The 138836-nt window shown below is 44.0% G+C and overlaps 1 protein-coding gene across 3 annotated transcripts; it reads left to right on the top strand.

Moving 5' to 3' along the window:
- Positions 1-17478: 17478 nt before the first annotated feature.
- Positions 17479-125955, top strand: LOC125459146 (proline-rich protein 5-like). 3 transcript variants are annotated; one of them, XM_059651881.1, is made up of 9 exons: positions 17479-18303; positions 50706-50976; positions 67608-67688; positions 77695-77743; positions 91981-92038; positions 94688-94779; positions 98887-99027; positions 104372-104510; positions 124687-125955. In XM_059651881.1, exons 2-9 carry the CDS (start codon positions 50858-50860, stop codon positions 125052-125054), a joined length of 1047 nt encoding a protein of 348 aa, XP_059507864.1. In that variant the 5' UTR covers positions 17479-18303; positions 50706-50857; the 3' UTR covers positions 125055-125955. The 3 variants fall into 3 exon arrangements, with proteins under 3 accessions (XP_059507864.1, XP_059507865.1, XP_048401075.1); XM_048545118.2 differs by lacking the exon at positions 17479-18303 and adding an exon at positions 23865-23918; XM_059651882.1 differs by lacking the exon at positions 67608-67688.
- The last annotated feature ends 12881 nt before the right edge of the window (positions 125956-138836 follow it).

Genomic DNA, 138836 nt, shown 5'->3' with positions numbered 1-138836 from the left:
TATCCCCAGCAGCGATAGAATACAGGGATCATAATTCCTGGTTGCAGAGAAAGAAGACAAATTCACTAAAGTGAGGTGCAGGAGAGGGATTAAAATTAAACCTGTTGTGCCATCTTTGTCAGAAGACTTTACCTTCAGGAAATTACAACACAAATCCATCAGCCAGGCATTGCATGGAATGTGAAATGCCAATGTTAATGAGTGAGAAATTGACAAGAAATGATCTATGGAGATCCTGGGAGTGCAAAAGAGGTATCTGACCTGAATCTCCCCATTGTCACTCATCAGGTTAAAATTGGACCTAAAATTCAGGGTGTCGGTTCACTGATTATCACTATGGAGGGTTGATTGAGGGATTTTACAGCCAATGAGTTTCCCAAGTTACCTCAAGGTAACTTGACCTGTCAAAAGATGCTGGAACTGATACTGTAGAGAGCAGGTGACCTGTCTCCCTTTTACAAAATGAAGAAAAGTAGAATTTGCATTTACTTCAGGATGGTTCAAAATGCTTTAGAATCAAAGATGTACTTTTTACCATTAGATGCCCAGACGACACACTGCGAAATCCCACAAACCACAAATGATGCCATGTGGTAGCAACCATCCAATAACTGTCTGTGCAAAGAGACTTCTGAAATTTTAATGGGATTTATTTGTGATCATTTTATATTCATTGCCTCCAGCTTTGGCCTCCCCCACAAATAGAAACAAATTTCTAACTTAAGTTAATTTTTCTAGTTTATACCAAAAAGGACTTTAATGTTAACTATTATCTCATTTCTACATTTTTCTACTTACTGTATGAAGGTAATTTTTTTTAACTTTGTTTCTTTTACTGCTTTGTGCCTTCAGTTTTTTGTACTTAGGTATCTCGGTACCTAAGATGGTCCCATGCGTGGTGACACTGTACACTTTTCACTCCACTCCTGTATTTCTGTACTTGAGTACACATGACAATAAAATCTACACTAAAATTTCTGTATGTCAACCTTATGCAATTCAAAATGCTCCCTTCAGGTCAACTCTCACCTGTTGCTCTATTTAAAGTGCATGGGTCCGTAGAAGCATGGCAATCAGGAATGTAGCATGCAGGGAACGAACAGGTTGCAAAGCAGCAGCAATCTTAGGAGGGTCTAGGCCCGAACCGTCAGCTTTTGTGCTCCTGACATGCTGCTTGGCCTGCTGTGTTCATCCAGCTCCACACCTTGTTATCTCGGATTCTCCAGCATCTGCAGTTCTTGTTTTTTTGTTGAGATAGAAATTGCAGCTTTTTAGATCTTTTAGCTCAGTTTTGATATAAGTCTCATAAACCTTTAAAGCACTTTCTTCTGTAGTTGCATGTTACTTATTGTAACTTAGAAACTCGCACTGTGCACTGTATTTTAAGAAAGGTTGGGAATAGTTAAGTAATTGGAAGAGGCTGAGAAGTTAATATTAATTCCAGAGAGGGCGTGGATTAAATGATTTCTATACCAATGAAGCTAAAACTCTCATTATAAAAAGACCGTACGGACTTGTAAAGGAAAGAAAATATGTACAGTATGTAACAGGAGATGAAGCAAGAGAAGAGATCCATAATAAAAATAAACCTGTGTTAATTGAAGCAGGATTCTGTTCCTCCTCAGTTACAGTGGCTAAATTTACCAAATGTTGATCTGTGGTTTCATGCAGCCTGATCAAACTTGAAGAGTTCATTGTTTCGACTGCCGCCTCTCTCTCCTGAGTATTCCTGCACCATATAGAATAAGTTTTATACGAATGCATGTATAGGAACATTGCTGAGTGACCTTCTACACAGGAAGCACCAAGTGTCGCCACACACTTGTGTCTGACCCAGACAGGTTTGTACTTGAGTGAGCTATCAATGAGAGTCTAAAATAGAAAGGGGAACAAAACACTCTTCAGTGTCCTCAGCCAAGAAAAGCTAGTGTGAGTAAGAAGTGTTGTACTGGTGGTCTCTACTTAGTCCGTTTTTTGTTAAAATTACTAATGGCTCATTTCAGTTCAGCCCCAACTTCCCACTGATTGCTGTGGAGTTGATATAGTGAATCATGTCTTGGCCTCCCTTCTCCATCAGAATTTGAGTTCTCGTTCACCTTTTGTTGCCCTTAGATTCCCACTTGCCCCTAAATAATCTGCTAATATGAAAAAAAAGGTACCGCATGTCTTGGGAGCAGGATACAGACACAGGATTTCATTCAGTGTCTTTTCATAGCAACGTATTGTACAAGGTGCTGGTGCGGCCACATCTGGAGAGCTGTGAGCTGTCTTGGTTCTCTTATTTAAGAAAAGATATCACTACATTGGAGGCAGTTGACAGAGGGTTCACTAGGATGCTCCCTGGTATGGAGGGATTGTGTTACAAGTGACTGAGATTTTCCTGTGAGGGATTGTTTTATTGTCTTTATGTTAAATAGGCTGGGACTGTATTCAGAGATAATGGGAACTGCAGATGCTGGAGAATTCCAAGATAATAAAATGTGAGGCTGGATGAACACAGCAGGCCAAGCAGCATCTCTGCAAGCTTTTGTGCTCCTGAGATGCTGCTTGGCCTGCTGTGTTCATCCAGCCTCACATTTTATTATCTTGGGACTGTATTCACTGGGGTTTAGAAGAATGAGAGGTGATCTCAGTGAAACATTTCAGATTCTTAAGGGGCTTGACAGGTTAAATGCTGAGAGGATGTTCACCCTCATGGGAGAATATGGGACCAGGTGGCATAGTCTCTGAATACAAGGGCGCCAATGTAGGACTGAGATGAGGAGGAATATCTTCTCTCAGAGGGCTGACAATCTTTGAAACTCTTTGCCACAGAGGGCTGTGGGGACAGAGACCTTGCGTCTATGTAAGGCTCAGACAGATTGATTCTTGAAAAGTCAGGGAATCGAGTGTTATGGGGAAAAAGTGGGAACTGGGATGTGAAGAGAGTTGGATCAGCCACGATCCTATTGTGTTGTGGATTAAGTTCAAGGGACAGCTCCTGTTCCCATTGTCTATTGTGATCAGGAATAAAATACTTGTTGGATCAATCACTGTTAATCTATACCATAGCATTTGATGACTTACAACGCTCAGAGCTGAAGCACCCAAGGGTAGGCTGAGCGATTGTAACTATCTTATATAGTCAATCAAGATATTCAGTTTTGTTCAGCACATGGCTTAGTCTAGGTCTGTAGGTACATGTCTGCACCCACAATGGTGATTCTGTCTCCAAATTCTCCTCTCTTCTTCCATCTGGGAGAACATCTCACAAAATCATAAAGACAGGCACGCAAAAGAATACATTTAGAAAGACAGGGTTTGATTGGAGGTGGCCAGCACGGCTTCATGCGTGGGAGACACGCCTCTCAAATTTGTTAGTGTTCTTTGATGAAGTGGCCAGGAATGCTGATGAGGACAGGGAAGTACATATAGTCCATATGGATTTCAGTCAGGCCTTTGATAAGTTTCACATGGAAGGCTACTCTGGAAGGTTAGATTGAATGGAATCCAGGGGGAGCTGGCAGATTGGATACACAATTGGCACGAAACAGAGAATAGTGGAAGGATGCTTGTCACACTGGAGGCCCTTTGCCATTTGTTATGTGTACAAATGATTTAGAGGAAAATGTACAAGGCATGATTAGTAAGTTTGCGGATGACACGAAAATATACGGTATCGTGGATGGTGGGCAAGGTTATCATAAATTGCAGCAGGATTTCAATCAGCTGGGGAGGTGGGCCAGGAAGTGGCAAATGGGGTTTAATATAGATAAGTGTGAGGTGTTGCATTTTGGAAAGTCAAATCAAGGCAGGAGTTTCATGATGAATGGTAGGGCTTTAAGGAGTGTAGTGGAAAGAGGGACCTTGAAGCTCAGGTGCACGGCTCTCTGAAAGTGGAGTCACAGGTAGACAGGCAGTGAAGAAGGCTTTTAGCACACTGGCCTTCATTAGTCAGGGTACTAGGCACAGAAGTTGGTAAGTTACGTTACACTTCTGTAGGATGTTGGTGAGGCTGCACATGGAGTATTGTGTTCAGTTTTGGTCACCTTGCTACAGTAAGGTTGTTATTAAACTGGAAAATGTGCAGAAGAAAATTACAAGAATGCTGCAGAACTGAGTAATAGGGAGATGTTAGGCAAGCTAGGACATTTTTCGTTAGAGTGTAGGAGACAGAGAGGTTATCTTATACAAGTATATAAAACCATGAGACGCATGGATGGGGTGAATGCAATCAGTCTTTTTCCCAGGTTTGGAAATCAAGGACTAGACAGCATCAGTTTAAGGTAAGAGGGGAAAGAATATATGGGAGCCCGAGGGGTGACTTATTTACACAGAAGGTGGTACACATATGGAAGTGGTTAAGGTGGGTACATTAATAACATTTAAAAGGCATTTGGATTAACACATAGTTAGGAAAATGTCAGAAACCACATGACACCAGGTTATGGTCCAACAGGTTTATTTGAAAATGAGTTTGGGGAGCCTCACTCCTTCTTCAGGTGTTGGTGAGACAGGTGGCATAGCAGACACAGAATTTATAAGAAAAAGGTCAAAGGGTCACACCACTAATGAGGATGTATTATACAAACCTGAGGTGCAGTTAAATCTTTAATCAGGTAGAAGGTTTTAATTGATTTATATGTAAATCCCTGATTCCTTTGAAGTCACTGTCCTGAGAGAACTAAAGGTTTTATTAGTGTAAAGAACAGGTGATACTTTAGATCAGGCAATGCCTGTTAGGTGTGAGGCCTTGTTTAGAATCTGTTTGTGTTTTGGTTTGGAGACAGGCTAGCTTTACATCTAAAGTAGGAATTGACTGACTGTATATAAATTGAAGAAAATAGAATGTATCTGCAAATACAAACTCACCCTGTTGATTTGTGTGTATGTGTATGTGCATGGCAGCGTGTGTGTGTGTGTGTGTGTGTGTGTGTGTGTGTGTGTGTGAGAGAGAGAGTGTGGTGGGGACACCTGTGGTGTGACATGAAATCAAGATCCTGGTTGAGGCTGTTCTCATGTCGTCAACCAGGATCAGGATCTTGGGTTCATGTCGCACTGCAGGTGACCCCATCCACACTCTACACTCTCACACACACTCTACACTTTACACTCTCACACACACGCGCCTGGTTGACAACATGAGAACAGCCTCAACCAGGATCTTGATTTCATGTCACACCACAGGTGTCCCCACCACACTCTCTCTCTCACACACACACACACACACACACACACACGCTGCCATGCCACTCTACACTTTACACTCTCACACACACGCGCACACACACACGCACGCACACAAACACACACACACAAAGCACACTTGAATCTACAGGATGAATTTGTATTTTCAGCTACATTCTAATTTGCTCAAAAAGCACACAATTTATAGACAGTCAGTCAATGTAACATTTTATAAATTCTTACTTTACTTTAGAAATAAAACCAGTCTGAATCCAACAAAAACACAGATTCCAAACAAAGCCTCACACCAAACGTGCGTTGCCTGACCTAAAACGTCACTTTCTCTTTACACTAATAAAACCTTTAGTTCTCTTATGATAGTGACTTCAAAGGAATTGGGGATTTACATATATATTATAATCAATTAAAACCTTCTACCTGGTGAACAATTCCACAGCATCTTAGGTTTGTTTAATATAGCCTCATCAATGGGGGTGACTCTTTTTTCTTTTACTTACAAATTCTGTGTGTGACGTCACCTCTCTCACTAACACCTGAAGAAGAATGGAGGCTTCAAAAGCTTGTGTTTTCAAATAAACCTGTTGGGCTATAAACTGGTGTCGTGTGATTTCCAACCTTGTCCACCCCAGTCCAACACCAGCACCTCCGCATCATGGATAGGAAAGGTTTAGAAGGTTACAGGCCAAGTACAGGGAAATGAATTTAGCGTGGATGGACATCTTTGTTGGCATGAACCAGTTTGGGCTGAAGGGCCCATCTCCGTGCTGTAGGACTGTGATTCCTATTGTATGAGCCCTATATTTCTATCTTACCCCATTCATGGGAGCTGCTGTGCCCATGGTGAGTCTGTCACCTCTTTAAAGAGAGCTCAAGATTTCCACATAGCTCTGCAAAAGCAGCCAAACCCCTTTATGAAAGTTCTTAAACCTGTTTCTGTTCTTTATTGTGTGAAAGTTAAGTCTCCACCCACATCAACCCTCCCCCCACCCCTGTGGCTCTCGCCAAGTAAGCCAACCTACTCCATCGAAATTCATGATAACTATGGGAGCCATAGAGACGCACAGCACAGAAACAGACCCTTCGATCCAACCCATCCATGCCAAGCAGATATCCTAGATAAATCTAGTCCCTATTTGCCAGCATTTGGCTCATATCCCTCTAAACCCTTCCTATCCACGTATCCATCCAGACCCCTTTTAAATGTTGAACAGGTACTAGTCTCCACCACTTCCTCTGGCAGCTCATTCCAAACACACGACACCCTCTGCGTGAAAAAGTTGCTCCTTCAGTCCCTTTTAAACCTTTCCCCTCTCACCTTAAACCTATGCCCCTCTAGTTTTGGACTCCCCCGCCCCAAGGAAAAAACCTTAGCTATTTGCCCTGGCCTTGCCCCTCCATGATTTTATAAACCTCTTCAAGGTCACCCCTCAGCCTCAGACACTCCAGGGAAAATATCCCCAGCTTGTTCAGCCTCTCCCTGTAGCAACAAACTTCAAACCCCAGCGACATCCTTGTAAATCATTTCTGAACCCTTCCAAGTTTCACAATATCCTTCCGATAGGAGGGAGACCAGAATTGCATGCAGTATTCCAAAAGTCTCTGTTAATTCTCTCCATAAGTTACGCTGTGTCACTGCTATGGGTAATCTCAGTTATAAACCTACATCCAACCCATCCATGGGGCACAAACTTTTTGCTTAAACATGAGGTCCCACTGCCAGGCATTCACAGGATCGGTATTGTTAACATGCAAAAGAAATGACAACTCACTTTCACCTTTACTACACTGCACTGTACAATGAAATCATTCATTAAAATGAAATAAAAGATACCGAACAGCAGGATTTTGCTAAATTGTCACTTTCAATCCATGGCCACCCAACAATTCAATTTCAGGTTTTCACATCATGAAACTTGTGGGTCATGCGCCTTCCGAGATGTGACAATTTCAATGTCTAGCCTGATCAGAAACAGCAACATCGCCCTCTTTCTATTCACAATCACTCATGCCCTTTCTCACACATTCACAGCAACATTTCAATTCCTTCCCCTGTGATCTGAAACTGCCACTTTTAGCAGAATGGGTGTTCTGCAATTCAGAATTAGATTTTTTCCCCTTTGCACATTTCAAGCTGGTGCTTGTGCTGATTATCCTTCTCACACTTCCGTTCACGTTTGTTGTTGGATAATATGCTGTAAGGCTATACATCATAGTTCAGGTCAACACATTCATTAAACATTTTAATTACATAGCAACATCAAAATGCAACAAACAATTAGTAACTTAATATTCAACCGTCACAATATTATGAGTTAGGACCTCTTTAGAGATTCAAAAGCCGAATGAGATTTTCGACCTCTTCATCTCCAACTGCCGTCGAGACATTAACCGCCTCAACCTCTCCACCCCTCTCACCCACTCTAACCTCTCCCCCGCAGAACGGGCTGCCCTCCGCTCCCTCCGCTCCAACTCCAACCTCACCAACAAACCCGCAGACAAGGGTGGCGCAGTGGTAGTATGGCGCACTGACCTCTACATCGCCGAGGCCAGACGCCAACTCTCCGACACCACCTCGTACTGCCCCCTCGATCATGACCCCACACCTGAGCACCAAACCATCATCTCCAACACCATTCATGACCTCATCACCTCAGGGGACCTCCCACCCACAGCCTCCAACCTCATTGTTCCCCAACCCCGCACGGCCCGTTTCTATCTCCTTCCCAAAATCCACAAACCTGCCTGCCCTGGTCAAGCATCAGCCTGCTCCTGCCCCACCGAACTCATCTCCACCTATCTGGACTCCATTTTCTCCCCTTTGGTCCAGGAACTCCCTACCTATGTCCGTGACACCACCCACGCCCTCCACCTCCTCCAGGGCTTCCAATTCCCTGGCCCCCAACACCTCATTTTCACCATGGACGTCCAGTCCCTATACACCTGCATTCCGCATGCAGATGGCCTCAAGGCACTCCGCTTCTTCCTGTCCTGCAGGCCCGACCAGTCCCCCTCCACCGACACCCTCATCCGCCTAGCCAAACTCGTCCTCACCCTCAACAAATTCTCTTTCGACTCCTCCCACTTCCTACAGACTAAGGGGGTGGCCATGGGCACCCGCATGGGCTCCAGCTATGCCTGCCTCTTTGTAGGTTACGTGGAACAGTCCCTCTTCCGCACCTACACAGGCCCCAAACACCATCTCTTCCTCCGGTACATTGATGACTGTATCGGCGCCGCCTCTTGCTCCCCAGAGGAGCTCAAACAGTTCATCCACTTCACCAACACCTTCCACCCCAACCTTCAGTTCACCTGGGCCATCTCCAGCACATCCCTCACCTTCCTGGATCTCTCAGTCTCCATCTCAGGCAACCAGCTTGTAACTGATGTCCATTTCAAGCCCACCGACTGCCACAGCTACCTAGAATACACCTCCTCCCACCCACCCTCCTGCAAAAATTCCATCCCCTATTCCCAATTCCTCCGCCTCCGCCGCATCTGCTCCCACGATAAGACATTCCACTCCCGCACATCCCAGATGTCCAAGTTCTTCAAGGACCGCAACTTGCCCCCCACAGTGATCGAGAACGCCCTTGACCGCGTCTCCTGCATTTCCCGCAACACATCCCTCACACCCCGGCCCTGCCACAACCGCCCAAAGAGGATCCCCCTCGTTCTCACACACCACCCCACCAACCTCCGGATACAACGCATCATCCTCCAACACTTCCGCCATCTACAATCCGACCCCACCACCCAAGACATTTTTCCATCCCCACCCCTGTCTGCTTTCCGGAGAGACCACTCTCTCCGTGACTCCCTTGTTCGCTCCACACTGCCCTCCAACCCCACCACACCCGGCACCTTCCCCTGCAACCACAGGAAATGCTACACTTGCCCCCACACCTCCTCCCTCACCCCCATCCCAGGCCCCAAGATGATTTTTCACATTAAGCAGAGGTTCACCTGCACATCTGCCAATGTGGTATACTGCATCCACTGTACCCGGTGTGGCTTCCTCTACACTGGGGAAACCAAGCGGAGGCTTGGGGACCGCTTTGCAGAACACCTCCGCTCGGTTTGCAATAAACAACTGCACCTCCCAGTCGCAAACCATTTCCACTCCCCCTCCCATTCTTTAGATGACTTGTCCATCATGGGCCTCCTGCAATGCCACAATGATGCCACCCGAAGGTTGCAGGAACAGCAACTCATATTCCGCTTGGGAACCCTGCAGCCTAATGGCATCAATGTGGACTTCACCAGCTTCAAAATCTCCCCCTCCCCCACCGCATCCCTAAACTAGCCCAGTTCGTCCCCTCCCCCCACTGCACCACACAACCAGCCCAGCTCATCCCCTCCACCCACTGCATCCCAAAACCAGTCCAACCTGTCTCTGCCTCCCTAACCTGTTCTTCCTCTCACCCATCCCTTCCTCCCACCCCAAGCCGCACCCCCATCTCCTACCTACTAACCTCATCCCACCTCCTTGACCTGTCCGTCTTCCCTGGACTGACCTATCCCCTCCCTACCTCCCCACCTATACTCTCTCCACCTATCTTCTTTTCTCACCATCTTCAGTCCGCCTCCCCCTCTCTCCCGATTTATTCCAGAACCCTCACCCCATCCCCCTCTCTGATGAAGGGTCTAGGCCCGAAACGTCAGCTTTTGTGCTCCTGAGATGCTGCTTGGCCTGCTGTGTTCATCCAGCCTCACATTTTATTATCTTGGATTCTCCAGCATCTGCAGTTCCCATTATCTCTGAGATTTTAAATCACACTGCTTGGGGACTAACAGTTTATTTAGCCTAGAAAGATAGCAGTCACAGATGACTAGGAGTGGAAATGGACTAAGATGTCAGCCAAAGAGCTCTGATAAGTATAAGCTCAGAGGGCAGGATCGTACATAGGAGAGCATTGAAAAAGCTGAGCCTAGAATTGGAAAAAGTGTGGGTGAGGGTTTCAGCAGAGGTAGATTAATCCAGAGAGGAGGCAGGCAATGTTACAGCAGTGGAAATAAATCACTTGAATAATGTTGAGATATCTGGGATTAGAAACTCGACAGCGTCAAATTGTTATGCTCCTCGTAGAGACTGATAACTTTAAAAAAGGAAATTCAAACTTGCAGTGAATGGCTGAATAGATCGATCACACAGCAAGATTTTGAATGCAAAAGGGAAACCATGTTTAACCAATCCTTTGAGTTCTTTGAGGATGTGGCTTGTGGAATAAGGGGAACCAATGAATATTCTGTACTTAGATTTCTAGAAGGCATTTGATAAAGCACCACATGAAAGGTAATTGCAAAAAAAATTAAAAGTTTATTGGTGTAAGGGCTACTATATTGGTATTGGTGGAAGACTGGGGGGCAGAGAAGAGCCATAAATGTGTCACTTTCAGGCTGGTAAGATGTGGCAAGTTGTGTGCCGCATGGGTCAGTGATGGAACTTCGACTATTTACAGTTTATATAAATGTCCCAGTTAAGTAATGGGAGGTACAGTTGCCAAATTTGCTGATGACACAATGATCTGTAGAAAATAAAGTTGTGAAGAGGAAATAAGGAGGCCACAAAAATATATGGATAGGTTAAACATGTTGGCAAAGATGCGGCAAATTGAGTATAATCCCGGCAAATGAGAACTTATCCATCGAAGAAGGAAGAATAATAGAAAAGCACACTATCTACATAGTGAACAATTGTGAAGCTCCAAGGTGCACAGGGATCTGAACGTATAATTTTTTGTAGCCAGTTCAGAGTGGGCTAAGTGGGTGTGTTACCCTATGAAGAAAGAATGGGCATACTGGGCTTATATTCGCTGGAGTCCATAACAGTAAGAGGCAACTATATTGAAATATATAAGATCCTGAGGGTTCTTGACAGGGTAGATTTGGAGATGACTTTTACTCTTATTGGTGAATCTAAAATCAGGGAAAATTGCTTAAAATAGGCACCATCCAAATAAATCGGAAATAATGTGAAATTCTTTTATACAAACAGACACGTCTCTTTGAAACTCTCTTCCTGAAAACCTGGTAGATGTGGGGTGTTTCAACATTTTTAAGGCAGAGTTCAATAGATTCTTTTTAAGTAATGGGGCTGAAAGGTTATTAAGACTAGACAGGAATGTGGATTTGAGGTTACAATCAGATTTTGCTCATAGCAAACAAACTAAAATCAACATTGACTAAATACTATTTGGTGCAAACTTGCTTGCTAGACTGCAGAATTGATTCCCCATTTAACAATAAAGGCAACTTAAAATCCATCTCCACTGTTATAACTTACGCCATCCCTTAAGTAGACAGTTCACTCTCAATAAACTAGAACAAAGAACGAAATAACTTCTCCACACTCACCAAACCTTAATGAAGAGGGGCATTTCAGATGCCCCATCCTCTCATCAAACTGGGTGAAATGTCCAGCTTCATTTAATCCATTACAAACTTGGTCTTCTTCAATCAGGGCACAAGGTCCCACCCGCATCCTGTGTGGTGAATATTGGAGACTTGCTGCTCTGTCTCTCTGCTCTCTCTCTCTTTTTCTCTCTCTCAGATTCTTGCAGAACGCCCATGGTTGTAAAATTGTGTGTGAATTTTTTTTCAGAAAACCTACACCCAATCCCACAATAGCTTCCTTTGGACTTTTCCCGCGCTCGAAGAGCATCTCTATGACAATGTCAATCGCACGGGCCTTCAATCCAGGCAGAAATGCTAATTAACTGTACTCATGACTCTCAATTTCATTCTAACTTGGAATTAAATAACTAGTTTAAAGTATAACCATTTACAAAACCTGACATTACTAAGAGTTCAGAGACTAACAGTCTATGCACCATCAGCGCAGATGCTTTGGTCATGGTTTATGGGTGTGAATACCTTGAACACTTTTTCGAAAAGACCAACAAAGACCCTCCTTCAGCTATCCAAACCTGTTGCTGGGCAAATTTCAGGATAAGACACATGGCCCTTTCATTCCTCCACTTTACCCTAATCTATATGGGTCAGTCTCACAGAACCATACAGTCATAAGAACCTTACAGCACAGAAGGAAGCTATTCAGCCCATCACAGCTGTGTCAGTCAAAGAAGAGAAGAAAAGTAAGCTAACCATTTTCATTTTATCTCACCATCTAGCACCTGTAGCCTAAAAGGTTACAGCAGTTCAGGGTATAGATCATTTGAAATGAGCTAAGAGTTTCTACCTCAAACACCAAATGAGCAGTGTGCGCCAGGTACATGCCAACATCTGGGCAATTTCTTCATGTCATCTCTAACTCTTCCACCAATCACCTCTTAGCTCTGGCCCCTGGGAATTGGAGCCCCTGCTATGGGCAACAGGCCTTCCCTATCCTCCGTACTCAAGATCCTCATAACTTGGTGCCGCTCTCTTAACTCCCCAGTCAGCACCCGTCTATTCTAAAGAAAATAACCATGGCCCATCCAATAGCTGCAATTTTCCAGCCATAGAAACATTCTTGTAAATCTCCTCTGTACTGTCTCTGCAGCAATCACATCCATCATGTAGTGTAGTAACCAGAACTGCACAAACTTTCAGCAGTGGCCTAACAAGCGTGTTATATAGTTCCAGCATTACTTTTGAAGCCTCATCCAAGAAAGGAAAGTACTCCATATTCCTTACCACCTTCTTCAACTGCCCTGTCACCTTCCGGGACCTGTGTGCAAACATTTTAAGTCTCTTACTCCCTCCATCCCTCTCTATACTCCCAACGGCTGTTGTGCACTCCCTTGCTTAGTTTGCCTTCCCCAAATGCATGACCTTACACCTCTCTGAACTGAATTTCATTCACCATATTGTCACAAATGATTGATATCATTCTGGAGACAACAGCTACCTCTTAGCTCTCAAACTACATAGCTAACTTTTGAGATGACAAAGTGTGAAGCTGGATGAACACAGCAGGCCAAGCAGCATCTCAGGAGCACAGAAGCTGATGTTTGGGGCCTAGACCCCCCTCTCTGCTGAAGGGTCTAGGCACGAAACGTCAGCTTTTGTGCTCCTGAGATGCTGCTAGGCCTGCTGTGTTCATCCAGCTCCACACTTTGTTTTCTCGGACTCTCTTGCATCTGGGCTTCTCATTATCCCCAATACAGCTAACTTTTGACATGTGCAAATTTGCCAATCACACCACCATATTTAAGTCCAAATCATTAATATATTTAACAAACAGAAAGGGCCTCAATACAGACTTCTATAGAATGTGCCAAAATCCACGTTCCATTCACAAAACATCCATTGACCATTAACCTCTGTTATACATCACTGAGCTAACTTTGGGCCCACTTCAACATATTCATTGTATCCCGTGCGATTTTATATTTCTGAAAGTCTTCCCTGTGGGGCCTTTTCAAAATGCCTTACAAAAATCCACATAAACAACGTCCACTGCACTATCCTCATCAATCCTCCTTGCTACCTCCTCAAGAAATTTGATGTAGTTGATAAGATACAATCTTCCTTTTACAAAACCATGCTGACTATCCATGATTAATCCCTGCTTTTCTAAGTGATTGTTTATCTTGCCTCTTAGAATTGATTCTGAAATAACTCACAGGCCAATATCCTGTCACCAAGTCACCCTTTATTTAACATGTGACACTGATCCAGCTCCCGCAGAGGCAGATCTTAGTGTGACAAGCTATCAGACAGTCCTGTAGTTATCTGTCAGCCAGGGCTCCCTGATTGGATCAAATTAGCGGCCCCAATCGGGGAACTCATATTCAGAGGGTCTACCTGGCTGACCTCATTACAATCACTTCAGATTGCAACAATTTGTGAACCACCAGAGTCAAATTGAATAGTTTATTAGTTTTTGGATGAACCCTTGCATCCTTTTTAAACAGTGAGATAATGTTCAATCCTTTGGCTCCTTGCCTGTATCTTTTGAGGTCTGGAAAACAATCGCCTGCTGGACGTCCTCAGGCACTCTGCAAGGATCCCAACACAATATTACAAACTTCACGTTTGTGACAAAATGACTTGTTGAGGCTGCAAATAGTTGTGTGGCCAGGCAGGGATGAGTATCAATCCAAATGCTTGGGATTTGTCTCAGAAGCCAAAGACGATAACCTTCGTCTTTAACTGAAAGAAACTCGGGCTCATCCAAGACTGGACGTTGGATAGACACATCAGGAGTGGTGAAGTTAAGAGATCTGATGGTGAGGCAGAGTTAGATGTTTCCAAAAGGTGTCTGTTTTTGATGTTTCAAACATGCAACTTGTAAATGAGGGAATTGGAGGTGTCAAGCATGGATCCTTAGGGAACTCTGAAGGTAATAGTGCCATGGGAGGAAGTGAAGATGCTGTCATTGTAATGTCTGTGGTTGGATAGGTAAGAGTGGAATGAAAGGAGGACATAGGATTGGACAAAGGAAGAGATGTAGAACCATAGCCAATCAGATTACATGCTTTGGAAGCCCAGTGCTAGAAAGTACCACATGGCCAGGGATGATATTACTTGTGATTTTGATAAATGTCGCTGCAGTGCTATTGATAGGAATGGAAACATGATTACTAATTCAAACAGGAAGGTGCAGGGAAGATGGGTTTGGATTTAAGAAGTAACAGCACTCTCAAAGAGCAGAGGGATGTGGGAGCTACAGTGATAATTTGCGAGGATAGGCGAGGTCAAGGGTATTTTTTTGGCAGTTTAATATTGGCAGTTTTGAAAAGGAATGGGACAGCGGGAGAATAACTGAGTAGAGAGTTAGTTATAAAGCCACTAATATGTAGTACAGGAAGGAAAATGTGGTGATCAACAATTCAATGAGAAGTGGGTCAAGGAAGCAGAGGGACCTCGGTGTCAACAGTAATTTCTAATTTTCATCTTCACCATCCTATAAGAGTCTTAAACTAGAGGTCACAGGTTTAAGGTGAGAGGGGCAAGATTTAAAAAGCACCTGAGGGCAACTTTTACACACAGAGGCTGGTGTGTATGGAATCAGCTACCAGAGGAAGTGGTCGAGGGGGGTACAATTTCAACATTTAAAAGACGTTTGGATATGTACATAAATAGGAAAGGTTTAGAGCGATATGGGCCAAATTCAGGCAAATCAGGCTACTTTAGTTTGGGAAACTTGGTCGGCGTGAACGAGTTGGACCAAAGGGCCAGTTTCCTTGCTGTGTCACTATATGGCTAAGAGTCCCTTTCAGTTAGTTTATTATTGTCTGTATTGCCAACACAATCTCCTATTCTTTCTCCTGTTGGTTTATGTCACTCTATTGCCCTCAACCTCGTCTTTATATGCAGCTTCAATCTATTCAAGTGTGTTCCACATTTTTACTGCCTTGGAAATAAATGCCCCTTAAATTTTTAGTTTCCTTTCTTCCCTAGCTTCTATTCATGTGTCTTGCCTCGATTCACCCATGAGTATAAACGTCTTCTTCACCTTCACTCTAAGAAACTCCTTCATAATGATAAAGATTTTTATTATGTTTCAGGGCATGCCAGCTAAATATGGTCACAACCTACAAGATCAGTTCAAATTTCAGGTAATGATTATAAGTAGCTAAATCTTTGCTCTTGCAGCATTGTGAAATCTTGATGAGATTATTGCCTTCTAATCAATCTCAGGTATCTATTGTTCTTCACATAAAAGACAATGTTTTCCTTGTAGTTGTAAACTCCACTTAACGATTAACTACTCTCAGTGCCACGGACCTGGATTCAATTCCACTCTCAGTGTGGAATTTCTACATTCTCCCCGTGCCTGTGTGGGTTTCTTACGAGTCCTCTGGTTTCCTTCCACAGTCCTAAAGATGTACAGGTTCGGTGCATTGGCCATGCGAAATTGCCCACTGTATCCAGGGACGTGCAGGCTAGATGGATTAGCCATATGTAATGTAGGGTTATGGGGGTAGAGTTGGCGTTGCGGAGGGTGGGTCTGGGTGGGATGCTGTTTGGAAGGCCGGTGTGGTCTCGATGGGCTGAATGTCCCGCTTCCACACTGTAGGGATTCTATGATTCTAATCTATGATGACATTCCAGAACTATGCTGAATTACTCGAGCACTGTCTTTCACAGAACACATGACAGCAGGTTGATAGAAGTTTGCAAAATCATGAAGGATCTTGGACAGAGTAAGCAGGGAGAACCTGCTGCCCCTCATAAAAGAATCTAAGGACCAAGCAGTCACAGATTTGAATCAATTTGCAAAAAAGAAAACTTTTTCACACTGAATAATTAGATGCTGGAGTGCACTGCCTGGGAGTGTCTTGGTGGCAAGTTCCCTTGAAGCATCTGAGGCAGCATTAGATAATTATTTAAATGGAAGCAATACTCAGGATTATGGGGGGAAAGCGGGAGAGTGACACTAAGTCATAAAACTCAGAAAGCTAGTACAGACGTGAGGAGCCAAATAACCTCCTCTTACACTGGAACATTTCAGTGATATTCTGAAGACAGTCTCTGCTTCAGATTAGTTATAGAAGGTCCCGGTCAACACTATTGGGGACAATTAGAGAGTATTTCTTAACGTCCTGGTCAATGTTTCAATTTCCACCAAAACCACGAGCAACACATCAAATGGTCACTCAAGAGATAATGGGAACTGCAGATGCTGGAGAATCCGAAATAACAAAGTGTGGGGCTGGATGAACACAGCAGGCCAAGCAGCATCTGAGGAGCACAAAAGCTGACATTTCGGGCCTAGACCAATGGTCACTCATTCTTTTCTGCTTTCTGCAAAATAAACTGCCGTGTTTGCCTACATTGCACTTCAGAGTGATCCACTGCATGTGACGGCATTCTGACCTTTATAAGGTTAGCAACAATCCACTTTATAAATACCTGTCCCCAGATCTTGTGTTTATATATTCTCCTTTAATTGCCTCTTTGAATCCTCAGACTACCTGCTCAACCTGCTGATGAATTTGGCAACAACTGCCTCTTTTCACCCCCAGATTCTCTTGTTGAACTGAGGAGTTTAAATACAGCGTTTGTACAGCCCGTTTTGCTTTTATTTCAGAGCAATATGCCTGGTAGCATTTTCATCCCAAACGTAGGTGAACAGTCCAGTTGCTGGACAGCCAAAATAGGTTAGAGCAACACCCTGCTAGTCTTTCTGGATGATTGGAAATCGAATCGCCCTGTTTGAACATGGGTCATTTCCTTGGTATCCTGGCCAATATTTATTTCTGGGCTGTGACTGCTGGCAATAAATGAGCTGCTCAATATCCTGTTTGGGAACTTCTTGTCCATTGGAAAAGTGACCAGACTTCAAGTGATATTTCACTGAGTGAAACTGTGTTTGAACGACAGGGTGGGTCAGCGTTCAGCATTGCTGCTTTGATAGTGTGAGGGACCCACGTTCAGTTCTCAGCGTGGAGTCTGCACGTTCTCTCCGCGTCTGGACGGATTTTCTTCCCTCACTCTCAAGATGCATAGGTTAGGGGGATTGGTTTTGGGAAATGCAGGGTTATAGGGATGGGGTGGTTGTAAGTGGACGGGCGGTGTAGTCTGGTTGGGCCGAACGGCCTGCTTCCACACGGTGGGGACAGCACACCCGACCACTGTGACATCCCGATGTGGCGAAAGGCGTTATCTAAATGTAAGTCTGCACTTTGCGCGTTAAACATACCCAGATAGCCACTGGAAGATTGAATTCTGCCAATTCCGGCGTCTCTCAAGATGAATTTTACTTCGGTCCCCATCCAAAGACAAGGAAAGATAAACTTCAAAAAGAAACTGCACGCTACCCTGTTCTGCCTTGAGTCCTCCGGGTTACTACTTTTTGTTTCGCTCGAACTCACAAATTTTTAAAACCATTGAAAAAAAAATTCTCAATGACCAAAGCGTTGGATTCGGTCCAACAAGCTGCCTGGCTGCCCCAAACGACAAGGAAAAAATTACAGCCCGTCAGGAAAAGCCGCAACTGAACGACGGCCGTCTCACGATATAAATGTACACCTCCCACCAGGGCGACCCAGCCTAAACTGTGTATAAAGGGAGGCCAGAGACAGCGGAGAGGCGTCAGTCCCACTGCTAGCTATAATGCCTAGCTCCCACCTCCCATAACAGCAGCTCGCCTCTTGGATCCTCCCCTCTCCGAGAACCGAACAGACCTGCCGCCTCAACGCTGAACAATCTGCCAACGTTTCAGGGGTAAGTGATTCTCAGTGACTGGTCAGACTCTGCTGAAAGGCAGAACTCAGGGTTCCTAACCCTAACCCTAACCACTGAATCGCTAGTTTTAAGGGGACTTTTGTTTTTACATTTTACTTCGCCCCCCCCCCACCTCCGATTTAGTTTTACTGCTCTGACTTTCTGCAGAGTTTCCCAGGACACCCCCCCCCCCCGCCATCCCATCCCCGCCTTGTATACGGCGAGTTAGCCTTTCTGTTATTGATACACGGGAACTGGTACTGTGAATGCCGATACTGGAGCAAAGGGCCGTGAGGCACAGGTCCAGCATTGCTTCCCACTTCCTCACTTTAGACATTAATTGAGAGTCCCATGTGTAAACTGTTTGCTCGGTCTCTCCCTCCCTCTCTCATACACGCTCACCGCATTTCAAATCTTATTTCCCACCCCCACCCCCCCCCCTCATTTATTGGTGATTACACACAATGTCACCCTCCCAAGTGAGGTGTCTGTCGTCTCCCTAAAACGTACACTGTCACATATACACACTATGTCACACCTAAATGCACACATTATAGACATCTTTGATTTTGTCCAGAGTTAAACACACAGAGACAGACCCTTCAGTCCATCTCGTCCACACCAACCAGGTATCCCAAACTGAACTAGTATCATTTGCCTGTGTCTGGCCCATATCCTTCTAAACCTTTCCTATTCATGTACCTGTCCAAATGTCTTTTCAATTTTGTAACTGTATCCTCCTCTACCACATCACCTGGCAGCTGGTCCCATATTTGCACCACTCACCTTGTGGAAAAGTTGTCCCTCAGTTCCCTTTTAAATCTGCCCCCTCTCACCTTAGACGGATGCTCCCTTACTCTTTGGGAGGAAGACCTTGGTAATTACCTTATCTATGTCCCTCACGAAAACCTCTAAAAGCTCAGTCTCTGACACACCAGGGAGAAAAAGTCCCTGCCTACCCAGCCTCTCCTTTACAACTCAAACCTACAGACTCTCTCACACATGAAGTGAATTTGTGACATAGTCTTTCCACTGTGATTTTACGCAAGGCAACTGAGGTTCTAAATGAGTCATGAAGTTTTGGGTTATATTTTAACTGAGGAGGCTGTGGCACCTCACATTTTTGCCGCATTTGTAGCTGCAGGGCATGGTATAAGATACATCTACATGTAGACCACTCAGCGCCCTGAGCCTGTTCTGTCATTCAATAAGATTCCCAGTCACCCCTCACCCCCTTCATTATCACAAATTTGCCTACCTCTGCCTTCAAAATATTCAAGGAATCTATTTACAGCCACTTAGGAGGAAGAGAGTTCTAAAAATTTAGGATCTCCGTTAGCAATAAACTCTCATTCTCTCTGTATTAAATGGGCAGCCCCCTATCTTTTTTAACAGCTCGAGATTCCCCAAAGAGGAGGAAATGTTTATTCAACATGCATCCTGTCAAGATGTCTCGGGATCTTAATTTTTCGAATCAAATCACCCCTTACTGTTGTAAACTCAAGTGAATACAAGCTTGTTGTGTCCAAAAGACGTAAGAACTAGGAGCAGGAGTAGGCCATCTGGCCCCTCAAGCCTGCCCAGCCATTTAATAACTTCATGCCTGATCTGTTTGAGACTCAGCTCCACTTACCTGCCCACTCCCCATAACCCTTAATTCCTTTACTGTTCAAAAATTTATCTAGCCTTGCCTTAAACACATTCAGCGAGGTAGCTTCAACTGCTTCACTGGATAGGGAATTCCACAGATTCACAACCCTTTGGGTGAAGAAGTTCCTCCTGACCTCAGTCCTACATCTGCTTCCCTTTATTTTGAGGCGATGCCCTCTAGCCCTAGTTTCACCTGCGAACAGAAACAACCTTCCTGCCTCCACCTTATCTATTCCCTTCATAATCTTATATGTTTCTAAAAGATCTCCCCTCATTTTTCTGAATTCCAGTGAGTATAATCCCAGCCTACTCAGTATCCCCTCATAATCCAACCCTCTCAACTCTGGAATCAACCGAGTGAATCTCCTTTGCACCCCCTCCAGTGCTAGTATATCCCTTCTCAAGTAAGGACACTAAAACTGCGCACAGTACTCCAGGTGTGGCCTCACCGGGACCCTGTACAGCTGCAGCATAGCCTCCCTGTTTTTAAACCCCATCCCTCGAGCAATGGCAGACAAAATTCCATTTGCCTTTTTAATCGCCTGCTGCACCTGCAAACCTACCTTCAGCGATTCATGCACAAGAACACCCAAGTCCCTCTGCACAGCAGCATGCTGCAATTTTTTACCATTTAAAACATAGTCCATTTTGCTGTTATTCCTACCAAAATGGATGACCTCACACTTATCAACGTTGTAGTCCATCTGCCAGACCTTTGCCCACTCACTTAGACTATCTGTATCCCTCTGCAGACTTTCAGTGTCTTCTGCACACTTTGCTCTACCACTCACCTTAGTGTCATCTGCAAATTTTGACACACCACACTTTGTACCCAACTCTAAATCATCTGTGTAAATTGTAAACAATTGAGGCCCCAGCACTGATCCCTGAGGCACACCACTAGCCACTGACCGCCAACCTGAAAAGCACCCATTTACCCTGACTGTTTGCTTTCTATTGGTCAACCAATCCTCTATCCATGCCAATACATTACCTGTAATACCATGCAAGTTTATCTTATGTAGCAGCCTTTGGTGTGGCACCTTGTCAAATGCCTTCTGGAAATCCAGATACACCACATCCACAGGTTCCCCATTGTCCACCTCGCAAGTAGTGTCCTCAAAGAATTCCACTGAATTAGTTAACCATGACATACCCTTCATGAACACATGCTGGGTGTTTCCAATGGGACAATTTATATCCAGATGTCTTGCAATTTCTACCTACCCTCACCAGTTATTAGTCTAGTAAATCTTCTCTGAACTTCTTCCAATGCAGTCACATCTTTCCTTGAATAAGGGAACTAATATTGTACACCCCCATCTCGCTGATGTACTCTCTGTGCCCAATTATTGCTGAAGAATAACTGCCTTACCTTTATAGTCAATTCCCTTCATAATAAATAACAACAATCTGTCTGTTTTCCTAATTCCCATTTACTAACCTTTTGTGATTCATGTATTAGGATACCCAACATGGAGCTTTCACCATTCAGATAATACACTTCATTGTCATTTCTCTGCCAAAGTGGACAATTTCACACTTTCCTATGTCATACTCCATTTGTCAGCTGTTTCCTCACTCCCTTAACTTATCCATGTCTGTTTATAGGTTCCTTGTTTCCTCAACATTTACTTTCCTACCTATCATTTGTGACACCAGCAAATTTACCTACCATACCTTCAGTCCCTTTGTGCAGATCAGTTACATAGATTTAAGAAATGTTGATTCAGGTAGCACACCATTCTTACATCTTGCCAACAGGAAAATGAATGATTTATGTTTACTGTTTCCTACTAGCTAGCTAATTTTCCATCTGTTTTTTCAGAGTATGACATGTCAATATATTACCCCCACCACCATGAGCTTTCATTGCCTGCCATAAACCTTTATGTAGCATCTTAATGAAATGCCTTTTGGAAATCTAGGAGCAGTACATCAATCAGTTCTTCTTTGTCCATAGCATGTCACTTCCTCACAGAAATCCCAGGAATTGGTTAAGCATGATTTCCATTTCAATAAATCCTGTTCACTCTGCCTAATTACCTTGTTTTTGTAAGTGCCATTCTAGAATGTTTTTAATAATAGCTTCCAGGGTCTTGTTTATGACAGCTGCTAAGCTAACCCGCTTATAGTTTCCGCTTCTCTCTCTCTCTCTCTCTCTCTCTCTCTCTCTCTCTCTTTGCATTTTGAATAAAGGAGTTGCATTCACTATTTTGCAGTCCATTAGAATCTTCGATGCACGTAGGGAAGTGAGAATCAATACATCAACTGTCCCTTTGAAGGCTTGAGGATGAAGCCCAGATTTGTCAATTTTCTCACTGTGAGGATGACAAAGAATCTGCAGAGGGATACAGCCAGGTTAAATTAATGGGCAAAAACTTGGCAGATGGCATATAACATGGGAAAATGGGAGGTGATGTACTTTAGCAGAGGGAATAGAGGAGCTGAATATTATTTAAATTGAAAAAAAAAACTACAGAAAGCTACAGAACAGATAGACTTGAGAGTCTTCATGCATGAATCTCAAAATGCTAGCATCCATGTTTACTGGGTAATGGGGAAGGTAAACAGAATGCTGGCCTTTATTTCAAATGGAATGGAGTGTACAGGTAGCGAGGTGTTGCTGAAACTGTAGAAGACACTACTCAGGACACAGCTGGAATACTTTGAACAGTTTTGGGTCCTTATCTAAGGAAAGATATATTGACATTGGGGACAGTCCAAAGAAGATTCACAAAGCTGACATAGTAGGAACAGCAGACGCTGGAGAATCTGAGCTAACAAGGTGTAGAGCTGGATGAACACAGCAGATCAAGCAGCATCAGAGGAGCAGAAAAGCTGATGTTTTGGGCCTAGACGCTTCTTCTGAAAATGTTCTGTATATTTTACCATGACTAATCCATCTAGCCTACATATCCCTTGGTCAGAAGTCAGATGACACCAAGTTATGGTCCAAGTGACTTTAACCTGACAAAGGGGCAAAGCTTCTAAAGCTCATAATTTCAAATAAACCTGTGGGACTATAACCTGGTGTCATCTGACTTCTGACCTTGTCCACCTCAGTCCAACAGTGGCACCTCCACATCATGGCTACACATCTCTAGACACTACTGGCCAATTTAGCAAGACCATTGCCCCTAACCTGTGCACTTTTCACAGTGGCTGGAAACCGGAGCACCCAAAGGAAACACACACAGACATCGGGAGTACTTGTACACAGATACTTGTCTGAGGGTGGAATTGAACCCGTGTCCCTGACACTGTGAGGCAGCAGTGCTAAACACTGTGCTGCCGTGCTCCCATTGCCCCCTCTCTGGTGTGCCTGTAGTTCCACCTCCCACTCATAAACTGTGGACTGAAACTACTCCAGTTGCAAACACTGTAGATGTGTTTACCTTGTATCACACTGGCTTCCAGAAACTCTCACATTCTGCAGTCACAACACATTACCTGCCCTGCTCTTTCTTTTTATTGTGTCTTGATTTAAGTAATTAATTGTGCGGTTAAATATTTAATAAATCAAATTTATCATTAAGAATAAGATAAATAATGAAATGACCAGGTACTTATCTCATGTAGAGAATAACAGAGGAATTATGAGTACATCAGAAAAGCAAAGAGGAATTAGGACAAAATACTGGCACCCAAAATAGAGGTGAATCTCCAAGTCTTTGATAAGCACATTGCTAGTGAGATGGCAGTAAAGTAAGAGTATGGCTGATTAGGTACCAAAAAAGGGATTGACATACTGAGGTAGAGGCCATAGCTAAGGTATTAATGCTGTGCATCTGTCTTTATTTAGGAAGGACATGCTTCTCAGTCCATGGTGACAGAGAAGGAAATGAAAAAATACAAAAAACTGTTCATTAGAAGAGTTCAAAATACGTAAGAAGGAAACATTGAATAGACTTTTGGAACTTAAAGTTGACAAGGCATCCAAACCAGATGAAGATGCACCTAAGGTAATTGAAGGAAGGCTGGAAATGCAAGGAACTTTCCGTAATCTTACAATCTTCATCAGGCTTGGGAAGTTGATCACAAAAGATAGTAAAGTTAAGCTCAACAATTACAAACTAGTCAGCGGTGGGCAAGTTTCCAGAAACAGTTATTCAGGATAGAATAGTACTCGCATCGGGGGGACAAAGTAGGAAGTGCCAGCATGGATTCAAAAGGGGGAACTAACTATTATTTTTGGAAGAGGTAACAGAAAGGGTCAATCAGAATAACACTGTGTTGTACACAGACTTTCAGAAAACTTCAGTAGCAGTGAGGAAAGTTACAAGTCATGGAATAAAACGGACAGTGTCAAAGGTGATACAAAATTGCCGAGTGATAGAAAACAGAGAGCAATGGTCAATGCATTTATTTTGGGCTGGAGGAATGTTTGTGGCAGAGTTCCCCAGGGGTCAGTATTGGGGCACTTGCTTTTCTTGATATACATTAATGATCTGGAGCTTGGTATATGGGGGACAATTTCGAAGTTTGCAGATGACACTTAAGTTAGAAGAATTGTAAGCTGTTCGAAGGACAGTGTGAAATTCCAAAAGCATATTGACAAATTGGTAAAATTTTAGGCTGATGATGTGCAATGCAGAAAATTGTGATGATGTGTTTTGGTCAGTAGAACACAGAAAATATAAAATAAGGGGTGCAGGAACAGAGGTACCTGGGTATATATGTGCACAGGGCATTTAAGGTGACAGAACAGATGGAAAGAGCAATTAATGAAGCATTGAGTGTCCTCAGCTTTATTAATTGGGGCATAAAATGTAAGAAGAAACTGGTGATGTTGCATTTGTATGAGACACATGTTAAACTGTATTGAACACAGTCGTGGACACAGCATTATAGGAAGGATGTGAATGTATTGGACAGCATGCAAGAGAGGTTTTTGAGAATGGCCTCAAGGTGAGAAACTTCAACTAGGAGAATAGATTGTAGAGGCTGGGATTGTTCTCCCCACAGAGAAAAAGACAAAGAGGAAGTCTGAAAGTTTTCAAAATCATGGATGGAGGAGATGTGCAAAAAACTGTTTCTACTCTGATAAGAATCAAGAACAAAGGGCTTGGGTTTGAACTGGTTTGCAACCAAACCAGTATAATGGGAGGAAGAACATTTTCACACAGCAAATGCTTGGGGTATGGAATTCACTGCCTGGAACTGTGGTGGAGGCTGGTTCAATGGGGGCATTCAAGAGAGTATTGGAAGGTTAATTAAAACGGAAATGATATGCAGGGTGATGGAGAAAGCCAGGAGAACAGTAGTAAGTCATGAGGCTGATTTGATTAGCCAGTGCAGACATGATGGGCTATTGGCCTCCTTCTGTGCTGTAATGCTTCTATGATTCAGCCAAAGTATCTTAAATATGTAATTGCAGGTTGTCTTTTAAAAAAAATGTTTTTCTCAATATCAGCACTTCACACACACACAGCCCCTCGCAGTTCCTATTTAGCAGACAAGTAACTCTCAACTTCTCTGTGGTATCACTTGCTATTTTTTTTCTTTGTTTCACGCCTAAGGAGGTATTTACCCTCCGTCCTATTCTGTGAACTCCTCACCCGGCAGCTACCTTACAGCTCTCCTGTGATGCTACAGCTCCCTGCTGCTTTTAAAATGCCTGTCCCTGTGCCCTTCTCTCACCTTCTCACCAAGGACAGGAATTGATACATTTGGGCCATGTATACAGATAGATTGGCTGGTGGCACCAACATGAGCAGAGATTATAATCAAACAAATTCTATCAAATTGCCCCATTTTAGAAACAGGAGTCAGTTTTGTGTTTGTGCTTTGCTTAAATTGTCTCAATCTTTAACAGTCACAAAATTGTCTCCATATTTTCAGAAGTTATCAGGTGCCTTTTTTTGTTAAAAAATATAGGGGTTGCATTGAAGATGCTTTCATTTATTTTAGGTATTGTAGTCTCAAAGGAAAGTATAATTTATTAATATAACAGCAGCGACAATTCACATTTGAACAACACTTCGCATATTAAAACAAAAAGTCTTCACAAAACGCAATAAACGTCCAAACATGATGCTGAGAGGAGATTGAGTCAGCTGCCTGAAACTGGTGTGGGAACGGTGGGTCTGAGGGAAGGGGGCGAGAGGATTTGCAGACCCAAGTGGTCATTTCACACAGATGGAGACTGTAGCAGGCTGTGCTTTAAATGCTGGAGCACAGAGAGGAGGCACCAGAAAGCCTGGGGGCTCGGTGTGGGGGAGCGCAGGGAGGATGGAATTGGGGAAACCGAGTCTGGTAATTGCAGACACGTAGCAAGCACTTCAGCTGGGAGAATGGAATAACGGCAGAAGTGGGTAAAATGACTCCGGAAAGTGATGGAATTAGCACCAAACGAGTATGGTTTATGACAGAGTCTGAATGCGATAGCTTCGGCTTTCTCGACATTGCGATGGAGGAAGTTGTAGCTTGTGACGAGACCAGCTCCCAGCAGCAGAGAGGTATAAACAGATATCATCAGCATTTCAGCAAGCTCAGGTCTGTGAAGGTTTATAAATAATAAAGAGGAGGAGGCCAACAAAACGAATAGTTTGGAATTAGGAAGACAAAGTGTTATTGGCAGTGCGTTGGCTGCTTGCGATTCGACTGGAGTGGAGCTAACTAGGGGTAGACCCCAGAAAGGAGGCTGTACTGTACTATAAGGAGGGCACTATACCAAAGACAGCAGGGTAATTGATGGCCACATCCAGAGAGGATGCACCTTGTGACTCTAACCAGTCCCAACCCAGTCCTGGGACAGAACCAAAGAAGGGATGGCAAGCAATGACACATTTGAACCTGAAAGAATACAATAATGTTGGTGATGGGGCTGGCTGTTATTTTTTGTTCATGGAAGGAGGGCATCTCTGGTTGGGCAGGCATGTATTACCCATCCCTAGTTGCCCTGAAAGTTGGTGGTGAGTTACCCTCTTGAACCACTGTTCGTATAGAGACATGTACTATGGTGACAGGCAGGGAGTTCCAAGATGTTGACCCAGAGACAGTGAATGACCGCCAATATATTTCCAAGTTGGGATGGTGAGTGGCTAGTGGGGCCGGAAGCAGTGTTCCCATGTACTTGCTGCCCTTGTCCTTCGAGATGGTAGAGATTGTGGATTTGGAAGGAGCCTTGGTGCAGAGTTGCAGTGCATCTTATGGAGCGTACACACTGTAGACACAGTGCCGCGATGAAGAAAGTGAATGTTTAAGATGGGTGGATGTGGTGTTACTGGGGTGGCTGATTTTGTCCTGGACAGTGTTGAGCTTCTGGAGTGTTGTTGCGGAGTACAGCAGAAAAAATGGGCATTTTACAGGAAGCCGGTGGTGACAACATTTTCAAAAGATTGAGAGACCGTGCCTGAGCGAAGGTGATCACCATAATTGTGGACTTGGGGGACCCAGGAGTGGATTTTCAGTGATCACCCCGCACCCCCCCCCCCCCCCCCCCCCCGCCTTGGCCAGAGTGAAATGTAAAGGCAATCAAGGAGCCAGTGAGGGGGTCTAAGAGATGAGCAAGCCGATACCAAAGAGGGGATATAGAGAGATGATAAATAATCGAACCCAAGGAGTGGCATAATGAGATTTAGCATCTTGTTTACTGCAACTTTTTGGCATTTTGGGCGAGTGTTTCAGCAGCTCTGTTTTTCAGCCTGTCGTTTGTTGTTATAGCATCTTAGAGCATGAATACTTTGAAGTTTAGCTTCTATTGGATATGCTTGTCTGTTTGTGGTTTTTGCTGAAACAAGGAGCTGCTCTAAGAAAGATTAAGATAGAGATGTGTGTCTCCAAAAGATCTGATCTCCCTGCACTACCTCCTCATGTCCCCTGGCTAATACACAATTGTTTGTGAGCGTATATATCACAATTGAGTACTTTTCACTCGAAAAGCTGTCATTAAAGTAAGATTACTTATTTGACCCAAGCTTTCAGCCAAGTTCTGGAATGGGGATAGAATTGCCAATGCTTTTAGCTTTACTGCGCAATTTCTACAAGCAACAGAAGAAAGTATGTGTCGAATTGTATAAAACTGTGGGTGCACAGTTGATTATGTGTAGCAATTGCTTTCATTGTAAGAATTCATTCCTTTGATTTCCACATGGAGAAGCAGCCAGCAGCACAGACACACTGCATATTCTGTACAAGTCATAATTCCCTTCAGGAAAGATGCAGCTACGTTCATGCCACAACAGTTCCATCAATGTGCAGATTATTTGTAACAACAAGCATAAGGTTATGCTTTGTAGTGCATACCTGATCTGATGATGATCTGAGAACATTTCATCATCCAGCAAGCTGTGGTGCTGAGGCTTTGGAACATTGACCCTCTCGAAGGAAAGATGGAACGAGGCACAAGCATCCTCCAGGGTCACAATAAAACGTCATATTGGAAAGTTGTCAGTATCTATCTACAAGAATCATGGGAGCACCTTCATTATACCAATTCAGGAATAGAACTCATCACCACTTTCTCTCTGGTAACTAGGTGTTGAGCAACAAGTGCTAGCCTTGCTGGTGATGCCCACTTCCAAGACAGTAGCCTATTGTATGTCGTGCAGTGGCATATATTTTTTAAGTAGCAATATGCTTATTCAGGGATCAGTGGGATATTATACAAGGAGCAGTTGATTATACTATACAGTGGAAGAATATTGTGCCAGCATTGAGTGCACAGCGCTGTATCGTATAGAGTTAAATGTGGTGTGATACACGAGGAACAGTGGAACATTAGTTGCGGCATGTGAAACATTATTCAGCAAGCAGCGAGGTGTATGGTAAAGTTGTGAGACCTTTTTTATATACAATGAATTCTTCCACCATGAGGAGTAGTCCACAGTAAGATTTTGAAATAACCAGTAGACTGGTGCCCAGTGAGTAATATCAGCTTAACTGAGTAATGGAATGTTAGATGACTGAGATTTCGGATGACCAATTAATACCATACAGAGCAGTGAAATATTATACTGCACAAAGCCAGGAAAACTATGTAATGGTGTGTCTAGTTTGGCTATCAATTTAATGACCCTCTGATGGGTCGTATGGGGAAATAAGGTACCTCCCTGAACACATTTCATTGTGTAGGTTGATAGACAATCACATTTTAGATCATCCCTTATCTTCTGGTTGCAGAACAGTGGCTGTATTGTCCATACCCTGTGTAGATTCAGTTGAGTGCTATCTGTGTACAAAGTTGACACTAGGGATCTCTGCTGCTGGTCATTGGTCAGTCATTGGTTTGTTTACACTGCATGCCTCCCATTGATTCTGCCCAGTTGGTTGATAGCTGCTGTGCACATATTGATAGCTCTTTCACCGAATGACTGTTGTGATCTTGAGAACGTTCTTAGTGGATTTTCTTTTTCTTAGAAAAAAAGCTTTTGAAAGTGGAAAGGTGCTGACAATTTTTTTTTCAATTTCTGCGAATGAGGTGGTGTTGAGATGAATGGTAGGTAGGCCAATGTGGAATAGCACTGGAAGCCACTCAGAGTTCTGGAGTATTTCTAATGGGTTTGTTTAGTTACATAGCGTGTGCCTTTGGGGTTGAGGAACCATGAGAAGAGTATTCTGTACCAGAGTAAACTGGAGACATTTCTGACTCTGGGACCCCCCAAAAACTATCCAGTGAGTTTCTGGATTACGTTCAAACTGCTTTTGACTTTTTGACGTTGATGAGATGTGGTTGATAAAGGAAAGTCCATTGTAAAATTATTATATAGCCAGTGATGGGAAATGATACTGCAGAATGTTATCAAAGTGGGATGTTATAGGAAGGACTGTACAGTTGTTGTCCCCGTTACACAACATAGGAGTATGTTCTACTGTCAAAACTGCATCATGACCAATCATATTCTAACTCTATCTACCCCTCTTGGTTCTGAGATCCTTTATTTTCACACTTAATAATTGCAAATCCCCCGAAATGCCCCTTCGCTGACTCTAAGGTGATTTAGTTTCTCACTGCAAACAAGGAGTATCTACAAAGGCCCAAGTGAAGAGGTTGGCTGATGGGAGCCCCGGGCCTGTACTGAACCCATTTTTTTAACAAATATCACTCTGACTGTGTAATTCAAAACCTGTTGTTTCCAGCAGGAATTGTCAGTGAAATGCTGTGTTTTCCAATCCTTGATCCAGAAGGATGTTTGCTGCTGGATCATGTTCACGCTGTGTGTCTCTGTGTGAGTGTGTGTGTCTCTGTGTGAGTGTGTGTGTGTGTGTGTGTGTGTGTGTGTCTGTGTGATGACCTATGACAAACAGTAGCACAGTGTTCATTCCACAGTGTTGTCCCTTGTAAGTTCAATATGTTTGGTTAAAAGATTGTTTCTGGTCTGAACTCTTCTGTTTCCTTCAGTTATTCCAGAAAGAGGAAAAACAATCCAATCTGGATTAACTCCCCAGTGTGTCAGGATTGGGAACCATGATTTTAGTCGCTGACCATCCTACATTGATATGCAATTTGTTTTTTGGTACTGTCCCTTCCATTGGAGGTGGAAGATACTGGATATGGATTTAGTGAGAGTCACTGCAAGATGTCATTTATCATAGTAACCGGTCAACTTTGTAATACCTTCACTAAAAGTCTGGTCCAGGATTCAGAGGAATGGGGTCTGTTTGTTTTTATTTGTTCATGGCGTCATTGCCTAGTCAAGTATTTTATTGCTGATCTCTGGTTGTCCCCTTGAAGGAACTGGTGAGCTGGCTTCTTGATGTTGAACATACTCGCCTAATAAAATTTCAAACCTCAGATGAAAAGATTTTCAAAGTCAAGATTTCCACTGCTCTCCGCATGAAGAAGCATAACAGCTGATCTTTAATTTAAGGTTGTCATGCCTTGTCTACAGTCTCTACTAGAGTCTTACCTGTCCTTTTTAATTGGACCTCATTTCCCATTGAAATTGTGTATTTAGATGCCAGGTAGCAACACATTCCCCTTCAGTGCCCTTTCAAAACTGATCTGAACCAGCTATATAAGTAAAACAGCAACAAGAGCAGGTCAGAGACCAGGAATACTGCAGTGAGTAACTCACTCCTGACTCTTCAAAGCCTGTCCACCATCTACACAAGTTAGGAGTGTAATGGAATACCCTCCATTTGCCCGGACAGGAGCAATTCCAACAACACTCAAGGATAAAACAGCCTGCTTGATTGGCACTGCATCCACAAACATCCATTCCCTCCACACCGATGTTCAGTAGCAGCAGTCTGTACTATCTACAAGATGCACTGCAGAAATTCACTAAAGATCCCTAGACAGCACCTTCCAAAGCCATGATCATTTCTATCTAGAAGGACAAGGAATGCACATAGATGGGAATACAACAGCCTGCAAGTTCCCCTCAAAGTCACTCACCGTCCTGACTTGGAAATATGCCTCGTTCCTTCGTTGCTGCTGGGTCAAAATCCTGGAATTCCTCCCTTAGGGGCATTGTGGGTCAACCCGCAGCACATAGAGAGCAATGGTTCAAGAAGGCAGCTCACCCCCACTTTGTCAAGAGCAACTCTGGTCAAAACACTAAATACTGTTGTTGTAGCTGAAGCCTTTAGGAGGGAAAGAGAGAAAATGCTAAGGATGAAATTGTGTTGGAGCTGACTTCATGTGTCCAAATATCTTAGACTGGCAGGGTATCCTGTGGAAACCAGGCCTTTTGGGTTCAGCAAGGCCTGGAAATTTTGCCTTCCCGTGAAGCTTTGAGACTGTTCTGAAACATTTTTTGTCTGTAAAAATAAAACTGTGGTTGAGGCAAATATTTATTTATTTCCTCTTACAGCCTGATCTTTGAAATACGTAGAAATTTGCATCTGGTTGCTGTTGGCCTTCTTAACTTTTCTGTTTGTATCAGTTTGGGTAATTGCCATTGCTTTGTTCTTTTGGCCAACAGTGGCTGACCTCTCACATCATAGTGTTGGTGAAGCAATTGAGGTGGAGATTTGCAGCTAGTGTCAAAAAGTAGGTGCAGGCCCACTGAGTTGGGGTGGAAAAAACTGGGAGGTTGACCATTATCTTCTTAGCACTTAGTCACCCATTAATATAATAATCTGTTCAGAAGGTGCAGGTGTCAAAACTTATATCTTGTCAGTCAGTCACTGATTTGATTGATTTATTATTGTTGCATGTACCAAGATACAGTAAAAAGTATTGTTTTGCCTGTTAACCAGACAAATCTTTCCTTACATGAGTACATTGGGGTAATAGAACAGAATGCAGAATATAGTGTTACAGCTGCAGAGAAGGTGCAGAGAGAGATCAACTGTCATATATGAGAGGTCCATTCATAAGTCTGATAACAACAGGGAAGTAGCTGTTCTTAAATCTGCTGGCATGTGTTTTCAAACTTATGTGTCTTCTGCCCAATGGAAGAGGGTATAACCGGGATGCGAGGGGCATTTGGCTGCTTTTTTAAGACAGCCAGAAGTATAGACCGTCAATGGAGGGAAGGCTGGTTTGCCTGATTGTCACAGGCTACATTTACAACTCTCTAAAAAACGTCTTGGGCAGGGCAGTTGCCATACCGAGCTGCGACACAACTGGTTAAGATGCCTTTCTGTGGCGCATCTATGAAAATTGAGTGTCCTTGTGAATGTGCCAAATTTCCTTAGCTTTCTCAGGAAGCAGAGGCTTTGGTTCGTGTGCCTTTCTAACCATAGCAGCGATTGTGGGTGGATCAGGACAGACCCATACCTCATACTGGTGACCTTGATTGATATAAGCCTAGACGCTGAGGGCCATATTGTAACCTATCTTAATGATGGAGAAAGTTACGAAATCTGGTGGAAGGCTGGTTTTATAAACTGCCCAATCTTATGAATCTCTGAGCGTCAAATGCGCCAAAGTAAAAGAACCAAGTTTCCCGAAGTGGGGCTCAGGACCCTCAAGTGGGGTCATGAGTTGAAATTGCAGCGCCGTGAGCCCTAAGACAGCAAATGGCTGAGTATTCAGCCTTTCTGCCAGCTTTCGCTCTGGTGTGCACACTTTTCACATTTCTCTCTGAGCTGTTGACAATTCAAAGTGGAACTCAGAGTAGTTTGTGAAGTCTTGGTGTAGCAAAAGGACTGCCCCAGTTTTCACCAGCAAGAGCAGGAACTGCAGATGCTGGAGTCAGAGACGACACAGCGTGGAGCTGGAGGAACGCGGCAGGCCAGGCAGCATCAGGGGAGCAGGAAAGCTGACGTTACAGGTCGGGACCCTTCTTCAGAAATTCCTGAAGAAGGATCCTGACCCGAAATGTCAACTTTTCTGCTCCTCTGATGCTGCCTGGCCTGCTGCATTCCTCCAGCTCTACACTGTGTTATCTCCAAATTTCACCAGTTCTCTGAAAGGAGAGTGGGATATATTGGTGATTAAAAATTTCCTCCTCAGTGTTTCCATGCTGTTCAACTGCAGGTACCATAACAGCTGAGTTATTCCTGTTCTGGCAGCCGTGGATTTTCAATCCCAGCTGTTGAAACGTGACTGGTAGCATAATTCGAAGCTGACCTTCTCCTCCCTCTCTAACCAGGAGCTCTGGGACTCAGTGTAACATCTCTCCTCTCAGCCAGCCTGAGAACAGCTTTCTCAACCCACACCGTAAGCCAAAGCGAGGGCTGTTCTGGTCCATATTGACTCAGCCGCCCACCAGCTAAACACAGTGAGCTAGTAGGGGCAGTCCCAGTCTATATTGTTCTTCAAATATAATGCACTTTTCATTCACCCTGTTTCTTTAAAAAGGGCATCATGAGATGGTAGTGAGTGAAACTCCTACACAATCATAATTATCAGATCATATTCTCGTACAATGCAATGTGGTGCTTGCAGTTACCAGCTCTGGACCAGTCTGGAATAAATATGCCATTGTACGTGGGCCTGAGAAGGCAGGACATATAGCGTGCTGGGTTCAGTATGACTCACTTTCTATTTACAGCCTCGATAGTGCCAACAGTTGCAACTTGTTTGGTTTTCACACCAATAGGAGCTCAGGGCAAATGAGTGACGAGTGGCTTCCTAATTTTATTGCTGTCCATTTGCTGATATTGGAGTCTTTGCAGTGGTTCCCAGGATGCACTGGGTACTCGCTACAAATTACAGAATTCCTGCCAAGGTGGCCTGCCCTGTCCACATTCGATCCTGTCCAATTCCTTTCTCATGTCACCTGTAAGACTGCCTATTTCTTCCTGTACGGCACTGCTCATCCTCATCCCTGTCTCAGCTCATCTGGTGCTGAAATACACATCTAACCTTTGATTACCTCCAGCCTGGTCTATTCCAGGTTACTCCCACACACTCATAGTCTCCCACACGCTCTCTTCCACAGATCAAGCAAACCCATGTCTTAATTTGCAGCAAGTCCCATTCACCTCCCACCTCGGTGCTCGATGACTTGCATTAGCTCCCTGTCAAGTAACATTGTGACTTTAGAAATGCTTTTCCTTGTTTCCAAATCTCTCCATCACCTCTCTTATCTCTGTCATTGGCTCTACAGCTATCCGAGATTTCTCGAACTCTGGCCTCTGCTGTGCTTCACCATTGGTGACTGGGCCTTCCGTTGCCTAGTATCTCCTATCTACACCCCTTGTGATGTAACTTAGAATGCTTACACTGCAGAAGGAGGCCTTTTGGCCCATCAAATCTACACTGACCCTCCAAACAGCATCCCATCCTATCCCCATAACCCCACATTTCCCGTGGCTAATCCACCTAGCCTGCACGTCCCTGCAAGCTATGGGCAATTTAGCCTTGCCAATCCACCTAACCTACACGCCTTTGGACTGTGGGAGGAAACTGGATCTCCTGGAGGAAACCCAGCCGATACAGGGAGAATTGTGCAAACTTCACACAGACAGTCACTTGAGGCTGGAATTGAATCCAAATCCCCAGCACTATGAGACAGCAGGCAATAACTACTGAGCCACTGTACCTCCTGACTTGGGATATTTCATTGCTATATAAATATAGTGTATTCCATCTGCCACTTCTTTGTCCGCCCTCCAAGCCTGTCCAGATCCTTCTGCAGCCTGCCCATTTCCTCAACACCACCCATCCCTCCACCTATCTTTGTGTCATCTGCAAACTCAGCAACAAGGCTCTCAGTTCCTTCATCCAGATCATTAATGTATGGAATGTTGTGGTCACAACACTGACCCCTGCAGAACTCCACTAGCCACTGGCTGCCATCCTGAAAAAGACCCCTTTATCCCCACTCTCTGCCTTCTGTCTGTTTGTCAATGCCCTACCCGTGCCAGTACCTTCCCCTAATACCAGCAGCTTATTTAACAGCCTCCTGAGTGATGCCTTGTCAAAAGGCTTCTGGAAATCCGGAAAGGCCACACCCACTGGCTCATGAAGCCGTGCTGACTCAGCCTTATTTTACCATGCACTTTCACAATCTCATGCTTAATAATGGACTCTTAAAATCAGGTCAGGTGGCCTATAATGTCCTGCATGCTTCCTCCTTCCTTCTTAAGTGGGGGTTTTACACTTAGCAATTTTCCAGCCCTCTGGACCCTCCCTGACTCCGGTGATTCCTGAAAGATCATCACCAAAGTGTCCACAATCTCCTCAGCTATCTCCTGCAGACCTCTTTCAGCTTCCCCAACACCTGCTCCTTAGTGATGGCCACTACACTTACCTCTTTCACCACCGCACCCCCCCCCCCCACCACCGACTCTCTCTCTTGCAGTTCTGTTATGCTATTGATGTCGCCCAATGTGAAAACACATGCTTTTGATATTACTAACTAAGCTTAACCTAATTTTTCATCTTCTCCCATGTTGCTTTTATTTTAGTTATCCTCTGGTTTTTAAAGGCTTCCCATTAATCTCCACCACACTGTGTGCTTCAGAATCACATACTCCACGCTGAAAATGATTGGGGGGGCAGGAATCATGACCCTCTCCATTCATTTGCGCATCCCCCCCTCCCCCACACAAAAGTTGATCACTCTCCGGAATATGCTGCAATGTACTCAGTCAGTGATAATTTTAACAGAAGATTTACAGAGGTGTTAGGAGTGAGCAGGCAAATGGGGCTGATTTGATTACTATGCTCAAAGAGATAGCATGGGCGGTTGGGCAGAATGGCCCTCCACACTGCAAGGTCTGGTTCTGAGAGTGGCCTCTGACTTGCATTTGCATACAGGTTGGTGAATAATAAGAGAGCTTTCAAAGCTTTCGGTGCAAAGTAGAAGGTTCACTGAGTTGGCGCACAGCACTGGGCAGTCAGCCAAGGAGAAGGGTCTTTTTCCTTCTCCAAAAAATAAACAAGTCTTACTGCCGTCAAAAGAGAGCTGATGTAAAAATCACAAGACTGTCAGCAATAGGCTGCCATTGTTTGTTTTTTAATTGCTCTTTCATAAACGTGATGAGCATGTGATTGCTGAAGCCATTAAAAAGCAAAGGAAATGCAAATGCTGGAAAGCCAAAATAGTGCAGGAAGCTTCCGGAAGGAAGCTGGTCATCCGGTACCTGGGTTAAGGAAAAGGCCAGTGTGAGACAGCTCTGATAAAGGATCAACACTGGAAATATTGGTTTGTTTGTTTAAATTGATTAGCTGTGACCAGAGGCCCTGAAAGGTCCCATATCTGTCTGCCCTTTTTTCTGTACAGATTTTGTATTTGTATGTGTCTGTCATATACCTGAACATTGTGTTATGCACTGATATGGACTTACTCCTAGATTTTCATACAAGTGGCTGAAGGCAGGTGACACACTGCGAAAGGACATTCCTTTCTGGGTGCCCATACCAAACAGCATTCTTCTCAGTGGGGTTACGCTGTCCTGAGGGTAACTATCTAAAACACTCTCATTTTCTAGTTTGGGGCCTTGTTAACATATTGACATCAAACAGCTCATGCAAGGCCTTAAAATCTTCATCCCACCACCAACCTAGGCAGATAACTTGATGATTTCAATAAATATTTGGATGATTTAAATGGCAGAGTGGACTGATGGGCCGAATGGCCTTACTTCCACTCCTATGTCTTATGGTCTTATAACTGGATGGAATAGGGAGACGGAAGCTTGGAGAGGTGCTACTGGGAGGTCACATTTTGGGGCTGCTGGCTTGTATGGGGCATTAATGCTCCCCCTGACCCTACTGAAAGCATTGGCAAATCAGTAAATGTTTTCTGAGCCAGAGACTTTAATGAACTGTTGTTTAGATCACTCAACTCCACTTGATAGGATGTTTCTCCCTTCAGAGAGAGACTAGATTACAGTTTCAATACTAGGGGCCTCCCAGATGAGATTTGTTTTCAGTTTGATGGTTGGGAGTTTGTGAAAAGCAGTAGATTCAAAGTTATTGGATATATTTTAAGGCAGCGGTAGATTGACAGTAGATTAGCTATCTTAGGGAGTCAAAGGATATAGGGGGTATCTTGGAATGTGGAGTTTAGGTCACAGTCAGATTAGCTGTGGGAAAGCAGTCTCGTGGAGCTAAAGGGAACTGTTTCTTATCATCTATGTTTGTAACCATGGTATCATTTCCACTGGAGCCTGTTTTTTTTCTAATTTATTCATGTCTAAGCCATGATTGGTCAGTGGGCATTTAAGAGTCTGGAGTTACTTGTAAAGTGGCATTTTATTTTCCTAAAGGGCATTAATTGATTCATTAGACTCTTAATTCCAGATATTTATTGAAATCAAATTCCACCATCTGCCATCGCAGGATGTGAGCCCAGGTCCCCAGAACATTACCACAGTCTCTGGGCTAACAGTCCAGAGATAATACCACTCGCCTATCACCTTCCCTAATTGTGTCTGTGCAATAGTAGCCACACACAACCCTGTGATACTGTTCATCCTCACATCGGTATCATCTGGAAAGGCAACCAAAACATACAACTGGAGGAGCCCTAAAACACCAAAGATTCTGGCAATCCGAGGTAGAAACAGTAACCAGGCTTGGGGTGGAGGAGCAGTTAACATTTCAGGTCAATGCTCTTTCTTCAGTGTGTGGGCATTTTCAATTTCACTCTAATGTAAACCGCTGTTTACAGCCCTCGCTATAGTGCCGCAAACAGTCCCTCATTAACTGATTGAATCCGATTACAACACTGTTTACGAACACAGGCGATATAGCTGATTCACTTCTGGAGCTGGGCTTGTGGTGCTGATAACATCAGCATCCGTTCTGTGAATGCCGTTTCATATCTTTCTCTGTATTTCCCTTTTTCAGATGTTGATGAGCCTGTTGCTAATTACCAGAATATTATGTTTCTATTCGTTATTTACAGCTTCTTCTCGTAATCTCAAAGTACTGCAGGAGGTGGAGGGGTTGGTAGTGACTAAGATGAGTGTTCTGTTCAGGGAGGGGGTAGACTTGGGTGTACAGGATAGAAGCACTAGATTCATTTCCCTGATGGCTTCAGCACTAAAAGCCAATGCGATAGTGTAAAGTTGAAGGTAGCTGGTGTAACTCCTGCTTGGTGCTAAATTTTCCTGAGTGAGAAGCATATTGGGCTGCGGAAGAGCAGAAAATCAGCAGGGACCTCTCCTATTTACTCCCTCCTCTCAACCCTCCATGCACTCCCCTCCTTCAGAGGGAGAAAAATAGTCCTATGCGGAAACAAGAAATGACTGTGTTATTGAATAGCGTTCCAAATTGGCGACCTTGTGTAGACTAGCCATGTGGGTGAGGTGCTGACTGCACACCATGAGGATTTAGGAGTAATTGGGTTTGAGCATTAGAGTTGCTCCATACAACTTATAATGAATCAATAGCGTGTGACACTCAGTAAATTTAAACATGGTCTGGTTTGTAGGTCGCGTGATTGTGTGTGCATTTAGAATTGGTAGGGAACAGTGAATGAGAGAAGAGGGCGTCTTGCAGTTTGTGGTGCTGTCCTTCACTTGTAGCTTTAAATAAAATTAGCAAAAGCTTCCAAGCTCACAAATGAGAGGATAACAATGGGTCCGATGTAGCTTGCCCCACTACCCCCCCCAAATTCTGACTCACTATCACCCCCTTCCAAGTTAGGAGCTAAATCAGATAATGAAAACAAGGCGGTAGGGCTTAGATCTTTACTATAAACTGATCCAAGCAACTGAAGTTTAGGAGAAGTGAGACTGAGTTTTGTTTGCTGGGTAAGTGGGTTGGTGAAAAGCGAAGAGTAAGCTGTGATCTGTATAAAGTGGCAGGACAGACCTGAGGGATAGACAGGTCCATTCCTGTTCCAATGTTCCCAACTAGGTCAGTTGTGGCCGACTAATCAATAGTTCAAATGCAGAAAAACTGTAATATTTCCACTAGGATTACTGATGTACTGTCATGTGCAAACCAGCCCCCTTTCGGGTGCCAGTAGGCTCCACTGTAGAGAACCGTCAGATATAAAACCATGCACAGCTTACCAGTTGCTATCAGTGATGACCTCATGCATCTTTTTCCGGACACAATCACATTTTGAAGACCAATTATGTAGAATCTGCTTTTCTTTTGATGCATTGCATTGTTCTCTCAAATTTTATCACACTCACATCGCAGACTGTGCTTAAAAACAGTCATTTTTAAAATTTCAGCAATAAACTTATGAACAAAAATATATTTGTATACATACATAGCCATTAAAGCAGCTTGGTTCTGTACAGTAGCCTATGAAGGAACAAACACTGGAATTTGACTCAATCCAACAAACAAGCCAAAGGTAACAAAGTGTGGAGCTGGATGAGCACAGCAGGCCAAGCAGCATCTCAGGAGCACAAAAGCTGACGTTTCGGGCCTAGACCCTTCATCAGAGACATTTCTTACATATAAATATAGTCTTTTACAAGTATTTGAGGCAATGGGACAGTCCAGTAACTAAACAGACCCCCATTTAACTTCAGCAGAAAGACCTGAGACAGTGGTCTTTCCCCACTGTTTTTGGCAGCAGCTGTCCCAAGCTATAGTGCATCCCTCAGCACGTAACCCTGGGCTTTGGAATGTGCAAGTCTGCAACGCTCAGTTGGGAGTCAGTTTCTTGCTCTGGAAGACCAACAGGTTTTGGGCAGGTCAAAGATCATCTTTCACTGAATTGATAGTTCTCCAGGTGCAGTTGATGGTTGTCTCGGTGTGCATCCTAGGGAACAGACCCATAGAGCACAGAGTAGTGCATCATGGAACTGCTCGTGATGAACCTTGATTTTTAAAAACCACTTCATTTCTCTCCAGACTTCCTTCACAAAGACACTATAGTCAAATAGTTAACATGGGAATGAAAATGGCTGAGTGGCCATTCTCCCCCATGCTGTAAGCCCTCTAGGGGTCTTATCCTTCCACTATATTAAGAGTGCCATTAACTGTACTCTTCCCTCTGAGGAGCTTTGTCTACCATCATATAATGGATAGCAATGGGTATACTCCCACTCTGTTTTCTCTTTTTATGTTTCGGTTACACCAGGAGCATTCTGGAAGGCAATAATAACATGCAGTGCCTTTCTCACGTCACAGTGGTTCCTTGAATCCCTTATGTACCGATTAATATAGAATATGGAGGTCAGCGATTTCCCACTCATTCAGTCTGTCCACACAGTTGCCTGATCGCTGTGTCCTCTTTGTCCATCCTTTTATAACCACCAAATGATTCACTTCTAATCATCCACCCTACTCGCCTCTTGAAGCTTTTAATTTCTTCCAACAGCCCCAGTAACTTCCCCCACCCACCTCCCCGATCAACTCCTCCACCCCCCCATCCCCCAATTCCTCTTTGTTCTATTACTCTGGTTAACGTCAGCATTCAGGCCACGTTTAAACATAACAAGAAAATGATCTCCGATACACCCCTCCCCAACTTCTCAAAGACTGTGAACATGTTATTGGCTCGGAAATCGATGCTCAAAATTCCAAAGCCTCCATATTCAGATCCCTCCAACACGGAATCCCCCACCCACCCACCACGTTTAATGAAAAAGTTTTTCTCAAAAGTCTGGCATCATTGGAAAGCACTGCATTAATGATCCACACACACACACACTGTATTCGCAACTCCCTTGCACCACTGCCTCTCTCAACTCCCGCCCTATGACTAAATTATCAGACAGCTTATGCGTGACGTGAACAGAAACTTCCTCAGGTTAATTGCCTCTGTTTTCTGCATTAAAAGCTTCATTCCCACTGCCAACGCCACCCCTCAGCTTTGTGCTGCTCGGCTGGACTGTTCACTGTCTCCTCCCAACCACGTTTTGTGAGTCACCACTGAGAGCAACCATTTCCCCTTCCACACTGTCCCCAGATTTCGCTCCTGTCTTGGGCCCATCTACTGCTAAAGTCCTCTATAACCTATATATATGATTGTACGCAGCACTGGACTCTCTACAAAAGTAAGGTTGTTGAAAACTGTGTGCACTAACTTGCACTAACTATCATTCTCCCATCTCTGCATTGATCTAACCTATGCTGGGTCCTCATTCATTTTTTAAAAAGCCTGCTGTCATTTTCAAATCTTTCCATTCCCAATCTCCATCTCCTCTTGCCCCAGATACCTGCCATGCTATAATTTGCACCACTTATTCATCTTGATTGTCACTGTTGGGTCTTTTCTCAGTCCCTTTTTGCTGCACAGGTCCTAAACTCAATAATGCTCCTTTTAAAGCCTGCCTCTCTGATCAGGTTTTGGTCACTAGTTACATTGAAGGACAAGAAACTGGAGCTGAAGATGTGATTAGCATAGAATGATACTGTAAGGGGGACCAGGCTTGAATCAGATGAGAGAGGGCTTCAGAGACCATTGGGTGCCATTGGGGCTGGGGTACAACGTCATCATGATCATCTTGGATTGCATTGTTTTAGTTTTATGACTTTCCTTTCTCCGTATGAGTTTCCATTAATGTTAGTTTATATTTTTGTTACAGTTCCCCATTGGGGGGCTGTTTAAAAAGAAATGAGTGCTTTACTCGGCATCTAGCCCTATGCTAAACCTATCCTGGGAATGTGTGATGGGACAGTGTAGAGTGACCTTTACTCTGTACTCAAAACTGTGCTGTTCCTGGTCCTGGCAGAGTTTAATGGGGACAGTGTCATGGGAGTTCTATGTTTGGTTTAAAAGAGCAGAGAAGACTCTTTCCCCATCCTGTACTGGTCCTGGGAATGTTTGACAGGGACAGTATAGAGTAAACCTAACTCTATCTAACCTTGTTAATAAAGTGTGGAGCTGGATGAACACAGCCGGCCAAGCAGCATCTCAGGAGCACAAAAGCTGACGTTTCGGGCCTAGACCCTTCACCTGAAACATCAGCTTTTGTGCTCCTGAGATGCTGCTGGGCCTGCTGTGTTCATCCAGTTTCACACTTTATTATCTTGGATTCTCCAGCATCTGCAGTTCCCATTATCTCTATCTAACCTTGTACTGTCCCTGTCCTGGGAGTATTGGTGGTGTTGTGGACCAGACACAAACCCCTCAAGATATATTAAGAAGGTAAACTCAATCCTAGCTTTTCCTTATTTTAAAGACAAGTGCTAGGCACTGCATTCCAATTGGTCAAACTATCAGATTTAAAACAAAATACACTTTATTCAGCCGCTGTAGTTAAAATGCAACAAAATAAAGAAGAAATTGAAATAATTTAACTCTACTGGAAAACCTAATCGAATAATAAATTATTAACTACTAAGCAGTAACTGTTCTAATGTCGTAACACCCCAATAACACAGCCTTGGCAAAGGCAAATTTAGTAAAATAAATTGTCTCCCTTGCAATTCCTGGCAGCAGGAGGAGAACCCCAGCTTTTCGATGTAACAGAGATGAAAAATAACTTGCACATCCAGTTTGTAAGAACCCCAGCAGCAACTGCTACAGAAAAGGTAAAAGCAAAAATCCTGGTTCTGTGGAAACTTGACCGCATCTGCTGCTTCTAATGTTCTAACTGTTGTATTTTTTAAAATCCCCAAGGCCTCAAGCTGTTTACTTTATTGGAATCAGACAGACAGCTCGTCACCTCTTTCTTAAAACTTCTTATTAAGAAAAGTCAGGACAAAATACACCTCTTAAAGCCATAATAGCGTGCCATGGTGTAGAGTAATCACAATTCTGTTTTGAAATCATACAGTGGCACGGTGGCTCACTGGTTAGCACTGCAGCCTCACAGTGCCAGGGTCCCAGGTTCAATTCCACCCTCGGGCAACTGTCCGTGTGGAGTTTGCACATCCTCCCCGTGCCTGCTTGGGTTTCCTCCGGGTGCTCCTGTTTCCTCCCACAGTCCAAAGATGTGCAGGCTAGGTGGATTGGCCATGCTAAATTACACCGTAGTGTTCAGGGGTGTGTGTGGGTTATAGGGGGATGGGTCTGGGTGGGATGCTGCAAGGGGCTGTGTGGACTTGTTGGGCCGAAGGGCATGTTTCCACACTGTAGGGAATCTAATATAATAAAACCCCATGCTGTCCCTGTCCTGGGAGGGTTTGATGTAGATGTAACAGAGTCAGCTTAACTTTGTATTTAACCCCATGCTGCCTCTATCCTGGGAATGTTTGAGGGGGACTGTGTCAAACAGTTGAGGGAACTTTATTTTCAAAAAGAGTAGACTCAGAGGCCAATTCATAGGACGTTTGGGCCACTGGGTTTACAGCATTTATTGCTCATCTCAAATTTCCCAGAGGGCAGTTAAAAATCATCTACATTGCTGTGGTCTGGAGTCACGAGTAGGTTAGCAGATTTCTTTTCATAAAGGTATTAGCAAATCAGATGGGGTTTCCCCCCCACAATGGTTTCATAGCCAGCGTTGGACTTTTATTTCCAGATTTGTTTATAAAATCAGATTCCACTATCTGCCTTGGCAGGATTTGAACCAGCACACTTCCTGTGTCTTTGGATGAATAGGTGTGGCAATAATACACAAAGCCATCTATTACCACCATCTCCACCCCCCCCCCCCCCAAGTTAAGAGGTATTTGCTGCCTCTGCTAATTAGATCAGCCCTTAGACTCAGAATTGAAACGAGGATCAGTGGCCGCAGTCTACCGTAACCGTAACCCACCAGTGGTTATTGCAGTTTTATTGCTTTAAGAGCTGTGTCGCTTGAAGAGCGAAATGTGCTAATGAGCTAAGGAAGAGTAAGGAAACCACATGACCATCTGCTCTCTGCAGTCCAGCAACAAGCAAGGCCAGCAGGAGGTTGCATAGAGAGATTACAACTTGCAGTTACGGACAACTGAGCTATTAATAAACCTTTTTGATCCTTAACGTGGATTCAGCCCACTCAAACTCAATCAGTGTTGCTTAATAATAATTGTAAGGAAATGTGGCACTTGGTACTGTAACATACAGCAGCCAGGGATGGTAATGAACAATTCTGTGACATTTCACACAATATTGAATGGTTACAGGATGCTCAGCTCATCATGTTGGTGCTGGCTTATCCAAACGAGCATCTCACTCAGTGCTATTCCCCTGCCTTCTCCCTGTAACCCTATACATTTATCTTCTTTCTTTTCAAATAGATCATAGAATCCCTACAGTGTGGAAACAGGCTCTTCAGCCCAGTAAGTCCACACCAAACCTCAGAGCATCCCACCCAGACCCATCACTATATACCCAAACTAATCAATGCAACCCAGAACACCATAGGTAATTTAGCATGGCCAATCCACCAGACCCTATACATCTTTGGACTGTGGGAGGGAACCAGAGGAAACCCCCGCAGACACTGGGAGAATGTGCAAACTCCACACAGGCAGTCTCCCATGGGTGGAATCGAACCTGGGTCCCAGGCACTGTGAGGCAGCAGTGCTAACCACTGAGCCACCGTGCCACACCGAATCCCCGAAATAGCCATCAATTCCCTTTTTCATGACTCAACCAAACTTGTGTCCACCACATTTCCGGGTGGTGCATTCCAAGTCCTAACCACTTGCTGTGAGGAAAAGATTGCCATCGTGTTACTCTTTCTTTTTTTTTGCTGCTTTTAGTCATTCCTTTCATTTTTATTTTTATTCATTCACAGGATGAGGGCATCGTGGGCTAGGCCAGCATTTATTGCCCCTCCCAAATTGCCCAGAGGGCAGTTAAGAATTGACCACTTTGCTGGTGATCTGCAGCCAGGTAGCAGATTTCGTTCTCCTGAAGACTTTTCACGAGTGGGAACGTTTTTGCCCAGTTTTTGTGTGTGCCTTATTTTTGAGGGGTGTTGCGCAATTAGCTGGGGAGCAGCTCTTGCCCAGATATGGCGGGTTCAGGCTGAAGGGCCTGAATCTGAGGACCAGGAAGTCACTGCGGTTTTATCCTGCTTACACCTTCATCAGAGCCATTTTTAATGGCCTAGCAAAGCACATCAGAGTACAGTTAATAGTCAACTACGTTAATGAAAGTAGGGCTGGAGTGCACAATGAAAATAAATTGCTTTTCATACAGAATTAAAGTAGGTAATTTTTAAATTTCCCCAGATTGTATAGTAGAGTTTGAACTCATTTCTCCAAATGATCAGGCCATGCCTCAGGGTTTCCAGTCCAGTAACATATCCACCGATCTGCTATTCCCAGCACCATTGAGAGTAGGTGTTAGTTGATATCAGAATGTGACTAATTTCTGAGGTTCTGCGCATTTCTCAAACAACACTGAGGAACTGTCGGCACTGAAGTGTTTACAGGAAATCGGTTCCCGTATTGTGAAACCATTGAAAGTTGTTTCGTCATCTGACTGCTAAACGTGTTCAATAAAATCTCTCCAGTGGAGAAAAGGGTGAAAATTTGCATATTTTTGTAGTTTCATATCCCCTATGCATGTAGATGATCATGGAACAACACAAATGCATGCATCAATTCACACACATGCACACGCAAACACACACATCAGCACAAATGCATGCATCAATTCACACACATGCACACGCAAACACACACATCAGCACAAATGCATGCATCAATTCACACACATGCACACACAAACACACACATCAGCACAAATACACACATGCAGACAGGAGAGGACCTGATCAGCACCCCTTGACATTGAGGACATTCTGTAACATTAATGCCTCCTGATTTCCCAAAGTCTGTCTATCAAGACACATGTCAGGAGTGTGATGGAATACTGTCAACTTGCGTGGATGAGGGCAGCTCCGATAACACTAAAGCTCTATCACCTAGGACAAAGCAGCATACTCACTCCATTCAGCAGCAGCAGCAGTGCGCACCAGCTGCAGCGTGCATCGTCTGAGGTATGTACCGTCTGTAAGATGCATTGCACCACGCACCATGTCTCCTTGCACTGCACTTTTCAATTCCAAGACCACTTCCAAACAGAAGGACAAGGGCAGCAGATACATGGGAACACCACCACCTCCAAACCAATCACCATCCTGACTTGGAAATATATCCTTCACTGTTGCTGGGTCAAAATTTTGGAACTCCTTCCCTAATTGCACATTGGCATGTTTCTAGACTACAAACCAGTTCACCCACTACCTTCATAGAAGCAATTAGCAATAGGCAAAGAATGCTGGCCTAACATGGGTATGCAATAGCGCGGAGATTCGGCAAAAGGAAGCTTTTCATACTTTGATGTCTTACATTTTGGTTGTTTTCATGAAATGACTTCATGTCATATTTTCAGTTCATTTTTTCCCCCGCATCTTTCAAGAATGAAAGGTGAGCTAATTCCATTGTCTCACTCACTGTCGCTATCACACTTTCATTGTCTCTCTCTCTCACTATATTCCATTCACACTGTCATGAGATTACTCATCCTCTGTTTCTCTCACTTGTTGTTGCTGTGAATGTTTCTCACAGATGGCCTCTCTCGTGCTCACAATCATGACCTCTCTCGCTCAGCACAAGTCCCACTCATGCTGATACGTGTGCCAAACTCTCAAACTGTGTCAAGTGGCAAAGTGATCATTTATTGACCTAGAAATTCCATCATTCGTCCGGTTTGGGGAGACTTGAGTTCAAATTACAGTGGTACTGCCAGGAGATTGAATTCAGTTAGTTAGTTAACTACTTTTGAAGTAAAATGCTATAATTAGTTACGGTTGCCTGTGAAAATGCAAAATTGTTGGAATCCATTCATTCGGCAATACGTTTGCTTTGCTCAGAAATTGACAAATACCTGGGGGAAGGACAGCCTTGCTCACAGGGGCAAGTTTGGACTTACTGCCACTGCAGTCTCACTCACGGGTTAACACACTGACGCCCTGAGTATTGGTGCAGGAAGACTGGGGGGAGGGGGTTTGGTTTAACCTGAAAAAGTGGCTGGGTTTGTAAGCTGGGTAACAGGTTATCAAGGGCTGCCGTGTCTAGTGCCCTGGGAAACTGCTGGTTTCTTTTGTTACCCTCTAGATGAACTGTGGCATGCCAGCACCTCCTGTGGGTCTGACAGTTTACATATGTAACATTCTCATTACTATCTCCGCAGTGCCTGGCGTTGGCAGCCCAGCCCCCAGCCCCCAGGCAAATCAAAGCAAACAGGCAGTGGGATTTGAACTGACAAGGTGTAGAGCTGGATGAACACAGCAGGCCAAGCAGCTTCAGAGGAGCAGAAAGGCTGATGTTTCAGGTCTGGACCCTGCTTGGCCTGCTGTGCAGCATCTGCAGTTCCTGCCATCTCTGAAGCAGTGGGATTTGACAGGGGCGTTTATTTTTAACGAGATTATTTAAATGCTGCAATCGCCCTGCTTTCTCAACGAGGCAAAAGGCTATTTTCTGACAGGTCCATGCAGTGGGTGCCACCCATAACACTGCCTGGTCCCCTAGCGCAGAGTTACAGCACACAGGCGGCATTAGTCCCAAACACAGGGACTAACAGAATGAGACTAAACCTCCTGGGTGTGACTGAGCACCAAGCCACTAACTTTTCCCTGGGTCTCTGATATCTGCAGGGCTGTGTGGGAGTGAAAGCCAGAAGTTGAGTGATGCGCCTTGTTAAAGATGGAGCCCAGGAGGCACTGGCAATGGGCAGAAGGTCCTGCCCACCTATCTGTACAATGTGGCTTTTTACCCCTGCCATGAACTAAGAAAGCAATCCCTCGCCCCCTTTTTTCCCCAAGCAGAAGTACCTCCCGCATATGGGCCGCACTCCATGCGAATGATCTTTTGAGATTGAGCATGTCACAGTCTCCCCTTGCAGCCCCACTCTCTCACAAGGCACTTAGGGCAAGTTCACGCTTGCAGAAAAGATTCTTTTTGTGTGTTATCAGACAATAAGCAGGTATCGTATGCTGCAAGGCAATATTATTTACACAGAGGGTAACGGAGGTGGTAGACACAGACACGTTAGCGTCTTTTAAGATATATTTGGACAGGTACATGGATGGGCAGGGAGCAAATGGACACAGACCGTTAGAAAATAGATGACAGGTTAGACAGAGGATCTTGATCGGCGAGGGCTTGGAGGACCGAAGGGCCTGTTCCTGTGCTGTAGGTTTCCTTGTTTCTTTGTTTGTTTACACCAACAGGTGTCTGCGAAAAGCAGGGCCGAACAAGAGAGAGAATTAGCACTTAGTATTAAGTGGGGAGTGCATTGCAACCTTGTACCAAGTCTTATTCAACTCACTGATGGTATGAACCATTCTGAGAACAACGGGTTATCCTTAAAGAGCAGAACTCTTTCTGTGATGAGACCTGAGACGCTTTATGTGCAAAGATATTAAATATATGCAAATATGGTACATGTTGAATTCAAGCTTTTGACTCTGAAGCTCAGTGCCATTCTGTCAGGTATTAAGCAAGTGATCTTCTGATTGTATTGGTGGAAAAATAAAAGTTTGCCAAACAGACAAAACCCTATTTTTAAAAAATGCTGCCTTTTGTATCTGATTTGCTTTCAATGAGGCTGAATTCCTGGTCAGAGTGGGAGCAGGAAATCTCTTTAGTCTAGTCTCACTGAGTAGAAAATCATTCTGGATTTAATGACACACAGGATTTGTAAAGGATTTTTCTTCCTCCGTGCAAGTTCAGGATTGGTTATATCAGCAGGATCAATTCCTGATAAGAACAGGAGGTCGATATTAAGAACGTTATTGAATTTGTGTGTGTCTGTGTATGTGTCATGTGTCTGTGCCTGTTTTCCCAGCAGATTAGCCTTTCTGTTTGTGTCCCTGAATTTGATTAGTTTACAAATGCTGGAATCCATCCATCTCCCTCTTTCTGCCTTTCACTTCCATGTTTTGCTTTCTGGATGAACTCAGTTCAGTGACATCTGAGAGGCCAAAAGAGAATCTCTTTGTGTTCTGTTGATGCCACTTCTGATGTAAATGAGTTGCCTTTGTAGAAGGGTTACACAGTATCGTATTAGCAAAACAACCTCACTGGCACCAGAATTTTAAAAAACCCCTTCCAAAGTGCTGCTTTTCTGAAAAGTACAAGGGTGTTTTTTTGGACTTTGTTACAGATTAACCCCAAAAGGAAGATCTGTGTTAATATTGTGCTGACAATGTTGGGCAATTGCTAGCTGCATGCTGCAGCAGGTTCAGATAGGGAAAAAAAACTAAACATTGTGCAGGAGGCTTGGTGTAAGTAAGGTAACAAGACGCAACACCTTGTACAGAAGAGTGCACAGCGCATGTTGAAACGCACTGGCTGCTTTTGTCTTAATAATTATTAACTTAATGCTTTCTAACTTTCTCTCGTCTGGGGGAAAATACATGCATTTATAGAGCATCTTCTATTGTCTCAGGACATTCCAACACGATTTAAAGGGAATTTTTCTGAAGAAGGGTCCCGACCCAAAATGTCAACTTTCCTGCTCCGCTGTTGCCTGGCCTGCTGTGTTCCTCCAGCTCCACACTGTGCATTTAAAGGGCATGGTGGCTGGTGGTCGGCCTAGGCACAATAGTGACAATAGGAGACTCTTGTAATCCACAGCAGTGCTGAGAGACTATTGGAAATCTTGCTCCAAAAACCAGTTTGCATTCACTGAACTCACACACGTGTAGCTTCCGCTGGGTTCAGTTGATTGCAGCCTTGTTGAGATTACATTGCAGCACGGTTTGAGCATTGACTCTGGAAGCTACTAATCGCTGTGGTTTGGGGTAATTCTTGCATTCTTTGCTGGAAAACCCCCAGGGAAATTGTGACAGAAGCTCAGTGAGACAGTATTGTCAGGATTTGTTGGTGAAGTGTTTTTCTCCATCTGCTTGGAGGTGAAAGCATCATTCTGTTATTTTGTAAGCAATATACCCATGCAGTAAGAAAGAAAGGTTTGCATTAGCTGTAAAACACCCTGAGATGTCCTGTGGCTATGTAAAGCACTGTCTAAATGCACATCTTTGTGTTTATATTCTGGAGCTGTGAAAGATGGGGCAGATATAAATGTCACATCTTTCACAGGTACAGAACGCTTTTATGACCATTTAAATACTTTATCAAATGTAGCGTTTGTTGTAATGTAGGAATAAGGCAGTTAATTTGTACCCAGCAACTTCCCACAGTTTGCCAAAAATGTAGCGATGGGGTTGTCATTTCTGTTGGAGGAATATCTATAGACCAGGACTCCCCTGGGTGGCCTTCAAAATAGTGCCATTGGATTGTTTACCTTTGCCTGAGGTGAGTGATGGGCCCTGTGTGGTTGAGGCCTGTTAACAATGGCATCTCCAGCTATGTAGCACCCCTTCACTACTGAACGTCAGTTTTAGCCTTGAGAATTTGTCAAAATCTCTGCCTTGAGACTTGAACTGACTCATTCAGAAAGCTGCAGATGGCTGAGATAGGGTGTAGTTCATCTCCTGCCAAGTGCCCACTTCCATAATTGAGCATTACTTGCTTCCTGATGAAGGCCAGACAGGTTCCTTTTGAAACATTTGGTATTCCTTTCATTTTGTGGTTGCATTGTGGCATTTAATTAACAATAATCTTTTTCTCTCTTATCTCCTTTACTTTCTTGCAGGTCCCATTGTTAATTTGCCTCTGTTGAAGGAGGATCAGTTCATGCCAACTCCTTTCAAAAAAAACAAAGCAAAGACCTGGAGGCAACTGTCCACCCCAACAGGGGGCGACTGAGATCCGGGCCCCGTCTCCCATGGTTGTGTCTACAGGAGGATGGGCTCTTTCCGTAGACCCAGACCTCGCTTCCTGAGCTCACCGGTACTCAGTGACCTACCCCGCTTCCACGCTGCCAGGCAGGCAGCGCTGCTGGGCTCCAACCGAGCATGGAACAGGTAAGAGTGCCTTTTGTCAGTAGTGGCAAGGGTCCACGACCAGTTCCTAAACAAATGCATTGCTCCTGGAGAATTCAGTAGATCAACACATGAGTTGGCACAGCACTGTTTAAAAGCAGAAAGGAAGTATTTAAATAAAGAGGAGGTGCTGCTGTTGGACTGGGGTGGACAAAAATCACACGATGCCAGGTCATGGTCCAATGGGTTGTTTGAAATCTCAAGCTTTCAGAATGCTGCCCCTTCATTTGGCCCAGTGAGAGAGGGCACACAGCCTCCAGGTTTATAGGCAGAGAGACCAAAGCATCATACAACTGGTGTGAGTGTTGTGAACAAACCTAAAATGGCCTATGGAGAACTCTGTTAGAAAGGAGACGCACATTTCGATTAAGATGCAAATTCCAGGATCTGTTTTAATTCACTGCTCCGAGATAATTTAAAGGTTTTATCTACTTTCTAAGCTTCAATCAGGCAGAGATACAAAAGGTGATATCTCTGGTCACACGCTGAATTATAGGTTGAGGCCTCGTTTAGAATCTGTATTTGGAGTTTTACCTGGAATCAGGTTGGTTTTATTCCGAAAGCAGGAATTTATGCAATGCCTCACTGACTGACTGTGACTACAAATTTGTGCTTTTTTTCCAACAAAATAAAATGCATCAGCAAATGGACAAATATCTTGGATGAAATGATTCCCCCCCATTGATTTTATGTGTGTTTGAATCTATTGAGGGAATCATTTCGTCCAAGATATTTGTCCATTTGCTGATGCATTCTATATTTTAAAATAAAACACAGACAAATTTGCAGTCCCAGTCAGTGTGGCATTTCATAAATTCCTGCTTTTAGAATAAAACCAGCCCGATTCCTGGTAAAACTCCGGATACAGATTCTGAACGAGACCTCACACCTATAATTCTGTGTCTGACCTGAGATGTTCACTGCACTCACACCAGTTGTATGATCCTTTTGATCTCTCTGCCCTTAACCTCTCTGCCTATGAACTCTGCGTCTGTGTGTTCTCCTCTCACTCCACCTGATGAAGGGGCTACACTCTGAAAGTTTGTGAACCCGTTGGACTATAACCTGGTGTCATGTGATTATTTATTATTTACATGGTGATATCTTGGGAAACGTGGATGTGCTAAGGGTTTTCTTGTACATCAGTGTAATCAAATAGGCAAGGAGGGTGTAGAAAGTGATTAGGAAGGCAAAGGTTATATTGACTTTTATTGCAAGAAGATTTGAGTTTAGAAATCTGCAGTTATACTTGGCGAAATTGCACGTGGAGGATTGCATGAAGTTTTGATCTCCCTGTCTAAGAGAAGGAATACCTACTGTTGAAGGAGCACAGTGCTGACTACCTACACAATGAATGTTTCCTTTTGATTTGGATGTCTGGAACCAGGAGTTACAGTTGAAGGACATAGGATGAGGAAACCCTTCCGCACTCAGAGGGTGGAATGAGATGGCTGTGGAGGCCGAGTCATTGAGCACGTCTTAAGAAACAGCTTGATAAATTAACAGGTCTCAAAGGCTTCTGGCAGTTTGGAGAGAAACCAGGAACGTGGTGATGAGATCGCATAGAAACCAGGAGCGTGTTAAATGACAGAGGAGGCCCAAAGGGCCAAATGAATTGCTCCTGTTCCAAGTTTCTATGTCTGTTCCCTTCACAGACTAAAGTTTTGACTTTCAACCTAAGCAGATGGCCTTTATAGTCATGGATAAATCATCATTATCTCATCTCGTTTGGTGCTGTAGACACGTGCTCACAAGTCCCAGTAATTTCATTCTAACTTGGTATTCATCCACAGAGATTGAACCGGGATGTTTGGCATAGCTACACAGCATAGATTTTGTAGAAGGAGACAGCACTGTTCAACCCAGACTGGGAATGTTTGATGCTCGTGAACGCACAGAATTGCGATGTTCCAATCCCCTAGTGATGTTACGCTTCGTGATTAGAATATTCAACTTTTCTTTTTCTTCCCCTCAAAATAAAGAAGGAAATCTAACCCTGTAGGTTGTAGTGTTGGGCAAAGCCCGTGAGGATTGGCCACTATTTCAGTGGCTCTTCCTGTTACAGTATAGCCACCTCATCCTGTCACATGATAGAACCACTCCGTCCCTCTTACGCCAGTCGCTCTGGCTAATGTTTATGTCACCACGTGTAACTGGAAACATTGGTAAAGGCTGTTTACATGTCTGTCCAAAATAAAAGCAGTGTTGGGTTTCTGAGAAATCAAGCGACATGATGTTTGTGACACTGGGCAAAGTTCCTGGCTGAGTGGGTCTAGTGCTCAGTGTCAAAGTCAATGTAATTCAGTTTGTTTTCAGTTTACTGAGGAGTTCCCTCTTCTACAGAACCCAGTTACTGCTGAGGACTGACAATTACAATAGAAACCCAGAACTCTGAAACATAGATAAAGAGTTGAAACCTAACCAGGTTCCCAATCCTTATTATTGCTGGAAACCTGTGGATGGAGTGTGGATAAGAAGAGCCAGGATTTTTCTTTAAGAAATAACTTACATGCAGAGTGCACCCTTTCTGGGAAATGTCTGAAGACCATTCACAGTGAACAGCCAGCAATGACACGGTCCAACACCAGTGGCTGTTTTGTGCACAGCAAGATCCCACAAGTTCCACTCTTAAAAAGATAATTCACACAGGATGGAACTGGAACCAGTCTTTACGCATTCATTTAGAGATGCACGTTTCAAATATATGCTTCCTAAACCGATAGCCACAGTTTTACTGTCCTTATTTTACTGGGGCTCAAGTGAATTCCTGCCTTGTGTTTAATTCAAGCAACATTTAATAAAAATCTGGGCCTTCCCTTTTAAAGAAAGATAAGGGTTAATGTGAATAATCAAAAACAAGTTAAATCTGAAAATGTTGTTTTGTGAGATGGCACGTAATAATTTCTTCAATGATGCTGTTCAATTCAATACATGTACCCAACCATTTAGCCGTAGAGATTTCATTCCTGTCTTTCAAGTCCAAAAGGTTAATCTTTAACCTTTGATCTTACTTTTCATGGTGTATGCTTTATCTCACAATGAATGGTTATCGACATAACATTTAATGAGTATGCTATCTGCAGTGCATCACTTGTACACTTCAAACATTTGACAAATTAAAATCACACAGCCGCTACTTCCTCAATAGCCCATGGTTCAGTAGCTTTTTAATAAATTATTTGAAAATGTTTATCTTCCCAAGCTGTGCATTTCATATTTTACCCCTTTTTGTTCGGTATTTGCTGTATATCCCTAACTGCACTTAGGAGGATGAGATGTTGGGGATGTATTAGAATTGTGTAAGAGATGATCTGCATTCTAATATTCACCAGGAATGTTAACATGTGAAGCATCAGTAAAACTGACCGAACTCCTGCGCTGGGGGGTCATCTGAAGGTGGAACTGGAGGAATTTCTGTACAGATCACCTTTTGTGACAACTGCGTCTCCTTATCTTGTATATCAAAATAATATCCAAATTCACCCTAACTACCTAATTCCATACTGCGTCTCAATTCTTTATCCAAAAGTTCATTGAGCAGCTTTGAAGTTGCCAATCATGAAAATGCCTGCTTCTGATTCTGTTCTGAGATGGCCCCGAAGCTTGTATTTCATTCTCTGAACCAATGTGAATTTGTCTGCTGCAGTGGATTTAATCTGGTGCATTAATGCTTACGTTATCCTTTTGTAAGCTAAAATAAAATAGCCATGGATATCATGGTATTGAAGATTCCAACAGACGTTTATTACAGATTTTACATTATTCAAGCACATGTCTGGGCTCGTGTTAGGCTGTTTGATTAGAGAGCAGCATACCCGCCATTTCATGTCATGCGTCAAGTGATCCCCTAGGAAGATGACATGAGACTTTTGTCCTTCAGGTCACATTATAACTTAATCAAAGCTCTTAAATGCATACCAGCACTTTTCCAAAGATGAAACTTATCCCAAATAGGTATGTATGATTGCACATTATCAGTTCAACAATTATTGCAAGTAATTAAAACAAAGTTTATTAGACTAGAATAATAGGGTGGTTGTGGTAGGGGATTTTAACTTTCCAAACATAGACTGGAACAGCCATAGTGCTAAGGGCTTGGATGGAAAGGAATTTGTCAAATATATACAAGAAAATTTTCTGATTCAGTATGTGAATGTTCCTACTAGAGATGGCACAAAACTTAACTACTCTTGGGAAATAAGGCAAGGTAAGTGACTTAGGGGTCAGTGGGGGAGCACTTTAGGGCCAGCAAACATATTTCTATTGGTTTTAAAATAGTGATGGAAAAGGATAGACCGGATCTCAAAGTCAAAGTTCTGACTTGGAGAGAGGCCAATTTTGACTATGTTACGCAAGAACTTTCAAAAGGTGATTGGGACAGATGTTTGCGGGTAAAGGGATGGCTAGAAAATGGGAAGCCTTCAAAAATGGGATAACGAGAGTTCAGAGACAGAATGTCCCTGTTAGGGTGAACGGCAAGGCTGGTAGGTGTAAGGAATACTGGATGAGAAGTGAAATTGAGGGTTTAATCCAGAAACAGAAGGAAGTATGTGTCAGGCATAGTCAGCAGAGTTTCAGTAAATCCCTAGAAGAGTATGAAAGCAGTAGGAATATACTTAAGAGGGAAATCAGGAGGCTAGAAAGGGGACTTGAGATAACTTTGGCAGGTAGAATTAAGGAGAATCCAAAGGAATTCTACACAAATACAGTTAGGACAAAAGGGAGAGAATAGAGCCCCTTTAAGAATCAGCAAGACCATCTGTGTGTGGAACCACAGGAGATGGCAGAGATACTAAACAAGTATTTTGCATCACTGTTTACTGTGGAGAAGGATATGGAAGAAACAGAATGTGGACAAGCAAATAGCAACTTCTTGAAAAATGCTTACATTACAGAGGAGGAGGTGCTGGACATCATAAAGCACATAAAGGTGGATAAATCCCCAGGACCTGATCAGGTGTACCCTAGAACTCTGTGGGAAGCTAGAGTAGTGATAGCTGGGCCCCTTGCTGAGATACTTGTATCATCGATAGCCACGAGTGAGGTGCTGGAAGGCTGGAGGTTGGGTAATGTGGTGCCACTATTTAAGAAAGGTGGTAAGGAAAAGCCAGGGACCTATAGCACAGTGAGCCTGACATCAGTGGTGGGCAAGCTGTTGGAGAGAATCCTGAGGGACAGGATTTACATCTATTTGGAAAGGTAAGAACTGATTAGGGATGGTCAGCATGGCTTTGTACATGGGAAATCATGTCTCACTAACTTGATTGAGTGTTTTGAAGAAGTAACGAGAAGGATTGATGAGGGCAGAGGGGTGGATGTGATCTATGTGGTCTTCAGTAAGGTGCTCGACGAGGTTCCACATGGTGGACTGGTTAACAAGGTTCGATCACTTGGAATACAGGGAGAAATAGCATTTGGATAAAGAGCTAGCTGAAGGGTAGAAGACAGAGAGTGGTAGTGGAGGGTTGCTTTTCAGACTGGAGGCCTGTGACCAGCGGTGTGCCACAAGGATTGGTGCTGGGTCCACTGCTTTTTGTCATTTATATAAATGATTTGGATATGAACGTAGGAGGTATAGTTAGTAAGTTTGCAGTGACATCAAAATTGGAGGTGTGGTGGACAGTAGAGAAGGTTACCTCAGAGTAATCAAAGTACCTCAGATTTTTTTCTGAAGAAGGGTCTAGGCCCGAAACGTCAGCTTTCCTGCTCCTCTGATGCTGCTTGGCCTGCTGTGTTCATCCAGCTCTACCCTCTGTTACCTCAGAGTACAACAGGATCTCAATCCAATGGGCCATGGAGTGGCTGATAGTTTAATTTAGATAAATGTGAGGTGCTGCATTTTGGAAAAGCAAACCGGGGCAGGATTTATACTGTCAATGGTAAGGTCCTGGGACATGTTGCTGAATAAAGAGACCTTGGAGTGCAGGATCATAGTTCCTTGACAGTGGAATCCTAGGTCAATAGGATAGTGAGGAAGGTATTTGGTATGTTTACCTTTATTGGTCAGTGCATTGCGTACAGGGGTTGGGAGGTCATGTTGCAGCAGGACAGAGCATCGGTTAGGCCATCTTTGGAATACTGTGTGCAGTTCTGGCCTCCTGCTATTGGAAGGATGTTGTTGAAATTTGAAAGGGTTCAGAAAAGGTTGACAAGGATGCTTTTCTGATGAAGGGTCTAGACCCGAAATGTCAGCTTTTGTGCTCCTGAGATGCTGCTTGGCCTGCTGTGTTCATCCAGCTTCACACTTGGTTATCTTGGATTCTCCATCATCTGCAGTTCCCATTATCTCTCGTGTAAAGGGCATCTGGCTGGATACATGAATAGGAAGGGTTTAGAGGGATATGGACCAAATGCCGGTAATTGGGGTTAGATTTATTTAGGATTTGTGGTCAGCATGGACAAGTTGGACCAGAGAGTCTGTTTCAGTGCTGTACATCTCTATGACGCTGTCTATAAATCTATGACTAATATTTCAAACTTCAATGTAATGCTTTCAAGGGTGGCAATTATATATCCATCTGAAGAGATGTGCATTGTTCTCTGTTGGTCTTCTTTGACAGCTTATTTGTTTTGCTGCTGGTTGCTGTCATTCCCATCGCCACATAATGATCATCATCAGAGATTTCCTCCTCACTCTCTCTCTCTGTGCAATACACAGTTGCGCACAGTGGTCTGTGCTGCATCTGTTCCTTCGCAGCCCTGACTTCCTTGTTGCATATTTCGCTAATCTTTGCTGTCATCCATTTGTGTGGGCTTTTATTACTGAGCACATTCTCTGCTCAGCACACAGGTATGGTAGCTCTATATCCTTCTCCTCATTGATTTCTTTCATTCTCCTCTGTCTTTGAAAAAGTCTGCCATGTGTTTTGGAATGATTGGACAATTGGTTGCTGGACAAGATCCTTTGCACTTCCAAGCGTATGGGTTTGGGAATTTTTTTTAAAGAAATCGTTTGTAGGGTGCAGATGTCATTGGCTGGCCAGCATTTCCTGCCCATCCCTAGTTGCACCTTGAGAAGGTGGTGGTGAGCTGCCTTCTTGAACCGCTGCAGTCCTCCTGCTGTGGGTGGGCCCACAATGCCCTTAGGGAGGGAATTCCAGGATTTTGACCCAGTGACAATGAAGGAACAACGATATATTTCCAAGTCAGGAAGGTAAGTGGCTTGGAAGAGGAAAGTGCAGGTGGCAGTGTTCCCATGTATCTGCTGCCCTTGTCCTTCTAGATGGAAGTAGTCATGGGTTTGGAAGGTGCTGCCTGAGGATTTTCAGTGAATTTCTGCCATACACACTGCTGCTACTGAGTATCAGTGATGGAGGGAGTGGATGCTGATGGATGTGGTGCCAATCAAGCAGGTTATTTTGTCCTGGTTGGTGTCAAGCTCCTTGAGTGTTGCTGGAGCTGCCCCATCCAGGAAAGTGGGGAATATTCCATCACATTCCTGACTTGTGCCTTGTGGATGATGGACAGGCTTTGGGGAGTCAGGAAGTGAGTTACTTGCCACAGTATTCCTAGCTTCTGACCTGCTCTTGTAGCCACTGTGTTTATGTGGTGAGTCCTATGATAACCTTCAGCATGTTGATAGTGGGGGATTTAGTGATGGTAACACCATTGAATGTCAAGAGACAATGGTTAGATTGTCTGTCTCTTATTGGTGGTGGTCATAGTTTGGTATTTGTGTGGCATGAATGTTACTTGCCATGTGTCAGACCAAGCCTGGGTATTGTTCAGATCTTCATTGCATTTGAACGTGGACTGCTTCAGTATCTGAGGAGTTGTGAATGGTGCTGAACATTGTCTAACCATCAGTGAACATTCCCACTTCTGACCTTGTGATGGAAGGAAGGCCATTGATGAAGCAGCTGAAGATGGTTGAGCCTAGGCCACTATGCTAAGGAACTCCTGCAGAGATGAAGACTGGCATCTGTGATGCTGGGCACTACTGATGGAGGCCGAGATGGATCATCCAATCAACACTTTGGGCTGAAGATTGCTGTGAATGCTTCGGCCATATCTTTTGCACTGATGTGCTGGGCTCTTCCATCATTGAGGACGGGGATATTTGTGGAGCCTCCTCCTCCAGTGAGTTGTTTAATTGCCCACCACCATTCACTACTGGATGTGGCAGGACTGCAGAGCTTAGATCCAATCCTTTGGTTACGGGATTGCTTAGCTGTGTCTGTCACTTGCTACTTACACTGTAATTGCTTCCCATTTGGTGTTGCAGAATAATGCAACAAGGCAATATGAAATCCTTGCTTTTGTTGCACATTGCTTGGTGACCAATCATTTGGTAGTACAGACTTCCTCTGGCAGCTCATTCCATACAGTCACCATCTACTGTATGAAAAGGTACCCCTCAGGTCTTTTTATAAATCTTTCTCTTCTCACCTTAAGCCCATACCCCTCTAGTCAGCAAAAGAATATTGTCTATTCACCCAATCCACACCCCTCATGTTTTTATAAACCTCAGTAAGGTCACCCCTCAGCCTGTGATGCTCCAGGGAGAAATTAATCCCAACCTTTACAGCCGCTCCCTATAATTCAAACCCCTCAGTCCCAGCAACATCTTTGTAAATCTTTGCTGTACCCTTTCAGGCTTAACAACATCTTTTGTGTAGCAGGGTGACCAGAACTGTATGTAATATTCCAAAAGTGGCCCCACCAATATCATGATAATGGGAACTGCAGATGTTGGAGAATCCAAGATAATAAAATGTGAGGCTGGACGAACACAGCAGGCCCAGCAGCATCTCAAGAGCACAGTCAGTGCTCCTGAGATGCTGCTGGGCCTGCTGTGTTCATCCAGCCTCACATTTTATTGTCACCAATATCATGTACAGCCACAGCATAATGTCCCAACTCCTACACTCAATGTTCTAATATTGCCGGTCCAAGGACCTCTTGGCCATCATCCTGAATATTTAACCACCATTTCAAATTTTCGGTAGCATTTCCTGCAATCCCCACGAATGTGGCATTTCTTTGTTCACTGGACCCTCAAGGAATATATATCACCCAGCCACACCCAACTGAGCAATTGGCCTTTTGGAGATGATAGTTCTGTTGTGTCGGCCATGATGACTCGCTTTACCACAATCCAGCCCTGCTGGGCAAAAATGCAAGACATTTGAAGTACAAGGTACCCTGTTAATTTCTATCTGTAGTTGAGAATCCAAGGTTTTAGCATTAATGCGGCTCAGTCTTGAGAAATGAACATTAACAATTTGATTGTCATGTGTCATCTAACCGCCATAATTTTGTAACCTTGCTGGGGCTTTTCCATTCTTTGTGACCCACTCTTAATTACAAATTAAATGCTGGCTTCTCCCTTGATGAAAGCCTGGCTACTTTTTATATAAATTATTCAAATATGCATAAAAGAATTAAAATGATTAGAATGCATCCTAGAGTAAGACAATTTCACAGCACAGGACCCGGTTTAGGGATTTTGTCCTTAAATTAACTGATAGGGACTATATCTTCCAAGCGTCTGAAGTGATGTTTTTTGCATGGTGCAGTCAGAAACTTGCAGTCTGATCAGCTAAAAATTTAGCCACCGTTTAAGTGATCGTCACATGATTCCATTCACCAAGTCCGGAACGGGGAAGATTTTCACTGTGTTCGTGGCTACAATGTTGGTGTTTTTACAGATGTCTCTGTTGTTGTTAACCATTTTTCTGCCCATGATCAGTCAGAAACTGTGCTGGTGTTCAATCCATTTTCCATGACTTCTTTGACTATAACCATTTTGACCTTACTGTGTATTATTAACTTAGGAAAGTGAAGTTTGGTCACAGTGTCCACAGAATGCACAAAGAAATGTTTCTGCATTTGCCCTAAATCTTTGTGCACGGGGTAACTCCCTTGTTAAAGTTGTGTGTCCATTAGATTTACAATACAGTGTGGTAGTGACTTCCAATATTTTTACAGATTACCTATTTCCCTCTTATTCTTTTTTAATGAACCTTCTGTCCTCTTCATCGAGTATATCTGCATCTTTTAACAGGATTTTTCATCTTTGATAAGTTAGGTGAATCAATTGCAGAGAGATTTTTGTACTTTTCTCTTTGGTGCAACTGAGAATTGAGATGAGGGTCAGTTTGAACCATGAACAGCGACGTGTTTTAAAGAAATGGGAGCAAAGAAAATTGGTGACACTGGCCTGGAAGATTCTTATGGGAGTTCATTGCTAACCTAAGGAACACTACGGACAGTTTGATCCCAATGTGTAGCCATGCCCAGGACTACCAACTAGTTGGATTTTGAGTTGGTCAGTCAGGAGAGAACTTATGCAAAGCAACCAGCCTCAAAGAATATTGATTTTTGATTAAAATAAGATGTGAAAATGGTTTCTGACAGGTTTTGGCAAGTGCACAGTGAATTTGGAAGCTTTGGGACCCGCTGCTAAATTTTTCCTCTCTCTAGTTTTCTGTCCAGTTGAAGAATTGTCGACTGTTCAGAGGAGAGAATCCCAGTCAGTAGAAAATAAGTAAATAATTGGGGAAAGCCTACTGAAATTGTTCACATTCACCAGTGACTTAGAAATTAGATATAGTTACATGCCTGTGCATAACTCATTAACCAAGGATTGCATGAAGGCTTGTTGTCCATTGTTTAAAACTGTTTAGTTGAACTGGCAAATTACAACTCTTTTAGCTTTTCAATTTATCTCCACTGTGTTTGTCAGTCTGCCTGTGTGTGTGTGTATGCACGTGCAAGAGTGCATAAGGGTTATGATCAAAAAATTGGGTTTAAATGATATTCATTAGATATCCTTGTTTAGATTTCCTGCCAAATTGACAGTCTTACTGATAAATTGTTCATTTTTGTTTAAGTCATTAAGTTTGTATCCAGCATTTATTATTCATAGAACAAAAACAGAAGTTGCTGGAAAAGCTCAGTAGGTCCTGCAGCATCTGTGAGTAAAAATCAGAGTTAACATTTCGGGTCTGGCAAACCTTCCTCAGACCTCTGTGTTCTAATGTCTAATACTTTAAGGAGAACCATCAGGTTTTGTTTAAAGGGTATAATAATGTCTTGTCTAGATAAACTGTGGATCCACTGACTTAGCAAAAGTAATTGCCTTGCCACTCTTCATATCATGTTTTGATTCTCCATTTCTTTCATTGAAGCTTTACCCAACAAAATTATTATCTCACTATAGTCACTCAATTGCTATTTTTAACATGGCCTGCTGCAGCTACATATCTCGCTTTAGTGATCGCAAATTAGTCCCCACCAAACTAAATAAAGTTGCTCTTTTATGTTTCTTTGCCTTACATACATCTTCACTACCTAGTGAACCAAGATAATTTTCTTACAGGCTTGTTCCACATATTATTCAGTGTCCAGTACAGCACAATCAAATAGCCAACAAAGAACATGTTCATCCCGTGACAATCCGACCCCACCACCAGACAGTTTTCCCTCCCCACTCTTATCTGCTTTCCAGAGGGACCACTCTCTCCATGACTCCCTTGTCATCTCCACACTCCCCTCCAACCCCACCACACCCAGCACCTTCACCTACACCTCACCCCCCCCCGCCAACCCCCATTCCAGGCCCCAAGAAGACCTTCCACATTGAGCAGAGGTTCACCTACACATCTGCTAATGTGGTATACTGTATCCACTGTTCCAGATTTGGCATCCTCTACCTCGGGGAAGCCAAGCAGAGGCTTGGCACTGCTTTGTGGAACACTGACGCTCGATTCGCAACAAATAACTGCACCTCCCGGTCACAAACCATTTCAATTCCCCCTCCAATTCCTTAGATGCCATGTCCATCCTGGGCCTCCTGCAGTGCCACAATGATGCCACCCAAAGGTTGCAGGAACAGCAACTCATATTCCACTTGGGAACCCTGCAGCCCAATGGTATCAATGTGGACTTCACAAGCTTCAAAATCTCCTCTCCCCCTACCGCATCCCAAAACCAGCCCAACTTGTCCCCGCCTCCCTAACCCGTTCTTCCTCTCACCTATCCCCTCCTCCCACCTCAAGCCCCACCCCCATCTCCTACCTACTAACCTCATCCCACCCCCTTGACCTGTCCATCCTCCCTGGACTGACCTATCCCCTCCCTAACTCCTCACCTACACTCACCTTTACTGTCTCCAACCACTCGTCTTTGACCTGTCTGTCTCCTCTCCATCTATCTTCTCCTCTATCCATCTTCGACCTGCCTCCCCCTCTCTCCCTATTTATGTCAGAACCCACTTCCTGTTCCCCATTTCTGAAGAAGGGTCTAGGCCCGAAACATCAGCTTTCCTGCTCCTCTGATGCTGCGTGGCCTGCTGTGTTCATCCAGCTCTACACCTTGTCAACCCAGGACAAATACATTTTTATAACCAGTATAATTTGTTTGGATTCAGCCTTATCTACATCCCATTCTTTGAATTCTCTATGTACAGTGAGTTGTTTTGAGGAACTTGCAACTCTGCTTAGGCAATTCCTTGCCAAAATGATACTTCAATTTATTCCTAAAGTAGCTATTAACTATCTCTTGGCAACTCCTGGGAATTAGCCAATAAGGCCATAGAATCCCTACAGTGTAGACACAGGCCATTTGGCCCAATGAGTCTACACTGACTCTCTGAAGAATATCCCATCGAGACCCTTCCCCACACCCCCTACCCTACCCCCATTACCCTGCTCTTCCCATGGCTAATGCACCTAACCTACACACCCCTGAATACTATAGATAATGTAGCATGGCCAATCCACTCAACTTGCACATCTTTGGACTGATGTTATTATTATTGCTGTTCTAGTTTTGTCTTGCACTGTGGTAGCCTGATTGCTCAAAGTGTGTTCAGCCTTGCGGAATGTTGAACTTGTTCCATGCAAAGTGAAGGAAATGACTGAGTTTGTTTTCATCAAAAATGTTTCCAAGGCAATGGGCCCAAAACATCCTTCTCCCAGAACTGAACTACCATCTGAACCTGCCCCAATGAAACACTTTGGCACAATCCTCAAACCTAAACATAAATACTGACCCTGGGACACCCTAATTAACTGTGTGGTCAACTGTTTATATCAACTGTGAAAATCATGATCTGTTTCTCTGGGGAATAGCCATCTGTTCTTTTCAAAATCTACTAAAGTCCAGCCAATCCTCATACAAATAAGCATTTAACAGATAATCTTCCATTGGTTAACAAGATGTAGAGCTGGATGAACACAGCAGGCCAAGCAGCATCAAAGGAGCAGGAAAGTTGGACGTTTCGGGGCCTAGATCTCGAAACGTCAGCTTTCCTGCTCCTCTGATGCTGCTTGGCTTGCTGTGTTCATCCAGCTCTACACCTTGTTATCTCAGATTCTCCAGCATCTGCAGTTCCTACCATCTTCCATTGGTTGTTTGGTTGTGATTCAGAGAATATCAGAAGTTAGTCATTTTGCACTTGTGCTCTGCCATTTTCCATCATGATTACTAAAGTTATAGTTTGTGTCCATCAATTTTTTTGTCTTTCAACGTGCACCTTTAGGCAACCTTTATAATTTGCCAATATATTCTATATTATTCTAAGCCATTTTTTAAAAATCCATTCGTGGGATGTGGACATCGCTGGCCAGGCCAGCATTTATTGCCCATCCCTAATTGCCCAGAGAGCAGTTAAGTGTAAACCACATTGCTGTGGGTCTGGAGTCATGTGTAGGCCAGACCAGGTACGGACAGCAGTTTCCTTTCCAGTTGATGAAGGCTAGATCTGATGCCAATCTTTGCACACTTTTTTATATTTATTTGCAGAGTTGCATATTACAAGCAGATATCTTCCAACCCAACCAGCTCAGCCTAGGTTGTGCACATATAGTAGGCCTCAAGTGAAAGCCCAGTCAATGCTCATGCACAAGCAATTGCATGCAACTCGTCCATAATTCGTGCAAATCTCACGAGTGAAAGAAGAATGTTGGGCAAGACGCCAGGCTGTTCGTCAAATCTGACAATGGAATGTCTAATGTCAAAACCCAATGTCAGGCAAATGCTGTCTAATGCAGTGCTTCCTCCATGAAACATCAGCAGAGATTGTGGTCACATTCTCAAGATGTGGCTTGAACCCACAGCCTTCTGACTCAATGGGTGAGAGTTTTACTACCTACGACAAGCTCTCCCCGTTGTGAAGAGCCCACTGACACTCCCATTCACATTAGGTGGACTTTTTTTTAAGCCATGAAGTTCATTATCCCAACTAAGATGCCCAAATGTGTTATAAAATGGGTTTAATACAAAGTAAATGTATCTGCACACAAGAAGCCCTCCCACAGATCAGGCACAGTGCAGCTCTGGTGTAGGTACAGCTCCTTCTGTACCTTCAGGGACAGGTTTTTTTAAAAAAAATAGATTTTAGTAATGAACACTGTTTACTTTTAGCTTGTACTCCTCTATTATTTTGTATTCACCAGCTCTACATTGCCTACATTTCAACATAACTCATTCCCTTGGCCCCCTTCAGGTCTATGTTAATCACATTGAGCAATTAGTCAGTATGCAAGGCCAGATCAATGACTACACCTTTTAATTCCCCCTTCCTCCATAATACTGTTGTTGATAATCAGGCGATCCTTCTGTGACAACTTAAAGCCCACATCCTACCACTTTACATTATGATGGGTTAGCACAGTCAGTCTGTCGTATGGCAGAGTTTTAAAATTACTTCAGATGGAGAATTACCCTCCTTGTTCTCTACACCAGACGTTTTCTTTGGCATATCACTTTGTTCCATCTGAGAAAATTTTTTGAAAAATGATTTCATTCAGAAGGGGTGGCATCTTCTTCAGTTCATGAGTCAATGTTTAGGTATTACCTCAAGGCAAACCTAAGACCTAGAAAAGACCCAGTGCCAACAGTACTGATGACCAGCACTGAGGCTGTGAGTAGAGAAGTAGGCATTGGACAGTCAAGGGCTGAATGGCCTTCTCTGCTGTAATTTATGAGGAAATCCAGGCATAATATTCTGTGTCTACACCCCAGCGCTACTGGCACACAGAAGTATGAAAGGTGTGGCTGTAACACCTGTGTCCTCGATAGAAGGGACAACCTACCCAGTTGATTTACACATGACTCCAGCCCTGCAAGGATGTGGTTGACTCCTAACTGCCCTGTAGTGTAGTGTTTCAATTGGCTTGTTCGGAAGAAGTGTACAGGGAGGCAATGACCTACTGGTATTATCACTGGACTGTTAATCTAGAGAACATTCTGCAGACCCAGGTTTGAATCCCACAGTGGCAGATCGTGGAATTTGAATTCAATAAACTATCTGGAATTTAAGAATCTAATGATGACCATGAGCCTATTGTCAATTGTTGGAAAAACCCATCTGGTTCACTAATGTCCTTTTAGGGGAGGAAACTGCCATCCTTACCTGGTCTGGTTTACATGTGACTCCCGACCCACAGCAATGTGGTTGATTCTGAGCTGCCCTCAGAACAATGAGATGAGCAATAAACGTTGCCTAGCCAGCGATACCCTCATGCAGTGAATGAATTAAAAAAATAAGAGTAACAAGCGGTGGTAAATCAGTATGAGTCTTGTCAGTGTTGCCCACCTGAAGGGAGTAATGTTTATAAATGGTATTGGTTTGGTCATTAGTAGGAAATGTACTGGGGCAAAGTCTGCTTGGGAAAGCTAATGTGCCTGTACTAACTCTCTGCCCCTTTCTTATTGCCCGTCCCCCTTCTCCCCCCTTTACACCCTGCCTGCCTGCTCAACGTACATAGAGACTTATATCCACCATGTCTAGATAACAGGCTCTAAATGCCCAGGCCGGTGCCAGGAAGCACAGGAGTATTGGTGAACCAAGCAGTGGAAGGTTTTGCCTCTCAAACCGTGCAGGTTTGGTTGGGGGCACAGATGTGAGAAGTAAATAGTAGGAACACTACACCAATAGCCTTTTTAATGAAGGTAAAGTTGCCATGCTCATAGAGGACCACAGGGCTGTTCTGTCATCAGAGAGAGCCAACCAGCAGTGGTTTCACCCGAGGGTCACTGAGCCTCTGGCAAAGGGAGTGTTGGGAAGGAGAGTCCTTCGTGGTAAGAATATTTATCACAGATCAGTTGTGCTGGGAGAAGCAGATGTTTATAAAGGCTTATGATGGGCCACACTTCCATTGGTTAAAACACCACTGCTAATATGACATGACCTGACTGCTCTGCTATATGTTAGTCCATGTAACATATGCCATAAAGACTGGTTTGTTGTGGGGACAGATGTCTTGAAATTTAGTAACAACACTAACTGTGCTCACTTAGGTCTCAGACTTGCATATACTTTGGGGCTTGTGCTTATTTTTGTTACTATTTTGTTATATTGCAGAGCAGACCACACTGTACTGAACTGCACTGCTTAATTGAATGCCTGTTTAACTGAGAGAAAAATTGGAAGCATTTTATTCACAGTCTCCTATGTTGTGATGTTGTCTGACTACCTTAATATTATCACTCAGATCTCAGCAAAGCATGACACCTTTAATTATTGCCAAAAGTTGTCAGCGGCAACTTCAATTGGCCTGTAATACAGGCTGTTGCAAAGGCTGAGGAAAGCTGCTGTAACTTTGTCAGTTCATTGATTTTTGGTATCTTTTACACAAAACTTTTCTTTTTGTCCTCCCCCTCAGCGTCCACAAGGCAGTGATCCGGGTCTTCCAGGGAGGAAGTTTACAAGACAATGAACTGTTCTCTCTGAATGAAAACATACGGTAAATATCCCAGATAAGGTTGAAGCTAGCAAACTGCGTAATCCTTACAATGAATGTAAAACTGCACCAAAGTCACACCCCTCCAGAGGAAGACTGAACTGTACTTAATCTGGACTATGTGCAACACCAGTCTCCCAAAGATGCAATGAATTCTTAACTGTCCTGTGAAGTGGCCTTAGTACACCATTCGGATTTGTCAGAAGTGTTAAAAATGAGGATGAAACCACATAGAGCTGCAGTAGGATAAGACAATGACCCAGCCCCACTTTCTCAGAGCTACTCTGCAAGCTGCTCCCATTGCAGCGCATCATAAGAAATGCAAATGGAAACCTGGCATTTATTGCAAAAGGACTGGGTTACAAAAGTAAAGACACGTTGTTACAATTGTATAAGGCTTTCATGGAGTATTGTGCCCGAGTTTGGTCTCCTTACATGAGGAACGATGTGGAAGCACTGGAGGCAGTTCATTGAGACATTGAATTCAGGAATGAAAGGGCTACCATACAAGGAGCAACTGAATAGCTTGGGCTTGTATGCATTGGAGTACAGAAGAATGGGTGGGGGGTTGGTGTGGAATGAAGGCTGAAGGGGGTTGATAAGGTGGACATTGAACAGATGTTCCCCTTGTGGGACGCTCTCAAAGAAGAGGTGTAGATATAAAGTGAGAGGACGTAGATTCAAAACCGAGTTGAGGAGAAACTACCCCTCTCAGAGGATTGTGCATCTGTGGAACTCACTGCACCAGAGTGCCGTGGAGGTAGAACATTCAACAGGTTTAAGATAAAAATAGACGTGTTCCTGATGAAAAGCTATAGAAGGGCTATAGGGAGCAGGCAGGAGAGTGGAGTTGAGACCAGGATAAGATCAGCCTGTGTTAAATGGTGGAGTGGTCTCGAAGGACTGAAATGCCTCCTCCCGCTCCTAATTCCTATGTTTCTATGCCTCTTGTAACTGCCCTTGGACTTTAGAATCTTGTAAAGGGCAAAATCAGACTGACACAGGTTGAGTTTAAGCAGAAACTTATTCATTAAAATAAACTTTCAAATGCTGTGAAACAAAACTTCCCAGCTGTTACAGATGGCACAATACCTTGGTCAGTTTATCTGATTTCAATCTTTTCACGATCTAACCTCGATGCACACCAACAGACACAAAGTTACCGTGATGCATTGGAAAACACTCCTGCCCTGAACCTGACATGATTCAAATTCATGCCTCCTGAATCTGGTTCAAACAGTAGGCCTCTGTTTGGCTGATATAATCCTCCAGGTTGTAGGCCTGAGTCAGAGTGACCCTTCTCCCCAGTCCCCTCCCCACTCTCCACCACCTACTGATTCACTTTGAATGTGAGACAACCACGTTAAACATTTTCCTGGTGGTTGGAATGTTTGGGAGTTCAACCTCTGAGAATTTCACACACAGTGCAGCCAAGAATGACCAATGCTGAATGTTTCCATGGAGAAACTGGTCCAGACAACACAATCAGCTTAAATTGATTCCACTGTTTCAATCTGACATGGTAACAGAACAGATGGACAAATGTTTGAAGTATCCATTTCCCTCCTCAACATGGTAACATTGGTCAAGTTCCAGTCCTCTTACTCTGAGTGACCAATCTCTTAACTGGATTAGGCAGTGGCAGGTCACATCATTTCCTTGCTTCATTGGCCAGTGATAGCAAATCAGAACATGTTGAATCCCAGTGCCTGAATGGAACTCTCAGTGCTGAGAGTTGGCTTTTATCTGCAGCATTGTATCGAAGGATTTTTCATAGATCGTAAGGTCTAGTTTGAAGGGGACTTAAATCCTATAATTAAGACAGGCAAAGCAACCCTAGATTGTCCACCTTCTTGTGTAAGCAGCATTTCAGAAATATTGGTGGAGCTCTTCTTTGCAATACCTGGTTTTGTTATTCACTGGAATCGTTTGAGAGAACTGGTTGGCTTGCTAAAGATCAGAGGATTGTTAAGCCTAATCATGCCTGTGTATTAAGCACAGCCTCAGCTCCCATGTGATACAGATACCAGAAACCAGAGTATTGTGTAACCCATTAGCAATGCTGCTTTCAAGGGAAGTGGACCTAGCATGGTTAGAGTTGTTGGAAGTATTGAAAACTGTACTGAGGAATTGAGGTAGATTTGGTTTTCAAGAATAGAACTTAAGACATTTTTGTATCACTGAAGACCTACACTTGTGCCGATAGGGTCTCACAGTCTGTAGTAAAATGCTGTGAAGGAATGAAACTTAGTTCAGGATTGGGATATTAGCAAAATACTGCAGATGCTGGAAAACAGAGAGTACTGGAGAAACTCCAATCCTGCAACACCTTGAGGACCTGGAAACAAACAAAAGGTTTTGTGTCTGATGACCCTTCTTTGGAAGGTTAGAAACTGATGCTTTTTATGCTGATGGCAGAGGTGGGGTGGAGGGGGGAGAGCAAGTGGGACATGTAGAGATGGTATGGTTCCTGAACCTATGGCCTAGTCTGGCCAAGCACCATTCTCCATTGTTGTGTAAACATCCCAGCTGCATGTTTGAGAGGCAGAAAGGTTGGCCATGAGCCAGGAGAAAGAGTTCTTGACCACTGTCTGCCTCAGACCACGGTCCCCAGCACACCTCTAGGTGAAGCCTACTCACTGAGAGGATCTGGCCGAGGCATGGGTAGAAAAATTATAGCTGGGTCTACCTGCAGCCGCAACGTCTACAATGAAATGCCTGGAAATTAAACGCCTCAGTTACGTGGATGAATGGGGCTAGTCTTCTTTTCGAGCAAAAATAGTTGGTGATTTAATAGGCGTTTAAAATTATTCAGGATATTTGGTGAGTAAGTTTTGGCCAAAAAATTGAACTCAGTTGGACACGGTCTGGAATGGCTTACAGAAAGGGGAATTGTGCTTGGCATATCTACTGAGGTTTTAGAAGGCTGTAACTAGTAGGGTTGATATGAGTGAGCTAGTGGATGTGATTCACTTAAATTTTCAGAAGGCTTTCAATAAAGGTCTGCCATAAAAGATTAGACTTAAAGTTAAAATGTGTGGGATTGGGCGTAGTATACTGACATGGATGGAGAACTGACTGGCTGATAGGAAATGAAGAGGAGGAGTAAAGGAGTATTTTAGTGATTGGCAGGCTAGTGGGGTGCCGCAGGGGTCGGTGCTGGGACCCCAGCTATTCACAATATGTATTAATGATTAAGATGAGGGAACAAAATGTCATCATAGAATAACAAGAGTGTGGAAGCAGGCCATTCGGCCCATTGAGTCCACACTGACCCTCCAAAGAGCACTCCACTCAGACCCACACTTTCCCTGTAATCCTGCATTTCCCGTGGCTAATCCACCTAGCCTGCACATGATTGGACTATGGCGGGGGGGAAGAAAACCAGAAGAAACCCATGCAGTCATGGAAAGAATGTGCAAACTCCACATAGACAATGGCCCAAGGGTGGAATCGAACCTGGGTCCCTGGCACTGTGAGGCAGCAGTGCTAACCACTGAGCCACTTTACCATCCATATCTTTGTGTTTGCAGGTAACACTAAGCTATGTGGGAAGGTGAGCTGTGAGGAGGACGCAGAGATGCCTCAGTTCTGAAAAAGTGTCACTGGATTCGAAAAGTCAACTCTGCTTTCACTCTCTACAGATGCTGCCAGACCTACTGGGTTTCTCCAGCAATTTCTGATCTCAAGCATCCACACTTCTTTTGATTTACTTGCATCAGTGAGATTTGAAAAATTGAGGCGTTGGTCAGATGCATGACAAACATGGTATAATATGGATAAATGTGAGCTGATCCACTTTGGTAGCAAAAGCAAGAAGGTAGGTAATTATCGGATTGGTGATAGATTGGGAAAGTGGGAGGTGCAACAAGATGTGGGTACCCCTGTACACCAGGAACTGAAAGTAAGCGTTCAGGTGCAGCTGGCAGTAAAGAAGGCAAATGAGATGTTGGCCTTCATAGTGAGAGGATTTGAGCACAGGAGCATGGATGCCTTGCTTGCAATTGCCCAGGGCCTTGGTGAGACCACACCTGGAATATTGGATGCAGTTTTTGTCTCTTTATCTGAGGAAGGATGTTCTGGCTGTGGAGAGAGTGCAACAAAGATTTACCAAATTAATTGCTGGGGTGGCAAGACTGACATGTGAGAAAGATCAGTTTGGACTACATTGTCTGGAGACAAGAAGAATGAGGGAAGTTTCTACCTATGAAACTTTAACAAAACTAGACAAGGTGATCATAGGAAGGATGTTCCCAATAACCAGGGAGTCCAGAACCAGGGATCACAGTTTAAGGATACAGGGTAAGGACCGAGATGAGGAGAAATTTCTTCACCCAAGTGAGCCTGTGGAATTTTCAACAAAGAGTTAGATTTTAGGGCTAAGGGTATGGGGAGAAAGCGGTAACACGGGACTGAGTTGGATGATCAGCCATGATCATATAGAATGATGGAGCAGGCTTGAAGGGCTGAATAGTCTACTCCTGTTCCTGTTTTCAAATGTCTAAGTTCCTAAAGTAATTGGCAAGAAAAGGGAGAAGTGAAATTAATAATGAAACAAAATGTAATGATCTCAAATGTACATTTGAAAAGCTATTGGAAATAGATTCACTCATAACTTTCAGAATGGAATTTGAAATTGAATCTTGACATGAATAAGGAAAACTCCTGTGGTTATGAAGAAAGAGTAAAGTGAGTTGGTCAATTTGGATGGTTCCTTTGGAGAACTGGCATGAGCAGAATGGTCAGAGGGGGAAGATAGATCTTGTATCTTATTTTACCAAGCTCTGGACCCTTACCCAAACCTTCAGCTGAGAAGCCAGATTCTAAAGGTTGCTAGTATTCCTGTATTTTCTGGGAATCTCCCAGAATGAAATGTGGCTGTCTTGGACTTGCGCGCCCAGAAGAAAAACACCTTGTGTTCATGGTTCACAGAACTTAAAACTCACGTACCTCAGCTGCTAGTTGTTGTCTATGCTTCCCATTCCCAGATCCACAGCCCAATCCTCAATACCTCCGGACCCTTCCCTCCTTCAAACCCATCCTCATATCCAGCACTATACAGGGAATCTGTCAGTCCATCTTGGTCCTTGAAACGGTTTCAATAAAATCTCGACCGTTTAGCCAAAAGGCCACACACTCAACCTTTGTCATTACAGGTCCTCCATTCCCCAAGTGTAGGATGGAATGCATCAGAGGATCAATGATCTATAACGTGACAAGAACTCCTTCTCCTCCTGCTCCTGCATTTTGCTTTTTCACTAACCCTTCTATCCCCAATAGACGATAATTCCCACTGGAGCATTCCAGAGATTAGTTTGAGGAAAGCTTCTACAAACTGTGCTCGTATTGCTCACTAGTGTAAAACCACTTTGTCCAAATTAGAAAATTACACTTTATGACAGAATTAGTTTGCATTTGTCTTGGGAATAGCAAAGTGCTGAGACAGTCGTGATCACTCCTCTGAGAAGTGGTGCAAGAAACAGTTAGGAAACCGAGGCTGCCATTATCTTGATGGACAATAGACGTGACTCATGGAAGTAAAGGCCGAGCTGAGTTTTTCTCTCACCTCCATTGTCTGTTCCAGATGCAACGCAATTGGTCAAACTACAAGACATTAAGCAAAAACCACAATTCATATAAACACAATAATTAAAATATGAACAAAAGAAAGAACTTAGAAATAACTCTTTTGGAAAGCAACCAAATAATAGATGTAGTACGTTTTACTAACCCACCTGTTCCAAAACAGTAGCATCCTGTAAACGTACCCCTTGGTGAAAAGAAAAATTTAGAAAAAAATAGATTTGTCTCACAGGTAAGCCAGCAGCAGAGAGAAACCCCAGATTCTAGCTGCAACTGAGTGAGGGATAACATAGCTTCTACATTAAACTCCAACAGCAACTGCTTAAAACAAAACCTAAACCCTTTTTCAAAAAATAAACGAGAAATCCTGGTCTGTGAGAGCCGGCCGTACCCAGTCAGGCTGCCTCCATTGTTTTAGGAATGAACCCAAGGCCTCACAAGCTGTTTACTGCAGTGCTTTTGACAGATTACTCAGCGCCTCTGCCTTACAACCTCTCCTTAAGAACAACCAGGACAAAATATACTATTAAAACCACAACCCATCCTTCCATATGTCTGGTTAACAATAATCAATTGACTTTCAATTATTAATTGAGTGCGTATGCACAGCTTTTGATAGAAGGGAGTTGCATGCTTCGACCACACTTTGTGTGAAGAATACATAAGAAATAGGAATAGGAATATACTATATATCTTCTGAAGCTTGCCTTACAATTCAACAAGGCCTGCTTTGTGCCAGCTCCTCATAGCCATCAACTCAACGATGTTTGAAAAAAAATCTATCCACACCTCCTCTCCGCATATTTTCAGTGATCTAACCTCCAAAACTAGTGGTACAGAATTCCAGACAGTGGAATAGGAGATGAAATTTCTTAACATCTCTGTTTTAAATGAGTGCCTCCTTATTCTGTCACCACATCCTCTGATTTGAAGTTACGCCACTAGGAACATTTTCTCACCATGTTGTCTGTCAACTTTCCTCAGAATCTTGTAAAATTCTTCTAAACCCTAAATGAGAAAATGCCCAATCTGCTTTCACTGATCTTGATGCATCGACTGCTTCATTCCAGGAATCAGCCTCATGACTCTCCCTTGAACTGCCTCCAGTGCCAGTATGTCCTTTCTCTAGTGTGGGGGCCTAAAACTGGACACTCCTGGGACTGTCCCTACAGCTCGCTTCTTAATGGCCTGGTCTGATTTTAGGATTAGAACCACATACTTTGACTCCTCACCAACAGAAATATTCCCTCTATCCTATCGATTACTTTCAAAATCCTAAAAACTTCAGTCACTTTGCGGTTATGCTCAGGCAGTATGAGCATAGTTTATGGAACCTCTCATACACTAATCTATGGGGTCCACTCTTTTTTTTCCTGAAATTGCAGTTTACTGCTTCCACAGTCATGATGTCCTTTCTCGTCTGTGATGCACAGGAATTGTACAGTGGCCCAGGTCTGGTATAAGGAGGGCTGTCTTCAGTTGTAATGAGATCTCCTCCCATTTATTTTCTGGCCAGTTATTTATAACATTTTACTCGCTATTTGCCTTACTTATTGGATCTAACTACCATGGTTATTGATCAGTGGAAATGGGCCCCTAAATCTTCTTGCATCGCCAAGCCCTTCTTACTTAACACATAATCTGATCAGTTGTTTTTTTTTGTTCCAGGACAGATGACCTCCTCTTGTGTATGTCAAATCCATCCACAACAGTTTTGCCCACTCACTTAATCCATTAATGTCTCTGTATAAATTTATCCACATGCTTACATTAATCCTTGTGTCATCCTCAAACTTGGATGTGTGGCTTTCTATTACGTTACCAAGTCATTAATGAATTGAGGTCTCCACACAGATCATTGGGACACACCAATAGTTACCTCCTTCCGATTGTGTCTGTATAAATTATCTCCACTCTCTGACTTCTACCACTGAATCAATCTCTTAACCAGTCAATAAGTTTCCTTCAATTCCAGGCACATTAATTTTAGCTCCCTTATGTAGTACCTCATCAAAGCTTCTGTCCTTCACTATGTTTCCTCAAAAAGATTCGCTTGGTTTTGTTAGATGTGACCTTTGGAGATCCACATTGTTTTATCTCTCTCATTAGTTCAGCTGTCCTGTAATGGTTCAATCACTTTGTCCTTAATTAGGGACCCCAGTAACAACCCCTCAGCAGATATTAGGCTAACAAGTCTATCATGGCCATCTTACGGTTATGAATGATGAAGGTACATTTGCAATTCTTCAGTCTGAAGAGGCAGTTTCTGAATTGAGAATACATGCTGATTTACGACCAAAGAATCTGCAATTCCTTCTCTACGCTTCTGCCACAAGCTTTAAATGAACAGTCAGGTTAAGGATTTGTTTGTCTTTGTTGCTGCTATTATTTCTAACGGTATATTCTCGCTTTCACAAAGTGCAATAAGCTCCAGTTCTTGCTTCATTATTGATTTCCCAGGACGCCAGATATATTATCCTCTTCCTCTATCGTGACAATTATCCAACCAATCTGCCAATTACTTTTATTTATTTGCAATGCTATCGATACCTGCTTTTTAAAAATGTCTCATGTTACCCTAATTTTCCTTCTAAGATATTTATAAAGTATTATTATGCTAATCTTGATAACCTTTCCAAGTTTTTCTTTTTGCAGGTCTTCCTGTTCCGTCGTGCTTGTTTGATGTCCATTATATTTACCCCAGTGCGCTAGATTTACACTATTCTTTGCAATTTTGTGCAATCTTGTCATTTGGTCTGTTATCTCTCCCATCTTTGTTGGTCTTGGATGTTTTATTTGTTAACTGCAGTTCTTTCCCCTTAGGAATAGATCAGCCACAATCCTGTGGAATGGTGGAACAGGCTTGAGGGGCTGAATGGCCTACAGTTCCTGTTCTTGTATTAAAATATCTGCAGTGAATAAGGAACTGAGTGAGAAGCCTGTCCCTGAATAGTGAAACAAAAACTTACACATCCATGAAGCAGCTGAACTGCAGAGAGTGTGAGGACTGTGTTCATTTCAAAGGAGGTAGAATCAGTGTGGAAGCAAGCCATTCAGTCCATACCATCTCTCACACCAACCCCACACCCCCCCATAACCACAGTGGTTAGCACTGCTTCCTCATAGTACCAGGGACCCAAGTTCATTTCCAACCTCCAACGACTGTCTGCGTAGAGTTTGCACATTCTCCCTGTGTCCTGCATGGGTTTCCTCACGATGCTCCGGTTTCCTCCCACAGTCCAAAGATGTGCAGGCTAAATGGATTGGCCATGTTAAATGCAGGGTTACATGGATAGGGTAGGAGTTTGGGTCTGGGTGGGATGCTTGTCACAGATTCAGTGTGGATTTGTTGAGCTGAATAGCCTGTTTCCACACTGGAGAGATTCTGTGACCTCATTCGAACCCTGCATTTTCCACGACTAATCTTCCTGACCTACACTTCCCTGAATACTACGGACAAGTTAGCATGGCCAATCCACCTAACCCCCACATCTCTGGGCTATAGGCAGAAACCCACGCAGACACAGGGAGGATGTGCAAACTCCACACAGACAGTCACCTGAACCTGGAATCGAACCTGGGTCCCTGGCGCTGTGAGGCAGCAGCGCTAAGCCCTGAGCCACCATGGTGCCCCAAATTACAGAAGCTGTCATCTTGGGCTGATCTTGAATCACCAAACATCCAGTTAACAGCTGACCGTGGTAATCCGTTACACCATAAACACTGGTGATAGGAAAGATGCTGAGTTAACGAAAGGATGAACAAGTTGGGAAGCAGTGGCAGTGAAGGGATGACTGAAGGTCGTATTATGGTGATGGGAAGCATACGGCTAAAGGTAGCTTTTCACTAGAAACCTCTTGCGGGAAATGCATCATGCTGCATCACGCCTCTCCCCACCCCTGAGTTAATGAAAAGCACAGAGAGGTAGGGTAAAAAGATGCAAGAGCATAAAATAACACACAGAAATAGCTAGAAAGGTCCTAGGTCAACAGTGTGTGCGTTGCCATAGATATCTAGATTTGTGTTCTAGCCTGTAATATCTGAACCCCTCAACATTTTATTTTCCTGTGTCCTTGATATACTTATGTTGCTGTACAGTTTAGGGTTGGGTTATGTGAATTTAGCTTCGAGGCATTTTGATATCATGGGTTCAGATTCTAACATTATCACCATGCTATAAGTTCTCTAATGTTTGAAAAAAAATCATACTGTGATTTATCCTAGAGGTGTCAAGATTACTGACCATCGCTTTTGTTTAACTGTCAATCAGCATTGACAAGAATCTAGAGCCTGGATGGATCATGTAGGTTTGATGATGCTAAGTAGATATATCGGCCAAGTGATGAATAGTGATAATTGTACCATTCGTGTACCACATCTCCGAAAGTAGTGAGGGCAGTACTAACTGGAATCTTTGTTTCCACAGGCAGCTGCTAAAGAGTGAATTAGGTCCATTCATCACCGATTATTTCCAGGTGAGTATACGTCACATTTTGTGTTGAGCGATCATCATAATCTCCATTCATCTTTCCATATTCTTTTAAACAACTGAATACCTTAGTTAAACCAGCTTGTAACTCTCATCCAAGTTTGTCTGTACTAACTATGTGAAGGTCTTAATTAGTTTGTTTGAGCATTGTGGTTTGTTTTTATGTCATTTGTTCCTGGAATGTATGACATTGCATCCACATTTCGCCGTGTGTGGCATGAGGAGCACAAGCACAAATTGAATGAATCAATGTGTACCAGGAGGCAAATTGTCCACTGGCTGGCACATGGGAGGATGGTCGTGGTTGTTGGAGGTCAGTCGTCTCAGCCCCAGGTCATCTCTGTAGGAGTTCCTCAGGGCAGAGACTGGGGCCCAACCATCTTCAACTGCTTACCAATGACCATTTCCCCGCACCCCCCCCCCCCCACCATCATAAGAGCAGAGTGGAGATGATCGCCAATGATTATGCAATGTTCAGCACCATTCACACCTCCTCAGATACTGAAGCAATCAATGTTCAAATGCAACAACATGTGGACAATATGCAGACATGGGCTGACAAGCGGCAAGTAACTTGCATGCTGCACAATACCAGGTAATGACCATCACCAATAAGAGTCAGTAACCACTGCCCCTTAACATTCAGTGGTGTTACTGTTGCTGAATATCTCGCTATCAACATTCTTGGAGGTACCATTGATTTTTCTTTTACTGTTTTGGATTATCAATAGCAGCAGTGTATACTATATACAAGATGCATTATAGAAATTCGCCAAGACTTCTTTGACAGCCCCTTCCACACCACATGAGCACTTTCATCTAGAAGGACAAGGGCAGCAGATACATTGGAACACCACCATCTGCAAACTCCCCTCTGAGCCACTCACCATCCTTACTAAGAAATATATCAGCATTCTGCCATTGTCACTGGGTCAAAACTCTGGAATTCCCTTCCTAAGGGCAATGTGGGTCAACCTACAGGATGTGGACTCCAGCGGTTCAAGAAGGCAGCTCACCCCCACCCTCTCAAGGACACCTAGGAGATGGGAAATAAGTGCCAGCCAGACAGCAATGCCTACATCCTGTGAGTGAATTTTAAACTGAAAAGCCAGACCGGCATTTCTAATCCATTGCTAATAGCCCTGGAGAAAGTGATGGTGAGGTACCTTTTTGAAATGCTGCAGTCCTCGGGGTGACGGTACACCCTAGTGGTGTTTAGAGCAGAGTTTCAGCATTATTGCCCAGTGATGTTGAAGGAACTTACAGTTCCAAATCAGAATGAAGTATGATTTAGATGGGAACCCTGCAGGTGATAGTATCCTCAGGTTTCTACTGCTCCAGGCCTAGATGGTGGACTGCCCCCCTGTCCAAGTCCTACCCCAGGCTCCAAAAACTGACCAGTCAGGTGGTGGTGCCCAGTGGCCTGATTGGACCATATTCAGAATCAAAATACTGGTGACAGCACGCTCCACACTGATCTGTTGAATGAAACAGAGAACAGTACAGCACAGGAACAGGCCCTTCGGCCCTGGAAGACTGTACCAACTCATGATGCCTTTCTAAACTGAAAACCCATTTGCCTCTATGTGGACTGTATACCTCTATTCCCTGCCTATTTATATATCTGTCAAAATGCCTCTTTAAACATTGCTACTCTATCCACCTCTACCACCTCGTCTGGCAGTGCATTTTGGCGCTTACCCCACTCTGTGTAAAACAAAATTGCCTCTCACATCTCCTGTGGGCATTTCTACCCTTGGATAAGATTTTGACTGTCCGTTCTATCCATGCCTCCCATAATTTTGTAAACTTTGATTGGTTGCTCTTCATTCCTTCAATGTTCAAGTGAAAATAAAATATATTTGTCCAATCTCTCCTCGTTGCTAACTGCTTCCAAACCAGACAACGTCCTGGTAACAAAAACAGAAGTTGCTGAAAAAGCACAGTAGGTCTGGCAGCATCTGTGAAGAAAAATCAAAGTCCAGCGGCCCTTCCCCAGAGCTCAAAACACCCTCGTAAACTCTTTCTGTACCCTCTCCAAAGCTTCCACATCCTTCTGGTAGTGTGCTGACCTGAACCGCACACAATATTGCAAATGTGGCCTAACTAAAGATCCATGCAGCTGCAACGTAGCTTGTCAATTTTTATACTCTGTGCCCTGACCGATGAAGGCAAGCATGCTGTACACCTGCTCGACCACCTTATCCACTTGTATTGTCACTTTCAGGGAACTGTGGACTTATACACCTCGATCCTTCTGTATGTTGATGCTATAAGGGAACTGCCATTCACTGGGTACTTCCCTCCTGTATTAGATCTCCCAAAATCACCATGAATTTGTCCAGATTAAACTCTATTTGCCATTTCTCCATCCAAGTGCCCAGCCTATCTATATCCTCTGGCAATCCTTTTCACAGTCTGTACTGCCCCAATCTTTTTATCATCCACAAACTTACTAATCAGCTACCTCCAAACCATTTATATATATTACAAACCATAGGGGTCCCAGCACTGATCCCTGTGAAACACCACCGGTCACAGATCTTTCATCATTCCACTGCGCCTCTGTCTTCCATGACAAAACCAGCTCTGTATCCATCTTACCAGCTTACTATGAATTGCATGTAACTTCACCTTTTGTATCAGCTTGCCATGAGGGACCTTGTCAAAGGCCTTGCTAAAGCCCACATAGACAACATCCACCGCTCTGCAGCCATCTTCATGGCTTCCTCAAAAAAGTTCAATCAAGTTTTTGAGACTCAATATTCCTCACAAAAAGCTGTGTTGCCGATTGCCGATAAATTTGTATTTTTCCACGTGAGCAAACGTTCCTCGAATAGCCGTTAAGCTCCTTTTAAACATTACTAATTTTAGTTAATAGTTAACTTTAAAAAGCCAAACCCTCTCAAGGCTAACTGTCTGGGAGACGTCTATATCAACTGAGGCCAGAATTGACTGGATGGATTCGGGTACCCTTGGGCACAGGAGCTAGTGCCATGATATTGACTCACTATCTGTTTACCATCAAATTTGCTTTCCAAGTTCCAGCAGTGAGTAGATGTTATTTTGTGATGTAGAATTAACCTAGAAATGGCCATTCGGCTCATCTAATCCATGTTGCCATTTTTGACCGTTTGAATAGCAGTCCTGTCACTCTGAGACTTGATCTATACCTTTTCCTTTTCATTTTTCTTTATTCACTCCTGGGATATGGGTGCCACTGGCTGGCCAGCACTTATTGCCCATCCCTAGTTGCCTTTGATCTCAGTGGCTCGCTAGGGCCATTTCAGAGGGCAGTTGAGAGTCAACCACATTGCTACAGGTTTGGAGTCACACATGGGCCAGATCAGGTAAGGATGGCAGCTTCCTTCCCCAAAATACTTCACTTGATGAAGAAGCACCGCCACATCATGGCCATGTAGACCACAAACTGGCTGCTCAAAGTGGAGAGGATTTCCAAGAAGATTGTACATATTGACACAGACATCAAGTTTCTGCAAAGATGCAAAAAAGCAGTAAAGATCCTGAAAGGACTACAGTTCACAAACCCGGTCAAGTCAATCTATAACAAAGACCATGTTGAGAAACTCTGCCATCACACCTCTCACACACTCCTCAGTCATCTCATAAGCCAAATCCACAGCAGATACTGCGACCACGAAATTGAAAACTTCGCCTGACGAAGGAGCAGCGCTCTGACAGCTTCTGGTTTCAAATAAACCTGTTGAACTGTATCCTGGCCTTATGTGACTTCTGATCTTGTCCCTAAAGGACATTAATGAGCCAGACGGGCTTTCTCGACAAAATGACAATGGTTTCATGGTCATAAGTAGACTTTTAATTCCAGATTATTATTAAATTCAAATTTCACCATCTACCACGGCAGGGTTCGAACCCAGGTCCCCAAAAACATTAACTGAGTTTCTAGATTAATAGCTTAGCAATAATACCACTAGGCCATCACCTCCCCATTTAAGCACTCCTGTAACCACTTCCTAAATGTTAACAGTGGAGCCTGGAGATTGTGGCCAGCATGAAGCAAGGGCATTGTCCACTGACCTCAAAGACAGAATTAATAAACCCTGTAGCTCAGAATGTACTGCCTGTTGCCATTCAGTAGAATGTCGTGTTCTTTGAAGTGGATTCCCAGCATGAAGCTGCCATGACTCCACTGAGCTATCCAAGCAACCAATCACAACGCAGCATTCTCACAGACAGCCAACTGTGAAATAATGCACATTGAAATGAAGTCAACGTTTAGAAGTTTAACACCAAGCAAAATAAAGATTGGGATGTACATATGGGGTGGATGTAGAAGCTGAAATATTGAGTTAAAAATTTTACAAAAAAATTGTTTGAAAAAGCTGATCTTAATTAATTAAATGACACTTCACAAATATAAGATTGATGAGCCACGACTAGTTAGTTGAGCTAACCTTGATTTTTGTCTACTTATTGCCCATATCGCTGTTAAAATCCCAGTCACAACTGATTGAAAAGGTTTAACTTCTTACGCAGTTCCTGTAAAAGGGGGATGTTCCCACCACATCAACTGATTGTTGGTTCTGGGTGGGTTTGAAGGTTAGAGAGGATACCGGTAGTGACCCACACTGCAACCTTACAATGCAGCAGGCCACAAGATCCAGATTTCCATGTTAATGCGAGTGTCGGTTAAATTCTGGATCTACAATGACAGCAGACTCTGACAGTTCACTGTCAAATACCCCAGCAAAATGTGGGCCATTATGATCTCTGCTTCACTCGCCTGCCCCCCAGAGACAGTTCCACAGTTTCACAACCCAGTGCGTAAAACATTTGCCCAAAATCTATTATATTTAATTTTAGTCAATCTAGACCTTTTGACCACTGAAAACAGTCTGTTTCAGGCCCATCAGAGGCTTAAAAATGTTGAACCAATTGTCCCTTTGACTTTAACTGTTTGAACAATAAAATATTTTTAAATTGGAGAGAACAAAATAAGTGAAATAATATCGCAGCCAGTCGCTAATAGAACAAAAAAGAAAAAGCTGACAAAAGAGGTAAAAACGAAAAAGGGAAAATAAAAGGAGTAAAAAAGAAAAATAAATGGATCTGCCAGGCATAATATGATTCTGATTTGATTATTCGGGTTTGAAAGTTAAGATTAGCTGAACTATCTAGTCATGGATCATTAGACAAACTGATTAAAGAGAGTCAGATTGTATTTATCCCCTCCCTGGTTAAGGATAGGTATGGATGCATTTTAACAATAGATGGGCTGTCTGTTAACGGTAATGAGACCAGAGTGCGCTGAAAATAAGGACCAGCCTTAACGCACTCCTGTAGACTACAGAGCCATGTCTTCCTGAGTGCAGATATGCAGAATAGGGAGGAGCAGAGGCTATCCTTTCACTACAGGACTCCTTTAAATCTGTTGCATTTTTCCATTATGTTGGCTTTATAGGCTGGATGCTGCTGTTGGCAATAATAACAGGACAGCAATGAAAGAGTTTGTATGATGCTGTTATGGCTGCTGTTTTATAATGAGAAAAATAGGGTTTGTTCTATCCTCTGGTGGCAGAACTAAGCTGTTCATGAGAGAGCTGTTCTGATCTTGAAGTAGAACCAGCAAGTTGCCCTAATACCCCAATGCCACTTGGCCAATGGCATAAAATCGGGCGGCCAGGAGTCCAGCTGACCAGCAATGTGGCTGTTCCTCTTCGGGGTGGGACTGGGGTCACACAGCTAGGAAGGGCTTTGGCAAAGGGAGCTGTTCGGATTAATTTTTGCAGAATCGAGAGCTTTCCTCCTGCTCAAACAGTTTACATTTTAACCTTCTCTGGCCCCTTTGGCCCCAGCAGCAGTAAGCCTGGCTGGAGAGTGCGTGACATTGTGGGATTGCACTTTGCACCTTGAAAGAGGCTGCCCGGCTGAAATAGGCCACCTGTTAAAATGGCAGAGCATTGGCGTGAGCAGGGCAACAGGCCTACCAAGTTTGAGACCCCTGTAGGATCAGGGGCAAAAAGAAGGTGCGGACTTGGCCAGACCTGTGGCATATCAGCTTGTAAGTCATTCCAACAGACACCAAAGGTGAGTGGTGTAAGTGAGAGAGAGTCCTGGGGGTCAGTCATCTGCACACAGTGATGTTAAAGCACCTCAGTACTTTACCCCCATGACCATGAATCAACACGGGTATCCGTGGTCACCAAAGCCCTTTGAGGGCATGGTATCTGAAAAGACAGAGAGATCTACCAATGCCATGAGTTAATTATCTCCCAGTCGATACAGATTTCTGCAATTTGATATTCGTTCACCTGGGTGGTATAACATTGACCATAACTGTGTCAAGCACAAAATGTTAAGAACTTCATCTGAATCTATTTTCTTTCCTTTTACCTACCCCCAGAGATTACATGACTGGGAACAAGATTAACTTTTTTTTGGAATGGGACGGCCTCAACATGTATAGGCTAGGCATTTCCCCTCTTTTTCCAGATGCAACCCAGTGGTTTGAAGTTCCTGTCAGGAACCTGCTGACTGAGCAAAGGACAGTTAAACACCCAGAGCACAGACAGAGGCAGGAACATGCTGCTCTCTGAGATAGAAAGGGCAATCAATTCATCGCCAAATCCCACTGCTTCTTGTCTACACTGGAATTAGGTCCTGGGCGAGGGGCCCATGATTGAACTTCCAACCCCGCTACCAGCTGAGGCCTTCAAGGGGCAATTTGAGGGCATCAGCTGTAGGCCTTGAATGTCATCACTGGGCAGGAGGGAGGGGCTGGTCATCAATTGACGATGGTGGGCCCCCTGCTGGGGAATCCACCTCCCACCCTTGCTTCTGACCCTCCGCAACTCCATCTCACTGCGACCCGCAAACTAATGAAGCCACTTTACCCCTTACCCACCCTGGGCGCAAAACCATTTCCCTTAGTCCAGAGCCATTTGTGATCCTGTGGGCTTTATTCCACACGTGGCCTTGGCCCTGCTTGATAGGCACATGATGTGGCACAGTGATTCCAAAAGCAGAGTCTCTTGCCCGATCTCCAGCTGACAGAGAAGCCTCCGGCCAAGATTCTGCCTAGGGATCCTCCCACTCAGCGGAGACACCAGAGATCCCTGCTGAAGAATGCGGACCTCGAACCCATGAGCTTGGTTGCTGGGGTATTTTAAGCGAGGAACAAGCCGCACCTTGTCAAGAAATGATTTCCCCCGGGATCAGACGCAATAGGAGCACTGGAGTGTATCGGGATCCGAGGCAGCGTGGCAGTGGAGACCAGGGCTCCTTGGTTATGGTAGGCCCTGAGCGAGAACACTTGGCCATCAGTGAGGCAGCAGAAGCAGTTTCTGGTTGTGGTAGGCCCAGATCCAGGGCTCCCGGTCCTCGGCGAAGCAGGCTTCTGCTTGCGGGGCAAGTGTGGGCCCAGGAAGGGAGCCAGCATCAGCAGCCATGAGCAAGGTGGACCCTGTGATGAAGCGATGAAGAGTGGCCCCTCCTACATTGGTCGTTCTGGGGCAGGCAGCAGAAGGTTGGCAGTGTGGCTCATGTTGGCCGTCCGGCTCAGAACTCCGGGTTGAAGCACCAGAATGGAGATGGACTCTTTCAGCTTTATCATTTTATTCTTAAAAGATTGAGATGGCACCAGATTGTTGCAACAATTGAAGTTTTTTACTGGGTTGTTTGTTGTAGAGCATGAGTGGCATTCATACCCTCCTGCATTCCCACTCTGGCCTCTCAATCATTGGTCTGTACATTTGAAGAAGGACCACATTGGTTTGTGCTTCATGTCCTCTCTCAGCGCACTTTAAGACCGGACCCTGTGGTCATGGCAACAGATAAGAGTGAGTCTGTGCCAAGACCCACTGGAACTGCCAGGATCAGCTGAATGGGCAAGATTAATATTTGGTCTTAAAGCAGGGAAAACACTCGGAAAAGTGACCGTTTGAAACATCATGGTTCGAGCTCTTGATTTAGCTGCAGAACGCTGGCACGTGGCCTGTACACAATTTGCTTCTGTTTAAAGTACATAATTTCTTTGTTCTGTCACCCGATCATTCACAATATAATTGTTGTTTCTGAATTTCAGTTTGGGGACTCTTTCTCAACAAATTAGACCTTTGAAACTTTTCAGTATGCCCTGACTGCAGTGTCAGTGCTTGGTGGCACTGCCTCAGCACTGTGAGGCCAGTAAACACATTGAAATGGTTCGAGTTCAGAGGCCGTCAGGACTGGGCTGTGACTGGTGACTGTAAGCTGACTATTGGCAATAGAAAAAACAGCCCGTCTTAATCGCAATCAGATTGTAGTCTGTTCATCTTTCTGATGAAGGGTCTAGGCCCGAAACGTCAGCTTTTCTGCCCCTAAGATGCTGCCTGGCCTGCTGTGTTCATCCAGCTCCACACTTTGTTATCTCAGATTGTACTCCAGCTGCTCATAGGGGACCTATTGCTATCTCATATTATATTCTCAGTATTCCTAAATTTCTCAAATTGTCTCCTTTCACCTCAGCGGTTATAATATCCCCCGAATATAGAATAGCATACATTTGAATATAGGAGTTGGGACATTATGCTGCAGTTGTATAGGACATTGATGAGGCCCTTTCTGGAGTTCTGTGTGCAGTTCTGGTCTCCCGGTTATAGGAAGGGTATTTTTAAACTGCAGCGGGCTCAGAAGAGTTTACCAGGATGTTGCCGGGAATGGAGGGTTTGAGTTATGAGGAGAGGCCGGATACATTGGGATTTCTTTCACTGGAGCGTAGCTGGTCGAGGGGTGACCTTATAAAGGTTTATAAAATCGTGAGGGGTATTGATGAGGTAAATGGCAGATGTCTTTACCCTAGATTGGGGTATTTAAAGCCCAGGTGGCACATTTTTAAAGTGAGGGAAGAAAGATTTAAAAGGGACATGAGGGGCAATTTTTTTAATACAGAGTGTAGTTCATGTGTGGAATGAACTTCCAGAGGAAGTGGTGGATGCAGGTATAGTTACAATGCTTAAAAGATGAGTTCATCAATAGGAAATGTTTGGAGGGATATAGACCAAGTGCAGGCAGGTGGGACTAGTTTAGTTTGGGATAATGGTCAGCGTGGACTGGTTGGACCAAAGATGTCTGTTTCTGTGTTGTATGACTCAATGACAACTTGTGTCATCATTCCCATTCCTTAGTGACCTGGGAAAACTGAGGTAAAGGGTGGAATTTTCCCCGGCCATTGGACGCAGCTTCAGGGAAAAACAATGAGGGATAAGTTCCCAGCATGATCCCACTCTCTGCCAGCATTCCGCAGGGATTAAAAGAGTGAAGGGGGCCCTCTTGAATCTGTCAGGTAAGTGATAAAGAAGCAGGCGTGGCTGTTGAGAAGCTAAACATCAACTGTTTTCGGAAGAAATTCCTAATTTCCAGCCATGTTTCCCGATTTGCTGCCAAATTGCTGGGATCGTTGAGTTGAGTCCATGGAGGGAAGGGCTTCTCCATTGTAACTGACGGGCTGGAAAGGCTTTAATCATTGAGACTGAAGAGCTGTAGTTAGGAGTCAGGCGAGAAACTGGTGCTCACAGCCTCTCAGAGAATGCTATCTCTGACTGGCAGGTAATTGTTAGCCATTTGGAAGGAGATACACCTGACCTATCAGTAACTGGTCTCCAGCTTCCTGCCTTCCCTTTGGGACAAGACAGGAGGGAGGAAAAGAGCTTGTATAACCTCACTTTCTGCCTCCGAGGAGTAAAGGTTACACCAATGGCTCCATGAGTAACCCCAGCCTAATTCCACTCGAGAGGGAATAGACACTGAGATTGGGCAGGAAGGAGGCAATATCCCAATGTGGGGTCTGCACCCAGTCAATCAGCTCTCTCAACATGCCTGAGGCCTCGTGTCCTGGCAGGCTGAAGCTCTCACGGCCTATGTGCAGCTTCCTGGAGTACAACCACCTTCCCAGAGGATCAGGCGTGATCAAAGGATGTCAGAGGACCAAGCTCACGCCCAGTGCACTGCCCCACCCTCTCTACCTCTTAACAATTGTGTGTTCCCTTGCAAAGAGAGAGAGGTGAGCAATAGTTTGTCTGGAGAGGATTGGGGTGCAGAGTGACTGAGAGGGCAATAGGATGAGGGTGTGTGAGTGTCGGTTGTTTAGCTGTCGTGCCTGCAGAGTAAAGACTGAGTGTAGATAAAAAGGTGTTTTGTGCTGACGACGGCTGTAGGGGACAATGGGTGAAGGGGTCACAGAACATGGGACAGTCACACGCCTTTCCTGCCCTCCCACATTCCTGGATCGTCTTGGTGCACTGTCGCTTGGTTTGAAGCAGCGCATCGCTGTAGTGGCTACTTCCATCCATGCTCATTCAGGTTGGAAGACTGTCACCTTGCTCCTGTCCTTCGGGGGGGGGAGAGCACCTCACTGCAATCCAGTGATCTCAGACAAGACACCCAGATCAAAGCTACGGTCATGAGTCTCCACTCCGATTCTGCTACAGCTTGAAAATACCAAGCGCTGGTGAGCCTCTCCAAACATGCAACTGCACTTTACTGAGACATTGCTCCTTTGACACAATGGAAGAATTGTCCGTTATGCTCTAGTTGGCCAGGAGTATGGAGGCAGGATGCTAACTGGCTTTCTCTTCTAAAGAGTGACCAAATGCGTGCACACCAAGGGTTTGTGTTCCAAATCCAGTAAAGATCCAATCTTTGCTCTGGGCACTGAGGCAGCATCTGTTCAGTACCTCAACCATTTCAGTAACATTTGCTGTATAGCTTTCCGACTGATTTACTTGTGATCTCATCCCTATCTTAGTTCACCTTTTTATTATTTACCTCCACATGAAATACTTTATTCTTTGCGAATATCAAAACAGATAAAAGCAGTTCATTTCTGCTCTTTGCTAACTCGTCACATTCCCTTTATGTTTCATCTCCTTTGTTTAAGTCTTTTCACTTTGGAATTGAGATGAGGAGAAAGGTCTACTTGCAGAAAGTGTGGTTGATCTTTGTAATTCCCTGTGGATGCTTCTTCATTGGGTGTGTTCAGAACAATTTTATTGGAAGCTAGAGGATTTATGGAATATGAGCAGAGTACAGAAGACTGGTGAACAGGTAGAAAATCAACCATGAGTCAATTAAACAGAGGAGCAATCTTGAAGGGCTGAATGGCCTACGCTTCAAGGTAGCATTTGACCAAGTGAGGAAGTAAAGAGCTTTAACAAAAATGACGTCAACGTGAATCAGGAGGCAAACTCTCTGCTGGTTGGAGTCACACGTGGCACAAAGGATGATGGTTGTAGTTGTTAGAGGTCCACCATCTCAACTCCAGGACATCTCTGCAGGAATTCCTCAGGGTAGTGTCCTCAGCTCAACCATCTTCAGCTGCTTCGTCAATGGGGAAGCAGCGACATAGCCATAATGTCATTGGATTAATAATCCAGAGCTCCAGGCTAATATTATGGGAAGTAGAATCCCACAATGACAAACAGTGAAGTTCGCATTTGTTAAAATCTAGTGCCAACTGTATCAGTTTTTTTAGAGAAGAGAAAAAGCCAATCACTGCAAAGGCACTTTGGGTTGGGCAAGAATTGTTGGCCTCGTTTAAAGATACTCACATCCCAAGCGAGAATAAAGAGAGAAGGTCAATAGTGGGGATGTTTGCTGATGATTGCACAATGTTCAGCACCAACGTTCAGGAATTCACAGGCACCTTGTGATTGATTCTAAACATAAATTACCCCTGAAATGACAAATACAAAAGTAGGATAGATTTTGTGAATTGGCGAAGCCATCCAGTCATGGATTGTAGTGACAGAAGTTCTTCAAAGCTCTGCCTTTCTCACAAGACGTTTCAGCTCCTCCTCTTTGAGGACTTACTCCGATGCCTAGGCAATAGCAGTGCAGGACAAACCCAAATTCTATGGGTGTTACGTTCACCAACAATCACATAACTCCACAGAACTGTCTGCTTGTTCTTAGCATCTAGATCTGTTCTGTCAAGCCCACACATACCACACTCCCGAGGGGACTCCTCAACTTCTGCTGACCTCTGATGACTCTGTCCCTTTTTACATGATTTCAAACAGATATCCAGTCTGTGTCTCAGTTTTGTTAGCCAACGGGATGGCCAGTTTCCCTATCCAATTAGGACCTATCCCAAAAAAAAGCAAGCTTTTCACATAGATTCTGACTTCCCTGAATTCTATTAATCTCCTCCTTTAAATATTGCCATTGTTCTTCTGTCTCTGTGGCAGCAGTTTTCTCGTCTGATCTTCAGGTGCTCAATCCTCATTCTCTAATGGAATCGTACACTCCCTACAGTGTGGAGGCAAGCCACTCAGCCCATCGAGTCCACACTGACCCACCCCTACCCTATCACAATAACCCTGCATTTCCCACAGCCAGTGCACCTAACCTGCACAACTCTGAACACAATGGGCAATTTAGCATGGCCAATCCACCTAACCTGCACATTGAGTCAAACAGCACAGAAACAGAACCTTCAGTCCAGGTTTCCCAACTAAACTAGTCCCACTTGTCTGCGTTGGCCTATATCCCTCTAAAATTTTCCTACTTATGTACCTGTCAAAATGTCTTTTAAATGTTTGCATCTACCACTTCCTCAGGCAGTTCATTCCACATACGTACCACGCTGTGTGTGGAAAAGTTGCCCTTTAAATCTTTCGCCTCCCACCTTAAAATTATGCCGCTAGTTTTGAACTTCCCTTCCCTGGTGATAAGACCTTGGCTCTTCTCCTTATCAATGCCCCTCACGATTCATTGGACTGTGGGAGGAAACCGGAGCACCCAGAGGAAACCCACACAGACATGGGGAGAATGTGCAAACTCCACACACCTTGAACCCAGGTCCCTGGTGCTGTGAGGTATTATTGGCCTTTCCCCAGTCTAAGCGTTGGCCTTTGAAATAATAGTATAACTCGTTCAATCATTGTTTTAAATTCTACAGTGATCATTATTGCTGGGATGTTCCACGAGACCAACTTGCCTTATAAGAGTTGTTATATATTGGATCAAGAAGGAACCCTTTACTCCCTTGCATTGGTGCAACATATTTTGCAATCTCAGGAAATACCAGTCACTGCCGTAATTTTAAGTCGACCTCTTGTTGTAAAATATGAAACATTACAACTAATTTGCGCACAGTACATGCCCGCAGACAGCAATGAAATATTCAACCAAATAATCTGTTTTGTAAAGAAAAGTTGCAGTTAAATAGCATTTTCCCCAGACACTGGATGTATCAAAGCATCTTAAAAGCTAGTGACGCACTTTTCCGACAGCCACGGTGTAACAGGACGGGCCAGTAGTGATGTGGAGGTGCCAGTGTTGGACTGGGTTGGAAAAGGTCTGAAGTCACACGACACCAGGTGATAGTCCGACAGGTTTATTTGAAATCGCAAGCTTTCCAAGTGTTACTCCTTCACCAGGTGAAGCAGAGGGAAGTGAACAGGACTTCTGACTTCAGCCAATTCATACACAGCTAGGCCCCATTGGAAAGGTTGTCACCAGATTGAGATATCTTCATAGAGATATACACCATAGAAACAGACCCTTCAGTCCAACTCGTTCATGCCAACCAGACATCCTATATACATCTGGTCCCATTTGCCAGCATTTGGTATATTTCCCTCTAAACCTTTCCTATTCATATATCCATAGAGATGCCTTTAAATGTTGAAATCGTGCTACTTCCTCTGGCAGCTCATTCCATACACGCACCACCCTCTGCTTGAAAAACTTGCCCTTTAGGCCCCTTTTATATCTTTCCCCTCTCACCTTAAACCCTCTAGTTTTGGACTCCCCCACCCCTGGGAACAGACCTTGCCTACTTAACCTATCCATGCCCCTCCTGATTTTATAAACCTCTGTATTTTTTGACATTACTGGTTCTGTGCTGTCAGATGAAAAGGAACAAAACAGTTGCACTTCTGTAGAGCCTTTCACAGCCATCAAATATCTCATAGTCTTTTGTAGTCAACAAAGTATTTTTGAATTGTAGCCATTGTTGTAATGTAGGCCACATGTCAGCCAATTTGCTCACAGCAAGCTCCCACAAACTATGACAATAACCATATTCTGTGCTTTAGTGATGTTGTTTGAGAGACTAGTATTGGCGGGAGACCAAGAGAACTCTCCTGTTCCTCATCAAAAGGTGCCACAAAATGCACAATTTGCAAAAGTGCAGAAATTAACTTTTCTTTCTGGTAGAAGACATTCATCAGATGTTATCTTTATTTTTCTTGTTGGCAGAACCATCTTCTTTCAAAAGGCTTGGTCTTGATGGAAGAAAAGGTGCGGCTCTGTGAAGGTTGGTACAAAGACAGTAAAAATCTCAACACCATCCAGGTCAAAGCTGCCTTTTTGACTGGCACCCCATTCACCACCTTCAACTTTCAACCGCAGTCGCAGCAGTGTGTACCATCTACAAGATGCACCGCCAGAACTTTCTAAGGTTCACCAGATTGTTTTCACAGGTTAGCGCAACATCGAGGGCCAAAGGGTCTGTACTGCGCTGTTATGTTCTATGTTCATTTGACAACATCTTCCAAACTCACAGCCTTTATCACTCATCACCAACTCCTGAAATGTTCCTTTCAAATCACAGCCTGTTCTGACTTTGATATTTATCCAGGTTTCTTCATTATTGCTGTCTCAAAATCCTGCAACTCCCTTCTTAGCAAGTATCTCTGCAGTACTAAGACTGAAGTTGTTTAAGAAGGCAAATTCTTCAGTCTGGGTAATCAATCCTGGTCTACCAGTAATGCCCACATGCCATGAAAAAAATCACTAGGGACTGATAATAATGTTACCTAGTTAGCCATATTGATCAATGGTTTAGCACAGTTTTATCCCTTTAATTCAAAGTCAATAGATCAAAACAACAAAAACAATTCCAATAATTGAATTTTAAAGTACCAATTTGCTGTGCTATTTGCATTGATTAATTTAAATTGGATAATTCAATCTATTCAGTGAAAAATTGGGTTCCATAATGAGAACCGCAATGTATTTCATTGAGTTCAGTATGAGGTGACTTGAGATTACAGTCAAACACATGAGCATGATTTTAGCCGGTAAACAGCATTGAGTGGAAGTTCAGCAGTAGTTGCACATCCAGTAGTGGTGCGAAATATTCTCACATATACAGTGCATTCTGCTTAACACTGAGCTGCTATCATAGCTAATAATATTGATTTCTGTGTAAGCATTTGGAGGGTTAATACTTATCGAGCCCATGTTTAAATTGTTGGTGAGATCAGTATGTATTGAATGTCACATGAACCAGTTACCCCGTCCCCATGGAATGTTACATTTTTGTAGCTAAATGCTTGTTGTGTTGAGTTTTTTGGAGGGATTCTCACCATGAGCCCCAGTGAAATTTCCCACCATACCTTCTCAAACGCGTCTCATTAACGACCTACTGCATTCCTACGGTGTCCCTTACATCAGTTCAGGCCCTACCTTAGCCCAGAACAACTTGCTACGGCTTGGATGTCCGGCAGTATCCTCAGCCCGAGGCGCTGTGCACCTGGATGAGCGCTGGCATTCCCGAAGCTGCCCTGAACATGGCAGAGAAGGGGAAGTGATACCCCAACAGGGACCCGAAGGTCCTGAGGGAGGGTGGCCTCATCCCAGAGGACTGGCAGAGGAAGCCATGCATTACGGTTAGACCTTAGCAGCCTGGTTACCCAGTTGACTCAGTGCCATCTCCAGGTTCGGGAGGAATGCCCAGCAGCGATGTAAGAAGTTCGGGTGAAGGCAGGGACCACTCCTGCAGGGATACTGAGGTGATACTCAGTCTCACTGACTGAGTAAGTCGCACTCTTCGCTCCATTGTAACTCTCACGTTAACCCTACTGTCAGTCCCACTCATTGCACACCACTTCCTGGCCATCAAACCACGTCTTTCTTGTAGGTATGACCCAGCATGTCCACCCTCCCACAGAGCAAAGACCGGCTGCCTGCAGCAGTACCCTCCTCGATGTCCAAGGACAGAGATGTTGAGGCCTGGGAGGAGGTATCAGCAAAGCTGCCTCCTAACCCCTCCCTCCCTTCCCCAGATACTGGCACCTTGATAAATGTTTGTCATAGAGTGTAAGGATGAAAACCTCATAGTGACAGTTCCACATCTGCTCAGCGATGGAACCAGCCCAGGCTCTGGTTGTCGTAGACCAGGCCCCAATTCGACCCCAGACAAGACAGGACCCTGTTGGGTCAAACACAGGGAGGATTAGGAGAAACAGACAGGGATGTGGGAGACAATGACCCTTATTGGCCAGGGGCTGCAGCAGTGCAGTGTACCGTTTGACCGTTTGGCTTCCTCCATGCATAGGCCGGAGGTTGCCATGGATAGCTAGGCCCAGCATCCTCAGGGGCTGCTGAAGAGGCACACACGACCGCACTCCATCGCCCACATGTTGGCCCTCAGGATTCAAGATGTGGGTTAGGACTTTGGGAACTCGGCTCGCTCTCCGGGTGCCCCTTCCTCAGCGGAAGACAGGGCAGTGCCGGGGGCACCATCCAGAGGAGGGATCACATACAACCGCTCAGGACACTCCAGAGGTGGTCAGGCCTTTCACCTCCACCCTGCCTGACCTCCTCCGACCCTTGGATTTTGAAGACCATCGACATGTCTGTGCTGTCCCTCGGGAACTCCCTGGCCCAAGACCAATGGGACTCGCTGCCAAGCAAGCTCTCTCCACTCTTGTGAGGGAACCCAAGACGACACTGAGACATTGTGGAAAGGAGAGCAAGAAGGAAAACCTATTGACGGGACATTGGTGGCAGTGGCAAGGCTCTGTGTATGAATTCTTAAGCTTGTAGAAATGTCACTGTTTTGCCTTTACTTTGGTTTGTACAAGTCTCTGTTTGCTTGCTTGCCATGAACATTAGCTATTTGATATTTTCCACCAATTACTGTTGATGTTTTTACCTATGTCCCTTTGTTTGTTCTTAGGTGAAAATCTTCTGGAAGCTTTAACAAGTAGTTGGGATAATTTCTTCACTGAAATCCTACCCATGTTACAAGCCATATTTTACCCTGTGCAGGTAAGGTAGGAATGCAAGGGTTGATTCTGGATTATCTAACACCTTTTCAATAAAAACAGCATTCTTATCATGGTTCAGATTAAAAAAACGGCACTTCATTTTCCACTTGGCAACTCTGCAGCCTTCCAGGCTTAATGTTGAGTTCAACAATTTCAGGGCTTGAGGCCATGTCCTTAACCCCAACCCCCAGAAACCAGGCTGTGTCATCACATGGGCGGCTACTACACACAACCCATTGTCAGCTGCTAATATCCCCTATTATTCATTCTCCCAGGCTGTCCTTTACCCACCCCTTTGTCGATCCAACTGTTTTTCTGTCTCTTTGCCCTGTACCTCCATCAATAGTTTACCCTTGCCCCCTACCACCACGCCCCCCAACCCCATTTTCTGTAAGAAAAACATCCTTTTCCCAGCCACCATCAGTTCTGAGGAACGGGCACTCGACCGGAAACATTAACTGTGATTTCTCTCCACAGACGCTGCCAGACCGGCTGAGCTGTTCCAGCAATTTCTGTCTTTGTTTCTGACTTTCGCAACTTACTTTCTGACCTATCATTTGAAATGCTCTCACTGGTCGTGCAGCTACAGTATTCTGTTGTGAAGAGTTCCAAAAAAAAATTCACGTGATTGATTGAAGAAACTTCTCCCAACTTTAGTCCCAAATGGCTGATTTCCTATTTGGAGACTATGCCCCTGTATGTACTAGATTGCCCAGCCAAAAGGGTCATTATCTCAATATTGACTCTGATAGTCTCATCAATAATTTTTTTCTGAAGAAGGGGCTGGGCCCAAAACATCAGCTTTCCTGCTCCTCTGATGCAGCTTGGCCTGCTGTGTTCATCCAGCTCTGCACCTTGTTAGCTCATCAATAACCTTGTGTTTTTCAATTAGATCTCTTCTTTTTCAAGCCTCCAGGGAATATGGGCCAGGTTCGCTCAATTTCTCCCCACAGGGTAATGCCTTCATCCCAACAACCAGGCTCGGGAGCCTTTGTTGCCATCTGCCCTGAGCAAATTTGCCCTTCCTAGGTTACACACAATATTCCACTCCAGGCCCTACTAATGGCCTGTAAAAATCTAATCAGAACTGTCGCAATATGGTACGGTAGGCATGACGAATGTAATCAGATTGCGTGATAGTCCTCTGTAGATTTATCTCTGAGGTTGCTGAACGAGAGAGACAGGCCCTTCTCAACTCGGGCTGGTGAGGGGTGCTGGATGGACATGACTGTTGCCCTCACTACCCATAGCCACAGAACGAGAGATCCACCAGATATCCCCAAGGTGAGGTGCTTGCTGGAGTAGGCCATGAGAAAGTGCCAGGTGAACAGGGGAGAACCCTTAGCTACAGTACCCCTCACCATTGTAATGTGGAAACTCGATAATATCAGCTTCGGCCTCCCGTGATCCATGGCTGCTCGAGATGAGGGGTCAGAGAGCGAAATTGATGAAGGACACTTAGTGATGGTGACTGGTCACTTTTGTGTTTTCCAGATCCCTAAACATAACTGTTTCTCTCTCTCTCACACACACACTCACACACACACACACACACACACACACACACACACACACACACACACACACAGAGACACACACACACACACACACACACACACACACACTCACCCACACACACACACTCACACACACGCACTCACACACACACTCACACACACACACACACACTCACACTCACACATACACACACACACACACACACACACACACACACCACACAAACACCCACACACACACACACCACACAAACACACACACAGACATATTCACACACATTTACACACATGCAAACATTCCCTCAGACACTTACACACAGACACTCTGTCTCTGACACAAGCACACAGTCACTCAGACATACACACAGAAGCACAGACACTGTCATACACACACACTCATCGAGTCATAGAGATATACAGCCAGAAACAAACTCTTTGATCCAACCCGTCCATTCTGACCAGATAGCCTATATAAATCTAATTTGATTTGCCAGCATTTAGCCCATATCCCTCTAAAACTTTCCTATTGAAATACTGATTCAGATACCTTTTAAATGTGTAATCACACCAGTCTCCACCACTTCCTGTGGCAGCTCATTCCATACATGCACCACCCTCTGTGTGGAAAAGTTACCCCGAGGGTACCCTTTTATATCTTTCCCCTCTCACCTTAAAATACACTCTCTTACACACACACTTATACATAAATACTCTCACAAACACACACATACACAGACACTGTCTCTCACACACATACACAGACACACACACACACACACACACACTTACACAGAGGCACTCTGTGTCACAAGCACACACGGGCAATCTTTCACATACACTCTCTTTCTCTCTCTCTCTCTCACACACATACACACGCACACGCACATGCACACACACGCACACACAAACACACACACCACACACAGACACACACACACCCCATACACACACACGCACATGCACACATACATGCACACACAGACACACACGCACATGCACACACACACGCACACACAGACACACACACCACACAGACACACACACACACACACACACACACCCCACATATACCGCACACACACACAAACACACACAGACACACACACACACACGCACACACAGACACACACACCACACAGGCACACACAGACACACACACACACCCCACATACACCCCACACACACACAAACAAACACACACAGACACACACACACACACACACACACACACACGCACGCTCTCGTACACACATATAACAGTTATGGAGAGTTATGGAGACGTCATTCAAACATGCTGATTTTGCCCACTTACAAGGTTGTTCTTTAATAACCATGGTCACTATATTTGGCAAAGATGGAAAAAGGTTTTACTGCTGTAGCCCACAAAACTATTAGAACAGCAGATATGTGGGAAAGGAAACAGCCGGGAGTCTGCTTGAAGGGGATCAGGATTCTCTCTCCCTGCATGGGGGCAGTCTTGGCTTCTGCGTTTAATGCCTGTTGGTGTATGCTAACTATTTTGAGATGTTCACAGATCCTGCTGCTGATAACGGGAGCCTGCGAAGAAGCAGCTAGATTTCAGCTCATCACCTCCTGCCAGAGATTGCACTGTGACCTAGAAATCTGTTTGCAAGAAATCACCCATGATGTCCTCCATATTTGAGGACACCACACATTGTGAATTTAACGGCTGCAACTTCGCGCAGTTGTTATCACATTTGAGGAGCAGGAGGTTCACAGCAACATCTTATTTTTTTAATTCACTCTTGGGATGTGGGCGTTGGTGGTAATGCCCATCCCTAGCTGCCCTTGAACTGAGTGGCTCACCAGGGCCATTTCAGAGAGGGCAGTCGAGAGTCAACCACATTGCTGTGGGTCTGGAGTCACATGTAGGCCAGATCATGTGAGGATGGCAGATTTCCTTCCCTGAAGGGCATTAATGAGCCAAATGGGCTTTTTCTATCGTTGGCACGGTTTCACAATCTTCAGTAGATTCTTAATTCCAGATTTTTAAAATTGAATTCCACCATGGTAGGATTTGAACCCAGATCCCCAGGATGTTAAGGTCATGATTAATAGTCTAGCGATAATACCACTAGGCTATTACCTCCCCTTAGCAACATTAATGCTTATTAACAGTTTCTGTGTCACTTGGATACCTATAGTTGTGTCTTTATCACACAGTCTTTCTGTGATAGCTGTCTCTTGTCCATTGTCCCCCTTTACAATGGGAATATTCGGAACAAACCCATCAATCCATCCTGGATCAGTGCTAGCAAAGTAGCAGGCAAGGTGAAGATGCAGAGAGTTGGGTTAGCAAAATAATGGAAGTTGTTGAAGCTTTCACCACTCTGTGTGCAGTTCATTAATGTAACCGTTAGCCATTGCACCCTACCTCCTACCATTTGAAAAACCCAGTTCCTTGCAGTATGTGGCATTTGTTTTTATGGGGATGATTCTTAACATATATCACATTGTGTGACAACATTGTCAATGTTGCTTCTAGCCAAAAAGACTTAAAAGTCTTTGCTTTGAAGAAAGCAATCTTGTGAAAAGCAGCACGGGTGACGACAATGCTTTTTTCTCATCAGGGGCAGGAGCTCACAATCCGTCAGATGGCCTTGCTCGGATTCCGAGATCTGGTCCTGCTCAAGGTAGATCTGGAGCAGGTGCTCCACCAGCCTCATACCAGTGTGCCTCCATCCATCACACAGATGCTCCTAGTGCTTCAGGTGAGAGATTGATGTCAATGGGGCCGAGCCCGGGCAGGCTAGAGCATACCATTCCTTTTGTAACTACCAGCCAGGCTAACTGGCTATGATCTGTTCAGGGCTCCCAGCTGAGGTGGTGCAGTTACCATTCTCAGTTGAACCCACAAGTCAGGTTTTCACAGAGCAGGGACAATGCCAGAGAAGTTTATAGGTTGTAAGTAGGGCTTGGTTCCACATTGTCATCAGCAGGGCAGGTAGCAGTGGGACGTGGTGTGACCACACCCCGTACGCACAGCTGGCTGATCCAATGTGGGAGTTGGGATCTCATACACCATCCTCTCTCAATTTTCATGGAATTAGGTCAGATTCATGAGGACATATGATTCAGGTCCCTCAGAAAAGTCAGGAACCGTAGTCTGAATCCGGGGGAATAAGCGATATGTTTTCAAGGTATTAGCCATCTCCCCGGTTTATGTTTCTACATGCCCCCTCCCATGTTCTTTGTTGGACCCTGATATCCTCCAGCATGAAGTATAAAAACAATGAGTCATGTCGTCTCAATTGTCATGTGTTATGGACTAGACTAGACTCCCTCAAATTATTCTAAGAAAGTAGCCTAAACCCTAGCTTTTTCATTTTTAAAGGCAAATGGGAAGTGCTGTGTTTTAGATGCAATACAACTGGTCAAACTACATAGCATTAATCAAAGCACTATTTATTCAAACACTAAAGTTAAAATACCACAGAAGAAAGAATTTGGAATAACAACTCTACTAGAAAAGTTGATAGATTAGTATATACAGTAACTACTACTAATTAACCGTTCCAATATAGCAACATCCCATAAACACACCCCTTCGCAAAAAGGCAAATTCAGTAATCTGATTTTCTCACATGCCAAAAAAAAGGACAAAACACACCTCTTAAGCCACAGCATTGTCGCACAGGTCTATGGCTTGAAAGAAACATGCATTCAGAAATTCACCTTAAGGAAACTACTGCTGCTTCAATTCTGTAAATGTGTCAGTCAGACATAACCGCTATTGTATCATTTACAGAAGCTTTATACCACTTTTCAAATCTTAATCTTACCCAAATACAGAGACACTGAAAGAATGAGTTCAAAGAAAGAATAACTTGTACTAATCAATGAAAAGAAACAATATATGTTCACCTGTAGAAACAGAGGCCTCCAGAACTCATGAATTACTGAGCCTTGAAGCTCAGCCAAGCATTCATAAAGAAGCCAGGTGTGAGCTAATAGACGTGGCATAGGGAATTTATTGCTGACATGGAGTGGGTTGGATGGGAGGTATGGGTGTTTGGGGTGAGGGCTAAAAACTTTAAAAAGCTTAGATTCAACTGGACCAAGGTTTCTTCTCCCTTCCCCCACTCCCTACCAAATCGCTACCATCAACAGCTGGGTTGGTGCCAAACAGCAGTCGGGTTTCCATTCTATTGATCTGCTTTTCCACACGCAAGTCTCTACACTCTCATTTCTGGTGGATGGCCCACCCTTCCTTCAGCTCCTTCCACCTACAGTCAGTGTGGTCTATGCAGTGAAAGGAAGATGCTGCCCAACACTGATTCCAACTTCATGTTTCCCTATGGCTGAACTGGCCTCAAAGTAAGGTGGAAGAAAACTGTGGAAAGAATGACTCAGCACTCTGGTATTACAAAGGCACAGGTAAAGACGTCTACTCCTGAAGGACCATAGTGCTGTTCTTTCATTACAGAGACTACTGGTGACGGTTTGACCTGAGAGTCACCACACCTCAGGCAAGAGGACATGTTGAGAAGAAGAATCTTTCATGGTGACCTCGGCCTGAACCTGCTGCCAGAGGGTCAGTTGGCTAGAGGGCTGGTTTGCGATGCGGACTTGATGCCAGTACCGTAGGTGCAATTCCTGCACCGGCTGAGATCGCTGCTAAAGGTCCCATGTTCTCTCCCTTTGCCTGAGGCACAGTGTTAAACCACCATCGATCATCTCTAATGAGAGAGATAAGTCCTATGATCCAGTAAGACTGTGGTGACTTTACAAGGACACAACACACAAGCCAATCAACAGGAACTCTTTACTCACTGGGGAAGGCAAATCTGAATAGAATGGGTTCTCACTAATTGCCTCCAATTCAAAGTGAGACCAGGAGCCTTTAAATTAGAAGATCACCAGCCAGTGCCTTTTAAGGGTGAGTGTAGATTCGATGGGCTGAATGGCCTGATTCCACACTGTAGAGATTGCTTTGGTCGATCGATTTGATTTATTGTCATGTGTACCTAAGTACAATGGAAACCTTTTGTTTGCGAGTAGTTAAGGCAGATCATAGCAAGCAAGGACATACAGATCGTAGGGTGTTTGAATTGGTGAGGCATTCAGGTTGCACTGCACAGAAGGTGCATGAAACAAAGTCAGCCTTAACAAGTTCAACATTATTTGAATTTGGAGAGTCCATTCATCAGTCTAATAACAGCAGGGAAGAAGCTGTTCTTGGACCTGTTAGTGTGTGTTTAAGCTTCTGTATCTTCTCTCTGATGGGAGAGGATGTAGGAGAACATCACCAAGCTAGGAGGGATCTTTGATGATGTGGGCAGCTTTTCAGCAGCAACGAGAAGTGTAAATGGAGTCCGCAGATGGAAGGTTGGTTTCCAGGATGGTCTGGGCTGTGCACACCACCACCTGCAATTTCTGGAGGAAATGTTTCTGTAGGATTTCGGTAACAGTGCTCCCTGTGAAATAGGCAGCTCCACATCAGAGATCATTCTCACGGGGTCACTTTGCTTTCAAAGGTGTAGCTAACGTTTAAACAGTGCGAGCGACCTGATCAAGACAACGGACAGGAGTCAACATTCTGATAGCTTACCAGATTCCCTTACCATCAGCAGCAATACCAGTAACTAGGCTGCTTGAGCACTTGATTAAATGATTGCACTCCAACCGTCAGCCCCAATATCGCGATCTGTCCAATATCACAAGAACCAGCTGGTTAAATGTAAACATATAAAGCTTAAACAAATTTAACAATAGGCTGTTCATGTGGTAACTTTTTGTTTAGAAGCCAGAACTTCTTATGACATGAATCATTTTGACTAGACTTGGATTTGACGTGTAAGAAGAGATAACTCATCAATCTCAAGGTCTGCTGCCAGTGGGCAGGAAATGTTGAATCAGCGTGAAGAGAAAAAGCAAGTGCCAAAAATCAAGGAGGGTTGAGCCAGAAACTAACATGAAGCATCTCACGCAGACTCTATGCCTCATTATAAATAAACATAGACTCTACATCGCACTCTACAGTAAGACAGACCCTGTATCCCTCTGTAAATAAGTACAGACCCTGTATCCTACAGTAAACACAGACCCTGAACCCCACTGTACACAAACCCAGGCACTGTATACGGCTGGAAACCATGGATGAGCTGAGAGACCCACTCCCTACTGAAGTCCAGGTCTGAGGCGTTCAGGTTGGATGACCCTGACCTATTCAGGAAATCCAGGTACAGTCTTCCAGACTAGAATCTCAGACTAACCACATGCACACACATTAATTGTGGTAAGGCTTACACGATATAAGAGTTTACAACGCGAAGTTGAGTAGAATCACGGATAACAGTGCATCCCTCCCCGATCAGCTCAATGCATTCAATGCTCATTTTGAACAGAAGGTCAGTGAAATGATAACCCATGCCCCGACAACCTCAGGGGCACCTGTACCCACAGCCACCACGCAGATGTCAGGTCAGCCTTCTTGAGAGTGAACCCACGCGAGGCGTCGGGTCTTGATAGTGTCCCCTGGCCATGCACTCAGATCCTACACAAACCAGCTGGCAGGAGTATTTGCTGACATCTTTAACCTTTCCTTACTGTAATGTGGAGTTCCCACCTGCTCTGAGACCACTATCACCCCTGAGCCAAAGACAAATCAGGTAACGTGCCTTCGTGACTACTGGCTCTGACATCCATCGCTATGAAGTGCTTTGAGAGGTTAGTAATGTCACACACCAACTCCAGCGACCCACTGCAATTCACCTACTGATGCAACAGGTCCACAGAAGATGCTATCTTGCTGGCTCTACGCTCATTCCTAGATAACAAAGACAACTACATCAGGTTCCTATCTTTCACTACAGCTCCACCTTCAACACTATAATTCCAACTAACTCCTCTCTAACCTCCAATGTCTAGGTCTCGGCACCTCCACTTTGCAGCTGGATCCTCGATTTCCTGACCCGCAGACTATAATCAGTGAGGATAGGCAACAAAACCCTCTTCCACAGTAATCCTCAACACTGGTGCCCCACAAGATTACATACCCAGTCCCTTACTATACTCCTTGCACACAAGCTTAGACTCTCTTTCGCATGAAGCAGCATTTCGATATTTACAGGAAGCTGCGAGAAAGTCTCTGTAATCTGCTGCAAATGAGCCAGAGAGGTGCAGAGGATGTGACGGAGAGATATTTACTGTTGAGCCTCCCAGGGAGGGTCAGTTCTTTAAGAGGAGAACCAGTGTGTTTTCATGAACTCTTTGACATGATATTTTGTTCATTCCTTCATGGATTGTGGGTACCACTGTCCTGGACAGCATTTATTGTCCATCCCTAATTACCCAGAGGGCAGATAAGAGTCAACCATATTGCTGTGGGTCTGAAGTCACATGTAGGTTAGACCAGGTAAGGATGGCAGAATTCTTCCTATAAAGGCCGTGAGTGAACCAGATGTGTTTTACCTGTTTAAACAGTTGTTCTAAAAAGTTAGTGACATCTCTGTCCTGTCCCCTTGTTTGTGTTTGTGCAGATATTACTCTGGGGCAGTTTGGAAATGATGTGGGATCTTCCTGTTCCCTATAGCTCAGTGTGACAACAGACATCTTTGAGACTGGGCCTTCAATCTTTCAACCGTACACAGAGTGAACACCGTGGCTGCAAAATGCAAGAGCCTGAGATAATCTTTGTGTTTACAGAGCAGTGATTGAAAACACATCATGTGCTAGCACATTTCCAAACTATAATGACACCACCAGTTTCAAATCTTAGATCGGGGATGCCTCTTCTGGGAGCTTGTTTCGTTTTAATTCCGATTTCTAGAAAGGGTGGAACTTTGAAGGGGAATTATGGCAAGATTAGGGTTTCTGGGTCATGGTTTCGCACTAATTGCTCCTATCCACCACTGAGGCCCTCATCTCACGACTGATCCTGCTCCTGGCCCTGCGGAGGATGACCAAGATGAGGGCCTGGTCAGACAGGAGGAGATGACAACCAGACTGAAACATCCAGGCTGTCAGGCCTACCTTCTTGGGCACATTGTCCAGAGCACAGAGAAACAGCTAACAGTATAAAGTGTCTTCATTTGCTGCTTTTCTTTTTGCCAGGGTGCTCATGAGCCTAAAGGCCCGAGTGAGAAATACAACCAGCTGGAGCGATTGGTGCAGTTACTTGTCTCCCCCTATCTGGGCACCTATGGACTGCTGTCCAGGGACAGGAACCCTGTCGATACTGTACACATACTTGGTAGGTCACTGCTGTTTGCTGTTTGTAGGTGACGGGAGTGGGGGGGGGGCGTTGCGGAAGAGAGTCACGAGGGAGACAAATTGCACCCACATGCGGCGACACAGTGGTTAGCCCTGCCGCCTCTCAGCGTCAGGGACCCAGGTTCAGTTCCAGCCCCGGGTGTCTATTTGTGTGAAGTTTGCACGTTCTCCCTTGAGCGCTCCGGGTTTCTTCCAGAGGCCAAACATGTGCAGTTCAGGTAGATTGGCAGTGCTGAATTGCCCATAGTGTACAGGTCAGATGGGTTAGCCGTGGGGAATACAGGGATAGCATAGAGGGGTGAGTTTGGGTGGGATGCTGTTTGGAGGGTTGGTGTGGACGAATGGCTTGCTTCCATGCTGTAGGGATTCTATGATTCTCCATGGCTCTCTTTCTGGTCAGCCCCTTTGTATACATTACCGTTTCTCGGTGTGCTTTTAATATGGTTGTGACTGGAGAACTTGATTGAAGACATTTTTTAAAGTACAAAATATTTATCGGCTGGTCCACTAGTCAATTGAATGTTGATTTCAAACATGAATTGGTTGAGTATAAACTGGGGAAATGAGTTGTTAGTCTGTTGGAGAAACTACTCCCTGATTTTGATTCACAATGGCCGGTGGACAGTAAATTGTGCTTTCAACTTGCTGTCACCCATTTTACAGCAAAGTCCAAATGACTTCCATTACCATAGAACTTGATCGTTGAAATGTACAAAAACTATTCTAACTAACACAGTCATAGAGACATACAGCACAGAAACAAACCCTTCAGCCCAACCAGTCCATGCTGACTACAATCCCAAGCTTCAAAACCTGCCTGCGCTTGGCCCATACTCCTCCAAACATTTCTTATTCAGGTACTTACTCAAATGTCTTTTAAATGTTGTAACGGTGGCCGCATTCACCACACACGAACCACTGTACATAAAAAATTGCCCCTCATGTCCCTTTTAAATCCTTCTTCTCTCACCTTAAAAATGTGTCCCCTAGGCTTGAAATACCCCACCCTAGGGAAAAGGTGACTGCCATTCACCTTATATGTACCCCTCATGATCTTATAAACCTCTACAAACTCATCCCTCAACCTCCGAGCTCTAGTAATAAAGACCCAGCCTATGCAGTCTCCCCTTATAACTCAAACCCTCCATTCCCGGCAAAATCCTGGTAAATCTTCTTTGAGCCCTCTCCAGCTTAATAATATCCTTCGACTTATACACTATGTGAAGGAAATAAGAATGATGAGTGTAGGCGGCCACAGTAATAGGAAGATAAAGAATGACACTGCTAATTCACGTTCAATGAATGTCACACAGCTTGTTGAATAAATTAATTGTACAAAGATACCTCTGGCCATAACGGAAATATTTTACAACCCATCATATTGATTGTTTTCGGCATCTGAACTGCATGAGTTTGTCAGAATACATTCAGAGTCACTTTGGCTGTGCCTATTGATCATAGGGATCTGACACTGTGAAACTGATGTGACACTTGAGATTTCAGAATTATCTCTCCACAACTGTTTAGATGGACAGCACCATGAGTTATATTTACTGCCTGACTCAGTTTGAGGCAATTGCACATCATGAAACCCAGGCTCAGAAATGGCCGTTGTTGAATTTATTCATTCCCATCACCTCATCTGCTTGTTTAACTCCTGTGAGGCTCCTTCTATATAGTTTTCCACAAGTAAAAACTGCAATTGGCCCATATCTGTGCAGGAAATCTCCCAAATTATGGTCACAGATGATGTGACCCACAAACCCCGAAGCCAAATGAGCTTAGATTTGAGACTGGCTTTAGATTTTGCTGTCCTGCCCTATTTGCATACTTTGAGGAATGGAGAAAGCAGTTTGTGATAGTGTATCGGAATCATCCATATCACAATCCAGGCAAGAATGATGTGTCTCACAGCAAAGACATAAGGGACGAGATTCTCACCTTCATTTTGGGAAGCACACATGGGGCCATCACATGATATCAGACTCCCACCTTTAAATGACAGCCCATTCAACCAGTCACTGGGAGAGTGGTCACAATTTCAAAATTTAGGAATTGGGGAGGGGGCGTCACAATTTCACAATTCAAGAACTAAGTGGGGTCAGGGGTTACAGTTTCAAGATTCCAGAACTGGTGGGGGTGGGGGTGGGGGTTCAAAATTTCAAGATTCAGCAGTTGGGGTGGGGTTACAATTTCAAGAGTTGTCGGCAAGTGAGGTGAGGAGAAACTGAAACAATGTTATGATTTGGAGTGCGTTGTCTATGCAAGTGGTGAAGGGGAATTCCACAGGGCGTTTCAAAAGAGAGTAATGGAAGTGACAGACTTGGAGGGCTACAGAGTTAGGGCTGGAGAGTGGGTGCGTCTTTCAAGAGACAGCACACCCAGAAGATCGAGTGGGATCATTCTGTACTGTAAAACTCTGTGATGGTATTTTTGGCCTCTATATATCGGGCATGGGGGTCACTGCTTCCTGTGGCAGCCCTGAGGGTGCAATGAAGATGACTAACTGTCAAGGCTAGCCCTCTGAGGGCCTATCTCCATTTACTGGGACACTGGCTCAATGCAATTCACCATTCTAAGAGTCTCTATCTCTAACATCTGACTGCCGTCCCCCATTCCCTCTCCATTCCCCTTCTAAAGCCCCCATGTTACCCATAATCCCACCCTCTCCCTTCATACCTAAGCCCACTACTTGTTCTTGATACACAAAAACAAAGTGTTCAGTGATGTTGAGTATATCAAATGTAAATGGAAAATGCTAGAGAATCTCAGCAGGTGTGACAGCCTGGGTTTGTGCAAGAAAAGTCATGTCTCACCAATTTGATTGAGTTTCTTGAGGAGATGACAACAATGATGAGGGAAGGCCAACGGATATTGTCCACGTGGACTTTAATAAGACATTTGATGAGGTAACTCATGGCAGGCTGATACAGATGGTCAAGCCTCATGGGATCAGCATTGAGTTGGCTAGATGGATACAAAACTGGCTGGGCCCCAGAAGACAGAGAGTCACGGTGGAAGGGTGCTTTTCAGAATGGAGATCAGTAATTAGAGGTGCTCGGCTGCGATCAGTGCTGGGACCTTTGTTGCTTGTAATATATTGGAATGATCCGGAGGGAAGTGTCGGCGGTCTGATCAGTGCGAATTATACAATAAGTGGTGGAACCCTGAGGAACTTTGACATACAGAGGGATCTGGGTGTACAAGTGACAGCAGGCACACAGCACACTTGCCTTCATTGGCTGGGGCATTGAATATAGAAGTTAGTGCGTTACGTTGCAGCTGCACAAAACTTTAGTCAGGCCATGTTTGGAATACTGTGTGCAGCCCTGGTTGTCACATTGGCAGTAGGAGGTGCTTGCTTTGAAGAGAGTGCGGAGAAGATTTAGTAGGATGTTGCCTAGTCTGGACGGTTTTAGTTATGAGGAGAGGATGGATAGACTCAGATTGTTTTCACTGGAAAGACACAGCCTGAGGGGGTGACCTGACAGAGGCATAGATAAGGTGGATAGTCAAAGGCTTATCCCCAGGGTGGAAAGGTCAACTATAAGAGGGCACAGGTTCAAGGTGAGAGGGAGAAAGTTTATGGGAGAAGTGCACCCAAAGCCCGGCTGGTACAGATGCGGTGGGCCTAAGGCTCTGTTCCTGTGTTGTACAGTCCTATACATCTATTTAGTTGAATGGTAGTTGGCTTGACAGGTTTGGCATCGTCAATGGTGGCCATGCATGATAAAAGGGTTGTTAAAAATCTGAAGACCACAGGAGGAAGCTTAATCTAGAAGGGGAAACCTTTCTTTCAATAGTTTTGCATATTCTTGCCCAATCCTTTGATCTTTTACGAGCTAGATGTGAGGTTCCAAAGGAGAATTCTTCCATTGCTCGTAGGCACCCAAAGCCCAGTGAGCTCGGCCAGTTAGAATTAGAATGAGCTTCACTGTCACATGTACTCACAGGAATACAGTGAGAAGTTCACAAATCACCACTAAGGCACCATCTCAGGTACCAAGGTACACAGATACAGATTCTTAAATACAAATTCTTAGGGAGAAAAAAATAAAAATGAAGAAATAAACACTCCAGCAATAAATGATAAAAACTGAGAAATAAGACTTCAGAATAAAAGTCCTTGCAACCCAGACCACAGCAGGATTTACATCAAGGCCAGGAGTACTGGGAGTCCTGAGTCCATGCTGAGGCTGGGAGTCCCGGGTCCGCGCTGAGGCTAGGAGTCCCGAGTCCGCGCTGAGGCTGGGAGACTTGAGTCTGCCCTGAGGCTGGGAGTCCGGAGTCTACACTGAGGCTGAGAGTCCCGAGTCCGCACTGAGGCTGGGAGCTTGAGTCCACACTGTATTTTGTTGAGTAGGAGGTGCAGTAGTTTTCTAGTCTTCTGAGGGAGGGCCCCTAGACCTGAAATGTTAACTCTGATTTCTCTCTACACATACTGCCAGACCTGCTGAGATTTTCCAACAACTTCTGTTTTCGTTTCAGCTTGCTTTTGTTTGCCATCTAATACATTCTGCAATGCTGCATTTACAGGGAGTGTTGGTCAGCAATAGCTTGGCTCTCACCCACACTGACTGCAAGGCCACTGACTTGAGCCTCACAGGTGCAGTATTCCCTCTTCCGGTCCTGCAGAGCTCCCAAGTCTTTGTTGTCCAATTCACAATCATTTGTTTGCCCAGTATAGAAACTTTCAATGTCTGCCTAGAGATCTCTGCAAAACGGATATCCCCTCAACTAGCCACTTTTGCTTTAAGCTGCATTGGGAACTTTTAATGAGTTGCAAGCGCCAAAACAGCTTCACTTCCTTTCCCTTCCCCTGTATTCATTCTTCCCATTCAATGCAACAGAGTTTCACTAGGACTGTATTCATACAGTAGCTCCATATTCATAATGTGGTCCTCATTGCATCACTGCTGACAGTTTCTGTCTCAGTTTCACATATAATTCATACAAAGTTATAACCTGATCAAATTTTAATTGATTTCTATAAACTGTGAACTGTTTGTACTTCTGTGTTGCCATTTCTCCATGGTTGTGAACCCACTTCTCTCTTTTTAAAACCTTTACTGTAATCTCTCAGGATTTCAGTCCTGGCCTTACATCTGGAAATGTTTAACATCCCCGGTAATAATTGGATTGTGATAAGAAAGATTTTTATCACTCTGTAGATCAACTGAAGAATAGTTCCATCTTACTATTTATCTCATATGATGTAGAAATTCATCTCAGATGGTACGGTCACTGAGTGACATTATACAGCCCCCCAACTAGCTTGATATCCAGTTCTTTGACTTCAGTCAAACTGAAATCAGATGGGAACAGACAAAGAGTAGCTGATGTTCTATCCGTGACTAGAATCATAGAATCCCTACAGTGTGGAAGCAGGACATTCGGCCCATTGAGTCTGCACTGACCCTCTGAAGACCATCACACCCAGACGCACCCTGTGACCCTGTATTTCCCATGGTTAATTCACTTAGCCTGCACATTCCTGTACACTACGGGTGATTTAGCATGGCCAATCCACCCAGGTCCCTGACACTGCGAGCCTGCAGTGCTAACCACTGAACCGTTGTGCCAGTTAGTTTCTATATCGTACACAGTTACAAAAGGCCAAGCAGCTAATACTGAAATTGGGTGGATCAAAATTCTGGAGATCACTTCCAAACAACATCATAGCTATCCCTACAGCACAGACTGCATCAAGGTGCTCACATTCCGTGAATTAGTAAGCCTTAAAAAAAACAAAAGCATAACATTTTGATCTGACAGCATCTGTGGAGAGAACAGAGTCAATTCAAATTGTGATCAGGATGTGGAAGTGATAGGAATATCATGGGAAAATTGGGAAAACAACAAGAGGGAAGGTTTTTGGTAAAATGGAGAGCAGGAGAGTTTACACAAGAGCCCACATGGCGCAAGGCCAGAGGGATTGGTCATGGGATAAGTGAAGATACAAAAGATGGTGAGGTGGGAATGGCAGAAAAGCCACCAACTGGATGCAAAATAATTCACAAAGAAAGGAGAGGATAAAACCCTATTGACAAAAAGAAGCACCAAACAGATTGAGGATGAAAATTATGATCGAAAATTGTTGAATCCAGTGATGAATTCCAATCTGTGTCAACCAGAAAATTGGAGACAGAGCTTTAATTTTTCAGTTACTCAAAACTGAAACTACAGGAAACAGAGTCTCCCACAAATGCCGCAAGTGGAGCCGAGTTAGAAAATACAAATTACATTGTTGCCAGCTGCAGGCATGGCCTCCTCTCCTAGTCCTGAGGACAGCGCTCCTCTGCAGCCTGCAGCTCACTATTGGCAGAGCAGGGTGCCTGTTTCCCTTTGACGGGCATGTCTGAGGCAACTGAGAGCGACCACCCGGGCAGCTCCATGTTTGTGCAGGCGCACTTCCAAGATGGAACCAGCAGCAATACACATCAGGGTATGGTGCACAGTTAGTGAGACACATTTGGGACAATGGCCCTCACAAACAACAAGTTCAAAGCCAGTACCACAAGCTGCAAACCATTTTTCTCTGCATCGATCCGTCCACCGTCCAGCAGCTCCTTCCCCGCAACGTAAATCCCCTCTTCTTCCGACACCAAAATGTCTGCTCCAGTAGTACGTAGTTTCTGACCACTTCCAATGGAATCTGACATTTATTGCATCCAACCAGATGATCTCACATTTAGCTTGTGATTGTGTCCCAGATCGTGTCTGACACAGTTTGAACCATTGTCTTAGTCTGTCTATGTACCTTTCTCCAGTTCCTGCTTCAACTAGCACTACTTACTGTCTTTATTAATAGAGTGCAATCCAGATTCTTAAATACACAGCACTGTGGTCTCAGATTGGCCATCTTAATGCCCTATAAGATTCATCCTTTACCAAGGTTAGCAGCGATTAGCCCTTCTCTATATTAAAACACTGGAGTGAGGTGCTCACTATCAAATTAGATCAATAAACCCTAGAGAATACCTGTAGTAAACACAAGAGCCACTTCCTTCTAAAGAACCAGAGTTACACCTTCATATTAAAACACACAGTGCTGTCCCAACTACTCACAGCTTGACATTCCCTGACCCTTCCCAATCTTGATCTGTCTCCCTTCTGATCTCCACCCTACCACTCACACCTCACAATTCATACTACCTATCTCCCTCTCTCAGTTCTGTCTTCCACTCCAATCTCTTTCCCCAAATCTCTTCTTCCTCACTCCCTCCAACCCATGTCTATCTTTACTAATCTCGTTATTCTAATCTCAAACCCAGGTACCACCGACCTTCCTCACTTTGGCCCCAGTCATACCGTTCCCCCCGTCACACTCTTCCCCCAGTTACAATCTCCCCCAATCACACTGTCCCCATATCCCCATAAATACCAGGACTGTTGTCTCTAATGTATCCTTCTATCAATTCCCTAATCCTTTCTCCTTTTTCTGGGACAAAAGAGACCCCACCTGAAAGATTGTGAAATTCAGCAAGCCCAGGAATTTCCTTACCACAGCCAGAGTAAGCTAGTTGCAGAGGAGCTAGATCCCAACTGTGTTAATGTTGTAAGACAGTCAGCTCCTGTCCTGACATTTGAGGGTCAGTTCATAAAACACAGTCCCCGAAATGAAGCCCCTGACAAAGAAAGAGGATTCAACAGGGGGAGTAAATTACACTCCTCTTCAGGAGATTTCATGAGACGGCTCCGAGTCCCACACATGTTCCATATTAATTCTACCTCTCTTCAAGTAGTTTCCTTAAACACAAAATTCTATGTAGCCAAATCATGAAATATTTTGAACAAGAATACTTCCAGAAGCAAGATCGAGTGTATCTCAGGATGTCGTGGGAAGTTATGGAGGAAATTGTGAGGCCCATTGCTGAAATATTTGTATCATCTATCAACATGGTTGAGGTACTGGAGAACTAGAGAACAGCTAATGTTGTGCCTTTGTTTAAGAAAGGCTGCAAAGAGAAACCTGGGAATTATCGACTAGTGAGTCTGACTTTAGTGGTGGGTAAGTTGTTGGAGGTGATTCTGAAAGATGGTAATTTATATGCATTTAGAAAGGCGAGGACTGATTAGGGATAGTCAGCGCGGCTTTGTGTGAGGGAAGTCATGTCTGTCTGAGCTTTTTAATGAAGTTACCAAAAAGGTCGATGAGGGCAAAGTGGTAGACATTGTTTACTTTGACTTTCGTAAAGCCTTTGACAAGGTTCTGCAAGGTAGACTAATTAGTAAAGTTAGATCACATGGGATTCAGGGTGAGCTTACCAATTGGATTCAAAATTGACTTAACACCAAGAGACGGGGGCTGATGATAGAGGGTTATTTTTCAGACTGGAGGCTTAGGGCTAGCGGCATTCTGCAGAAATCGGTGCTGGTGTTTGATTTCTATGAATGGTTTTGGATGAGAATGTGGCAGGCTCGGTTCGTGAGTTAGTGAGTTTGCAGATGGCACCGCAAGTGGTGGCATAGTGGACAATTAGAACATAGAACATTACCGCACAGTACAGGCCCTTCGGCCCTCGATGTTGTGCTGGCCTGTATTACCGATCTCAAGCCCATCTAACCTACACTATTCCATGTACGTCCATATGCTTGTCCAATGACGACTTAAATGTACCTAAAGTTGGCGAATCTACTACCATTGCAGGCAAAGCGTTCCATTCCCTTACGACTCTCTGAGTAAAGAAACTACCTCTGACATCTGTCCTATATCTTTCACCCCTCAATTTAAAGCTATGCCCCCTCGTGCTCGCCATCACCATCCTAGGAAAAAGGCTCTCCCTATCCACCCTATCTAACCCTCTGATTATTTGGGTCAGCGGGCTGCGGATTAGCAAATGGAGTTTAATTTGGATAAATGTGAGGTATGGCATTTTGGTAATACACACAAGGACAGGACTTAGACAATTATTGGTGGTGCCTTGAGTAGTATTGTGGAAGAGAGACCAATGGGTTCAGGTACATATTTCTTTCAGATGTGCATCACATCACAAGGTGTTTAGCACACGTGTGTTAATTGCTCAGACCTTTGAGCACAGAAGTTGGGTCATCATGATGAGGTCGTACATGGCATTGGTGAGACCTCTTCTGGAATAATGAGCGCAGTCCTGGCATAGGAAGGATATTATTAAACTGGAGACGGTTGAGAAAAGATTTACCAGGATGTTATCAGGACTGGAGGGTTTGGTTACAAGGAGAGGCTTGATAGGCCAGAACCTTTTACATAGAAGCTTAGGAGGTTGAGGGGTGACCTTATAGAGGTCTAGATAATCGTCAGGGGTATGGACAAGGTGAATGGCTGGTGTCTTTACCCTAGGGTGGGAGATTTCAAGACTAGGGGCATATTTTTACGGTGAGAGGAGAGATATTCAGAAAGGACACTAGGGGCAATTTTCTTTCACAGAGAGTAGTTCATGTGTGGAATGAACTGCCCGAGGAATTGGTGAGTGCAGGTATAGTGACAACATTTAAAAGATATTTAGATGAGTTCATGAGCAGGAAAGATTTAGACGAATATGGTCCAGGAGCAGGTGAGTGGGTCTACTTTAGTTTGGGATTACGGCCAGCATGGACTGGTTGGACCAAAGGGTCTGTTTCCTTGCTGTATGACTCAGACCGTATGTGGAATGAAAGGAAAGCAAGGAACTTGCATGAGCAAAACATTTGTGAGCAATCGACTCCTTTGTAATCTGTGAAGATCTGGAGATAAAGTCAATAAAAGCACATAACTGGGAGTGGTTTGAAGGCTCTAATCTGATCTACTGGCTTCATTACAAACAACAGGAGCTTCACCCTGACAAGTTCTGGTAACTGCAGAATAATGTATTTAAGTCGCTGCCATGTAATTACTCCTTGGCTAGCTCATCCTGTCTTGATTAGATTCCAGCCTCTCAACTCATTCTATGGTATCCACAATTCTATTTGCAGTATTACAGTGGAAGGGTGAATATTATTATTGCTTTGGGACTGCACCTTTTGCTTTCTAACATTATTATGTTGTGGGACCATGGCTTTACCTTCGGGGTTTCATGAAAGGTTTTTTTTGCTCTTTTATGGAGTCTGTCCGATAAATAACGCCTGGTGGTTTGATTGTTTGGCTGATAGAGGACAAAAGAAGATTCTGATTGTTTTATGAGGAGAAGGTGCAAGGTGCGACTGCTGGGAGACAGTGACAGGAGTAAGTTCAGTGGGAATAGGTGCTGAGTTTGTCAAGTCTCAGAAAGGTCTTAAAGGTGCCAAATTGTAAACAGTGCACCATCAAACAGTTCACTCACTTCTAATAGGAAGCGCAGCTGGAAACAAAAATAACCATTTAGCATTTCTACATGGCTACCGATGTGATTCCTGTTGCCGTCGGGAAGGGGGGATGCAGGAAAATGAGATAATTTTGGGAATAGGCTTATCACAGGCATAAAGCAGGTTTACAAAGATTTCCTGTGTGGTCTACAACTTTCTAAGAGGCGAAGGCAGCGAGATATCCCAATTTTTGCCAGGACAGTCCCGGTTTTTCTCTTGCAATAAATATCCCATGTCCTGACGGGTTCCCTCAAAATGATTCCATTGTTACAATTTTCGGTCTTCCTGTTGTTTCTGCAGGAGCAGAACACAACTGCTCACATCCAAAGGGTACAGCTTCGTCAGGTCTTGGTGGGAAGCAGACTTTGAGAAGAGGAAATTGTGCTGATTTTTGGCTCTTTCACTTATTTTTAGTTGTACAATGATGAAATCAGAGATGTTAAATCAGCCCAAAGCTGCGCAGGCTAGGTGGATTGGCCATGCTAAATTGCCCATAGTGTTCAGGGATGTGTAGGTTAGGTGGGTTACAGAGGGATGAGTCTGGGTTGGACGCTGTGAGGATCAGCGTGGACTTGTTGGGCCGAAGGGCCTGTTTCCACGCTCTAGAGATTTTTACTCCACCCAACAATTTGCAAAGGCAGATCTGCTTTGTGGGAGCACTATCTCAGAGTGTCCCAGCTTTCCCTTTTCAAAATCCAGATCTCGAGCAAGAGATTGACACAGCTTGGCCTGCACCTCAAGCAGAGAAAAAGCTGACTCACTATTGTTCATTTAGCAAAATGTAGGTTGGAACTCACATGCAGTTTGAATGTAAGGGTTTTGATGAAGGCCATTAGATTAATCTAGCTTAGAGCTGGAGACATGGATCTACATTGTAGTCCTGGCAGTGAAAGACATTATGAGATCAGCAGTTAGCCAGCTGGGAAAGAAAGTACAAAGCAATGGGAGTTGAGAATAATTTTAGGCCGATTTCTGATGTCTGAAATACTACATTTAACCATTGCACAAAGGTAAAGCTCCCTCGTGGTGTTTTCTGTAGCTTAGTGTAGTAAGTGTGGCTGAACAAAATAAGAGTTTCAATGGCATTATTTAGTCCATTTTTACAGTCAAGCGTTTTAAAATAAGGCATTTTGAGATGTCATTCCTTTACCTGTTAACTGTAAGTTTGATTTTCCGTTGAAAAATACAAATTATCCATTATTCTGTGCATTAACCATCTAAAGCCCCCAGTCAGTTTCCAGCTTGGAACTCACCCCTAACCCAAGGCCTCAGAAATTTCCAGGGTACCCATCATCGAGCTGAAACCTTGCTGCGTGAGACACTCGGGGGGGATTCCTAGGCAAGCTCCCTTTTTATAGCGAAGACAGCAAGAACTGCAGATGCTGGAGTCAGAATAAATACAGTGCAGTGCTGGAAGAACACAGCAGGTCAGGCAGCATCAGAGGAGCAGGGGGATGTCGACATTTCGGGTTTACACCCTTCATCAGGACTGTATTGACTCCCTTTTTACAGCAGGAGCTGCCATATCTTGATACGTTCACTCATTGCCAACCAGCTTGGATAGCTGTGGAGCATCAAATGGCTTTTCTCTGTGTCAGGGAATGGTGCAGGCTGTGTAAGTGGGTAACAGGATGGGGAAGGGGGAGCTAGCTGGCTACAAGGGTAACTAGGATGACGGCGTGTTTGGGGGTGACAGGCAAATAAGATGAACCCGGTGACAGAGAAAGTCAGGCGACAGGGTGGATCATGACATTGATCTTGTATAAAGCTTCTTCTCGATGAAGAGTTAGATTACACATTAATCTCTCATCTTATCAGTCCTTCATACAAAGTCCAGATTTACTATTGCTGAAAGAACAACTAAACCCTTAACGTTTGCGTGACATTCTGCAGGCTGATATTATAAATGTTGGCATGCACCTGTTGAAGTTACTTGTTTAGTGCCTACAGTGGGTATAGAGACGCAACTCCTATTCCAACGGCCAGTTCTAGGCTGAGGAAGGACAACAGCGCAGTAACAAAATAAAGGATCAAAATGCAGACATATTATTTAGTTACAGTCATGTTCAGTGAAGCGTACTTTCCAGTAGCATAATTCTGAGAAACTATTTGCACCTCTAGAAAATGCATGGATTGAAATTTCGACAGGGGTCAGAAATGAAGGGGACGGCCACGGGGTGAAAAGCACAGGTGGGAGAGCAGCAATGCAGCAGTGCCTGCCGATTTTGGAAGATTCAGGTCAAAGTGTTACCCGGACATCATCTTAAAATCAAGCTTGAAGCAAACGACAGTTCCCATGAGCAGGGTGATTATAAATAACCATTGGGTGCAGAGCAGCCATTGATGCCCAACGAAAGCTGATGTTGCTGCACAAACATAATTGCATTTTCCATTAAAATCAAGGTGACTGCCAGCTGAACGGGAGACTTGTTTAGTTGGTGCAGGCAGAAACACTCGCTGTCCCTGATCGGAGCAGGCCAGGGCTCCTAACTGCTGAAGGGCTGGCCAGTACTTTCACTTCACTTAAGCTTTGACACCATCACTGGGAAGTGGCTCCAGAATCTGGTTTACTCTGGAATGAGGTTGACTAAACCCATCAGGTTCTCTAGTGCCTTGAAAGGAAGGAAATCTGCCATCTCTTACCTGGTCTGGCCTACATGTAACTCCAGACCCACGGCAATGTGGGTGACTCCGAATTGTCCCTCTGAAACGACCCAGCAAACCGGTCAGTTGAAGGGCAGTTAGGGATCAGCAGCAAACATTGCCCTGGCCACTGATGCTCGCGTCCCATGAAAGTACAAGTTGAAAGAACACCTCAATGAGTGGAATGCTTTGAAAATGCCTGATGAGCGGTATAGGCCCTGCTTTCTGCAGACAATGAGCTGTAGTTTACTGCGGACTTCAGGATCCCAGCACTGGATCAGAATGTGAGGTCGCTCTGTGATTTGACGTCAAGCGGCCTCCTCAGTGGCAACCTGCAGGACCTCTGCCCAGTTAAGGCTTTCCGATGCTGCCGAGCCAATCAGACCCTCAACAACCCCCAATGGGAGAGGAGCACGCAAGGTCAGAAAACTCTGGAATGCCTCAAGATGGAGGCAAGTCCATAAGGGTGTCCCAGAAACATCCCTGAAGGTAGGACTGTATTAGGGACCTGTCCACAACACATCTCCCTGCTCATTACCTAACTTCTCAACACTGTTCCTGTCACCAGGGGGCCCCATAAAATTCTCCATGATGGGTTTTTGAGCAGGTCTGACAGGATATCCCCTGACACTCATGCATGAACAGCATGGCATGCAGCATCAACAGGTACAGAGCTTTCTGTATTCCCATGTCACTGTTTGGGTATTTCCCCCTTAACCTGAGGAGCATATATTCCCATTCCTGTCCAACCCCAAACACATACATTACACTCTGCTTCTGCAGAGACAGACTGTCAACATCTGACTCAGTTTTCCTGTGAAGTTTAACACCTGCTCCCTTGGTCTCTTTCCCATTGCTTATTGTTTCCTTTTGACTCTTGGTCATCGACATTGTCTCTCTGATCCTCCCCTCAGGCCTTTTTTGCAGTCATTCAAAACCACTGTCCCCACTCAAACAGTAAATCCTCTTTCGTCGTCCTTCCTTCCATGTGTCTTGCCTGTCCCACCTTCCACCTCACAGCCTGTGTTTGCATTCCTCACCAACCGCAGACTGAAGTCATGTCACCACACTCGAATCAAGCCTCTTCAGGCATCTTTACAGCCAAGGCTAACCTGCTACTCACTCAATTGCTCACTACCTTTGCTGCGTTATTAGTTTTAGAATTTAGAATTTTTTTCCGTGCAGAAGGGTCTAGGCCCGAAACGTCAGCTTCTGTGCTCCTCTGATGCTGCTTGGCCTGCTGTGTCCATTCAGCTCCACACCTTGTTATCTCAGATTCTCCAGCATCGGCAGTTCCCACCATCTCTGAACCTCTGACAGCTCATGCCTTCACGTTTCTCCATAAACAACTGCACCTTCTCCCACCAGTTTCTTCACTGAGTCTGCCTGATGTGTTGCTGGGCTTCATTGTTTGTCAACTCCCAGTATTCTTCTGCCTGCTCCAACTCCACTACAACACTGCCAACCTCCTCACTGTGGTACCTCTCTCACCTCTGACTCCAAAGGCTGGGGATTCAAATCCCACAGCGGAGGTCAGGAGTACAATACCCGGGTTTCTGGGTCACAGCGCACTGACAGAGTGCTGCGATGTCAGCAGTGTCGCTCTCTGGGTGAGAGATTATAAACAGAGAGCCCATTTTCTTCCCCAGTGGGATACATCACTTCCCACAGAATAGCTACAAGAAGGGCAGTTCTGAACATCCTCCCCCCCCCCTCCCCTCACCACCTTATGGATTGGAACAGGCCATACCTCCAAGCTCTCCCCTCACTGTCAGAGCACTGTCTCACTCTGAACCTGGATGCTCAAGTACCTCTGATGAGACCCCTGTGCAGACCCTTTGCAGGTTTAGCTACATTCAGGAAGCTGTACAAACTCTGGCTCATGTTGGCTACACAGCTGCAGAATGCTGCTCCAATTCTTTCACTGACAAAACTGAGCAAGTTCATTGCCAAGAGGAAACAAATTTGTTGTCCCATTTTGGACGGAGTGATGATACGGGAGAATAGTCTGATAAGACATTGCAGCTTTGATAGCAGTCTGGCCAGCAGTGACGGGGAAGCAGAGATTCCTCTCAGGCCCAGCCTCTGCCTGACTCGCACCTTGCACTGAAACAGCTCAGCAGCAGACCCAGCGTGGATTTGGAATCTTGCATTTTGTTTTTTTAAGAAGAAACAGACTTGGCTACAAAGCTTGCTTGTGAATCGATTTTATTGAAACAAATTCAGGTTAAGTTGATTAACATTTCAGCTAAAGAGTAGCAATAAACTCAGACAGCAATTTACATCTTAACACAGATTGTACAACCTGAACTGTAGAGACGATGAACGGTTTTTCTCAGATCATTGGCCTTTTAGTCTTCAAACTGGTCTATCGCCTTCTCTCTTTTGTCTTTTGTTTGCTATTGTTTCTGGATATCAGGTCTCTGCACAGAGACCAAGTCAGGCTTTCTCTTTTCACAGTTTATAGCATCTGCAGTTCTTTCAGGCTTTCTCCTTTACCTGGCTGCAGCCCAATTAACTCTTCCTTCACACAAGTGATCTTCAGTGCAGGATGCTTTTGTCAAGCAAGCATGAGGGTATAACACCATTGCACAATGTTGTCCGAATTTTAAATCTTATCTCAAGGCTTCAAGGTTTTATCTCTGGGGGTGCCTTGACATTCCTATCTCTGTGTTCACATGCACAAGTAATTCCCATCAAGGTCCCAGTCTTTTGCCGCAAGTGAACTCTTTCGTAAGACTTGACGTAATTTTCCCATGATTCCACCACCTTGGGAACTTGTCTACACCGCAACTTGCTCCTGTGTCATCCCAATTTACTACATTGTGCTGCTGAGATAAGTTGCTCATAAAGTTAAATGTAAGTTTGTGTCAGTAATGTTAGATTTCAGCAATTCAGTGTTCGGGCTGGTAACTCATTAGACTTGCAGAATTGTCTGTTGCATGTTGACTCTATTCAGAAATCAGCATGTACCAGGTAACTCGTAGATTCGAGGCTGTCACAGACACAGTGAATGAAGAGGCTGATAATACTGATCAAATTAGTTTTATCAGACCATGTGAGGCTGGTTTGAAGTGTGCCAGTCATGGTATAGGATGGAATCATATCAAGCTGCATCTCTGAGACTCAAGCAGAGCACAAAAAGTGCTTTAAAGATCAGCTACGTTAAGAAATTTGTGTCATTTGACAAAGTCATGTCTCTGGATGAAGACACTGAATTACTGGTCTATGTTCTTGTGTGTGAATCAAAGAAAACTGGTATGTAGGTAAAGCTAGGTAATAGGGAAGGCAAATGGAATTTTGACATTTATTGCTAATGGAATAGAGTGTAGAAGTAGGAAAGTGTTGGTGCAACTAGACAAGGCATTAATGAGGCCGTACCTGGGGTATTGTGTACGGTTTTGGTCCCCTTACTTGAGGAGGGTGAGATTTGTGACAGAATCGGACGAAAAACCTGCCGAAGCCTATCTCAGCGTCAGGAGTAGCTTGCTGCATGTTAGATACATTGTTCGAGTGGTGAGGTGAGGTCCCTTGCTCAACAGCACCAAGTTGCCAATCACGTGGGATTATTGCTTGCTAAACACCTTATTAATGCTGCAGCTCAGCTCATTAATGTTCAGCTTCCTACTTCACTGAACAAGCTGGGTGTCAGGAATGGGAGTCAATAGTGGTGACATCAGCTTGCCTCATGCTCCAAAGGAACGCCATGTTAGACACAGGGACCAACTTCTCAGGGCACATTCCATGGACACCTTAGTTGGGGAGCAATGTAATTCTGTTAGAGGCAGTTCACGGGAGCTTCATGATATTGATTCCAAAGATGCAGGGTTTGTCTCATGAAGAGAGATTGACCAACTTGGGCCTAACCTCTGGAGTTTAGAAAATTGAGAAGCGATCTAATTGATGTCTATATGGTTGCTAAAGGAGATTGGCAAAGTAGACAGAGAGAGGATGTTGCCTCACGTCGGGCAATCTAGAATGAGAGGTCACAGTTTTAGGACAAGCGGCAGCAGATTTAAAACTGAGATGAGGATAACTTGCTGCTCTTAAAGGGCTGTGAATGTGTGGAATTTAGTACCCCAGAGTGTAGTGGATGCTGGGATAGTGAGTAAACATAAGGAGGGAAGTATACAGATTTTTAATGAGTGGAGTGTTGAAAGTTTATGGGGTACAGACAGGAAAGTGGAGTTGAGGCTGAGAGGAGATTAGCTAAGATTGTATTGAATGGTGCTCCAGCCTTAAGGGGCTCTCATGCTCCTACTTCTTATGTTCATATGAATGGAAATTACAGCCTGTTATTCTGAAAAAGTCGCCCCATCACCTTTCATTTTGTATTGGAAGGAAATGTGAGAAATGATGTGAGAAGTAACGATCAGACTTCCTCTTCATTGAAGCTAGATCAGTGCATGTAGGAGAGCCTCATCTGTGTTAAGTGTATATAATCTTTTCAGTTACATAACGCATCTTTATTCACCATGTGCTGGTGGTTTTGAGTCTGGAAATCATTGTTTACAATTAGTCAGGGAAGGAATGAAATTGGCAAGAAAAGAGATAGGTGTAGGAGACTGCAAAGATGATCTTTTCATATAGAGTGAGTGCCAGGTTCAGCAAAGAAAAATATGGAACAAGGTTGAGAAAGATCAGTTTTAATGTAACAAGTGTACTTTATTTTGCTTGGAGAATCATACATTACTTAAAACATAAGAAAGCAATCATTTGACCCATTAAATTGCCGCAGAATACAAAAGGTTTAGAAGGATATGGGCCAAACGCAGGCAAATGAAACCTGGTCAGCATGGACAGGTTGAACTGAAGTGTCTGTTTCACACTATGCTGTATCACACTATCACTCGATAAATAATTAAGGAAGACTGTGAATTATTTCACCAATTTATGCATTCTCCTTGGATCTAATTGTTTGTGAAATTGGAGCGTGGTAGTAGTGTTTCCGTTTGGGTACAGTTGGCAGTTTGGACACAAATTAAGATGAAACTCATTTGAGTATTGGTGATTCAGTGGAATCTGTCAAGACCCTGTTCAATCAGGCAGCATTGGGAAGCCTTTGTTAAAAATGTGCCTCAGACATACATTAGAGGTGGCACTGTGGTGTAGTTTGTCTTCTGCAGCGGAGAAAAAGCTTTTCACAAGGGTCGGGCATTTTTTATCCCATTGTTGATCCATTGCCTGTGAGTGACCCAAGTTTTGATGGTTCAAAACAACTTATAAAACCTGCTCAGAATCATTTGCTGGTAATATTGGGATACAATACTCAATGCTTTAGCAAATGAAATTCAATTATGTCTCACATGCTCCGATAGTGCCAAGACAGCCTGAGGGAGGCAACAATTGCACTGAACTGGCATGAAAGAGAAGTTGAGATATGGAGCAGATCAGCACAACCTTCATCATAGAATCCCTACGGTGTGGGAGCAGGCCGTTCGTCTCATCAAGTCCACACCGACCCTCCGAATAGCATCCCACACAGACCAACACTATTGTCTCATCCCTGCATTTCCCATGGCTAAACCACCCAAGCTACACATCCCTGGATACTATGGGCAACTTTGAATGGCCAATCCACCTAACCTGCGCATCTCCGGAGTGTTGAATGAAACTGAAGTACCCAGAGGAAACCCACGCAGACACAGGAACAATGTCCAAACTCCACACAGTCGCCTGAGGCTGGAATCAAACCTAGGTCCCTGGTGTTCTGAGGCAGCAATGCTAACTACTGAGCCACCATGTCACCCCAATGAATCATAGGCAGTACTTGGCCGTTTGCTGCTCCCATTTATTAAGTTCTTATGTTATTAATTTTTAAGTGGCTGTGGTAAGTCCTGCCATTAAAATTGGTGATGAATTTCCAATGGCATCCAGGAGGTTGGGCAGAGGCAGATTGATGGATGGGAGCAGCCTTCAGCCTGGTGGCTCTTTTGCAAACTGGAACAGAAGAATGCACAAATGTGACCTGTCCTGAATGTAATTTGTGAATGAAACTCCATGACATTTTTCAAAACTTGCATTAAGAGTCACGGAATTGTACTGAGATGAGCAACGCAAATAAGGGGGAGCTATGCCCCATCGGCTTCTTAAAAGTTGATCTAAAAACATCACCCTGTGCAAAATAATGGAGTGATTCTTTTCCTTCTGTTAGCTGTTCTTTTTTTTTGTTCATTTCATTTTATTTCTGTACCAGTTTTTTTTAATGTTGCCTCTTGCTCTGACCAGAGGACTTGTTTTCCCGTGGACAGATATCATGATATTTCATAAGTTCACCAGGCTCATGCTGTAGGACAGCACAGATCACTGATACCAATCACTTGTCTAATTCCCCTAATGGGCACATCTCCAGCCTACAAACATACGGCTCTAGCTAGGTTGACATATATCCCAATTGGCCCCTAACCCAACCCTAATTAACTGCATCCCAAGTTAACCTTGTAGATTTGAGCAGTTTGCTTTTCACAAGGCAGTCAAGAGTCAACCGTGTTGGCATAGACTGGAGTCACATGTAGCCCAGAGCAGCTGAGTGCAACAGGTTTCCTTCCAGAAAAGAGATTAGGACTATAGTCATTTTCTGACAGCTTTCTTGGTCACCATTATTGACCAGCTCTTTATTTCCAGTTTCTCTTCCTAAATAGTAATAACAGGGAGAGGCTGGGTAGGCTGGGTCATTTTTCCCCTGGAGCTTTGGAGTTTGAGGGGTCATCTTATAGAGATTTATAAAATCCTGAGGGGCATAGAAAAGCTGAGTGGCCAAGGTCCTTTCCCTAGGCTGGAGCATTTCAAGGCAAGGGGACGTATTTTTTTAAGGTGATAGGAGAAAGATTTATAAAAGACATAAGGGGAAACTTTTCTTTACACAAGAGAGTGGCTCATATGTGGAATGAACATCCAGAGGTCGTGGTGGATGTGGGTACAGTTCCAACATTTAAAAGACGTTTGAATAAGTACATGAATAAGAAATGTCTGTAGGGATTTGGGCCAAGCGCAGGCTGGTGGACTAGTTTAGTTCGGGATTATGATCAGCATGGACTGGTTGGACTGAAGGATAGGTTCCTGTGCTCTATGACTCTAAACTGAAATAAATCCTCACAATGTTACAGTGGATTTTAAACTCATGTCTTCTATTAAACCAGGTTTTGGGATAGCAAGCCCAATAATACAAAAGCTGTAATTACACAGTACAAACGTCTGTGCTTCTTTCCCCACAGATCGAAGATTTGTTGGACCTAGGTCGAAATTGGTCGATTTTATGAGCGACAAGTGTGAAATGAATGCGTCCAATGAAACAATGCTAACGCCCTTAATAGAGCAGGAAGGCGAGGCCTACTTGGAGAAGTGTGGGAGCGTCCGACGTCACACAGTGGCTAATGCACCCTCTGAGCTTCAGCTTTTGGCAATGACCTCCATGTTGCATCCTGGAATGGTGGAAGAACCGGACGCTGAAGAGGAATGTATTCTGATGCCAGCTGGTCACAGACAGTATTCCAGTGAGCCAAACATCCCAGAACCTCAGGCTGAGGTGACGGGAGTCTCACTGCAAGAGTCTTCAGACATTAAGTGTACAGCACTTGGCTAGACCAGACAACCACTGCTTTGTTTATCAGCACATTGTCAGTATTCACAGAAGGGAGAAATCCCACCGACTGACTCGAGTCCCATCACAGAGGGTCAAGAGATGAAATGACCCAGAGCCGGTAATGCGTGTTGGACTGCACTTCTGACCCAGGTCCTTTCTGTTATCATCTGAACATACCTCAGAAATCGCAGCACAGAAAGGATGTTAACATATGGGGACTGGTTACAGATATCCCAGTAAAATTAAAGTTTAAAAGATAAGAGCAGCAGTAAGTTTGCACTAAAAATATCTAATGGTTGAGACAAGTTCTGAACATTGATGCCTGAGATTGCACTATACCTGCCTCATTGTTTAAATACTGCCTATCGATCTTGTCTCTCCCTGCAATCCAGTGGTTTTAAGTCACACTGTAAGTCTGAAATGTCATGCTTCTTTTCACCCTCAAATCTGCCTCTTGCAGATAGCTTGACAGAAGTGATTTTCATGTTTTCATAATCAGTGTGAACTCCATATCCTTGGGGGAAGGCTTCCTTTCTGCACTGTTTTATTCTCAGTCTTTTTGATGAGATTTTGATTATTCGTTTACATGTAGTACCCTGAGGAAATTAGGAGCTGTGCCAACCATTCCAGAGTGTCACAAACACTTTTGCAATACACATTAGTAACGAAGGGACCAGGTTAAATATGGAACTTGGAGAGTACTGGCAATACTGGAATAATTCCTAAACTGCAAACTCTTTAAAATTGGCCCACTTCACCTCACGGCCATCATTGGTTGCAATTAACTTCAAACACATTGATCGACTGCTCTGCTACTTCCCCCACAGATGCTTTCTTCATGTGTAATTTCACGTTTCCTTTTATGTTTTTTTTAACAAATAAACTGTGGGGTTTTTGTGTGTGTGTGTGTGTAAACGTTCATTCATCTGTCACCTCCCCACAAACAGAAGAAAATAAAACTCTCAAGAGAGAGAGGGCCCCACCACCACAATGCAAGGTAAATAAAGGGGATTAGAAAAACACCACCACAAATTGCGCAGCGCGAAGAGTAAGAACATCACGACCTGCTCACCTCTTAAGCTCACACAGTGCAACTGGTGAGAAGACTTGTTTTGGATAGATAAATGCAAACTGACAGTGAATGGAACAGATTTTCAATCAACAAGGGATGAAGGGATATGGAGGGCGCAGGAGGGGAAGTGGGGCCGAGGCCATAGTCCGATCAGCCACTATGCTAATAAATGGCCAGCAGGCTCAAGGGGCTGAATTACCTGCTTTTACTCTAATTTCTCATTCTTACTGGGGTAGCTGAAGGAGTGTTGAGGGAAAATGAGCTTCCATTTCATGGGACACGGGGACAGTAAATAGTCATAACACTGGGATGAAGCAGACTAGGGCCAAGGTCCCATTGGAAAGGAGCATGGTCATAACAACATTATGGATTTATATGGTGTAATAAAACACTGAAAGGCACATCACAGGAACTTCATAAAACTAAGTATCACACTGAGCCATAAAAGGAGACATTAGGGCAGATGATAAAAAGATTGGTCAAGCTAGTGTTTAAGGAGTGTCTTAAAGGAGAAAGATGAGGTTTGGGAAGAGATTTCCAAAACTTAGAGCCGAGGGAGCTATAGGCCCAGCTGGCAGTGCCATGGCAATTGGGAATGCACAAAAGGCCAGAGTTAGAGAACGCAAGGAATTTAAACTATTAATGGCAGGGAGCAAGGGTGGATCCCCTCAACTGGAAAGGGCGCCTGGCCAAACACTTGAGAAGAAATGGAAGAGAAGAAGATAAAGTAACCATTAGAGATTGTGCTTTAGATACCAAAGATTTACATTAACCAGGAGTGAGCAAAAGAAACTTGTGATTTAAACAGGAGAATTGAAGGGCAGATTAATGTGCGGTCCAAAAGTAGCGTTCTTTTTACAAATGGTCAGAGGTTAAGGAACCAATTGAATGAATTCCAGGTATAAATTCAACTCGGAGAGAATGACGTGGTAGCAGTTACAGAGAGGAGCCAGTAAGATGGTCCAACCTGGGAACCAGATGTATCCAGTTGTAAGAAGAGGAGAAAAGATAGGAAAATGGTTAACGGTGATGTATTGCCTTAAGAGTTAGGAATCAAACCACTTCAATAGGAAGATCTAACAAGAGGTAAGCAGGAGGTGGAAGCTCTATACAAGTTAAGAAATAGTATTTAAGGCTGTAGCAGGAGATGTGTTTAGGACCCCCAGTAGTAGGTGTGAAGTCAGAGCTTGTATAAATCGGATGGGCAGGTAATAAAGGCAGAATCATTTTATTGGGGTGGGGGAATGTTTGCTTCAATGGACACTGACAACAGGAAGTTTGTGAGCTGCTTGACAATGTGCCAGTTAGTTTTCTAAAACAATGTGTCTCAGCAGCAAAGAGAAAGGAGGAGCTAGTCATATTAAATGCAGGAATGAGTGATAAATCATATTTTGTTAATATCCTAATAATGTGTGAATATCTAATGATTGAAATGACTAAGCACTGTACAGGTAGTTCTCCTATAAAACAATAGTTCTTGTGTGACCTCGCACTATAGAAAACCGCCATAGAAAATTGCATTATAGGGAAATCACGATAGAAAATCACTCTATCTGTACGGCAGGAAGTTCACATTATCCGAACAGCGTCCACTATTCATCAATCACCTTACAGCATTAATGAAACATGCGTTATAGCAGAATTACCTGTACAGTGTTTGAAAAGAAGAAACATGAAACAGCTTCTGAGGCAACAGGTTTAATTGAGGCTGACTTTGATATGACAGGACAGAGGCTGTCATCGGTGACCTGAACAAATCTGGGACAAAACATTACAACCCCGTTCTCCCTGTCACAAAGTAACAACCACAGACAATATAAGCCACAGGGCAAAACATAAAATTAAAAGAGAAAGCCTACAAAGATGCAAGAAAAGCACAGGTGAATAGCAAAGATACAAAGGGTAGCAAAGTTTCACAAACAGGGGTAGTTGAGACTTACAAAAAGCAAACAGGAAAATAAACCTGAGGTGGCTATAAAAGTCGTCATACCAAATAACTAGACGCTTTGAAGATTTTCAGCTGAGAGCTTGCATGGGTTTGTACAGGGCAAGTTACAACTGAAAAAAAACCTGATCACAAGCTTTGAAGAAGTGACTGCAGTAATCAACAGGGAAATGCCAATGAGTATTATTTTTATTCATTTCCAGTAGGTATTTCATGTAGTCCTTCATAAGTGACATTCAGTTAAAGCTCATGGAGTAGAAGGAGACTTATTGATCTAGTTAGGAAATTGACTGAGCAGCAGGAGACAGAGAATAGGGATAATGGACTGGCACCTGAAGATGTGACTAGTGTAAGATCAAAAGATCAAGCAAGTTGCTGTCCATATGTTCATTAACATCTTAGCTTCTGGAATAGACTAGATTAGATTAGATTCCCTGCAGTGTGGAAACAGGCCCTTTGGCCCAACACGTCCACATCGCCCCTTGAAGCATCCCATCCAGACTCATCCCCCTCTACCCCACACACCCCTGAACACCTCGGGCAATTTAGCATGGCCAATCCGCCTAGCCTGCGCATCTTTGGACTGTGGGAGGAAACTGGAGCACCCGGAGGAAACCCAAGCAGACACTAGAAGAATGTGCAAACTCCACACAGACAGTCGCCAGAGGCTGGAATCGAACCAGGGTCCCTGGCGCTGTGAGGCTGCAGTGCGAACCACTGAGCCACCGTGCTGCCCACGTTTTCAAAGATATGTGGTTTTGTAAACAGTGTGGATGGAACTAATAAATGACACCATTTCTTACTAGTTCATGTTATGTGGGCATCACTCGCAAAATCAGCATTTGTTGCTCAGTATTAACTACCTTTGAAAGGTTGGCGGTGAGCCACCTTTTAAACCACTACAGTTCATTCAGTGTTGGAGCAGTCATGATCCTGTTTCGATGCAGTCAGTGAGGGGATTGCTACGTACCCAAAATCATTCAAGTGTCGCCAGTGAGGGGAGCGGGCTTTATACTTACTGACAGATACACTCGTTCTTATTATCCTCACACTTAGTTGTATTCACCAAAGATTTACAGAAGGATTTTCATCGAAAAGTTGAAGCATCCATCATTTGGGAATCACTTTGACCTACTCATTTAATCATTTGTACCTGCCCAGTGCTTAAACTGTTCCTTATTTGACTTATGGTTCTATCAATGCCTAACTCCAACTAATAACAAGTTATTACTGGTGCTTTGGCTCAAGAATGGAACAAGAGGCTGTTATATTCTGTCTGACACATGATTGAACATACAATATTTACTGCTCCTTCTCCACAGATGCTGCCAGACCAGCTGAATATAACTGGCATTTTCTGTTCTTATCTCAGAGTTCCAGCATCTGCTGTATTTTCCCTTAATTTTGGCATATTGAAAGACTCTTTTAACTCTAATCTGGAGATATCTTTTGCCTCTGAGTCGAATTTCACATTAATTGAAACCCTCGTTAGATAACTGTTTCACGTAATTACACTTGATCCCATTATCAGTTACAGAAACATGATGAGAACGCTTCTGCTCAGGGACTTCCCAATGTCTAAATATATTCAGCCACCCACATGATCATGAATGCAGTTCCAATATGAGCTGTCCTGAGCTGAGGTATCTGATGAGAACTGTTGGTGGAAAGCAGTGACAAGATTTAGCATTTCAGAACAAAATAGCATATGGGTCTTAAAATTCACTCAAGCTCAACTGTTATTCCTTAGCTCTACACTTACAATACAGCACAATCCATATTAAAGTATATATGGCTTTAATCCATATTAACAAAGAGAACAAAGAAAATTACAGCACAGGAACAGGCCCTTCAGCCCTCCAAGCCTGCGCCGATCAAGATCCTCTGTCTAAGCCTATCATCTATTTTCTAAGGGTCTGTATCCCTTTGCTCCCTGCCCGGCCATGTACCTGTCCAAATAGATCTTAAAAGACACTGTTGTGTCTGCGTCTACCACCTCCGCTGGCAACGTGTTCCAGGCACCCACCACCCTCTGCGTAAAGAACTTTCCACGCACATCTCCCTGAAACTTTCCTCCTCTCACTTTGAACTCATGACCCCTAGTAAATGAGTACCCCACTCTGGGGAAAAGCTTTTTGCTATCCACCCTGTCTATATCTCTTATGATTTTGTAGACCTCACTCAGGTCCCCCCTCAACCTCCATTTTTCTAATGAAATTAATCCTAATCTACTCAACCTCTCTTCATAGCTAACACCCTCCATACCAGGCAACATCCCGGTGAACCTCCTCTGCACCCTCCCCAAAGCATCCACTTCCTTTTGGTAATGTGGCGACCAGAACTGCACACAGTACTCCAAATGTGGCCGAACCTAAGTCCTATATAACTGTAACATGACCTGCCAACTCTTGTACTCAATACCCCGCCCAACGAAGGAAAGAATGCCGTATACCTTCTTGACCACCCTACTGACCTGCGTTGTCACCTTCAGGGAACAATGGACCTGAACACCCAGATCTCTCTGTCCATCAATTTTCCCTAGGGCTTTTCCATTTACTGTATAGTTTGCCCTTGAACGTATATAAGTCTACATGTATATATGGATATAAAAGGGAGGTACAATCTCGAGTAATGTACAAGGTATTTGTAGTGCATGGAGATACCTTGCTAGTATGTGGCTGTGAAATATCCTGCCACATTACCAAACACATGTGCACAGACACACACATACACGCGCGCACACACACACACACACACACACACACACACACACACATAACAACAATAACCACATTGCAGTTGCATGTGCAGGAAATATAGCAGGTCTTGTCGTGTGTGTGTGCGTGTGTGTGTGTGTGACCTTCCCTCTTCACCTTCAATACTTGTCCCATTAAACTGTCATTGTAGATCATAGGCCTGCAATGGAACATAAGCTTCACTCATCCCAGTTGGACTTCAGACAGTTCATTTTTCCCAAAAATTAGGTCTGTAAGATTGACTTTTTATTCCCATGGAAATGTAACAACTTCTCAGTCATCGAAGCCAAGCTGTGCATTGTGAATGGGTGTATCAATGTGTTTGTTGGCACTGAACATTGAACAACATAACAGAGAGCTGGACTTGGTTGGAGAATGTTTGCTCCAGAAGTCGAATTTCCATCTCCAGTTACTTGGTGTTAAGGACCAGACCAGACCCAATCAAAATATTTTAAGAAGATAGCCCAGACCCTATTTTTTCCTTACGTTAAATATAGATGTGAAGTGTATGTTCCAGATGTCATACAACTGGTCAGACTACTCAATGTTAAGCAAAACCACAAGTTATTTACATACTGTAGTTAAAATACAAGCAAAAGAAAGAGGAATTTAGAATAACAACTATTAGAAAATTTAACCTAATAATAGATACAGTACCTATTATTAATTAACTTTTCCAATATAGCAACATCCCATAAACATACCCCTTGGCAAAAAGGTAAATTTGGACACAGATTCTCACAGGCAATGCTTCAAACCAGGAGGAACCAACATCAAGAGAGATTTCAGAGAATGTAGCAGCTATGAATCATTTTACTGAAGCACCAACTCTTCTAGGACCCAAAAAGCTTCAGATTGTTACAGGTAAAGAAAACTAGAAAGCTTGATCTGTGAAGGATCACCTCCCTTCCATTGTTACAACAGCTTTGAAGAAAACCTCAAGACTTCCTCTGATTGTTGACGTCGGCTGTCTCCCATAACCACTTGGACACCTCTGCCTTTGCAACTTAGCTTCAAAATGAAACCAGGGCAAAATAACCTTTTTAAAGTGACAACATCATCACACTTGAATAGTTTCAGTTCACTTCAGAATTAGAAATAACATTATGGTCACATTCTCACACGAGTACGCTGCAAAGTTTAGAAGTTTCCCCTTACAGCGCCATCTTAGGTACCAAGGTGGAAATTGTGAAGGAAAATAAGTTAGAAAAATAAAGAAATAAAAAAGCTTGTCCTTTTACCAAAGCATAGTTTGTATTTGGATGTTTTATTCTCCCTACCTTTAGGTAACACCTGCTGTGAAGAAAGGGGAACCGCTGGATGTCCTGCATATGGATTACCCAAAAACATTTAATAAAATGCCACATCACAGGTTATTGTAGAAGATAAGTACCCAAAGTGAAGAGGGTAGCATACTGGCATTGTTGGAAGATTAGCTCGCTAAGGGGAAGCAGAGAATTGGCATAAATGGGTATTTTTCAGATTGGAAAGTTGCAAGAAGTGGTGTGCCACAGAAATCACTTTTGGAATCTCAACTACTTGTCACTTACCTCAGTGATTTGGATGAACGAATAGAAGGTATGCTTGCAAAATTTTCTGATGTCACAAAGAGAGAAATGTAAGCTGTGACAACAGTGTGGAAGGATTGAGTAATGTTGGGTTAAGATTAGATTAAGTAAGTAGGCAAATGAAGCATAATGTAAGTAAATGTGAAGTTGTTAATTTTGGCAGAGAAAAAGAAAGCATAATATCAAAATTGTGAGAGATTGCAGAGCTCTGAAATACAACGGGGTCTGGGTGTCATCATGCATGAATCACAAAGCGATAACTATGTAGGTCTAGCATTTAATTAGGACAGCTAATAGAATGTCATGATTTATTCTGAGGGGAACTGAATACAAAAGTAGGTATGTTACACCTCAGTCATACAGAACCTCAGAGAGACCAGATGAAGGGTAGTCTGCACAGGTCACTTTGTTTGTGTAAGGATATGCATGTGTTAGAAGCAGTTTAGACAACATTTACCAAGCTAATAACCAGAGTGGGGATGGTGTCTTGTGCAGGAATGGTTGGTCATGGTATGAATCCACTTGGATCCACACATTTAGATTATTTCCACCTACAGAAGAATCTAGAACCAGAGTAACTGTTGAAAAAGGGCGAGATTTTTTTTTCTTCCAGAGGGTTATTTGGAATTCTACTTCTGAAAAGGGGGTGAAGCAGAAACCTTGAATATTTTTATAGCAGAGGTAGATGGATTCTTGTGAAATAGAAGTTTGAGTTATAAGGAGAGGCTGGACAGGTTGGGACATTCTTCCCCTGGAGAATAGGAGGTTGAGAAGTGACCTTAAAACAGTTTATAAAATCATCAGGGGCATAGATAAGGTGAATGGCAAGTATCTATTCCCTAGCGTGGGGGAATTCAAGACTAGGGGGTATATTCTTAAGGTGAGAGGAGAAAGATTTTAAAATGACACAAGGGACAGTTTTTTTTTACACAAGGTGTGGTTTGTGCGTGAATTGAACTGCCAGAGGAAGTGGTCGATGTGGGTACAATTACAACATTTAAGAGATATTTGGATAAGTACATGAATAAGAAAGGTTTGGAGGCCAGGAAGGTGGGAGTAGCTTTAGTTTGGGAACACGGTGGGCATGGACTGGATGGACTGAAGGATCTGTTTCCATTTTGTATCACTCTAAGGGAGGGGGGATGAAAGGTTATTAGGGGGCCAGCAGGAATGCAGATTTCTGGTCCAATCTGACCAGACATGATCTTATTGAATAGTGGAGCAGGATTGAGGGGCTGAATGGCCTACCCAAGCCCCTAATTCATCAGTTTTATGTCCTTTACACATGCAGCTGAAATCTGCTGCTAATGAGTCAGTATTTGGAGTGCTCAGAGATATTGGTCTTTCCTCTGCTGCTGTTTTTCCTTTACTTCCCATTCTCTCCGTGCCTCAGACTGCATTGCGTTGCCTTCAGTGGGTAGGGAATCCACACGCCAATGACAAATGTGAGCTGCTGTTCTCAGAATAGGCTGGCCCACTCAATCCATAGAATGTGGTCCCGCCACTGAACTTCCTCATGTGTCATTGGCCACATGTGTCCAACACTCTCAGCATGCCTGGAGTAGCAGAATCCTGGCAAATTCCGTTCCTCCCCGATCCAAGAGGAAAGTGCAAACGCAACTTCGGCACAACTCAGAGCACTTCATCCCAATATCAAGCAAGGGCTGGGAATCCTCGAAGGGCTGCAAGGTGACATTTTGGGATCGTCAAGTCCGGGACAGCAATGATCAAACGAGCCTTCTTCTCTGTGCTGCCGTAACGTGTTCTCCACATTCCCCCAACCTCAACTCACTGGGTGGTTGTGTTGATTTTTTCCCCCTCAAAATGGGATCGGGGAGATGTGTGATAGCATTGAAGGCAGAATCGATAAAAGGGTTCTGGTGGAAAGCAGAATGAGAACGTTTTATAAAAACGTGTTTAAAGGCACTGCCCTGATGTCACTTTAACTGAGTTGAGGAATTTGATGGGATTGCCCACAGGAGTTAGATCATTGGACCTTTGGAAAGTATAGACTTATATAACAGGAAGAGGCCCATCACTAGACCGAAAGAAATGGGAGCATGGGTAGGACGTGCTAGAGCAGGTCAGAGTCTCGAAATCTTGAAGTTAGTAAGTGGCCTGTCCCCCATCTACAAGGCACAAGTCAGGAGTGCGATGGAATACTCCCCACTTGCCTGGATGGGTGCAGCTCCAACAACACTGGAGAAGATTGACACCATCCAGGACAAAGCAGCCCCTTGATTGGCACAGCATCCACAAGCACCCACTCCCTCCCCCACTAATGCTCAGTAACAGCTATGTGCACCATCTACAAGATGCGCTGCAGTAACTCAGTATGGCTGTCCAACAACAGCTTGTAAACCAGTGATGTCCACCACTCAGAAGGATAAGGACAGCAAATCCGTGGGAACACCAACAATTCTGAGTTCTCCTCCAAGCCATACACCATCCTAACTTGGAACACGAGTTCCAGCACTGTTTTCAGTGCAACTCCCTGCCTGACAGCTTTGTGTTTGTCCCTATTTCCAACGATCTGTGGTGGCTCAAGAACACAGATCACCTCTACCTTCTCTCGGACAGTTGGAAATGGATAACAAATTCTAACTAACCCATTGATATCTGAATGGAAACTAACAATAAAATCACTGCTAAACATCTAATTAATTCCACTTATGACTCAATTCCTTGATTCATTTAGTGCTGAAAACATCTTCTGACCACAGCCTTAATGTACTCCACAACTGAGTGCCCCAGCTCTCAGATTGAGAATTTTAAAGAATGACAATTCTTTTCAACACAGAATTTCTCCTTATCTAATTTCTAAATGGTTGATCATTTTGCCTGAGATTATGACCCTTAGTTCTAGATTCTCCATCTTTCCTTGGTGAATGCATGAAGTCATTCAACTGAAGCGAAACAAAAGTGAGCCATTCCCTTTTTAAATACATAAACTGTACAGAGCAGTGGCCCATGTGTAATAGCTTTGCACATACTCCTAGCCACATTCGCTTGCTCAGCTTGTGGGAGGGGGAGCAGGAAGGACATTCAATGGGACTCTCTCTGAATGGTGATTTGGCCTTTAACCCCTGAAACACACTAAAAGTTGAACTGAAAGCAGCAACTTGCAGAAATTTGTGTTAATTGTCTTTTCTGCTTCGGAAAGCAGACTGAACAATAACATCGAAAGAAAAAGCACAAGGGCAGAGAGACTTACCTAAGTGTGAAGTAAACTTATGCTCTTTCCATTCAGCACCCACACTGGGGCTGTTTTAGGTTTGCACCCCCAAGAATCCACTAGCAAAATAGTTGCACAAAATACACCAAAATATCACTGTTACCATCGCCATTTAGAAAAAGTGCAAAAGAAACAAAGGTTAATCTGATCAGGTATTGTTAATTGTTTTATGTTGCAACTCATATCCCGCTTGGGAATCCTGCAGCCCAATGGTATCAATGTGGACTTCACCAGCTTCAAAATCTCCCCTTCCCCCACCGCATCCCTAAACCAGCCCAGTTCGTCCCCTCCCCCCACTGCATCACACAACCAGCCCAGCTCTTCCCCTCCACCCACTGCATCCCAAAACCAGCCCAGTTCATCCCCTCCCCCCACTGCATTACACAACTAGCCCAGCCTGTCTCTGCCTCCCTAACCTGTTCTTCCTCTCACCCATCCCTTCCTCCCACCCCAAGCCACACCTCCATTTCCTACCTACTAATCTCATCCCACCTCCTTGACCTGTCCGTCTTCCCTGGACTGGCCTATCCCCTCCCTACGTCCCCACCTATACTCTCCTCTCCAGCTATCTTCTTTTCTCTCCATCCTCGGTCCGCCTCCCCCTCTCTCCCTATTTATTCCAGTTCCCTCCCCCCATCCCCCTCTCTGATGAAGGGTCTAGGCCCGAAACGTCAGCTTTTGTGCTCCTGAGATGCTGCTTGGCCTGCTATGTTCATCCAGCTCCACACTTTGTAATCTTGGATTCTCCAGCATCTGCAGTTCCCATTATCACTGAAAAGCTCCAATGGTTCACTTGTCCAGTTTGGCACCAAGTACTGCCCTGATCTTTGGCGCAATTTCAAGAAAGGGAGTGCGCCAAAGAGGCAAACAATAATATCTGAGATTTCTCACATGAAGGATGGCCATTAGGAGAAGGACTGGAGATACCTAAGAAACTGGAGTTATATCATGAAGTCAATGTTATTGGCAAAGGACTAGGCTCCTGCCTCTCAACTCTGAAAAAAAGGTTACAGAATTTTTTGCAGTTACATAGGTTCTTAGAGAATATTAACCAGCAGAGGGGTCAAGTTCCCATGTCTCTGACAATAATGACCAATACTGCGTCTCCATTGGTTAGCTTGATCAACAGTTGATGCTTAATGCTTTGGGGGATCTTGAAACTCAAACACTCCTGATTTCCATTTACTTCAACAGTCCTCTCCCACCAACACCCACCCCCCTACCAACTCACCTTCTCCACAAGGGATGATATCCTGATACAATAACACTCTACAACATTTCTCCCTTTCTTTATGAGCAGTAAGGTCATCGACTGCTGAATGCAAAAAGAAACAATCCGGTCACAGGGCTGATTGTGGGAGCTCCTATAGCATCGCTTCTATCTGAGGTCAACATAAAGGACTCTCCTTTTCAAACTCTCCCCTTGCCTGAGGTGTGATGACCCTCAGGTAAAACCACCACAAACCACCTCTCTGTAATGAAAGAGCAGCCCTACGGTCCGCTGGGACTATGGTGATTTTACCTTAGACTCCAAAAATAGTTCGTTGTAATTCATTTTATAATATCCAGTGATTGTAAAAGGTGCTACATAAATTGAAGTACTTTTTTAGAACAGATTGTAAAAATGCAAGGCTGAATAACTTTGGCCTGCCTTGAGGAAAAAAGTGAGATTCAGTTCAGTAGAAATGGTTTTTAACTATTGTTTTTTACATTTATTTCTTGTCTGTAAAATTAACAATTCGTATCTGGCCTTGTCTATTTTTTTTTATTCATTCATAGGATGAGGGCATCGCTGACCAGGCAGCATTTATTGCCCATCCCTAATTGCCCAGAGGGCAGTTAAGAGTCAACCACTTTGCTGTGGATCTGGAGTCCCATGTAGGCCAGATCAGGTTAGGGTGGCAGAATCTAGGGATTCTCTAAAAGGACAGATGGGACTCTGGAGTTCCAATAATTTTTGTTTATTCATTTATGGGATGTGGGTGTCCCTGTCTGGGAAAACATTCATTGCCCATCCTTGGGTGCCATTGCCCACAGTCCTTGGGATGTAGGACCACACATAGTGCTGTTAGGAAGGGAGCTGCAGGGTGTTGACCTGGCAACAGTAAAGGGACTGTAACGTTGCTCCAAGTCAGGACAGCGTATGGCTTGGAGCCTGTGGTGTTGTCATGCATCTGCTGCCCTTGTCCTTCAAGATGGTAATGGTCATGGGTTTGGAAGGTGCTGCCCAGGTGAGTTTGTGAATTGTGTGATTAAATAAACCCTAGAAACACACTTAAATATAAGCTCCTCAGACTACAGTACTTACTGAGAGATCAGCACGTTTGTGTCTTTGAAAATATCTAAGACAAGCTGAGCCATCCTGAGCCTCCCCATGATCAATGCTACGCAAAGTTCATAAGTTGATTTCTTGTGGTTCTGCACACAGAACATCAAACTCAAGTGTTCTCTTCAAGGAAGCTGAATTAGCATTAGATATTTGGACCGGATGATGCCAGTTAATCCCCAATTCAATCATACCTATTGTTCTTATTTTTATAGATAAAAATCAAAAGTAACTGCAATTGGAAAAAGCAGCAATGTTACAGCGCCACTACTGGTGGGAGGCCAACACTGCAATGTTACCTGTTTACGTAGGCCATGCCCATTATAAATACGGACATTGGAATTTATAATGGGAAAAGTGGACACAAAAGATGTGATAGTAGGAAATAAGATTTGTTGACAGATAACATGTTGTATATTCACCAAGGAGCTAGAGAACATAAAATTCAATCTACTGCATCTGTCACTGAAAGTGATTTGTATTGTAAGATTGTTACTATCCTTGAACCATAGAACAGTATAGCACAGGAGACCATTCAGCCCACTGGAGTATGCAATCTCTTTCAAAGAGCAAGCCTCTTTCAAGAGCAGCATTACTCTGCTGCTGTTTGCCCTACATCCCTGCAATTCATATCCCACTTACCTTATTGTTTGCCTTTGCGTATGCTTATGCCAAATTAGGATTTTGGAGTTCATGACATGATTGTTTACAAGTTGTATTTATTAAAATTGTTAAGAGGTTTATAATAATAGAGATAAGGAGGAATATATACGGAAAGAAACAGTGGGTAGAGAAAGCAAAAGTAATATTGAATGGTGTCTCGGAAGACACTGAATGAATTTCAAACCCTTGGTGGATAGTTTGATGTTTTCACTCCTGC

This window comes from Stegostoma tigrinum, chromosome 17, assembly GCF_030684315.1.
Source record: "Stegostoma tigrinum isolate sSteTig4 chromosome 17, sSteTig4.hap1, whole genome shotgun sequence".
Classification (NCBI taxonomy): Eukaryota; Metazoa; Chordata; class Chondrichthyes; order Orectolobiformes; family Stegostomatidae; genus Stegostoma; species Stegostoma tigrinum.
This window is presented reverse-complemented; position numbering and strand designations above follow the sequence as displayed.

Bases quoted from the DNA above. Each gene is read 5' to 3' on its own strand.
- LOC125459146 (XM_059651881.1), top strand. From the start codon at position 50,858: ATGGGCTCTTTCCGTAGACCCAGACCTCGCTTCCTGAGCTCACCGGTA. The intron at 50,977-67,607 runs GTAAGAGTGCCT...CCTCCCCCTCAG, and splicing joins TCCAACCGAGCATGGAACAG to CGTCCACAAGGCAGTGATCC. The intron at 99,028-104,371 runs GTGAGAGATTGA...TCTTTTTGCCAG, and splicing joins AGATGCTCCTAGTGCTTCAG to GGTGCTCATGAGCCTAAAGG.